General features: G+C 52.9%; 3 long non-coding RNA genes and 2 pseudogenes across 7 annotated transcripts; 2 read left to right on the top strand and 3 right to left on the bottom strand.

Moving 5' to 3' along the window:
* The first annotated feature begins 63,334 nt into the window (after positions 1 to 63,334).
* LOC309805608 lies at positions 63,335 to 126,615 on the top strand. 3 transcript variants are annotated; one of them, XR_014294271.1, is made up of 6 exons: positions 63,335 to 63,959; positions 65,106 to 65,202; positions 106,725 to 106,801; positions 107,338 to 107,455; positions 119,859 to 121,558; positions 125,724 to 126,615. It is a non-coding gene; the product is annotated as an uncharacterized lncRNA (long non-coding RNA). The 3 variants fall into 3 exon arrangements; XR_014294272.1 differs by having other exon boundaries at positions 107,213 to 107,455; XR_014294270.1 differs by lacking the exon at positions 65,106 to 65,202.
* Positions 97,471 to 104,570, bottom strand: LOC309805606 (putative ATP-dependent RNA helicase DDX28; annotated as a pseudogene). Its single transcript, XR_014296170.1, has 2 exons — positions 102,679 to 104,570; positions 97,471 to 98,447 (listed from the first exon to the last, which is right to left on the bottom strand). The product of XR_014296170.1 is annotated as a putative ATP-dependent RNA helicase DDX28 (transcript).
* LOC309805610 lies at positions 104,531 to 105,222 on the top strand. The gene is made up of 2 exons (XR_014294274.1): positions 104,531 to 104,588; positions 104,779 to 105,222. It is a non-coding gene; the product is annotated as an uncharacterized lncRNA (long non-coding RNA).
* LOC309805609 lies at positions 112,818 to 128,675 on the bottom strand. Its single transcript, XR_014294273.1, has 2 exons — positions 126,922 to 128,675; positions 112,818 to 116,520 (listed from the first exon to the last, which is right to left on the bottom strand). It is a non-coding gene; the product is annotated as an uncharacterized lncRNA (long non-coding RNA).
* Positions 128,676 to 130,207: 1,532 nt separating this feature from the next.
* On the bottom strand, positions 130,208 to 131,435 carry LOC309804389 (phosphoethanolamine/phosphocholine phosphatase-like; annotated as a pseudogene). The gene has a single exon. The product of its transcript is annotated as a phosphoethanolamine/phosphocholine phosphatase-like (transcript).
* Between the last annotated feature and the right edge of the window lie 10,224 nt (positions 131,436 to 141,659).

Here is a 141,659-nt window from a genome sequence, read left to right as displayed (position 1 = left end):
GACTTGGGCTAGGGCTGGGGCTGGGGCTGGGGCTAGGGCTGGGGCTAGGGTTAGGGCTAGGGCTGGGGCTAGGGCTGGGGCTGGGGCTGGGGCTAGAGCTGGGGCTGGGGCTGGGACTGGGGCTAGGGCTGGGGCTGGGGCTGGGGCTAGGGCTGGGGCTGGGGCTGGGGCTGGGGCTAGAGCTGGGGCTGGGACTGGGGCTAGGGCTGCGGCTGGGGCTGGGGCTGGGGCTAGGGCTGGGGCTGGGGCTGGGACTGGGGCTAGTGCTGGGACTGCGGCTGCGGCTAGGGCTAGAGCTAGGGCTGGGGCTTGGCCTCGGCCTGGGGCCGGGGCTAGGGATGGGGCTATGGCTGGGGCTAGGGCTGGGGCTGGGCCTGGGACTGGGGCTAGGGGTGGGGCTAGGGCTGGGGCTGGGGCTGGGGCTGGGGCTGGGGCTGGGGTTAGGGCTAGGGCTAGAGCTAGGGCCGGGGCTTGGCCTGGCCTGGGGCTAGGGATGGGGCCGGGGCTGGGGCTGGGGCTGGGGCTGGGACTGGGGCTAGGTCTGGGGCTGGGGCTGGGTCTGGGGCTAGTGCTGTGGCTGGGGCTGGGGCTGGGGCTGGGGCTGGGACTGGGGCTAGGGCTGGGGCTGGGGATAGGGCTGGGGCTGGGGCTAGTGCTGGGACTGCGGCTGCGGCTAGGGCTAGGGCTGGGGCTGGGGCTTGACCTCGGCCTGGGGCTGGGGCTAGGGATGGGGCTGTGGCTGGGGCTTGGACTGGGGCTAGGGCTAGGGCTGTGGCTAGGCCTGGGGCTGGGGCCGGGGTTAGGGCTGGGGTTGGGGCTGGGGCTGGGGCTGGGGCTGGGGCTAGGGCTGGGGCTGTGGCTAGGCCTGGGGCTGGGGCTAGGGCTAGTGCTGGGGTTGGGGCTGTGGCTGGGGCTGGGGCTAGGGCTGGGGCTAGGGTTAGGGCTAGGGTTAGGGCTAGGGCTGGGGCTAGGGTTGGGGCTAGGGCTGCGGCGGGGGCTGGGGCTGGGGCTAGGGCTGGGGCTGGGGCTGGGACTGGGGCTAGTGCTGGGACTGCGGCTGCGGCTAGGGCTAGAGCTAGGGCCGGGGCTTGGCCTCGGCCGGGGGCCGGGGCTAGGGATGGGGCTACGGCTGGGGCTAGGGCTGGGGCTGGGGCTGGGACTGGGGCTAGGGCTGGGGCTGGGGCTAGGTTTAGGGCTAGGCCCTTAGTTAGGAATAGGGTCAAGGCCTTACTTAAGGACAGTGTCAGGGCAAGGCCTAGGAGGAGCATAAAGGCCTCGATAGGATCAGCATCAGGGGCTGGGGCTGCGGCTGAGGCTGGACCTGGGGCCTTAGTTAGAAATAGTGTCAAGGCCTTAGTTACCACATTGTCAGGGGAAGGCCTAGGAGGATCGCAAGGGCCTCTATCGGATCAGCATAAGGGGCTAGGAATGGGGCTGGGGCGGGGGTTGGGGCTAGGGCTGGGACTGCAGCTGCGGCTAGGGCTAGGGCTGGGGCTGGGGCTTGGCCTCGGGCTAGGGCTGGGTTTGGGGCTAGTGCTGTTGCTGGGGCTGGGGCTGGGGCAGGGGCTGGGGCTGGGACTGCGGCTAGGGCTGGGTCTGGGGCTAGTGCTGTGGTTGGGGCTGGGGCTGGGGCTGTGCCTGGGGCTGGGACTGGGGCTAGGGCTAGGGCTGCGGCAAGGGCTGGGGCTGGGGCTAGTGCTGTGGCTGGCGCTGGGGCTGGGACTGGGACTGGGGCTAGGGCTAGGGCTGAGGCTAGGGCCGGGGCTGGGCCTAGTTCCGGGGCTTGGCCTCGGCCTGGGGCTGGGGCTAGGGATGGGGCTGCGGCTGGGGCTGGAACGGGGGCTAGGGCTAGGGCTGCGGCTAGGCCTGGGGCTAGGGCTAGGGCTGGGACTGCGGCTGCTGCTAGGGCTAGAGCTAGGGCTGGGGCTTGGCCTCGGCCTGGGGCTGGGGCTAGGGATGGGGCTGCGGCTGGGGCTAGGACTGGGGCTAGGGCTAGGGCTGGGGCTGTGGCTAGGCCTGGGGCTGGGGCTACGGCTAATGCTGGGGTTGGGGCTGGGGCTGGGGCTAGGGCTGGTGCTGGCGCTGGGGCTGGGGCTAGGGCTGGGGCTAGGGTTAGGGCTAGGGTTAGGGCTAGGGCTGGGGCTAGGGTTGGGGCTAGGGCTGCGGCTGGGGCTGGGGCTGGGGCTAGGGCTGGGGCTGGGGCTGGGACTGGGGCTAGTGCTGGGACTGCGGCTGCAGCTAGGGCTAGAGCTAGGGCTGGGGCTTGGCCTCGGCCTGGGGCCGGGGCTAGGGATGGGGCTAGGGCTGGGGCTAGGGCTGGGGCTGGGGCTGGGACTGGGGCTAGGGGTGGGGCTAGGGCTGGGGCTGGGGCTGGGGCTAGGGCTGGGGCTGGGGTTAGGGCTAGGGCTAGAGCTAGGGCCGGGGCTTGGCCTGGCCTGGGGCTAGGGATGGGGCCGGGGCTGGGGCTGGGGCTGGGGCTGGGACTGGGGCTAGGTCTGGGGCTGGGGCTGGGTCTGGGGCTAGTGCTGTGGCTGGGGCTGGGGCTGGGGCTAGGGCTGGGACTGGGGCTAGGGCTGGGGCTGGGGATAGGGCTGGGGCTGGGGCTAGTGCTGGGACTGCGGCTGCGGCTAGGGCTAGGGCTGGGGCTGGGGCTTGACCTCGGCCTGGGGCTGGGTCTAGGGATGGGGCTGTGGCTGGGGCTGGGACTGGGGCTAGGGCTAGGGCTGTGGCTAGGCCTGGGGCTGGGGCCGGGGTTAGGGCTGGGGTTGGGGCTGGGGCTGGGGCTGGGGCTGGGGCTAGGGCTGGGGCTGTGGCTAGGCCTGGGGCTGGGGCTAGGGCTAGTGCTGGGGTTGGGGCTGGGGCTGGGGCTGGGGCTGGGGCTAGGGCTGGGGCTAGGGTTAGGGCTAGGGTTAGGGCTAGGGCTGGGGCTAGGGTTGGGGCTAGGGCTGCGGCTGGGGCTGGGGCTGGGGCTAGGGCTGGGGCTGGGGCTGGGACTGGGGCTAGTGCTGGGACTGCGGCTGCGGCTAGGGCTAGAGCTAGGGCCGGGGCTTGGCCTCGGCCGGGGGCCGGGGCTAGGGATGGGGCTACGGCTGGGGCTAGGGCTGGGGCTGGGGCTGGGACTGGGGCTAGGGCTGGGGCTGGGGCTAGGTTTAGGGCTAGGCCCTTAGTTAGGAATAGGGTCAAGGCCTTACTTAAGGACAGTGTCAGGGCAAGGCCTAGGAGGAGCATAAAGGCCTCGATAGGATCAGCATCAGGGGCTGGGGCTGCGGCTGAGGCTGGACCTGGGGCCTTAGTTAGAAATAGTGTCAAGGCCTTAGTTACCACATTGTCAGGGGAAGGCCTAGGAGGATCGCAAGGGCCTCTATAGGATCAGCATAAGGGGCTAGGAATGGGGCTGGGGCGGGGGTTGGGGCTAGGGCTGGGACTGCAGCTGCGGCTAGGGCTAGGGCTGGGGCTGGGGCTTGGGCTCGGGCTGGGGCTGGGGCTTGGCCTCGGGCTAGGGCTGGGTCTGGGGCTAGTGCTGTTGCTGGGGCTGGGGCTGGGGCAGGGGCTGGGGCTGGGACTGCGGCTAGGGCTGGGTCTGGGGCTAGTGCTGTGGTTGGGGCTGGGGCTGGGGCTGTGCCTGGGGCTGGGACTGGGGCTAGGGCTAGGGCTGCGGCAAGGGCTGGGGCTGGGGCTAGTGCTGTGGCTGGCGCTGGGGCTGGGACTGGGACTGGGGCTAGGGCTAGGGCTAGGGCTGAGGCTAGGGCCGGGGCTGGGCCTAGTTCCGGGGCTTGGCCTCGGCCTGGGGCTGGGGCTAGGGATGGGGCTGCGGCTTGTGCTGGAACGGGGGCTAGGGCTAGGGCTGCGGCTAGGCCTGGGGCTAGGGCTAGGGCTGGGACTGCGGCTGCGGCTAGGGCTAGAGCTAGGGCTGGGGCTTGGCCTCGGCCTGGGGCTGGGGCTAGGGATGGGGCTGCGGCTGGGGCTAGGACTGGGGCTAGGGCTAGGGCTGCGGCTAGGCCTAGGGCTGGGGCTAGGGCTAGGGCTGAGACTGGGGCTGGGGCTGGGACTGGGGCTAGGACTGGGGCTGGGCCTGGGTCTGGGGCTAGTGCTGTGCCTGTGGCTGGGGCTGGGACTGGGGCTAGGTCTGGGGCTGGGGCTAGGGCTGGGGCTGGGGCCGGGGTTAGGGCTGGGGTTGGGGCTGGGGCTGGGGCTGGGGCTAGGGCTGGGGCTGTGGCTAGGCCTGGGGCTGGGGCTAGGGCTAGTGCTGGGGTTGGGGCTGGGGCTGGGGCTGGGGCTGGGGCTGGGGCTAGGGCTGGGGCTAGGGTTAGGGCTAGGGTTAGGGCTAGGGCTGGGGCTAGGGTTGGGGCTAGGGCTGCGGCTGGGGCTGGGGCTGGGGCTAGGGCTGGGGCTGGGGCTGGGACTGGGGCTAGTGCTGGGACTGCGGCTGCGGCTAGGGCTAGAGCTAGGGCCGGGGCTTGGCCTCGGCCGGGGGCCGGGGCTAGGGATGGGGCTACGGCTGGGGCTAGGGCTGGGGCTGGGGCTGGGACTGGGGCTAGGGCTGGGGCTGGGGCTAGGTTTAGGGCTAGGCCCTTAGTTAGGAATAGGGTCAAGGCCTTACTTAAGGACAGTGTCAGGGCAAGGCCTAGGAGGAGCATAAAGGCCTCGATAGGATCAGCATCAGGGGCTGGGGCTGCGGCTGAGGCTGGACCTGGGGCCTTAGTTAGAAATAGTGTCAAGGCCTTAGTTACCACATTGTCAGGGGAAGGCCTAGGAGGATCGCAAGGGCCTCTATCGGATCAGCATAAGGGGCTAGGAATGGGGCTGGGGCGGGGGTTGGGGCTAGGGCTGGGACTGCAGCTGCGGCTAGGGCTAGGGCTGGGGCTGGGGCTTGGGCTCGGGCTGGGGCTGGGGCTTGGCCTCGGGCTAGGGCTGGGTCTGGGGCTAGTGCTGTTGCTGGGGCTGGGGCTGGGGCAGGGGCTGGGGCTGGGACTGCGGCTAGGGCTGGGTCTGGGGCTAGTGCTGTGGTTGGGGCTGGGGCTGGGGCTGTGCCTGGGGCTGGGACTGGGGCTAGGGCTAGGGCTGCGGCAAGGGCTGGGGCTGGGGCTAGTGCTGTGGCTGGCGCTGGGGCTGGGACTGGGACTGGGGCTAGGGCTAGGGCTGAGGCTAGGGCCGGGGCTGGGCCTAGTTCCGGGGCTTGGCCTCGGCCTGGGGCTGGGGCTAGGGATGGGGCTGCGGCTTGTGCTGGAACGGGGGCTAGGGCTAGGGCTGCGGCTAGGCCTGGGGCTAGGGCTAGGGCTGGGACTGCGGCTGCGGCTAGGGCTAGAGCTAGGGCTGGGGCTTGGCCTCGGCCTGGGGCTGGGGCTAGGGATGGGGCTGCGGCTGGGGCTAGGACTGGGGCTAGGGCTAGGGCTGCGGCTAGGCCTAGGGCTGGGGCTAGGGCTAGGGCTGAGACTGGGGCTGGGGCTGGGACTGGGGCTAGGACTGGGGCTGGGCCTGGGTCTGGGGCTAGTGCTGTGCCTGTGGCTGGGGCTGGGACTGGGGCTAGGTCTGGGGCTGGGGCTAGGGCTGGGGCTGGGGCTGGGGCTGGGGCTAGTGCTGGGACCGCGGCTGCGGCTAGGGCTAGGGCTGGGGCTGGGGCTTGGCCTCGGCCTGGGGCTGGGGCTAGGGATGGGCTAGGGCTGGGGCTGGGGCTAGTGCTGGGACTGTGGCTGCGGCTAGGGCTAGGGCTGGGTATGGGGCTTGGCCTCGGCCTGGGGCTGGGGCTAGGGATGGGGCTGCGGCTGGGGCTGGGACTGGGGCTAGGGCTAGGGCTTTGGCTAGGCCTTGGGCTGGGGCTGGGGCTAGGGCTGGGACTGGGGCTGGGGCTGGGGCTGGGGCTGGGGCTAGGGCTGGGGCTGGGGCTGGGAATGGGGCTAGGGCTGGGGCTGGGGCTGGGGCTGGGGTTGGGGCTGGGGCTAGGGCTGGGGCTAGGGTTAGGGCTAGGGCTGGGGCTATGGTTGGGGCTAAGGCTAGGGCTTGGGCTGGGGCTGAAGCTAGGGCTGGGGCTGGGGCTGGGACTGGGGCTAGTGCTGGGACTGCGGCTGCGGCTAGGTCTAGAGCTAGGGCCGGGGCTTGGCCTCGGCCTGGGGCTAGGGATGGGTCCGGGGCTGGGGCTGGGGCTGGGGCTGGGACTGGGGCTAGGTCTGGGGCTGGGGCTAGGGCTGGGGCTGGGGCTAGGGATGGGGCTGGGGCTAGGGCTGGGACTGGGGCTAGGGCTAGGGCTGCGGCTAGGCCTGGGGCTGGGGCTAGGGCTAGTGCTGGGGTTGGGGCTGGGGCTGGGGCTGGGGCTGGGGCTGGATCTGGGGCTTGGCCTCGGCCTGGGGCTAGGGCTAGGGCTGGGGCTGGGGCTGGGGCAAGGGCTGGGGCTGGGGCTGGGGCTAGGGCTGGGGCTGGGGCTAGTGCTGTGGCTGTGGCTGGGGCTGGGGCTAGGGCTAGGGCTGAGGCTAGGGCTGGGGCTGGGGCCAGTGCTGGGACTGCAGCTGCGGCTAGGGGTAGGGCTGGGGCTAGGGCTTGGCCTTGGCCTGGGGCCGGGGCTAGGGATGGGGATGGGGCTGGGGCTGGGGCTGGGGCTAGTGCTGTGACTGGGGCTGGGACTGGGGCTAGGGCTAGGGCTGCGGCAAGGGCTGGGGCTGGGGCTTGGGATGGGGCTGCGGCTGGGGCTGGGACTGGGGCTAGGGCTAGGGCTGCGGCTAGGCCTGGGGCTGGGGCTAGGGCTAGTACTGGGGTTGGGGCTGGGGCTGGGGCTGGGGCTGGGGCTGGGGCTGGGACTGGGGCTAGGTCTGGGGCTGGGGCTAGTGCTGTTGCTGGGGCTGGGGCTGGGGCTGGGGCTGGGACTGCGGCTAGGGCTGGGTCTGGGGCTAGTGCTGTGGCTGGGGCTGGGGCTGGGACTGGGGCTGGGGCAGGGGCTGGGACTGGGGCTAGGGCTGGGGCTGGGGATAGGGCTGGGGCTGGGGCTAGTGCTGGGACTGCGGCTGCGGCTAGGGCTAGGGCTGGGGCTGGGGCTTGACCTCGGCCTGGGGCTGGGGCTAGGGATGGGGCTGTGGCTGGGGCTGGGACTGGGGCTAGGGCTAGGGCTGTGGCTAGGCCTGGGGCTGGGGCCGGGGTTAGGGCTGGGGCTGGGGTTGGGGCTGGGGCTGGGGCTGGGGCTGGGGCTGGGGCTAGGGCTAGGGCTGGGGCTGCGGCTAGGCCTGGGGCTGGGGCTAGGGCTAGTGCTGGTGTTGGGGCTGGGGCTGGGGCTGGGGCTGGGGCTGGGGCTAGGGCTGGGGCTAGGATTAGGGCTAGGGTTAGGGCTAGGGCTGGGGCTAGGGTTGGGGCTAGGGCTGCGGCTGGGGCCGGGGCTGGGGCTAGGGCTGGGGCTGGGGCTGGGACTGGGGCTAGTGCTGGGACTGCGGCTGCGGCTAGGGCTAGAGCTAGGGCCGGGGCTTGGCCTCGGCCGGGGGCCGGGGCTAGGGATGGGGCTACGGCTGGGGCTAGGGCTGGGGCTGGGGCTGGGACTGGGGCTAGGGCTGGGGCTGGGGCTAGGTTTAGGGCTAGGCCCTTAGTTAGGAATAGGGTCAAGGCCTTACTTAAGGACAGTGTCAGGGCAAGGCCTAGGAGGAACATAAAGGCCTCTATAGGATCAGCATCAGGGGCTGGGGCTGCGGCTGAGGCTGGACCTGGGGCCTTAGTTAGAAATAGTGTCAAGGCCTTAGTTACCACATTGTCAGGGGAAGGCCTAGGAGGATCGCAAGGGCCTCTATCGGATCAGCATAAGGGGCTAGGAATGGGGCTGGGGCGGGGGTTGGGGCTAGGGCTGGGACTGCAGCTGCGGTTAGGGCTAGGGCTGGGGCTGGGGCTTGGGCTCGGGCTGGGGCTGGGGCTTGGCCTCGGGCTAGGGCTGGGTCTGGGGCTAGTGCTGTTGCTGGGGCTGGGGCTGAGGCTGGGGCTGGGACTGCGGCTAGGGCTGGGTCTGGGGCTAGTGCTGTGGCTGTGGCTGGGGCTGGGGCTGTGCCTGGGGCTGGGACTGGGGCTAGGGCTAGGGCTGCGGCAAGGGCTGGGGCTGGGGCTAGTGCTGTGGCTGGCGCTGGGGCTGGGACTGGGACTGGGGCTAGGGCTAGGGCTGAGGCTAGGGCCGGGGCTGGGCCTAGTTCCGGGGCTTGGCCTCGGCCTGGGGCTGGGGCTAGGGATGGGGCTGCGGCTGGGGCTGGAACGGGGGCTAGGGCTAGGGCTGCGGCTAGGCCTGGGGCTGGGGCTAGGGCTAGGGCTGGGACTGCGGCTGCGGCTAGGGCTAGAGCTAGGGCTGGGGCTTGGCCTCGGCCTGGGGCTGGGGCTAGGGATGGGCTAGGGATGGGGCTGGGGCTAGTGCTGGGACTGTGGCTGCGGCTAGGGCTAGGGCTGGGTATGGGGCTTGGCCTCGGCCTGGGGCTGGGGCTAGGGATGGGGCTGCGGCTGGGGCTGGGACTGGGGCTAGGGCTAGGGCTTTGGCTAGGCCTTGGGCTGGGGCTGGGGCTAGGGCTGGGACTGGGGCTGGGACTGGGGCTGGGGCTGGGGCTGGGACTGGGGCTGGGGCTGGGACTGGGGCTAGGTCTAGGGATGGGGCTAAGGTTGGGGCTGGGGCTAGTGCTGTGGCTGGGGCTGGGGCTGGGACTGGGGCTGGGGCTAGTGCTGGGACTGTGGCTAGGGCTAGGGCTGGGGCTGGGGCTAGGGCTAGGGCTGGGGCTAGGGCTGGGGCTGGGACTGGGGCTGGGGCTGGGGCTGGGACTGGGGCTAGTGCTGGGACTGCGGCTGCGACTAGGGCTAGGGCTGGGTATGGGGCTTGGCCTCGGCCTGGGGCCGGGGCTAGGGATGGGGCTGCGGCTGGGGCTGGGACTGGGGCTAGGGCTAGGGCTTTGGCTAGGCCTTGGGCTGGGGCTGGGGCTAGGGTTGGGACTGGGGCTGGGGCTGGGACTGCGGCTGTGGCTAGGGCTGGGGCTGGGGCTGGGGCTGGGGCTAGTACTGGGTTTGGGGCTAGGGCTGGGGCTGGGGCTGGGGCTGGGGCTGGGACTGGGGCTAGGGCTGGGGCTGGGGCTGTGGCTGGGGCTCGGACTGGGGCTAGGGGTGGGGCTGGGGCTGGGGCTGGGGCTGGGGCTGGGGCTGGGGCTAGGGCTAGGGCTGGGGCTGGGGTTAGGGCTAGGGCTAGAGCTAGGGCCGGGGCTTGGCCTCGGCCTGGGGCTAGGGATGGGGCCGGGGCTGAGGCTGGGGCTGGGGCTGGGGCTGGGACTGGGGCTAGGTCTGGGGCTGGGGCTGGGTCTGGGGCTAGTGCTGTGGCTGGGGCTGGGGCTGGGGCTGGGGCTAGGGCTGGGACTGGGGCTAGGTCTGGGGCTGGGGCTAGGGCTGGGGCTGGGGCTTGGGATGGGGCTGCGGCTGGGGCTGGGACTGGGGCTAGGGCTAGGGCTGCGGCTAGGCCTGGGGCTGGGGCTAGGGCTAGTACTGGGGTTGGGGCTGGGGCTGGGGCTGGGGCTGGGGCTGGGGCTGGGGCTAGGTCTGGGGCTGGGGCTAGTGCTGTTGCTGGGGCTGGGGCTGGGGCTGGGGCTGGGACTGCGGCTAGGGCTGGGTCTGGGGCTAGTGCTGTGGCTGGGGCTGGGGCTGGGACTGGGGCTGGGGCAGGGGCTGGGACTGGGGCTAGGGCTGGGGCTGGGGATAGGGCTGGGGCTGGGGCTAGTGCTGGGACTGCGGCTGCGGCTAGGGCTAGGCCTGGGGCTGGGGCTTGACCTCGGCCTGGGGCTGGGGCTAGGGATGGGGCTGTGGCTGGGGCTGGGACTGGGGCTAGGGCTAGGGCTGTGGCTAGGCCTGGGGCTGGGGCCGGGGTTAGGGCTGGGGCTGGGGTTGGGGCTGGGGCTGGGGCTGGGGCTGGGGCTAGGGCTAGGGCTGGGGCTGCGGCTAGGCCTGGGGCTGGGGCTAGGGCTAGTGCTGGTGTTGGGGCTGGGGCTGGGGCTGGGGCTGGGGCTGGGGCTAGGGCTGGGGCTAGGATTAGGGCTAGGGTTAGGGCTAGGGCTGGGGCTAGGGTTGGGGCTAGGGCTGCGGCTGGGGCCGGGGCTGGGGCTAGGGCTGGGGCTGGGGCTGGGACTGGGGCTAGTGCTGGGACTGCGGCTGCGGCTAGGGCTAGAGCTGGGGCCGGGGCTTGGCCTCGGCCGGGGGCCGGGGCTAGGGATGGGGCTACGGCTGGGGCTAGGGCTGGGGCTGGGGCTGGGACTGGGGCTAGGGCTGGGGCTGGGGCTAGGTTTAGGGCTAGGCCCTTAGTTAGGAATAGGGTCAAGGCCTTACTTAAGGACAGTGTCAGGGCAAGGCCTAGGAGGAACATAAAGGCCTCTATAGGATCAGCATCAGGGGCTGGGGCTGCGGCTGAGGCTGGACCTGGGGCCTTAGTTAGAAATAGTGTCAAGGCCTTAGTTACCACATTGTCAGGGGAAGGCCTAGGAGGATCGCAAGGGCCTCTATCGGATCAGCATAAGGGGCTAGGAATGGGGCTGGGGCGGGGGTTGGGGCTAGGGCTGGGACTGCAGCTGCGGTTAGGGCTAGGGCTGGGGCTGGGGCTTGGGCTCGGGCTGGGGCTGGGGCTTGGCCTCGGGCTAGGGCTGGGTCTGGGGCTAGTGCTGTTGCTGGGGCTGGGGCTGGGGCTGGGGCTGGGACTGCGGCTAGGGCTGGGTCTGGGGCTAGTGCTGTGGCTGTGGCTGGGGCTGGGGCTGTGCCTGGGGCTGGGACTGGGGCTAGGGCTAGGGCTGCGGCAAGGGCTGGGGCTGGGGCTAGTGCTGTGGCTGGCGCTGGGGCTGGGACTGGGACTGGGGCTAGGGCTAGGGCTGAGGCTAGGGCCGGGGCTGGGCCTAGTTCCGGGGCTTGGCCTCGGCCTGGGGCTGGGGCTAGGGATGGGGCTGCGGCTGGGGCTGGAACGGGGGCTAGGGCTAGGGCTGCGGCTAGGCCTGGGGCTGGGGCTAGGGCTAGGGCTGGGACTGCGGCTGCGGCTAGGGCTAGAGCTAGGGCTGGGGCTTGGCCTCGGCCTGGGGCTGGGGCTAGGGATGGGCTAGGGATGGGGCTGGGGCTAGTGCTGGGACTGTGGCTGCGGCTAGGGCTAGGGCTGGGTATGGGGCTTGGCCTCGGCCTGGGGCTGGGGCTAGGGATGGGGCTGCGGCTGGGGCTGGGACTGGGGCTAGGGCTAGGGCTTTGGCTAGGCCTTGGGCTGGGGCTGGGGCTAGGGCTGGGACTGGGGCTGGGACTGGGGCTGGGGCTGGGGCTGGGACTGGGGCTGGGGCTGGGGCTGGGACTGGGGCTGGGGCTGGGGCTGGGGCTGGGGCTGGGGTTGGGGCTGGGGCTAGGGCTGGGGCTAGGGTTAGGGCTAGGGCTGGGGCTAGGGTTGGGGCTAAGGCTAGGGCTTGGGCTGTGGCTTGGCCTCGGCCTGGGGCCGGGGCTTGGCCTCGGCCTGGGGCTAGGGATGGGTCCGGGGCTGGGGCTGGGGCTGGGGCTGGGACTGGGGCTAGGTCTGGGGCTGGGGCTAGGGCTGGGGCTGGGGCTAGGGATGGGGCTGCGGCTGGGGCTGGGACTGGGGCTAGGGCTAGGGCTGCGGCTAGGCCTGGGGCTGGGGCCAGGGCTAGTGCTGGGGTTGGGGTTGGGGCTGGGGCTGGGGCTGGGGCTGGGGCTGGATCTGGGGCTTGGCCTCGGCCTGGGGCTATGGCTAGGGCTGGGGCTGGGCCTGGGGCTGGGGCTAGGGCTAGGGCTGAGGCTAGGGCTGGGGCTGGGGCCAGTGCTGGGACTGCAGCTGCGGCTAGGGGTAGGGCTGGGGCTAGAGCTTGGCCTTGGCCTGGGGCCGGGGCTAGGGATGGGGATGGGGCTGGGGCTGGGGCTAGTGCTGTGGCTGTGGCTGGGGCTGGGGCTGTGCCTGGGGCTGGGACTTGGGCTAGGGCTAGGGCTGCGGCAAGGGCTGGGGCTGGGGCTAGTGCTGTGGCTGGCGCTGGGGCTGGGGCTGGGACTGGGGCTAGGGTTAGGGCTGAGGCTAGGGCCGGGGCTGGGCCTAGTGCTGGGGCTTGGCCTCGGCCTGGGGCTGGGGCTAGGTATGGGGCTGCAGCTGGGGCTGGCACTGGGGCTAGGGCTAGGGCTGCGGCTAGGCCTGGGGCTGGGGCTAGGGCTAGTGCTGGGGTTGGGGCTGGGGCTGGGGCTGGGGCTAGGGTTGGGGCTGGGGTTAGGGCTGGGGCTGGGGCTAGGGCTGGGGCTAGGGCTGGGGCTGGGGCTAGGGCTGGGGCTGGGGCTGGGGCTGGGACTGGGGCTAGTGCTGGGACTGCGGCTGCGGCTAGGGCTTGAGCTAGGGCTGGGGCTTGGCCTCGGCCTGGGGCTGGGGCTAGGTCTGGGGCTGGGGCTGGGTCTGGGGCTAGGGCTGGGGCTGGGGCTAGGGATGGGGCTGCGGCTGGGGCTAGGACTGGGGCTAGGGCTAGGGCTGCAGCTAGGCCTGGGGCTGGGGCTAGGGCTAGGGCTGAGACTGGGGCTGGGGCTGGGACTGGGGCTAGGACTGGGGCTGGGCCTGGGTCTGGGGCTAGTGCTGTGGCTGTGGCTGGGGCTGGGACTGGGGCTAGGTCTGGGGCTGGGGCTAGGGCTGGGGCTGGGGCTGGGGCTGGGGCTAGTGCTGGGACCGCGGCTGCGGCTAGGGCTAGGGCTGGGGCTGGGGCTTGGCCTCGGCCTGGGGCCGGGGCTAGGGATGGGGCTGGGGCTGGGGCTGTGGCTGGGGCTGGGGCTTGGCCTCGGCCTGGGGCCGGGGCTAGGGATGGGGCTGGGGCTGGGGCTAGGGCTGGGGCTGGGGCTGGGCCTGGGGCTAGGGCTAGGGCTGGGTCTAGGGCTGGGGCTGGGGCTAGTGCTGAGACTGGGGCTGGGGTTGGGACTGGGGCTGGGGCTAGTGCTGGGACTGCGGCTAGGGCTAGGGCTGCGGCTAGGCCTGGGGCTGGGGCTAGGGCTAGGGCTGGGGCTAGGGCTGGGGCTGGGGCTGGGGCTGGGGCTGGGGCTGGGACTGGGGCTAGGTCTGGGGCTGGGGCTAGGGCTGGGGCTGGGGCTGGGACTGGGGCTAGGTCTGGGTCTGGGGCTAGGGCTGGGGCTGGGGCTAGGGATGGGGCTGCGGCTGGGGCTGGGACTGGGGCTAGGGCTAGGGCTGCGGCTAGGCCTGGGGCTGGGGCTAGGGCTAGTACTGGGGTTGGGGCTGGGGCTGGGGCTGGGGCTGGGACTGGGGCTAGGTCTGGGGCTGGGGCTAGTGCTGTTGCTGGGGCTGGGGCTGGGGCTGGGGCTGGGACTGCGGCTAGGGCTGGGTCTGGGGCTAGTGCTGTGGCTGGGGCTGGGGCTGGGACTGGGGCTGGGGCAGGGGCTGGGACTGGGGCTAGGGCTGGGGCTGGGGATAGGGCTGGGGCTGGGGCTAGTGCTGGGACTGCGGCTGCGGCTAGGGCTAGGCCTGGGGCTGGGGCTTGACCTCGGCCTGGGGCTGGGGCTAGGGATGGGGCTGTGGCTGGGGCTGGGACTGGGGCTAGGGCTAGGGCTGTGGCTAGGCCTGGGGCTGGGGCCGGGGTTAGGGCTGGGGCTGGGGTTGGGGCTGGGGCTGGGGCTGGGGCTGGGGCTGGGGCTAGGGCTAGGGCTGGGGCTGCGGCTAGGCCTGGGGCTGGGGCTAGGGCTAGTGCTGGTGTTGGGGCTGGGGCTGGGGCTGGGGCTGGGGCTGGGGCTGGGGCTAGGGCTGGGGCTGGGGCTGGGGCTGGGGCTGAAGCTAGGGCTGGGGCTGGGACTGGGGCTAGTGCTGGGACTGCGGCTGCGGCTAGGTCTAGAGCTAGGGCCGGGGCTTGGCCTCGGCCTGGGGCTAGGGATGGGTCCGGGGCTGGGGCTGGGACTGGGGCTAGGTCTGGGGCTGGGGCTAGGGCTGGGGCTGGGGCTAGGGATGGGGCTGCGGCTGGGGCTGGGACTGGGGCTAGGGCTAGGGCTGCGGCTAGGCCTGGGGCTGGGGCTAGGGCTAGTGCTGGGCTTGGGGCTGGGGCTGGGGCTGGGGCTGGGGCTGGATCTGGGGCTTGGCCTCGGCCTGGGGCTAGGGCTAGGGCTGGGGCTGGGGCAAGGGCTGGGGCTGGGGCTGGGGCTGGGGCTAGGGCTAGGGCTGAGGCTAGGGCTGGGGCTGGGGCCAGTGCTGGGACTGCAGCTGCGGCTAGGGGTAGGGCTGGGGCTAGGGCTTGGCCTTGGCCTGGGGCCGGGGCTAGGGATGGGGCTGGGGCTAGTGCTGTGGCTGTGGCTGGGGCTGGGGCTGTGCCTGGGGCTGGGACTTGGGCTAGGGCTAGGGCTGCGGCAAGGGCTGGGGCTGGGGCTAGTGCTGTGGCTGGCGCTGGGGCTGGGGCTGGGACTGGGGCTAGGGTTAGGGCTGAGGCTAGGGCCGGGGCTGGGCCTAGTGCTGGGGCTTGGCCTCGGCCTGGGGCTGGGGCTAGGGATGGGGCTGCGGCTGGGGCTGGGACTGGGGCTAGGGCTAGGGCTGCGGCTAGGTCTGGGGCTGGGGCTAGGGCTAGTGCTGGGGCTGGGGCTGGGGCTGGGGCTAGGGTTGGGGCTGGGGTTAGGGCTGGGGCTGGGGCTAGGGCTGGGGCTAGGGCTGGGGCTGGGGCTAGGGCTGGGGCTGGGGCTGGGGCTGGGACTGGGGCTAGTGCTGGGACCGCGGCTGCGGCTAGGGCTTGAGCTCGGGCTGGGGCTTGGCCTCGGCCTGGGGCTGTGGCTAGGGCTGGGGCTGGGGCTGGGGCTAGGGCTGAGGCTTGGCCTCGGCCTGGGGCCGGGGCTAGGGATGGGGCTAGGGCTGGGGCTGGGGCTAGTGCTGGGACTGCGGCTGCGGCTGGGGCTGGGGCTGGGACTGGGGCTAGGTCTGGGGCTGGGGCTGGGTCTGGGGCTAGGGATGGGGCTGGGGCTAGGGATGGGGCTGCGGCTGGGGCTGGGACTGGGGCTAGGTCTGGGGCTGGGGCTGGGTCTGGGGCTAGGGATGGGGCTGGGGCTAGGGATGGGGCTGCGGCTGGGGCTAGGACTGGGGCTAGGGCTAGGGCTGCGGCTAGGCCTGGGGCTGGGGCTAGGGCTAGGGCTGGGACTGGGGCTGGGGCTAGGGCTGCGGCTAGGCCTGGGGCTGGGGCTAGGGCTGGGGCTGGGGCTGGGGCTGGGGCTAGGGCTGGGGCTGGGGCTGGGGCTGGGGCTGGGACTGGGGCTAGGGCTAGGGCTAGGGCTGAGGCTAGGGCTGGGGCTGGGGCTGGGGCTGGGACTGAGGCTAGGTCTGGGGCTGGGCCTGGGGCTGGGACTGCGGGTGCGGCTAGGGCTAGGGCTGGGGCTGGGGCTTGGCCTCGGCCTGGGGCTGGGGCTAGTGCTGGGACTGCGGCTAGGGCTGGGGCTGCGGCTAGGCCTGGGGCTGGGGCTAGGGCTGGGGCTGGGGCTAGGGCTGGGGCTGGGGCTGGGGCTGGGGCTAGGGCTGGGGCTGGGGCTGGGACTGGGGCTGGGGCTAGTGCTGGGACTGCGGCTAGGGCTGGGGCTGCGGCTAGGCCTGGGGTTGGGGCTAGGGCTAGGGCTGGGGCTAGGGCTGGGGCTGGGACTGGGGCTAGGGTCGGGGCTTGGCCTCGGCCTGGGGCTGGGGCTAGGGATGGGGCTAGGGCTGGGGCTGGGGCTAGTGCTGGGACTGTGGCTGCGGCTAGGGCTGGGGGTGGGACTGGGGCTGGGGCTGAGGCTGGGACTGGGGCTAGGTCTGGGGCTGGGGCTGGGGCTGGGGCTGGGGCTGGGGCTAGGGATGGGGCTGCGGCTGGGGCTAGGATTGGGGCTAGGGCTAGGGCTGCGGCTAGGCCTGGGGCTGGGGCTAGGGCTAGGGCTGGGACTGGGGCTGGGGCTGGGACTGGGGCTAGGTCTGGGGCTGGGGCTGGGGCTGGGGCTAGTGCTGTGGCTGGAGCTGGGGCTGGGACTGGGGCTGGGACTGGGGCTAGGGCTGGGGCTGGGGCTAGGGCTGGGGCTGGGGCTAGGGCTGGGGCTGGGGCTGGGGCTGGGGCTAGTGCTGGGACTGCGGCTGTGGCTAGGGCTAGGGCTGGGGCTGGGGCTAGGGCTGGGGCTGGGGCTGGGGCTGGGACTCTGGCTAGGTCTGGAGCTAGTGCTGTGGCTGGGGCTGGGGCTGGGGCTAGGGCTGGCGCTGGGGCTGGGGCTGGGGCTAGGGCTAGGGATGGGACTGGGGCTTGGCCTCGGCCTGGGGCTGGGGCTAGGGATGGGGCCGGGGCTGGGGCTGGGGCTGGGGCTTGGCCTCGGCCTGGGGCTAGGGCTACTGCTGGGGCTGGGGCTGGTGCTAGGGCTGGGGCTAGGGCTGGGGCTGGGGCTAGGTCTAGGGATGGGGCTAAGGTTGGGGCTGGGGCTAGTGCTGTGGCTGGGGCTGGGGCTGGGACTGGGGCTGGGGCTAGTGCTGGGACTGTGGCTAGGGCTAGGGCTGCGGCTAGGCCTGGGGCTGGGGCTAGGGCTAGGGCTGGGGCTAGGGCTGGGGCTGGGACTGGGGCTGGGGCTGGGGCTGGGACTGGGGCTAGTGCTGGGACTGCGGCTGCGACTAGGGCTAGGGCTGGGTATGGGGCTTGGCCTCGGCCTGGGGCCGGGGCTAGGGATGGGGCTGCGGCTGGGGCTGGGACTGCGGCTAGGGCTAGGGCTTTGGCTAGGCCTTGGGCTGGGGCTGGGGCTAGGGTTGGGACTGGGGCTGGGGCTGGGACTGCGGCTGCGGCTAGGGCTGGGGCTGGGGCTGGGGCTGGGGCTAGTACTGGGTTTGGGGCTAGGGCTGGGGCTGGGGCTGGGACTGGGGCTAGGGCTGGGGCTGGGGCTGTGGCTGGGGCTCGGACTGGGGCTAGGGGTGGGGCTGGGGCTGGGGCTGGGGCTGGGGCTGGGGCTAGGGCTAGGGCTGGGGCTGGGGTTAGGGCTAGGGCTAGAGCTAGGGCCGGGGCTTGGCCTCGGCCTGGGGCTAGGGATGGGGCCGGGGCTGAGGCTGGGGCTGGGGCTGGGGCTGGGACTGGGGCTAGGTCTGGGGCTGGGGCTGGGGCTGGGGCTAGTGCTGTGGCTGGGGCTGGGGCTGGGGCTGGGGCTGGGGCTGGGACTGGGGCTAGGTCTGGGGCTGGGGCTAGGGCTGGGGCTGGGGCTTGGGATGGGGCTGCGGCTGGGGCTGGGACTGGGGCTAGGGCTAGGGCTGCGGCTAGGCCTGGGGCTGGGGCTAGGGCTAGTACTGGGGTTGGGGCTGGGGCTGGGGCTGGGGCTGGGGCTGGGGCTGGGACTGGGGCTAGGTCTGGGGCTGGGGCTAGTGCTGTTGCTGGGGCTGGGGCTGGGGCTGGGGCTGGGACTGCGGCTAGGGCTGGGTCTGGGGCTAGTGCTGTGGCTGGGGCTGGGGCTGGGACTGGGGCTGGGGCAGGGGCTGGGACTGGGGCTAGGGCTGGGGCTGGGGATAGGGCTGGGGCTGGGGCTAGTGCTGGGACTGCGGCTGCGGCTAGGGCTAGGGCTGGGGCTGGGGCTTGACCTCGGCCTGGGGCTGGGGCTAGGGATGGGGCTGTGGCTGGGGCTGGGACTGGGGCTAGGGCTAGGGCTGTGGCTAGGCCTGGGGCTGGGGCCGGGGTTAGGGCTGGGGCTGGGGTTGGGGCTGGGGCTGGGGCTGGGGCTGGGGCTGGGGCTAGGGCTAGGGCTGGGGCTGCGGCTAGGCCTGGGGCTGGGGCTAGGGCTAGTGCTGGTGTTGGGGCTGGGGCTGGGGCTGGGGCTGGGGCTGGGGCTAGGGCTGGGGCTAGGATTAGGGCTAGGGTTAGGGCTAGGGCTGGGGCTAGGGTTGGGGCTAGGGCTGCGGCTGGGGCCGGGGCTGGGGCTAGGGCTGGGGCTGGGGCTGGGACTGGGGCTAGTGCTGGGACTGCGGCTGCGGCTAGGGCTAGAGCTAGGGCCGGGGCTTGGCCTCGGCCGGGGGCCGGGGCTAGGGATGGGGCTACGGCTGGGGCTAGGGCTGGGGCTGGGGCTGGGACTGGGGCTAGGGCTGGGGCTGGGGCTAGGTTTAGGGCTAGGCCCTTAGTTAGGAATAGGGTCAAGGCCTTACTTAAGGACAGTGTCAGGGCAAGGCCTAGGAGGAACATAAAGGCCTCTATAGGATCAGCATCAGGGGCTGGGGCTGCGGCTGAGGCTGGACCTGGGGCCTTAGTTAGAAATAGTGTCAAGGCCTTAGTTACCACATTGTCAGGGGAAGGCCTAGGAGGATCGCAAGGGCCTCTATCGGATCAGCATAAGGGGCTAGGAATGGGGCTGGGGCGGGGGTTGGGGCTAGGGCTGGGACTGCAGCTGCGGTTAGGGCTAGGGCTGGGGCTGGGGCTTGGGCTCGGGCTGGGGCTGGGGCTTGGCCTCGGGCTAGGGCTGGGTCTGGGGCTAGTGCTGTTGCTGGGGCTGGGGCTGAGGCTGGGGCTGGGACTGCGGCTAGGGCTGGGTCTGGGGCTAGTGCTGTGGCTGTGGCTGGGGCTGGGGCTGTGCCTGGGGCTGGGACTGGGGCTAGGGCTAGGGCTGCGGCAAGGGCTGGGGCTGGGGCTAGTGCTGTGGCTGGCGCTGGGGCTGGGACTGGGACTGGGGCTAGGGCTAGGGCTGAGGCTAGGGCCGGGGCTGGGCCTAGTTCCGGGGCTTGGCCTCGGCCTGGGGCTGGGGCTAGGGATGGGGCTGCGGCTGGGGCTGGAACGGGGGCTAGGGCTAGGGCTGCGGCTAGGCCTGGGGCTGGGGCTAGGGCTAGGGCTGGGACTGCGGCTGCGGCTAGGGCTAGAGCTAGGGCTGGGGCTTGGCCTCGGCCTGGGGCTGGGGCTAGGGATGGGCTAGGGATGGGGCTGGGGCTAGTGCTGGGACTGTGGCTGCGGCTAGGGCTAGGGCTGGGTATGGGGCTTGGCCTCGGCCTGGGGCTGGGGCTAGGGATGGGGCTGCGGCTGGGGCTGGGACTGGGGCTAGGGCTAGGGCTTTGGCTAGGCCTTGGGCTGGGGCTGGGGCTAGGGCTGGGACTGGGGCTGGGACTGGGGCTGGGGCTGGGGCTGGGACTGGGGCTGGGGCTGGGACTGGGGCTAGGTCTAGGGATGGGGCTAAGGTTGGGGCTGGGGCTAGTGCTGTGGCTGGGGCTGGGGCTGGGACTGGGGCTGGGGCTAGTGCTGGGACTGTGGCTAGGGCTAGGGCTGGGGCTGGGGCTAGGGCTAGGGCTGGGGCTAGGGCTGGGGCTGGGACTGGGGCTGGGGCTGGGGCTGGGACTGGGGCTAGTGCTGGGACTGCGGCTGCGACTAGGGCTAGGGCTGGGTATGGGGCTTGGCCTCGGCCTGGGGCCGGGGCTAGGGATGGGGCTGCGGCTGGGGCTGGGACTGGGGCTAGGGCTAGGGCTTTGGCTAGGCCTTGGGCTGGGGCTGGGGCTAGGGTTGGGACTGGGGCTGGGGCTGGGACTGCGGCTGTGGCTAGGGCTGGGGCTGGGGCTGGGGCTGGGGCTAGTACTGGGTTTGGGGCTAGGGCTGGGGCTGGGGCTGGGGCTGGGGCTGGGACTGGGGCTAGGGCTGGGGCTGGGGCTGTGGCTGGGGCTCGGACTGGGGCTAGGGGTGGGGCTGGGGCTGGGGCTGGGGCTGGGGCTGGGGCTGGGGCTAGGGCTAGGGCTGGGGCTGGGGTTAGGGCTAGGGCTAGAGCTAGGGCCGGGGCTTGGCCTCGGCCTGGGGCTAGGGATGGGGCCGGGGCTGAGGCTGGGGCTGGGGCTGGGGCTGGGACTGGGGCTAGGTCTGGGGCTGGGGCTGGGTCTGGGGCTAGTGCTGTGGCTGGGGCTGGGGCTGGGGCTGGGGCTAGGGCTGGGACTGGGGCTAGGTCTGGGGCTGGGGCTAGGGCTGGGGCTGGGGCTTGGGATGGGGCTGCGGCTGGGGCTGGGACTGGGGCTAGGGCTAGGGCTGCGGCTAGGCCTGGGGCTGGGGCTAGGGCTAGTACTGGGGTTGGGGCTGGGGCTGGGGCTGGGGCTGGGGCTGGGGCTGGGGCTAGGTCTGGGGCTGGGGCTAGTGCTGTTGCTGGGGCTGGGGCTGGGGCTGGGGCTGGGACTGCGGCTAGGGCTGGGTCTGGGGCTAGTGCTGTGGCTGGGGCTGGGGCTGGGACTGGGGCTGGGGCAGGGGCTGGGACTGGGGCTAGGGCTGGGGCTGGGGATAGGGCTGGGGCTGGGGCTAGTGCTGGGACTGCGGCTGCGGCTAGGGCTAGGCCTGGGGCTGGGGCTTGACCTCGGCCTGGGGCTGGGGCTAGGGATGGGGCTGTGGCTGGGGCTGGGACTGGGGCTAGGGCTAGGGCTGTGGCTAGGCCTGGGGCTGGGGCCGGGGTTAGGGCTGGGGCTGGGGTTGGGGCTGGGGCTGGGGCTGGGGCTGGGGCTAGGGCTAGGGCTGGGGCTGCGGCTAGGCCTGGGGCTGGGGCTAGGGCTAGTGCTGGTGTTGGGGCTGGGGCTGGGGCTGGGGCTGGGGCTGGGGCTAGGGCTGGGGCTAGGATTAGGGCTAGGGTTAGGGCTAGGGCTGGGGCTAGGGTTGGGGCTAGGGCTGCGGCTGGGGCCGGGGCTGGGGCTAGGGCTGGGGCTGGGGCTGGGACTGGGGCTAGTGCTGGGACTGCGGCTGCGGCTAGGGCTAGAGCTGGGGCCGGGGCTTGGCCTCGGCCGGGGGCCGGGGCTAGGGATGGGGCTACGGCTGGGGCTAGGGCTGGGGCTGGGGCTGGGACTGGGGCTAGGGCTGGGGCTGGGGCTAGGTTTAGGGCTAGGCCCTTAGTTAGGAATAGGGTCAAGGCCTTACTTAAGGACAGTGTCAGGGCAAGGCCTAGGAGGAACATAAAGGCCTCTATAGGATCAGCATCAGGGGCTGGGGCTGCGGCTGAGGCTGGACCTGGGGCCTTAGTTAGAAATAGTGTCAAGGCCTTAGTTACCACATTGTCAGGGGAAGGCCTAGGAGGATCGCAAGGGCCTCTATCGGATCAGCATAAGGGGCTAGGAATGGGGCTGGGGCGGGGGTTGGGGCTAGGGCTGGGACTGCAGCTGCGGTTAGGGCTAGGGCTGGGGCTGGGGCTTGGGCTCGGGCTGGGGCTGGGGCTTGGCCTCGGGCTAGGGCTGGGTCTGGGGCTAGTGCTGTTGCTGGGGCTGGGGCTGGGGCTGGGGCTGGGACTGCGGCTAGGGCTGGGTCTGGGGCTAGTGCTGTGGCTGTGGCTGGGGCTGGGGCTGTGCCTGGGGCTGGGACTGGGGCTAGGGCTAGGGCTGCGGCAAGGGCTGGGGCTGGGGCTAGTGCTGTGGCTGGCGCTGGGGCTGGGACTGGGACTGGGGCTAGGGCTAGGGCTGAGGCTAGGGCCGGGGCTGGGCCTAGTTCCGGGGCTTGGCCTCGGCCTGGGGCTGGGGCTAGGGATGGGGCTGCGGCTGGGGCTGGAACGGGGGCTAGGGCTAGGGCTGCGGCTAGGCCTGGGGCTGGGGCTAGGGCTAGGGCTGGGACTGCGGCTGCGGCTAGGGCTAGAGCTAGGGCTGGGGCTTGGCCTCGGCCTGGGGCTGGGGCTAGGGATGGGCTAGGGATGGGGCTGGGGCTAGTGCTGGGACTGTGGCTGCGGCTAGGGCTAGGGCTGGGTATGGGGCTTGGCCTCGGCCTGGGGCTGGGGCTAGGGATGGGGCTGCGGCTGGGGCTGGGACTGGGGCTAGGGCTAGGGCTTTGGCTAGGCCTTGGGCTGGGGCTGGGGCTAGGGCTGGGACTGGGGCTGGGACTGGGGCTGGGGCTGGGGCTGGGACTGGGGCTGGGGCTGGGGCTGGGACTGGGGCTGGGGCTGGGGCTGGGGCTGGGGCTGGGGTTGGGGCTGGGGCTAGGGCTGGGGCTAGGGTTAGGGCTAGGGCTGGGGCTAGGGTTGGGGCTAAGGCTAGGGCTTGGGCTGTGGCTTGGCCTCGGCCTGGGGCCGGGGCTTGGCCTCGGCCTGGGGCTAGGGATGGGTCCGGGGCTGGGGCTGGGGCTGGGGCTGGGACTGGGGCTAGGTCTGGGGCTGGGGCTAGGGCTGGGGCTGGGGCTAGGGATGGGGCTGCGGCTGGGGCTGGGACTGGGGCTAGGGCTAGGGCTGCGGCTAGGCCTGGGGCTGGGGCCAGGGCTAGTGCTGGGGTTGGGGTTGGGGCTGGGGCTGGGGCTGGGGCTGGGGCTGGATCTGGGGCTTGGCCTCGGCCTGGGGCTATGGCTAGGGCTGGGGCTGGGCCTGGGGCTGGGGCTAGGGCTAGGGCTGAGGCTAGGGCTGGGGCTGGGGCCAGTGCTGGGACTGCAGCTGCGGCTAGGGGTAGGGCTGGGGCTAGAGCTTGGCCTTGGCCTGGGGCCGGGGCTAGGGATGGGGATGGGGCTGGGGCTGGGGCTAGTGCTGTGGCTGTGGCTGGGGCTGGGGCTGTGCCTGGGGCTGGGACTTGGGCTAGGGCTAGGGCTGCGGCAAGGGCTGGGGCTGGGGCTAGTGCTGTGGCTGGCGCTGGGGCTGGGGCTGGGACTGGGGCTAGGGTTAGGGCTGAGGCTAGGGCCGGGGCTGGGCCTAGTGCTGGGGCTTGGCCTCGGCCTGGGGCTGGGGCTAGGTATGGGGCTGCAGCTGGGGCTGGCACTGGGGCTAGGGCTAGGGCTGCGGCTAGGCCTGGGGCTGGGGCTAGGGCTAGTGCTGGGGTTGGGGCTGGGGCTGGGGCTGGGGCTAGGGTTGGGGCTGGGGTTAGGGCTGGGGCTGGGGCTAGGGCTGGGGCTAGGGCTGGGGCTGGGGCTAGGGCTGGGGCTGGGGCTGGGGCTGGGACTGGGGCTAGTGCTGGGACTGCGGCTGCGGCTAGGGCTTGAGCTAGGGCTGGGGCTTGGCCTCGGCCTGGGGCTGGGGCTAGGTCTGGGGCTGGGGCTGGGTCTGGGGCTAGGGCTGGGGCTGGGGCTAGGGATGGGGCTGCGGCTGGGGCTAGGACTGGGGCTAGGGCTAGGGCTGCAGCTAGGCCTGGGGCTGGGGCTAGGGCTAGGGCTGAGACTGGGGCTGGGGCTGGGACTGGGGCTAGGACTGGGGCTGGGCCTGGGTCTGGGGCTAGTGCTGTGGCTGTGGCTGGGGCTGGGACTGGGGCTAGGTCTGGGGCTGGGGCTAGGGCTGGGGCTGGGGCTGGGGCTGGGGCTAGTGCTGGGACCGCGGCTGCGGCTAGGGCTAGGGCTGGGGCTGGGGCTTGGCCTCGGCCTGGGGCCGGGGCTAGGGATGGGGCTGGGGCTGGGGCTGTGGCTGGGGCTGGGGCTTGGCCTCGGCCTGGGGCCGGGGCTAGGGATGGGGCTGGGGCTGGGGCTAGGGCTGGGGCTGGGGCTGGGCCTGGGGCTAGGGCTAGGGCTGGGTCTAGGGCTGGGGCTGGGGCTAGTGCTGAGGCTGGGGCTGGGGTTGGGACTGGGGCTGGGGCTAGTGCTGGGACTGCGGCTAGGGCTAGGGCTGCGGCTAGGCCTGGGGCTGGGGCTAGGGCTAGGGCTGGGGCTAGGGCTGGGGCTGGGGCTGGGGCTGGGGCTGGGGCTGGGACTGGGGCTAGGTCTGGGGCTGGGGCTAGGGCTGGGGCTGGGGCTGGGACTGGGGCTAGGTCTGGGTCTGGGGCTAGGGCTGGGGCTGGGGCTAGGGATGGGGCTGCGGCTGGGGCTGGGACTGGGGCTAGGGCTAGGGCTGCGGCTAGGCCTGGGGCTGGGGCTAGGGCTAGTACTGGGGTTGGGGCTGGGGCTGGGGCTGGGGCTGGGACTGGGGCTAGGTCTGGGGCTGGGGCTAGTGCTGTTGCTGGGGCTGGGGCTGGGGCTGGGGCTGGGACTGCGGCTAGGGCTGGGTCTGGGGCTAGTGCTGTGGCTGGGGCTGGGGCTGGGACTGGGGCTGGGGCAGGGGCTGGGACTGGGGCTAGGGCTGGGGCTGGGGATAGGGCTGGGGCTGGGGCTAGTGCTGGGACTGCGGCTGCGGCTAGGGCTAGGCCTGGGGCTGGGGCTTGACCTCGGCCTGGGGCTGGGGCTAGGGATGGGGCTGTGGCTGGGGCTGGGACTGGGGCTAGGGCTAGGGCTGTGGCTAGGCCTGGGGCTGGGGCCGGGGTTAGGGCTGGGGCTGGGGTTGGGGCTGGGGCTGGGGCTGGGGCTGGGGCTGGGGCTAGGGCTAGGGCTGGGGCTGCGGCTAGGCCTGGGGCTGGGGCTAGGGCTAGTGCTGGTGTTGGGGCTGGGGCTGGGGCTGGGGCTGGGGCTGGGGCTAGGGCTGGGGCTAGGATTAGGGCTAGGGTTAGGGCTAGGGCTGGGGCTAGGGTTGGGGCTAGGGCTGCGGCTGGGGCCGGGGCTGGGGCTAGGGCTGGGGCTGGGGCTGGGACTGGGGCTAGTGCTGGGACTGCGGCTGCGGCTAGGGCTAGAGCTAGGGCCGGGGCTTGGCCTTGGCCGGGGGCCGGGGCTAGGGATGGGGCTACGGCTGGGGCTAGGGCTGGGGCTGGGGCTGGGACTGGGGCTAGGGCTGGGGCTGGGGCTAGGTTTAGGGCTAGGCCCTTAGTTAGGATTAGGGTCAAGGCCTTACTTAAGGACAGTGTCAGGGCAAGGCCTAGGAGGAACATAAAGGCCTCTATAGGATCAGCATCAGGGGCTGGGGCTGCGGCTGAGGCTGGACCTGGGGCCTTAGTTAGAAATAGTGTCAAGGCCTTAGTTACCACATTGTCAGGGGAAGGCCTAGGAGGATCGCAAGGGCCTCTATCGGATCAGCATAAGGGGCTAGGAATGGGGCTGGGGCGGGGGTTGGGGCTAGGGCTGGGACTGCAGCTGCGGTTAGGGCTAGGGCTGGGGCTGGGGCTTGGGCTCGGGCTGGGGCTGGGGCTGGGGCTTGGCCTCGGGCTAGGGCTGGGTCTGGGGCTAGTGCTGTTGCTGGGGCTGGGGCTGGGGCTGGGGCTGGGACTGCGGCTAGGGCTGGGTCTGGGGCTAGTGCTGTGGCTGTGGCTGGGGCTGGGGCTGTGCCTGGGGCTGGGACTGGGGCTAGGGCTAGGGCTGCGGCAAGGGCTGGGGCTGGGGCTAGTGCTGTGGCTGGCGCTGGGGCTGGGACTGGGACTGGGGCTAGGGCTAGGGCTGAGGCTAGGGCCGGGGCTGGGCCTAGTTCCGGGGCTTGGCCTCGGCCTGGGGCTGGGGCTAGGGATGGGGCTGCGGCTGGGGCTGGAACGGGGGCTAGGGCTAGGGCTGCGGCTAGGCCTGGGGCTGGGGCTAGGGCTAGGGCTGGGACTGCGGCTGCGGCTAGGGCTAGAGCTAGGGCTGGGGCTTGGCCTCGGCCTGGGGCTGGGGCTAGGGATGGGCTAGGGATGGGGCTGGGGCTAGTGCTGGGACTGTGGCTGCGGCTAGGGCTAGGGCTGGGTATGGGGCTTGGCCTCGGCCTGGGGCTGGGGCTAGGGATGGGGCTGCGGCTGGGGCTGGGACTGGGGCTAGGGCTAGGGCTTTGGCTAGGCCTTGGGCTGGGGCTGGGGCTAGGGCTGGGACTGGGGCTGGGACTGGGGCTGGGGCTGGGGCTGGGACTGGGGCTGGGGCTGGGGCTGGGACTGGGGCTAGGTCTAGGGATGGGGCTAAGGTTGGGGCTGGGGCTAGTGCTGTGGCTGGGGCTGGGGCTGGGACTGGGGCTGGGGCTAGTGCTGGGACTGTGGCTAGGGCTAGGGCTGGGGCTGGGGCTAGGGCTAGGGCTGGGGCTAGGGCTGGGGCTGGGACTGGGGCTGGGGCTGGGGCTGGGACTGGGGCTAGTGCTGGGACTGCGGCTGCGACTAGGGCTAGGGCTGGGTATGGGGCTTGGCCTCGGCCTGGGGCCGGGGCTAGGGATGGGGCTGCGGCTGGGGCTGGGACTGGGGCTAGGGCTAGGGCTTTGGCTAGGCCTTGGGCTGGGGCTGGGGCTAGGGTTGGGACTGGGGCTGGGGCTGGGACTGCGGCTGTGGCTAGGGCTGGGGCTGGGGCTGGGGCTGGGGCTAGTACTGGGTTTGGGGCTAGGGCTGGGGCTGGGGCTGGGGCTGGGGCTGGGACTGGGGCTAGGGCTGGGGCTGGGGCTGTGGCTGGGGCTCGGACTGGGGCTAGGGGTGGGGCTGGGGCTGGGGCTGGGGCTGGGGCTGGGGCTGGGGCTAGGGCTAGGGCTGGGGCTGGGGTTAGGGCTAGGGCTAGAGCTAGGGCCGGGGCTTGGCCTCGGCCTGGGGCTAGGGATGGGGCCGGGGCTGAGGCTGGGGCTGGGGCTGGGGCTGGGACTGGGGCTAGGTCTGGGGCTGGGGCTGGGTCTGGGGCTAGTGCTGTGGCTGGGGCTGGGGCTGGGGCTGGGGCTGGGGCTGGGACTGGGGCTAGGTCTGGGGCTGGGGCTAGGGCTGGGGCTGGGGCTTGGGATGGGGCTGCGGCTGGGGCTGGGACTGGGGCTAGGGCTAGGGCTGCGGCTAGGCCTGGGGCTGGGGCTAGGGCTAGTACTGGGGTTGGGGCTGGGGCTGGGGCTGGGGCTGGGCCTGGGGCTGGGACTGGGGCTAGGTCTGGGGCTGGGGCTAGTGCTGTTGCTGGGGCTGGGGCTGGGGCTGGGGCTGGGACTGCGGCTAGGGCTGGGTCTGGGGCTAGTGCTGTGGCTGGGGCTGGGGCTGGGACTGGGGCTGGGGCAGGGGCTGGGACTGGGGCTAGGGCTGGGGCTGGGGATAGGGCTGGGGCTGGGGCTAGTGCTGGGACTGCGGCTGCGGCTAGGGCTAGGGCTGGGGCTGGGGCTTGACCTCGGCCTGGGGCTGGGGCTAGGGATGGGGCTGTGGCTGGGGCTGGGACTGGGGCTAGGGCTAGGGCTGTGGCTAGGCCTGGGGCTGGGGCCGGGGTTAGGGCTGGGGCTGGGGTTGGGGCTGGGGCTGGGGCTGGGGCTGGGGCTGGGGCTAGGGCTAGGGCTGGGGCTGCGGCTAGGCCTGGGGCTGGGGCTAGGGCTAGTGCTGGTGTTGGGGCTGGGGCTGGGGCTGGGGCTGGGGCTGGGGCTAGGGCTGGGGCTAGGATTAGGGCTAGGGTTAGGGCTAGGGCTGGGGCTAGGGTTGGGGCTAGGGCTGCGGCTGGGGCCGGGGCTGGGGCTAGGGCTGGGGCTGGGGCTGGGACTGGGGCTAGTGCTGGGACTGCGGCTGCGGCTAGGGCTAGAGCTAGGGCCGGGGCTTGGCCTCGGCCGGGGGCCGGGGCTAGGGATGGGGCTACGGCTGGGGCTGGGGCTGGGGCTGGGACTGGGGCTAGGGCTGGGGCTGGGGCTAGGTTTAGGGCTAGGCCCTTAGTTAGGAATAGGGTCAAGGCCTTACTTAAGGACAGTGTCAGGGCAAGGCCTAGGAGGAACATAAAGGCCTCTATAGGATCAGCATCAGGGGCTGGGGCTGCGGCTGAGGCTGGACCTGGGGCCTTAGTTAGAAATAGTGTCAAGGCCTTAGTTACCACATTGTCAGGGGAAGGCCTAGGAGGATCGCAAGGGCCTCTATCGGATCAGCATAAGGGGCTAGGAATGGGGCTGGGGCGGGGGTTGGGGCTAGGGCTGGGACTGCAGCTGCGGTTAGGGCTAGGGCTGGGGCTGGGGCTTGGGCTCGGGCTGGGGCTGGGGCTTGGCCTCGGGCTAGGGCTGGGTCTGGGGCTAGTGCTGTTGCTGGGGCTGGGGCTGGGGCTGGGACTGCGGCTAGGGCTGGGTCTGGGGCTAGTGCTGTGGCTGTGGCTGGGGCTGGGGCTGTGCCTGGGGCTGGGACTGGGGCTAGGGCTAGGGCTGCGGCAAGGGCTGGGGCTGGGGCTAGTGCTGTGGCTGGCGCTGGGGCTGGGACTGGGACTGGGGCTAGGGCTAGGGCTGAGGCTAGGGCCGGGGCTGGGCCTAGTTCCGGGGCTTGGCCTCGGCCTGGGGCTGGGGCTAGGGATGGGGCTGCGGCTGGGGCTGGAACGGGGGCTAGGGCTAGGGCTGCGGCTAGGCCTGGGGCTGGGGCTAGGGCTAGGGCTGGGACTGCGGCTGCGGCTAGGGCTAGAGCTAGGGCTGGGGCTTGGCCTCGGCCTGGGGCTGGGGCTAGGGATGGGCTAGGGATGGGGCTGGGGCTAGTGCTGGGACTGTGGCTGCGGCTAGGGCTAGGGCTGGGTATGGGGCTTGGCCTCGGCCTGGGGCTGGGGCTAGGGATGGGGCTGCGGCTGGGGCTGGGACTGGGGCTAGGGCTAGGGCTTTGGCTAGGCCTTGGGCTGGGGCTGGGGCTAGGGCTGGGACTGGGGCTGGGACTGGGGCTGGGGCTGGGGCTGGGACTGGGGCTGGGGCTGGGGCTGGGACTGGGGCTGGGGCTGGGGCTGGGGCTGGGGCTGGGGCTGGGGTTGGGGCTGGGGCTAGGGCTGGGGCTAGGGTTAGGGCTAGGGCTGGGGCTAGGGTTGGGGCTAAGGCTAGGGCTTGGGCTGTGGCTTGGCCTCGGCCTGGGGCCGGGGCTTGGCCTCGGCCTGGGGCTAGGGATGGGTCCGGGGCTGGGGCTGGGGCTGGGGCTGGGACTGGGGCTAGGTCTGGGGCTGGGGCTAGGGCTGGGGCTGGGGCTAGGGATGGGGCTGCGGCTGGGGCTGGGACTGGGGCTAGGGCTAGGGCTGCGGCTAGGCCTGGGGCTGGGGCCAGGGCTAGTGCTGGGGTTGGGGTTGGGGCTGGGGCTGGGGCTGGGGCTGGATCTGGGGCTTGGCCTCGGCCTGGGGCTATGGCTAGGGCTGGGGCTGGGCCTGGGGCTGGGGCTAGGGCTAGGGCTGAGGCTAGGGCTGGGGCTGGGGCCAGTGCTGGGACTGCAGCTGCGGCTAGGGGTAGGGCTGGGGCTAGAGCTTGGCCTTGGCCTGGGGCCGGGGCTAGGGATGGGGATGGGGCTGGGGCTGGGGCTAGTGCTGTGGCTGTGGCTGGGGCTGGGGCTGTGCCTGGGGCTGGGACTTGGGCTAGGGCTAGGGCTGCGGCAAGGGCTGGGGCTGGGGCTAGTGCTGTGGCTGGCGCTGGGGCTGGGGCTGGGACTGGGGCTAGGGTTAGGGCTGAGGCTAGGGCCGGGGCTGGGCCTAGTGCTGGGGCTTGGCCTCGGCCTGGGGCTGGGGCTAGGTATGGGGCTGCGGCTGGGGCTGGGACTGGGGCTAGGGCTAGGGCTGCGGCTAGGCCTGGGGCTGGGGCTAGGGCTAGTGCTGGGGTTGGGGCTGGGGCTGGGGCTGGGGCTAGGGTTGGGGCTGGGGTTAGGGCTGGGGCTGGGGCTAGGGCTGGGGCTAGGGCTGGGACTGGGGCTAGTGCTGGGACTGCGGCTGCGGCTAGGGCTTGAGCTAGGGCTGGGGCTTGGCCTCGGCCTGGGGCTGGGGCTAGGTCTGGGGCTGGGGCTGGGTCTGGGGCTAGGGCTGGGGCTGGGGCTAGGGATGGGGCTGCGGCTGGGGCTAGGACTGGGGCTAGGGCTAGGGCTGCAGCTAGGCCTGGGGCTGGGGCTAGGGCTAGGGCTGAGACTGGGGCTGGGGCTGGGACTGGGGCTAGGACTGGGGCTGGGCCTGGGTCTGGGGCTAGTGCTGTGGCTGTGGCTGGGGCTGGGACTGGGGCTAGGTCTGGGGCTGGGGCTAGGGCTGGGGCTGGGGCTGGGGCTGGGGCTAGTGCTGGGACCGCGGCTGCGGCTAGGGCTAGGGCTGGGGCTGGGGCTTGGCCTCGGCCTGGGGCCGGGGCTAGGGATGGGGCTGGGGCTGGGGCTGTGGCTGGGGCTGGGGCTTGGCCTCGGCCTGGGGCCGGGGCTAGGGATGGGGCTGGGGCTGGGGCTGGGGCTGGGGCTGGGCCTGGGGCTAGGGCTAGGGCTGGGTCTAGGGCTGGGGCTGGGGCTAGTGCTGAGGCTGGGGCTGGGGTTGGGACTGGGGCTGGGGCTAGTGCTGGGACTGCGGCTAGGGCTAGGGCTGCGGCTAGGCCTGGGGCTGGGGCTAGGGCTAGGGCTGGGGCTAGGGCTGGGGCTGGGGCTGGGGCTGGGGCTGGGGCTGGGACTGGGGCTAGGTCTGGGGCTGGGGCTAGGGCTGGGGCTGGGGCTGGGACTGGGGCTAGGTCTGGGTCTGGGGCTAGGGCTGGGGCTGGGGCTAGGGATGGGGCTGCGGCTGGGGCTGGGACTGGGGCTAGGGCTAGGGCTTCGGCTAGGCCTGGGGCTGGGGCTAGGGCTAGGGCTGGGGTTGGGGCTAGGGCTGGGGCTGGGGCTGGGGCTGGGGCTGGGGCTGGGGCTAGGGTTAGGGCTAGGGCTGGGGCTAGGGTTGGGGCTCGGGCTGGGGCTGGGGCTGGGGCTGGGGCTGGGACTGGGGCTAGTGCTGGGACTGCGGTTGCGGCTAGGGCTAGAGCTAGGGCTGGGGCTTGGCCTCGGCCTGGGGCCGGGGCTAGGGATGGGCTAGGGATGGGGCTGGGGCTAGTGCTGGGACTGTGGCTGCGACTAGGGCTAGGGCTGGGTATGGGGCTTGGCCTCGGCCTGGGGCAGGGGCTAGGGATGGGGCTGCGGCTGGGGCTGGGACTGGGGCTAGGGCTAGGGCTTTGGCTAGGCCTTGGGCTGGGGCTGGGGCTAGGGTTGGGACTGGGGCTGGGGCTGGGACTGCGGCTGCGGCTAGGGCTGGGGCTGGGGCTGGGGCTGGGGCTAGTGCTGGGTTTGGGGCTAGGGCTGGGGCTGGGGCTGGGGTTGGGACTGGGGCTAGGGCTGGGGCTGGGGCTGTGGCTGGGGCTGGGACTGGGGCTAGGGGTGGGGCTAGGGCTGGGGCTGGGGCTGGGGCTGGGGCTGGGGCTAGGGCTAGGGCTGGGGCTGGGGTTAGGGCTAGGGCTAGAGCTAGGGCCGGGGCTTGGCCTCGGCCTGGTGCTAGGGATGGGGCCGGGGCTGGGGCTGGGGCTGGGGCTGGGGCTGGGACTGGGGCTAGGTCTGGGGCTGGGGCTGGGTCTGGGGATAGTGCTGTGGCTGTGGCTGGGGCTGGGGCTGGGGCTGGGACTGGGGCTAGGTCTGGGGCTGGGGCTAGGGCTGGGGCTGGGGCTAGGGATGGGGCTGCGGCTGGGGCTGGGACTGGGGCTAGGGCTAGGGCTGCGGCTAGGCCTGTGGCTGGGGCTAGGGCTAGTGCTGGGGTTGGGGCTGGGGCTGGGGCTGGGGCTGGGGCTGGGGCTGGGGCTGGGACTGGGGCTAGGTCTGGGGCTGGGGCTAGTGCTGTTGCTGGGGCTGGGGCTGGGGCTGGGGCTGGGACTGCGGCTAGGGCTGGGTCTGGGGCTAGTGCTGTGGCTGTGGCTGGGGCTGGGGCTGGGACTGGGGCTGGGGCTGGGGCTGGGACTGCGGCTAGGTCTGGGGCTGGGGATAGGGCTGGGGCTGGGGCTAGTGCTGGGACTGCGGCTGCGGCTAGGGCTGGGGCTGGGGCTTGACCTCGGCCTGGGGCTGGGTCTAGGGATGGGGCTGTGGCTGGGGCTGGGACTGGGGCTAGGGCTAGGGCTGTGGCTAGGCCTGGGGCTGGGGCCGGGGTTAGGGCTGGGGTTGGGGCTGGGGCTGGGGCTGGGGCTGGGGCTGGGGCTGGGGCTAGGGCTGGGGCTGCGGCTAGGCCTGGGGCTGGGGCTAGGGCTAGTGCTGGGGCTGGGGCTGGGGCTGGGGCTGGGGCTGGGGCTGGGGCTAGGGCTGGGGCTAGGGTTAGGGCTAGGGCTGGGGCTAGGGTTGGGGCTAGGGCTGCGGCTGGGGCCGGGGCTGGGGCCAGGGCTGGGGCTGGGGCTGGGACTGGGGCTAGTGCTGGGACTGCAGCTGCGGCTAGGGCTAGAGCTAGGGCTGGGGCTTGGCCTCGGCCTGGGGCCGGGGCTAGGGATGGGGCTACGGCTGGGGCTGGGGCTGGGACTGGGGCTAGGGCTGGGGCTGGGGCTAGGTTTAGGGCTAGGCCCTTAGTTAGGAATAGGGTCAAGGCCTTACTTAATGACAGTGTCAGGGCAAGGCCTAGGAGGAGCATAAAGGCCTCTATAGGATCAGCATCAGGGGCTGGGGCTGCGGCTGAGGCTGGACCTGGGGCCTTAAGTTAGAAATAGTGTCAAGGCCTTAGTTACCACATTGTCAGGGGAAGGCCTAGGAGGATCGCAAGGGCCTCTATCGGATCAGCATAAGGGGCTAGGAATGGGGCTGGGGCGGGGGTTGGGGCTAGGGCTGGGACTGCAGCTGCGGCTAGGGCTAGGGCTGGGGCTGGGGCTTGGGCTCGGGCTGGGGCTGGGGCTTGGCCTCGGGCTAGGGCTGGGTCTGGGGCTAGTGCTGTTGCTGGGGCTGGGGCTGGGGCTGGGGCTGGGACTGCGGCTAGGGCTGGGTCTGGGGCTAGTGCTGTGGCTGGGGCTGGGGCTGGGGCTGTGCCTGGGGCTGGGACTGGGGCTAGGGCTAGGGCTGCGGCAAGGGCTGGGGCTGGGGCTAGTGCTGTGGCTGGCGCTGGGGCTGGGACTGGGACTGGGGCTAGGGCTAGGGCTGAGGCTAGGGCCGGGGCTGGGCCTAGTTCCGGGGCTTGGCCTCGGCCTGGGGCTGGGGCTAGGGATGGGGCTGCGGCTGGGGCTGGAACGGGGGCTAGGGCTAGGGCTGCGGCTAGGCCTGGGGCTGGGGCTAGGGCTAGGGCTGGGACTGCGGCTGCGGCTAGGGCTAGAGCTAGGGCTGGGGCTTGGCCTCGGCCTGGGGCTGGGGCTAGGGATGGGCTAGGGATGGGGCTGGGGCTAGTGCTGGGACTGTGGCTGTGGCTAGGGCTAGGGCTGGGTATGGGGCTTGGCCTCGGCCTGGGGCTGGGGCTAGGGATGGGGCTGCGGCTGGGGCTGGGACTGGGGCTAGGGCTAGGGCTTTGGCTAGGCCTTGGGCTGGGGCTGGGGCTAGGGCTGGGACTGGGGCTGGGGCTGGGGCTGGGGCTGGGGCTAGGGCTGGGGCTGGGGCTGGGACTGGGGCTAGGGCTGGGGCTGGGGCTGGGGCTGGGGTTGGGGCTGGGGCTAGGGCTGGGGCTAGGGTTAGGGCTAGGGCTGGGGCTAGGGTTGGGGCTAGGGCTGGGGCTAGGGTTGGGGCTAGGGCTAGGGCTTGGGCTGGGGCTGGGGCTAGGGCTGGGGCTGGGGCTGGGACTGGGGCTAGTGCTGGGACTGCGGCTGCGGCTAGGTCTAGAGCTAGGGCCGGGGCTTGGCCTCGGCCTGGGGCTAGGGATGGGTCCGGGGCTGGGGCTGGGGCTGGGGCTGGGACTGGGGCTAGGTCTGGGGCTGGGGCTAGGGCTGGGGCTGGGGCTAGGGATGGGGCTGCGGCTGGGGCTGGGACTGGGGCTAGGGCTAGGGCTGCGGCTAGGCCTGGGGCTGGGGCTAGGGCTAGTGCTGGGGTTGGGGCTGGGGCTGGGGCTGGGGCTGGATCTGGGGCTTGGCCTCGGCCTGGGGCTAGGGCTAGGGCTGGGGCTGGGGCTGGGGCAAGGGCTGGGGCTGGGGCTGGGGCTAGGGCTGGGTCTGGGGCTAGTGCTGTGGCTGTGGCTGGGGCTGGGGCTAGGGCTAGGGCTGAGCCTAGGGCTGGGGCTGGGGCCAGTGCTGGGACTGCAGCTGCGGCTAGGGGTAGGGCTGGGGCTAGGGCTTGGCCTTGGCCTGGGGCCGGGGCTAGGGATGGGGATGGGGCTGGGGCTGGGGCTGGGGCTAGTGCTGTGGCTGTGGCTGGGGCTGGGGCTGTGCCTGGGGCTGGGACTTGGGCTAGGGCTAGGGCTGCGGCAAGGGCTGGGGCTGGGGCTAGTGCTGTGGCTGGCGCTGGGGCTGGGGCTGGGACTGGGGCTAGGGCTAGGGCTGAGGCTAGGGCCGGGGCTGGGCCTAGTGCTGGGGCTTGGCCTCGGCCTGGGGCTGGGGCTAGGGATGGGGCTGCGGCTGGGGCTGGGACTGGGGCTAGGGCTAGGGCTGTGGCTAGGCCTGGGGCTGGGGCTGGGGCTGGGGCTGGGGCTAGGGCTGGGGCTGGGGTTAGGGCTGGGGCTGGGGCTAGGGCTGGGGCTAGGGCTGGGGCTGGGGCTGGGGCTGGGGCTGGGACTGGGGCTAGTGCTGTGGCTGTGGCTGGGGCTGGGGCTGGGACTGGGGCTGGGGCTGGGGCTGGGACTGCGGCTAGGTCTGGGGCTGGGGATAGGGCTGGGGCTGGGGCTAGTGCTGGGACTGCGGCTGCGGCTAGGGCTGGGGCTGGGGCTTGACCTCGGCCTGGGGCTGGGTCTAGGGATGGGGCTGTGGCTGGGGCTGGGACTGGGGCTAGGGCTAGGGCTGTGGCTAGGCCTGGGGCTGGGGCCGGGGTTAGGGCTGGGGTTGGGGCTGGGGCTGGGGCTGGGGCTGGGGCTGGGGCTGGGGCTAGGGCTGGGGCTGCGGCTAGGCCTGGGGCTGGGGCTAGGGCTAGTGCTGGGGCTGGGGCTGGGGCTGGGGCTGGGGCTGGGGCTGGGGCTAGGGCTGGGGCTAGGGTTAGGGCTAGGGCTGGGGCTAGGGTTGGGGCTAGGGCTGCGGCTGGGGCCGGGGCTGGGGCCAGGGCTGGGGCTGGGGCTGGGACTGGGGCTAGTGCTGGGACTGCAGCTGCGGCTAGGGCTAGAGCTAGGGCTGGGGCTTGGCCTCGGCCTGGGGCCGGGGCTAGGGATGGGGCTACGGCTGGGGCTGGGGCTGGGACTGGGGCTAGGGCTGGGGCTGGGGCTAGGTTTAGGGCTAGGCCCTTAGTTAGGAATAGGGTCAAGGCCTTACTTAATGACAGTGTCAGGGCAAGGCCTAGGAGGAGCATAAAGGCCTCTATAGGATCAGCATCAGGGGCTGGGGCTGCGGCTGAGGCTGGACCTGGGGCCTTAAGTTAGAAATAGTGTCAAGGCCTTAGTTACCACATTGTCAGGGGAAGGCCTAGGAGGATCGCAAGGGCCTCTATCGGATCAGCATAAGGGGCTAGGAATGGGGCTGGGGCGGGGGTTGGGGCTAGGGCTGGGACTGCAGCTGCGGCTAGGGCTAGGGCTGGGGCTGGGGCTTGGGCTCGGGCTGGGGCTGGGGCTTGGCCTCGGGCTAGGGCTGGGTCTGGGGCTAGTGCTGTTGCTGGGGCTGGGGCTGGGGCTGGGGCTGGGACTGCGGCTAGGGCTGGGTCTGGGGCTAGTGCTGTGGCTGGGGCTGGGGCTGGGGCTGTGCCTGGGGCTGGGACTGGGGCTAGGGCTAGGGCTGCGGCAAGGGCTGGGGCTGGGGCTAGTGCTGTGGCTGGCGCTGGGGCTGGGACTGGGACTGGGGCTAGGGCTAGGGCTGAGGCTAGGGCCGGGGCTGGGCCTAGTTCCGGGGCTTGGCCTCGGCCTGGGGCTGGGGCTAGGGATGGGGCTGCGGCTGGGGCTGGAACGGGGGCTAGGGCTAGGGCTGCGGCTAGGCCTGGGGCTGGGGCTAGGGCTAGGGCTGGGACTGCGGCTGCGGCTAGGGCTAGAGCTAGGGCTGGGGCTTGGCCTCGGCCTGGGGCTGGGGCTAGGGATGGGCTAGGGATGGGGCTGGGGCTAGTGCTGGGACTGTGGCTGTGGCTAGGGCTAGGGCTGGGTATGGGGCTTGGCCTCGGCCTGGGGCTGGGGCTAGGGATGGGGCTGCGGCTGGGGCTGGGACTGGGGCTAGGGCTAGGGCTTTGGCTAGGCCTTGGGCTGGGGCTGGGGCTAGGGCTGGGACTGGGGCTGGGGCTGGGGCTGGGGCTGGGGCTAGGGCTGGGGCTGGGGCTGGGACTGGGGCTAGGGCTGGGGCTGGGGCTGGGGCTGGGGTTGGGGCTGGGGCTAGGGCTGGGGCTAGGGTTAGGGCTAGGGCTGGGGCTAGGGTTGGGGCTAGGGCTGGGGCTAGGGTTGGGGCTAGGGCTAGGGCTTGGGCTGGGGCTGGGGCTAGGGCTGGGGCTGGGGCTGGGACTGGGGCTAGTGCTGGGACTGCGGCTGCGGCTAGGTCTAGAGCTAGGGCCGGGGCTTGGCCTCGGCCTGGGGCTAGGGATGGGTCCGGGGCTGGGGCTGGGGCTGGGGCTGGGACTGGGGCTAGGTCTGGGGCTGGGGCTAGGGCTGGGGCTGGGGCTAGGGATGGGGCTGCGGCTGGGGCTGGGACTGGGGCTAGGGCTAGGGCTGCGGCTAGGCCTGGGGCTGGGGCTAGGGCTAGTGCTGGGGTTGGGGCTGGGGCTGGGGCTGGGGCTGGATCTGGGGCTTGGCCTCGGCCTGGGGCTAGGGCTAGGGCTGGGGCTGGGGCTGGGGCAAGGGCTGGGGCTGGGGCTGGGGCTAGGGCTGGGTCTGGGGCTAGTGCTGTGGCTGTGGCTGGGGCTGGGGCTAGGGCTAGGGCTGAGCCTAGGGCTGGGGCTGGGGCCAGTGCTGGGACTGCAGCTGCGGCTAGGGGTAGGGCTGGGGCTAGGGCTTGGCCTTGGCCTGGGGCCGGGGCTAGGGATGGGGATGGGGCTGGGGATGGGGCTGGGGCTGGGGCTGGGGCTAGTGCTGTGGCTGTGGCTGGGGCTGGGGCTGTGCCTGGGGCTGGGACTTGGGCTAGGGCTAGGGCTGCGGCAAGGGCTGGGGCTGGGGCTAGTGCTGTGGCTGGCGCTGGGGCTGGGGCTGGGACTGGGGCTAGGGCTAGGGCTGAGGCTAGGGCCGGGGCTGGGCCTAGTGCTGGGGCTTGGCCTCGGCCTGGGGCTGGGGCTAGGGATGGGGCTGCGGCTGGGGCTGGGACTGGGGCTAGGGCTAGGGCTGTGGCTAGGCCTGGGGCTGGGGCTGGGGCTGGGGCTGGGGCTAGGGCTGGGGCTGGGGTTAGGGCTGGGGCTGGGGCTAGGGCTGGGGCTAGGGCTGGGGCTGGGGCTGGGGCTGGGGCTGGGACTGGGGCTAGTGCTGGGACTGCGGCTGCGGCTAGGGCTAGAGCTAGGGCTGGGGCTTGGCCTCGGCCTGGGGCCGGGGCTAGTGCTGGGACTGCGGCTGCGGCTAGGGCTAGGGCTGGGTATGGGGCTTGGCCTCGGCCTGGGGCCGGGGCTGGGGATGGGGCTGCGGCTGGGGCTGCGACTGGGGCTAGGGCTAGGGCTTTGGCTAGGCCTTGGGCTGGGGCTAGGGCTAGGGCTGGGGCTGGGGCTGGGGCTGGGGCTGGGGCTAGGGCTAGGGCTGCGGCTAGGGCTGGGGCAGGCGCTGGGGCTAGCTTTAGGGCTAGGGCCTTAGTTAGGAATAGGGTCAAGGCCTTACTTAAGGACTGTGTCAGGGCAAGGCCTAGGAGGAGCATAAAGGCCTCTATAGGATCAGCATCAGAGGCTGGGGCTGCGGCTGGGGCTGGACCTGGGGCCTTAGTTAGAAATAGTGTCAAGGCCTTAGTTACCACATTGTCAGGGGAAGGCCTAGGAGGATCATAAGGGCCTCTATAGGATCAGCATCAGGGGCTGGGGCTGGGGCTAGGGCTGGGGTTGGGGCTAGGGCTGGAGCTGGGGCTAGGGGTCGGGCTAGGGCTGGGGCCTTAGTTAGTGTCACTGTCAGGGCCTTAGTTAGGTTTAGCATCAGGGCTTTCGTTAGGTATAATGACAGGGCCTGAGTTAGTAGTAGTGTCAAGGCCTGAGTTAAGGACAGTGTCAGGGCAAGGCCTAGGAGGAGCATAAGGGCCTCTGTAGGATCAGCATCAGGGGATGGGGTTCGGCCTGGGGCTGGGGCTAGGACTGGGACTGGGGCTGGGGCTGGGGCTGGGGCTGGGGCTTGGGCTGGGTCTGCGGCTAGGTCTAGGACTATGCCCTTAGTTAGGAATTGTGTGAAGGTCTTAGTTAGGGTCACAGTCAGGGCCTTACTTAGGGTTAGCGTCAGAGCCTACGTTAGGTATAATGTCAGGGCATGAGTTAGAAGTAGTGTCAGGGCCTTAGTGAGGGACAGTATCGGGGCCTTGGTTAGGACGAGCGTCAGAGCTTTTTTTATGTATAATGGCAGGGCCAGAGTTAGGAGGACATCCAGTCCCTTAGACAGGGACACTGTCAGGGCCTTACTTAGGGACAGTATCACAGCCTGAGTTATTAGTAGTGTCAAGGCCTGAGTTAAGGACAGTGTCAGGGTAAGGCCTAGGAGGAGCATAAGGGCCTCTGTAGGATCAGGATCAGGGGCTGGCGCTGGGGCTGGGGCCTTAGTGAGAAATAGCGTCAAGTCCTTAGTTAAGGACATTGTCAGGGCAAGGCCTAGGAGCTTCATAACGGCCTCTGTAGGATAAGCATCTGGGGCTGGAGCTGGTTCTGGGGCTGGGACTCGGGCTAGGCCTGGGGCTGTAGCTGGGAAATTCAGTCATGGTTCCAGAAAAAGAAAACTGGATCAGGATGGAAAAAGACATTTTCATACCGTTCGGACAGTAGGTGAAGGTTGAAGTGGGGCTGAGTATTAAATTATAATGTGGACATCAGGATTTCTTCATTTAGGGGTTATGTGCTGGTGCCTTGGGCAAAACACACTGAGCATTTTGTGTCAAGTGGCAAATGTGAGTACTTTTTGCCATTATTGCAACTTTTCTGTACATTTTAAATTACTGGAAAGTAAATTACTTTTCTAGACAACCATGTCAGTATCATGCCAGAAAATCAGAGAAGACAGACATCAAATTTTTCTTATAGAGGCCAAGACTTACCCAGACCACGTTCAACCAAAGTTGTGATACTTATTTCCCTTGTAGGAGTCCGCACGGTATTAAGAGGCACCGTGGGAAGAGTGTATTGGTAGCTACCATGTCGTGGGTCCTGTGGATCACCTGGGGGGCAGTAGAAACGGTGAGATTTTAGTCTTGCAATTGTTCACATTACTTCAAAAAATATGTTAAAAAGTAAATTCAGTAAAGTTGCAAAATATGCACTCAATATACACAAATCAGTTTCGTTTCTATACACTAATAATGAACCACCAGCAAGAAACATTAAGAAAACAATCCCATTTACAATTCCATCCAAAAGAACGAACTATTTAGCAATAAATTTAACCAAGGACACGAAAGACCTATACTCAGAAAACTATAAAGCACTCGTAAAGAAACTGAAGACACAATAGAAAACAATATTCCATGCTCATGCGTCAGAAAAATTACTATTATTAAAATGTTTGGGAGAGGGGGAAGATGGCGGAAGAGTACGACACGCAGATCACCTTCCTCTCCACAGATACATCCGAAATACAGCTACACGGGGAACCACCCCTACAGAACACCTACTGAACGCTGGCCGAAGACCTCAGACCTCCCAAAAGGCAAGAAACTCCCCACGGGGCTTCCCTGGTGGCGCAGTGGTTCAGAGTCCGCCTGCCGATGCAGGGGACACGGGTTCGTGCCCCGGGCCGGGAAGATCCCACATGCCGCGGAGCGGCTAGGCCCGTGAGCCATGGCCGCTGAGCCTACGCGTCCGGAGCCTGTGCTCCGCAACGGGAGAGGCCACAACAGTGAGAGGCCCGTGTACCGAAAAAAAAAAAAAAAAAAAGAAAAGAAACTCCCCACGTACCTGGGTAGGGCAAAAGAAAACAGAATAAACAGAGACAAAAGGATAGGGCCGGGACCTGCACCAGTGGGAGGGAGCCGTGAAGGAGAAACGGTTTCCACACACTAGGAGCCCCTTCGCGGGCGGAGACTGCGGGTGGCGGAGGGGGAAAGCTTCGGAGCCGCGGAGGAGACCGCAGCCACAGGGGTACGGAGGGCAAAGCAGAGAGATTCCCGCACAGAGGACCGGTGCCGACCGCCACTCACCAGCCCGAGAGGCTTGTCTCCTCACCGACCGGGGCGGGCGGGGCTGGGAGCTGAGGCTCGGGCTTCAGTCAGAGCGCGCTGGCGGCGTGAACACAGCCTGAAGGGGGTTAGTGCGCCACGGCTGGCCGGGAGGGAGTCCGGGGAACAGTCTGGAGCTGCCGAAGAGGCAAGAGACTTTTCCTTCCCTCTTTGTTTCCTGGTGCGTGAGGAGAGGGGATTCAGAGCGCCGCTGAAAGGAGGAGCTCCAGAGACGGGCGCGAGGCGCGCCTGAAAGCGCGGACCCCAGAGACGGGCGTGGGACGCTGGGGCTGCTGCCGCCGCCACCAAGAAGCCCGTGTGCGAGCGCAGGTGACTCTCCACACCTCCCCTCCCGGGAGCCTGTGCTGCCCGCCACCGCCACGGTCCCGGGCTCCACAGACAACATCCCCGGGAGAACGCACGGGCGCGCCTCGTGCTGACGCAACGTCACGCCGGCCTCCGCCGACGCACGCTCGCCCCGCCTCCGTGCCCCTCCCTCCCCCGCGGCCTGAAGGAGCCAGAGCGCCCGAATCAGCGGCTCCTTTAACCCCGTCCTGTCTGAGCGAAGAACAGACGTCCTCCGGCGACCTACACGCAGAGGCGGGGCCGAATCCAAAGCTGAGCCCCGGGAGCTGTGCGAACACAGAAGACAAAGGGGAATCTCTCCCAGCAGCCTCAGAAGCAGCGGATTAAAGCTCCGCAATCAACTTGATGTACCCTGCGTCTGTGGAATACCTGAAGAGACAACGAATCATCCCAAATTGAGGAGGTGGACTTTGAGAGCAAGATTTATGTTTTTTTTTCCCCTTTCCCTCTTTTTGTGAGTGTGTACGTGTATGCTTCTGTGTGAGATTTTGTCTGTATACCTTTGCTTTCACCATTTGTCCTAGGGTTCTATCCGCCCGTTTTTTGGGGGTTTTGTTTTTCTTACTTAAAAATTTTTTTCTTAATAACTCTTTATTTTAATAACTTTATTTTATTTGACCTTACTTTATTTTCTTTTATCCTCTTTCTTTCTTTCTACTTTTTCTCCCTTTTATTCTGAGCCGTGTGGATGAAAGGCTCTTGGTGCTGCAGCCAGGAGTCAGTGCTGTGCCTCTGAGGTGGGAGAGCCAACTTCAAGACACTGGTCCAAAAGAGACCTCCGAGCTCCACGTAATATCAAACGGCGAAAATCTCCCAGAGATCTCCATCTCAACACCAACAACCCAGCTTATCTCAATGACCAGCAAGCTACAGTGCTGGACTCCCTATGCCAAACAACTAGCAAGATAGGAACACAACCCCACCCATTAGCAGAGAGGCTGCCTAAAATCATAATAAGTCCACAGACACCCCCAAAACACACCACCAGACGTGGACCTGCCCACCAGAAAGACAAGATCCAGCCTCATCCACCAGAACACAGGCACCCTCCACCAGGAAGCCTACACAACCCACTGAACCAACTTTAGCCACTGGGGACAGACACCAAAAACGACGGGAACTATGAACCTGCAGCCTGCAAAAAGGAGACCCCCAAACACAGTAAGAGAAGCAAAATGAGAAGACAGAAAAACACACAGCAGATGAAGGAGCAAGATGAAAACCCACCAGACCTAACAAATGAAGAGGAAATAGGCAGTCTCCCTGAAAAAGAATTCAGAATAATGATAGTAAAGATGATCCAAAGTCTTGGAAATAGAATAGAGAAAATGCAAGAAACATTTAACAAGGACCTAGAAGAACTAAAGATGAAACAAGCAACGATGAACAACACAATAAATGAAATTAAAAATACTCTAGAAGGGATCAATAGCAGAATAACTGAGGCAGAAGAACGGATAAGTGACCTGGAAGATAAAATAGTGGAAATAACTACTGCAGAGCAGAATAGAGAAAAAAGAATGAAAAGAACTAAGGACAGTCTCAGAGACCTCTGGGACAACATTAAATGCACCAACATTCGAATTATAGGGGTTCCAGAAGAAGAAGAGAAAAAGAAAGGGACTGAGAAAATATTTGAAGAGATTATAGTTGAAAACTTCCCTAATATGGGAAAGGAAATAGTTAATCCAAGTCCAGGAAGCACAGAGAGTACCATACAGGATAAATCCAAGGAGAAACATGCCAAGACACATATTAATCAAACTGTCAAAAATTAAATGCAAAGAAAACATATTAAAAGCAGCAAGGGAAAAACAACACATAACACACAAGGGAATCCCCATAAGGTTAACAGCTGATCTTTCAGCAGAAACTCTGCAAGCCAGAAGGGACTGGCAGGACATATTTAAAGTGATGAAGGAGAACAACCTACAGCCAAGATTACTCTACCCAGCAAGGATCTCATTCAGATTGGATGGAGAAATTAAAACCTTCACAGACAAGCAAAAGCTGAGAGAGTTCAGCACCACCAAACCAGCTTTACAACAAATGCTAAAGGATCTTCTCTAGGCAAGAAACACAAGAGAAGGAAAAGACCTATAATAACAGACCCACGCACATATGGTCACCTTATCTTTGATAAAGTGGCAGGAATGTACAGTGGAGAAAGGACAGCCTCTTCAATAAGTGGTGCTGGGAAAACTGGACAGGTACGTGTAAAATTAGGAGATTAGATCACTCCCTAACACCATACACAAAAATAAGCTCAAAATGGACTAAAGACCTAAAGGTAAGGCCAGAAACTATCAAACTCTTAGGGGAAAAACATAGGCAGAACACTCTATGACATAAATCACATCAAGATCCTTTCTGACCCACCGCCTAGAGAAATGGAAATAAAAACAAAAACAAACAAATGGGACCTAATGAAACTTCAAAGCTTTTGCACAGCAAAGGAAACCATAAACAAGATGAAAAGACAACCCTTAGAATGGGAGAAAATATTTGCAAATGAAGCAACTGACAATGGATTAATCTCCAAAATTTACAAGCAGCTGATGCAGCTCAATAACAAAAAAACAAACAACCCAATCCAAAAATGGGCAGAAGACCTAAATAGACATTTCTCCAAAGAAGATATACAGACTGCCAACAAACACACGAAAGAATGCTCAACATCATTAATCATTAGAGAAATGCAAATCAAAACTAGAATGAGATATCACCTCATACCAGTCAGAATGGCCATCATCAAAAAATCTAGAAACAATAAATGTTGGAGAGGATGTGGAGAAAAATGAACACTCTTGCACTGCTGGTGGGAATGTGAATTGGCACAGCCACTATGGCGAACAGTATGGAGGTTCCTTAAAAAACTACAAATAGAACTACCATATGACCCAGCAATCCAACTACTGGGCATATACCCTGAGAAAACCATAATTCAAAAAGAGTCATGTACCAAAATGTTCACTGCAGCTCTATTTACAATAGCCCGGAGATGGAATCAACCTAAGTGTCCATCATCAGATGAATGGATAAAGAAGATGGGGCTCATATATACAATGGAATATTACTCAGCCACAAAAAGAAACGAAATTGAGCTATTTGTAATGAGGTGGATGGAGCTAGAGTCTGTCATACAGAGTGAAGTCAGTCAGAAAGAGAAAGACAAATACCGCATGCTGACACATATATATGGAATTTAAGGAAAAAAATGTCATGAAGAACCTAGGGTTAAGACAGGAATAAAGACACAGACCTACTAGATAATGGACTTGAGGATATGGGGAGGAGGAAGGGTAAGCTGTGACAAAGTGAGAGAGTGGCTTGGACACATATACACTACCAAACGTAAAATAGATAGCTAGTGGGAAGCAGCCGCATAGCACAGGGAGATCAGCTTGGTGCTTTGTGACCACCTAGACGGGTGGGATAGGGAGGGTGGGAGGGAGGGAGACGCAAGAGGGAAGAGATATGGGAACATATGTATATGTTTTACCGATTCACTGTGTTATAAAGCAGAAACTAACACACCATTGTAAAGCAATTATACTCCAATAAAGTTGTAAAAAAATGTTTATTCTACCTAAAGCCATCAACAACCAGTGCCTGGAAAACTAGACAACGGACTCCAAAGAATGACAGTGGTCACCATCTACATTGCATATAAAGCTAACTAAAAGCACACAGTATTCCACATTAAACTCTTTCTCTCCTGAGTCCCCTGAAGATGCACCCCACCCAGCCAGCAGTCAGTTGCACAGGAAGATTCTCCACACTTGCTCATTTTTTCCTCTTGCGGAGTCTCCTCACCAGTGGCTCCTGAGAAAACCCAGCTCCTGTCAGTGTGGACAATGCCTCATGGTCCAGAAACCTAAGCCCTGACAGGAGACAAAGCTCCCGTCTGCTTGTCACGGAGCAAAGTCTGTGGGCAGGGTGCACCTGTGCCCCCAGGGTCAGACAGGTTGGTTTGGCGCCCCCTGTGGGACGTGAGAAAAGTGCCAGGAGTGCCGCACTCACAAACCCAGAGGCCTCATCCGGAAGGTAGTTCTGCTGTATATACTAAGTTTGGAAATCCAAACTGAAATGGAGCCAAGTGTCTCACTGTATCTTCTCTAAAATTGGTTAAGGAGCAATTAATTACAAACCATATGTAATGAAATGAATGTAGACACAAACTTTACAACTTAAACCAAAATTCACTCAAAATTGCCCATAGACAAATTTAAATTACCGAACTATAAAAATCCTAGACAAAAAAAGATAACCTACATGACTCTGGGTCTGGTGACCTTATTCAGAAAACAGGAAGACAAACCACAAACTGCAAGAAACTATTTCCAAAACACGTATCTGTTAAAGGATTTGTACTCAAATTATGCCAACAGCGCCATTAAAATTTAGTAAAGATTGAAACACACACCTAGCCCAGGAAGATAAACAGGCAGTAAATAAGCATACAAGAATATACTCAAGATGCTGGTGGAATGCATGTACAACCAACTTTGGAAGACAGTTTGGCAGTTTTTTCCAAATCTAAAAAGTCTCACCTTAGGATCCAAGAAGTGTACCTCTTGTATTTAGACAACTGCTTTAAAAAACTGTGTTCAAACCAAAACTAGCATCAAGTAATGCACAGCAGCTCTATTCATAATCGCTAAAAACTTAAGATATAGGATGTCCTTCTGTAGATGAATTCATAAGCAAATTAGGGCACATACATGTCAAGGGGAGCAGAATACACCACCCCAAAGTATGCCCATTTGACAAAAGGATTATTTTGGACTGGTTAATTTAAGAAACAGCAGACCCAGGAGAATCTTTCAAAACCAAGTAGATGGCTTCCCTGGTGGCACAGTGGTTGAGAGTCTGCCTGCTGATGCAGGGGACACGGGTTCGTGCCCTAGTGTGGGAAGATCCCACATGCCGCGGAGTGGTTGGGCCCATGAGCCATGGCCGCTGAGCCTGCACATCTGGAGCCTGTGCTCCGCAACGGGAGAGGCCACAACAGTGAGAGGCCCCCGTACTGCAAAAAAATAAATAAAGTAGAAAATGCTCTTTTAGGAGGTAAATTTCCATTTATTAAAGATATCTCCATTTGTAAGGGTATGTCCCTCTTTGGACCAGGAATTGAAAGATGACTAAATATCAAGAAAAGTTTGTTGGGACTTCCCTGCTGGTCCAGGGGTTAAGACTCCACACTCCCAATGCAGGGGACCAGGGTTCAATCCCTGGTCAGGGAACTAGATCCCACATGCTGCAATTAAGGGCCTGCATGCCGCCACTAAAGATTACACAGGCTGCAACTAAGACCCAGTGCAGCCAAATAAATAAATGTTTAAAAAAAAAAAAAAAGCTTGTCAATGAAATAGGCCTGGATGTAAATCTGTGTAACAACCATACCCTTGTTTACTGGGCTTTGACTAATAACATCCCTTAAATGGCTTCCTCCATTCCCTAACATCTTTCTTTTGTTCTCAGCAGAAGATAGCATTTAAGGTAATGGCTTGGGCCATTTCAGGGAGTGACTCAGTTTTCCTGGGTATCTTTCAAGTATACAGGAGGTACGCATGGTATATATTAAACTTCTGATTGTTTTCTCCAGTTCGTCTCTTTTTCATTACAAGGGAGATCTCAATAAAGAACATAGAAGTGTAGAGGGAAAATTATTTTTCCTCTCCTATACATGCAGTGCAATAGTATTCAGAGATATAAAGGAATGGATCATCAACCCATGCAAATATATATAGATAGATATAGATGCAACTAACACGTACATTGCTAAGTGAAAGAATCCAGTCTGAAGTGCTACAAACTGTATGACCTCATTTATATGACATTCTAGAAAAGGTAAAACTGACACTGGTAAACAGTTTAAGGAATATGTGGTAGAAATAGTCCATATGATACTTTAGTGGTGAATACCTGTCACTATGCATTTGTCTACACCCACAGATTTTTACAACACAACAATTAATTTACAATCTATTCAAACTTAGCTACTTAGGATATGGGAGTGTCAAAGCCTGGAATACAGAATGTAACAAAGAATCTAACTGTTTCAGTATGGAAAAACTCACTGTTGGTAGTGGGACAAATGGGCTGACCTAAGTTAACTTTGGAAATGTACAGAATCTGTAGGCCAAAGACAAAATGTGCCATACATACACAGTGGACTCTAAGTTCTTTCCCATGCGGGGTAGTAGCTAACAGTACTGAAACTACTATATCAGTAATCGAATGGAACAAGCACTGAATTTAATAAATGACAAATGGTGAAAGCCAGGTTTCTTACCACTGGAGTGGGATGTTACAGTCAAACAAAGGGAAAAGGTTACGATATCCATGTCATAACAGATCCGGTTGGAGACATCGGTATAAACTATCTTTAGCCTACACATAGTTCCACATGGATATCTTTATAATTATGTGTATATGCATAGGCTGGGATACATGCATGTATTTCTATGTACTGTCAGCTGAGCATATTTAGCTCCCACATGTAAGTTTTTAATACCATTCTCTAATAAAAGGAACAAGGGCTCTTTGAAGAAAGGGCTGATGCTAGGACTGAGACAGTAAATATATGAAGCAGCGTAATCTTAAAATAGCAGAAAGTAAAGAAGTACCCAAAGTTTTAAAAACCCACAAAAGAAAAATTATGTAAAATGAAAACAGGAGCAAATGGAAAAAGCTCTCAACAGCCAAAGCAAGAATGAACTAAGCAGTCTAATAATGTAGTGCTGGATTATAAACAAAAGTTTACAGTAATCATTCACGTGTCCAAACTGGTAAAAATAAATTACATAGTTTTCGATGAATGGTGTTAAATAGAAATCTCCTATGCACAAAGCTTCTAAACAATTCATATAGACACTCAGCTGTAACCCCTCTCTCCTCAAGTGTGGCTTCTGCATTATGACTTCCTCCTAAATAAGACACACAGGATGGACATGGGAAAAAAATTAACCTGTGGGAAAACTTGACAAACACTACATCAGCTAGGTGACCAAAGTTAAGAATATAAGTGAGAAGTTTCCTTAAGAGCCTGTCCTCTTGATATATAATGAAGAGGAAGCACTTCACCTCTGTGATCTGCTTTTACAAAGCCAACTCTAACCACGACAAAAACACCAAGCAAATCCCAGTGCCCGGCAATCTATAAAATACCTGACCAGTCCTCCTCCACACTGTCAAGGTCATGGAAACAAGGAGAGTCTGAGCAACTGTCAAAGCCCAGAAGAGACTAAACAGACATGATGACCCCATGTCCTTTGAGACCCTGGAACAAGGAAAGGTATAACAAAGGGAACGTGAATAGGGACTTCAGTTAATAGTAAAATATCAGTATTCATTATTTGTCATGATTCTGTAGAAAATTAGACAGGAAAAAGTAAACGTCAAATAAGAGAAACCTACTGTAACAAACTGGAAACCTAGAGGAAAAGGGGAATTTCTTTGTAAAAACACATTACCAAAATGGTCCCTAAATTAAGGAAAACACAAAAAGGCCAATTAATCACTGAGGAACCTCTTCCTCTACTGGTTATCCTATCACTCTTCCAGGGTTTCTCTCTCCTGGGACAGGGAAGGAGCAGGGACAGAGATGTCTGGCAGCTCCCCTAGTATATGACCCCACCCAGTGTCTTCACCTCCTCCAGCCACGCCTACCCAGTGAGGACACCTGAGGAAGGATCAGGGATTATTGACTCAGATTTATCAACCAGGACTTTTTCTTTTCCCAGCGACTGGACACACTTACGGAAGTAAAATAAATTAGTATTTATTGTAAGGGTAGAAATACATTAATACTTGCAAGTGACAAGTTGAAGAATGGGTTTGGACCTGGCAGGTCCAGCGGCTCACACTGTCTCAGTGTGATCTTGCTTCTCTCCAAACCTTTGTCCCGCTCAGTGTCTTTGGGGGACCCCATTCACAGGCACAGGCTCTCTCACTGCCCTTGGGCCAACAACAGTTCTAGGCTGACAACCACTCACCATCCATTTTCCGAGAAAGAGTTTCTCCTTTTCTTGGATTCCAAAAAGTCATGGGTTTAAATGCCTTTGATCTGGCTTGGGTTGCATTCTCATCCTTGACCCAACACCAGAAGATGGAAAATGGGACTGGCTAGATGTGGGTTGTAAACCCTTCTTCGAGCTGGGTGGAACATGGGGTCATCCTTCTGCAACTGTTTGGACTGGAAGCAGGTGAGATGTAACTCCCAAAGGAAAACTGAGGCACTTGGGCCTGAGAACAGATGTTCACTGGGAGAAAGCAACAGATTCTAAGTCAATGACAGCTCACTGCACAGCACAGAATCTGACACAAAAGGAAGAAAGGGGTTCACTTAGGGTCAGGGGCTGCAGCTATGTATCCAGTGCTCTTACTGTCCCTCCCAAGACTGCAAGAAGTTCTTTCACTTGCTGAAAAGTCAGGATCATTGGTGGTGGTAAACTCAAGTCTCTTTCCTTGGGCATCAGGTCCTCACATCTCAGAGGCTGGCCCAGAACAGCCCATGTGCCCTCAGAAGACCCACAGACCTCATTCCTGCCCCTGAGATGTGGGATCCCGTGAGTTATGCCATCTCCTTGGCCATATTAACTACCCATCCCTGAAAAACAATACTGCTCCTTTTCCAGTTTCTTCTCTCTCCTTTTCTAAGGGAAGAAACCAAATGCTAGGGTGGTAAGGAAACTCTTGTGCAATGAAGTAACGGGAGGCTCAAGAATTATTCCATGCCATGGAACCCATAATTGGCAGGCTTCCAGAGGCCACATGGATGCATATGGCTCTCCAAGACAATGGCAGTGTCAGTGTAAACCTCCCACTGGGCGGTCCAGGTGCTTCCATATCTTTGATTCTTAATGAATATGCATGTCAAAAGTTTCTAACGACTGAAAGGACAAAGGATTGCAGGGCCATGGTCTACTGTATGGGTGTTGTGTCAGGGACACACTCCAATGTTTAGAGGATTATTACTTCTCTTGGCAGCCTATGAGGCTGTGAGCGGGAGGCCTTTTTCTCAGCCACATGCATGTTAGTAGTTGAAACTTCTCAAAGGAATGTCTACACTGCCCAGGTAGCTCTTGAATTGCCCAGCATCATGGTCAGCTCCGTAACTGTACATGAGGGCCTGACAATGCCCAGGCTGGACTGAGCTAGAGGACCACAGATGCCTGCCTGCATAGTCAGAGGTCAAAGGCTGTCCTGCCTGAGACTTGATCATCTATTCATGCCCACTCAGATGGAACAAAGGAGGCCTCCAGGGCCAGGAGGGCCCCACCAGCCCTTAAGAAGGTGGCATCTGGGGGCTGGCAGGTCACTGCACCCAGTCCTGTATAAATCCACACGTGTCCGCTGAGTGCTCTCCTGTCTTGGCTGTGCTGGAACCTGGGGCTGCCCAGGCAGAGTAGGGCCAGCATCACCCTTCCCAGGTAGGAGGGCAGAAGGAAACCATGCATGACTTCTGACACCCTCCCCAATCCTTGACAGAGGTTGAGTTGGATAAGAAACAGTCCGAGACAAGAACAGACATTTCATTCTTCTCTCAGAGCCCAGGACTGGGGAAAGGGATGCCAGAAAACCAGTTATTGACCTCAGCTCCCTGACTCCTGTTTGACCCTGGGCAAGTCCTATCCATTCTGGAGGCTTCAGAGAGAAAGAGAGGGGAGGGCAATGAGGGCCAATTGTGCTTAAACCTAACTCTAACCTTTACCCTAAGAACCCTAACCTCTAACCGTAACCCCCTAACAACCCTAGCCCCAGACCCCTAGACCCTTGCCCCGACCCCTAAACTCTAACCCCCGACCCTTTAGCCACAGCCCTCTACCAGGATGCTCCAACAATGACCCCTAACCCTAAACTGTGACCCCTGAACCCTCACACTGACTCAAACCTAGGCCTAAAGCCTGGCCTAGTGGGTACCGAGGGATGACTGTATGAACTCTCAAATAAACCAAGGAATTAAATCTTCCTGACCATGAATTTAGCAATGGTTTCTTAGATTTGACAGTAAAGCATAAGAAATGAAAGAAAAAAATAGATAAATTGGATTTCCTCAAAATTACAAACCTTTGTGCATCAAAAGAGGCTATCCAGAAAGGAAGAAGACAGCCCACAGAATGGAAGACAATATTGGCACATTCTATATCTGATAAGACTCTTTACCTAGAATATACCCAGGACTTTTCCAACTCATCAACAAAAACACAACAACATTTTTGAAACAGACAAATGGCTGCATGGACTGCTCTCAAGGCAAGACATACAAATGGTCAACAAGGACATGGAAAGATGTCAAACGTCAGTTGTCATGATGAAAATGCAAATGAAAGCCACAGTGTGATGCCCCTTCACACACACTAGAACAAAAATAAACTTTAAAATCAATTTTAAAATATATAAATAAAAATAACAAATGGCAGCAATGCAGAGAAATTGGAACCCTTAAAAGTTACTTGTGGAGATGCACAATGGTGCAGTCTATGCGTACAAACCTTTACCATTTACTTAAAAATATAAAATATAACTACCATGTGGTTCAACAACTCCACTCCTAGATATATACCAAAAAAATGGAAAACAGGCATTCAAACAAAAACTTGTACACCAATTATTCATAGCAGCACTGTTCACAATAGCCCAGGGTAGAAAAGATTTAAATGTCCATCAGCAGGTAAACGGATAAGCAAAATAAGGTAGATTCATAAGCTACATTATTCTGTCATATAAAGGAATAAAGTAAAATTATACAGCCGCTGTGGAAAACTGTATGGTGGCTCCTAAAAAACATGGATGTGATCCCTTGATTCCACTCCAGGGTGTACACCCAGAATATTAGAAAGCAAGGGCTGGAACAGACATTTGTACCCCATATTCATAGCAACGTTATTCACAATATCCAAAAGGTGGAAGCAACACAACACATCCTTCAACAGATGAATGGATAAGTACAGTGTAGTATATACACAATGGAATATGATTCAACCTTTAAAACTAAGGTAATTCTCACACATGCTACAATGTGGATGAACCTTGAAGTCATTATGCTAAGTGAAACCAGCCAGACACAAAAAGGACAAATGTTCTATGATTCCACTAGTATGAGGTATCCAGATAAGTCAAACTCAAAGACAAAGTAGAATAAGGTTGCCAGGGGTTGAGATGAGTTCGTGTTTAATGGTTACGGTTTCACATGGGGAAAATAAAGCTCTTGAGATGGATGGTGAGGATATTTTTACAACAATGTGAATGTAATTAATGCCACAGAACTGTGTACTTACAAATGGTTTAAATGGGGCTTTCCCCATGGCACAGTGGTTAAGAATCTGCCTGCCAATGCAGGGGACACGAGTTCAAGCACTGGTCCTGGAAGATCCCACATGCTGCAGAGCAACTAAGCCCGTGAGCCACAGCTACTGAGCCCTCGTGCCACAACTACTGAAACCTGTGCGCCTAGAGCCCGTGCTCCGTAACAAGAGAAGCCACCGCAATGAGAAGCCTGCACACAGCAACGAAGAGTAGTCCCGCTCGCCGCAACTAGAGAAAGCCTGCGTGCAGCAACAAAGACCCAACACAGCCAAAAAATAGAAAATAAAATAAAATAATTGTTAAAAAGTTTTTAAAGAATGATTTAAATGGTAAACGTTATGTGTTTTTAATCACAATGGAAAAAATGAATGAAATAATGATCAATGTTACAATGTGGATAAACACTGAAAACATCCTAAGTGAAAGAAGCCATACAGAAAAACCACCCAGATCATGCTCATCTTGTACACTTTAAACCCAGCAAGGTTTGTTAAGTGAGGAAAAGCCCCAGTGATGGTTCCAAGGAAACAAAACTGGATTCGAATAGAAAAATACATTTCCACAAAGCTGGGGCAGCTGGTGAAAGTTGAAGCAGGTCTGTAGATAGGATTATAATGTGGAAACCATAATTATTCCTCATTTGGGGGTTATGTGCTCGTTCCCTGGGAGAGTGGCCCTCCTACTCTCACAGGGTAAAACAAACTGGAGTATTTTGTGAATGTGGAAAACTTTATACTGCTATTTAAAGTTTTTTATACACTTGAAATTTACTAGAAAATAAAGTACTTATCAAAACAGCCATGTCATACCATGCCAGAAATACAGACAGAGCTATAGGGACTTGCCTGGGGGCGCGGTGGTTAAGAATCCAACTGCCAATGCAGAGGACATGGGTTCGAGCCCTGGTCCAGAAAGATAACACATGCTGCGGAGCAACTAAGCCCGTGCACCACAACTACTGAGCCTGTGCTCTAGAGCCCGTGAGCCACAACTACTGAAGCCCGAAGCCTAGAGCCCATGCTCTGCAAGAAGAGAAGCCACTGAAATGAGAAGCCCATGCACTTCACCGAAGAGTAGCCCCAACTTGCTGCAACTACAGAAAGCCCACGTGCAATAACAAAGACCCAACACAGGCCAAAAAACTTAATTAATTAAAAACAATAGAGCTCCAGAGCATACAGCACCTCCACTCCCGGGTGTACATCTCGGGAGAACCATAAATCCACAGGACACAGGCACTTCAACTGTTAGTGCAGCCCTTCTGCAGGAGCCTCGACTTAGAAACAATATAAATGTCCTTGGAAGGAAAAAATGGATAAAGAAGATATGGTACTTATGTACAATGGAATAGTACTCAGCTATGAAATCAATGAAATAAGGCCAGTTGCAGCAACTCAGGTGGACTTAGATACAATCATTCTAAGTGACAAAAGTCAGGCACAAAAAGACACTTAGCATAAGATATCACTTATAGGTGGAATCTAAAAATGGCTACACATGAACTAAATTACAAGAGAGTCACACATTTAGAAAACAAACTTAAGGCTGCTAAAGGGGAAAGGTGGGGTGGGGTGAGGCATAAACCAGAGGGTTGAAATGAGCACAGATAGGGTTCCAAAGACCAAATAGGTAATTGACAAGACCTACTCTATAGCTCAAAAACTAGACTGGGCACACTCTAGTCACCATAAAAGAATATATACGACTGGTAAGAATCTGAAAAAGAATTTATGGATGTCTCTCTGTAAGTGAATCAAGTGGATGTGCAGCAGCATTGAAAATCAGCTATACCCCATTATAAAAATAAATTACAAAAAAAAAAAAACCAAGGAGAAACTGTTACAAAATTCGTTCAGGGGCTGTGATGAAACCTGCATTGACCCCATCTAGATCTACAGTGAAACAGGACAAGAGCAGAGGGCTCCATCTCTGTCTTTACGTTTACAGTCTAATGCGAGCTCAAGTCATTTTACCTCTGTTCATACACTGCTGATTATTTTCAACAAATCACAAAGATATCGGTGTTTTATATTTCCTATTTGGTGCTTGAGCTGGAGTAGCAGGCAGCGCCTTGAGGATATTAATCCTGGCTGAGCTATGCTAACCTGGAGCGCTACTTGGAGATGCCCAAATCTTTAACGTAGTCGTAACAGTCCCTGCACTTGTAATAATTCTCTTTGTAGTTGTACCCATTACACTGCAGGGTTCAGAAACTGACTTGGGCCACTAATAACTGGGACACCTGAGGTAGCATTTCCCCAAATAAATCATGTAAACTTTTGACTACTTCCCCCATCATTCTTACTCCTACTCATATTACCAATACTAGAAGCTGGTTCAGGTAAAAGTGGAACTGTATATTCAGCTCTAGCCTGCAATCTGGCCCATGCAGGAGCCTCTGTCGACCTAACCATTTCCTCCTTACCTTTAGCAGGTGTCTCTTCAATTCTTCGTGCTATTTCTTGTATTACTATAGTCTTTAATCCAAAACCAGCAGTCAAATCCCAATACCAAACACCATTATTTGTTTAGTCTTCCCTAACTATAGCCATATTACTATAATTACCACTCTCAGTCCAAGCAGCCAGAATTGCCAGACTGTTAAGAGATAGAAATCTCAACACTACATTCTTTGACCCTGCAGGAGGAAACCGAATCCTATAGCAACACCTAGTTTGATTCTTTGGTCACCCTGAAGTGTGTGTATTCATGGCCTACCAGGGTTTGTTATAATTTCACATATCATTACATACGATTTAGGACAAAAACTGTCTTTCAGCTATTTGGGAATATTATGAGTCATGTCCACTGGCCTTTTAGGATTTCTCTTGTGGGCCCATCTTATATTTACCATAAGGATAGCTGTCGACTCAGTAGCATACTTTGCATCAGCTACCATAATTACTTCTATCCCTACAGGAGTAAAAGTATCTAGCCGATTAGAAACTCTTTATTTAATTTTTTTATTTTTTTATTTTTGGCTGCGTTGGGTCTTCGTTGCTGCGCACCGGCTTTCTCTCGTTGCGGTGAGCGGGAGCTACTCTTCGTCGCCATGCGCAGGCTTCTCATGGCGGTGGCTTCTCTTGTTGCAGAGCACAGGCTCTAGGCATGTGGCCTTCAGTAGTTGTGGCTCACGGGCTCTAGAGGGCAGGCTCAGTAGTTGTGGTGCACGGGCTTTTTGCTCCGCGGCATGTGGAATCTTCCTGGACCGGGGATCAAACCCGTTTCACCTATATTGGCAGGCCAATTCTTTACCACTGCATCACCAGGGAAGTCCCTGATTAGCAACTCTTCACGGAGGTAATATTATATGAGATCCCACTCTATTATGAGTTTTAGGCTTTATTTTCCTTTTTTACAGTAGGTGGTTTGACAGGAATCATCTTAGCCAACTCATCCCCAGACATTGTCCTCCAGGATACATACTATGTAGTAGCACACTTCCATGACGTAGTGTCCATGGGAGCAGTCTTCACTATTATAGGAGACTTCCTACACTGATTCCCACTATTCTCAGGTTACACAGTTAACTCAGCAGTAGCAAAACTCACTTCACAGGTATATTTGTAGTAGTAAATATGACTTCCTGCAGCACTTTCTTGGCCTCTCAGGGAGGTTACTACATTCCTCTGAGGCACACACAACATGAAATATTTTGCCTTTAGGCTCATTCGTCTCAGTAGCAGCAGTAATGCTAATAATCTTCATACTGTGAAAACCATTTGTGTCCAAATGAGAAGTCTCAGCAGTGGAAACTGCTGCTCCTAACCTAGAATGGTTGCACGGATGCCCTCCACCATATCCTATATTTGAAGTCCTACCTATGTAAATGTAAAATAAGGTAGGACTCAAGTCCTTTTCAAGCAGTTTGAAGCCAACAGCATAACAATTATGTCTTTCTCAATAAATGAGATAAAAGTAAAAAGTGATGTAAAATTTTCAAAGTGAAATCATAGGCTAAAATAGTGTATATCACGAAGGCATATCAATTTCATCTAAGCTCTCAAGATACAACATCACTGATTATGGAAGAACTTTTACATTTTCATCACACACATTAATAGTGATTTTTAAAAGAAGTTCTCTAGTCTTCTATATTATTTCACTAATATTGACAATTAAACTAACTCATATATGGACAATACATGCACAGGTAGAGAAAATTTGAACATTTTACCAGCCATTATTGTAATCTTAGCTGCTCTATCATCATTGTGAATCCTTTACATGATACATGAAATCAATAACTCTTCCCAAAGCATAAAAACTATGGGTCAGTAATGATATTGATGCTACAAATACACAGATTAAGAAGATTTAAATGTTGACTGCTCTGTAATCCCCACATCAGAGCTAAAACCAGGAGAATAGTGATTAATAGAAGTCAACAACCTAGCACTATAGAGATAGTCATTGAATATTAGTTTCATCTGAAATTGTTGTACACTCCTGAGCTGTTCCTTCTCAGGCCTAAAAAGAGCTGCTATCCCAGGACGCCTAAATTAAAGAATCCTAATACAGACAGGACCAGGCCTATGTTGTGGACAAGAGAGCTCGTTTTCCTGAGGTCAAAGACAGGACAGAGGGATATGGCTGAGATATGGGGTGAATCTGGAGCCCATGGGGATGCACCCTCCAAGCTCCAGGATAGGAATGGGGCCTCTGGGGTCCCAGGCCACCCACCACGCCCTCCCGAGCAGCATCTTGGCAACATTCCCTGTCAGTGATGAGGCAGCCCTAGCACTTGTCACGTCCCAATGCTGTGTCCTATGTGGGTCCCATGCTGTTGGGACCACACCCACACTCTGCAGGTCCACGCTGCAGGGTCCTTCCTGCCTCAGGAGTAAAGACCCCACAGCAAGCAGTTTCCTCCCCAACCAGCAGGAGGAGGGGAGGAGAGCAGGGGCACCAGGGGAATCTCACTCAGACAGCACCCCAGGGGTGCCAGCGGGAACAGTGATGATGCAGATGAGGCACAGACCAAGAGATGGATCCAGAGGACCCAAAAGGCAGCTGGTCAGGTCCCGGCTCATCTGCACCCCAGACACCTTTGTCCCTCATACAGCCCCTTCCTCATACACCCTCTCCTTAAATGCAGATTCTTCAGATGCAAACAGGCAGAGCTTCAGGCTGAAAGTCAGCTCTTCCAAAGTGACCCCTCAGCAAACACGGCAGGATTCCACTCCAGTGGGTGCCCTGGAGTCCACAACTCAGGGACTGAAGTGGATATTGGTGCCAGGGGTAGTGGGAGAGAATGGGGAGTGAGACGTTCGTGGTTGTGGAACTTTGGTTTTGCAAGATGAAAAGTCCTAGGAATGGTGGTGATGGCTCCACGAGAAAGTGAATAGATCTGATGCCTCAGAAACGTGCACTTAAAATGGTGAAGATGGTAAAGGGTATGTGGCGTGTGTTTTATTTCACTTAAAATAAATTCTTAAAATAATGTCTTGTTCACTGTGATTCCATTTCGACTCCCCTTCATCACAGATGTCGGAGGCCCAGACACAGTCCACTACCTTAGGGGCCATCACGGTACCCTCACATGGCACATGGGAGACCATTCTTGGGGGGGCTAGTCTGTGCTCACCTGACCTCTGTCCAGGGGGACCCAGGCAGTGGTGACCCCCATAGATTAGACATATGATATGAGATGTTATTAATACGATACCACCAAGCATTGTCACTCACCAGAACACAGAGCAGCAACCCACTCAAACATGCCTGACCTCACATGAATGTGAGAAGACTAAGAGAAGAAAAAGTACCACAGGTTAATCAGGTCAACACCCTTAATGCAGAGGTTGGAAATCTCAAAGGGGAAAAGACACACTGCAGGCAAAGAGCACATATGGGCTCTCCCCGTACATGTGATCCTGACCCATGCAGATGTGGTGAGAGCCACACAGTCCCCACACCCTTTACCTGGGGTCGCACGTCCACACTCACCACGGTGACCCCACCTCCCTAGACCCTGCACCTAAAGTCACACGTTCTCTCTCAACAGGTGACCCCTCCTACCCAGACCTCTCCACCTGAGTCCCATGTCCACAGTCCCAGGGTGAACCGCCCTCCCCAGACTCCCCCAACTGGGGCCACACATGCACAGTCTCCAGGGTGACCTCACCTCCCCAGACCCTGCACCTGGGGTGACATGTCCCCTTGGTCAGGACACCATGGCTCTGCTGGTGGATCCCCTCATGTGGAAACAAGCTGTGTTCCTGGGGCCTCCTGGGATGGGAGAATGTGGCAGGTGGGTCTCCTCTCCCCACACTTGTCCCAGAGAAGTCCTCCTCTTTTCAGTTTGATTCTGTTGATTTTACCTGTTTTTAAAGCTTTCATGCTAAAGTTGAACACACTACTTGGTTCTGGCAGGCTCAGTCCTTTCTTGTCTCACATGCTTGTTGAGATAACTCACAGGACAGCAGGGCTGAAAGCAGAGGGGCAGCTCTGGACACTTCTGAGTAGGGACGGTAGAATGGAAGGAGAGCTCAGCAGCAGCCTCAGCTGTTACCCATCGGGCTTTTGCCCGATCTGCGTGCCCTGCAATCAGTTCACAGCTAAACCTGCCTCCCTACGCACCATGCACGTGCTGGTGAATTGGAATTATTGCCAGGTAGCCCTCCTGTGGATTCTCCACGAGCCCCAGGGAAGGTGAACCTTACAGGGATTAAGACTAAGGCCCCGACCACAGCACTGACTCTTGGGAGGACCAAGTAACCACACTCAGAAGAGAGGCTGTTACTTAGAGAAGCCCACCTCAGTTCCAGACCCCAGACATTTAAGCACTCACCTTCAGATGCAGGCATGGAGCTTCCCAGTCCTGAGGCCAGGCCGGGTTTCTACCCAGGTTCCCATAGTCCTAGCGTACACAGAACATGGTCAGGCCTAATCTTCTTCTTATAGACAACACATGGTCAGCTCTGAACATAATCAGTAGAAAGGACATGCAGAGGTCTAAATCTACCGTGTAGACAGAACTTGACCATGTTTAAACTAGCTTAGGGCTGATCTCATAGGAGGTACAGATCACACACATGGGTCTCTCATCTTTGGACACCCACATCAGGAAACTGAACAAAATCTTTGTCATTAAACATTTCAACAGGCAAAACCAAAATGTTACCAATATCTCTGGCCACCTGATGGTCAGGATCCATGAGTGAGCCACGAACTTCTGAGAGTGCAGCCCCGTCTGTTGCCAGGACAGACAAGAAGTGGCCTGATTCCAGCCTCCCAGGCCTCCAGAAGGAGGCGGCCGCACTGGAACCCAGGCAGGACAGTCCTGCATGGTCCGGGCCGGGAGATCCGGTCTGTCCATTCCACTGGCCGATTCCGGGCAGGGCGCTCAGGGCCGCTGAGAGCCCTGCACTCAGGTCCTGCTTCCCTGCAGCGTGTGCATGTGCATGTGCGTGTGCGTGTGTGTGTGCGTGTACGTGTGGGTGTGTGTAGAGGGGGCGGTGGCTGACGGCTCCCATGGCTCCCGTCCCGGGCACCGCGCTGTCTTCGAGGGGAGTCACGGGGAGAGGTAGGGGCACAGAAGCTGTTGGAGAGGAGAACCCACCGCGGAGCTCCTTGCACACTGGCTCGCCCCACCTGGTGACCCGCCTGCCCATCGTGGGCCGCATGTCACCCCCCAGCCCCCACCCCCGAGGGCAGGGCGCCTGCTCTTTCAAAAGGACAAGGTCTCACATGAAGGAGACCCAGTGGGGACTGTCACACCCCCACTCCTGATGCTGACTTTGGGAGAATGAACCCCCTTGACTGGGTGATGGGACACTGTGAGGAAAGAGGTGGCGGCCCCATCCAAGTCGGGGCCTGGCTGAGAGATGGGAACACAGGAGCCAAGTGCAGGGCCTGGAGGCCAGGCCAACAGGAGGGGCATCCCCAGCCTTGGCCGGCCTCTCCAACTGTGACATTGTAGCTTTAGGGGACCTGGGGCAGGTGACTGAATGTAATGGGTGTCTAAACTGGACCCTGAATGGGGCTTAAGGAAGGTGTGAAGGATGTTACTGAGACCGTGACAGTCATTGGAAGACAGACTCTGTGTCAGGACATCCTGCTCCATCCATTTAAATCCTTGAGATCTGTGACCTTTACGTGGCTACGCAGGATTGTTAGAGCAGCTGCGTGTGGATATATCTGCAAGTGGTTCCAGCAAACACACAGTTGTGCACACAGGCGGGCACAGCACACACACAAACATATGTAGGTGCACAGCACAAATATATTCACACACTAGCATATGAACACACATGCACGCATATGCCCATGCACACACTAACGTGAGCAAGTGCACACTAACGAACGTGTGCAAGTGCACATACCTATGCACATGCACAGCATAGGTATGCAAACAGGCACATGCACACGCATGTACATAGCACACACACAGGGAATAAAGTGAATCCATAAAGTGAGTCCGTAAAGCATTAAGTCCTGAACACAAGTGAAGCTGACATGTATTTTTCCCTTTTCTTAGCTTTGATGTTTTTCACAATAAAAAGTTTAAGAAAAAAGTTAATGGCAAATGACTTTTGATTCATAGGACTTTCTGACGTTATTCCACAAATATTAAGACAGGAGAAATGAATGTAGATAGTACATGTGTCCACTAATGGATGAATGGAGAAGAAAAACATGGTCCATCAATACAAGGGAATGTTATTCAGCCTAAAAGGGAAGGCAATTCTGACACAGGCTGCAGCAGGGATGAACCTTGAGGGCATTAATGCTCAGTGATGTAAGCTAGACACAAACAAACAAACAGTGCTTGATCCATTCATACAAGGCCCCAAGAGCAGTCGGAAACATAGAGACAGAAAGTAGGATGGTGAGTGCCAGGGGCTGAGGGAGGGACAATGGTGACTGAGTGTTTAATGGGGACTGTTTCAATTTTGCAGGATGAAAAAATTCTGGAGGGCAATGGCGGTCAAGTTTGCACAACAGTGCGAATTACTTCTGGACCCTGAAATGTGCACTTAAAAATGGTTAAGATAGTAAAGTTTATGTTTTGTGTATTGGACCACAATTTTTAAAACTTAAAAAAAAACAAAAACAGGAAGTAGTCCGTGAATAACACAAGATGCACAACTTCACTAACAACCGAGGGATTAAAACCGTAAGAAAACTACTGTGCACACACCTACCAGAATGGCAGACGTGAAGACACAGTATCAAATATCAGCAGGATGTGGAGCAATGGAAAGCCTGGTGCGCAGCGGGGGGTGCAACCACTTCTGAAACAATCGGGCCTCAGAGAGCGAAGTCCGTGCACACAGACCCACAGTGTTCCTCCCAGCTGAACACAACCCCCCCAGCCCTGCACCAGGACACACAGACATGGACTCTGCAGCCACAGGAGCCAAACCTGAAAGAACCTGAAGACCATCACAAGCAGATGCAGAAATGAACCATGCACGCTCCTATGAAGGAATATTCCACAGCAATGGAGTACATTTTGTTTAAAGGCAGTAAAACTATAAAAAATTATTTTTAAAAAAAAACTATATTCACAAGATGAAAGAATCTATAATTCTGGCACCTAAGGATTGTCGAATGCTCCTAAAAATAGATTGTTGTGGAAACGTTTATTATAAGGAAATTAACATATTCTCTAGGAAGGACGGGGTGAATGGGCCTGCTACATTTTCTACATTGAAGACATATACAGGTTTTGATTCTACTTCTGTTAAATCAAGTGGGGCTTCATTGGATTTCTGCTACCGCGGAGATCATCAAATTCTGGGTAGGGGTCAGGAGAAAACTAGTCATAGGCGTTCTCGTGTAATAATTACTGTTGAAAGTGTAAATGATCCATTTATCAGTACGACTGAGAATAGAATAACTGCTGCATTACTTCATATGGGATTGTGTGTGCTACTGTCCCTAGGGCTCCAGTGAGTGAGTATTTTGAATGTGAAGCTCATCCAGATCTGAGAATGGAATAAATGGCTAGGTGTGATATGGCTAATATAAATAATATGCCAACATTTATATTAATTAGTGGGTAAGATATGGGAAGAGGAATTCATGTTTTGAGAGCCAGGGTTAAGGTTAGCATTGGGGCAATAATATATAAATTGATGATGTTGATGGACATAGTGGTTCTTTAATAAGTAATTTGTATGCCTCAGCAATGGTTTCTAATCATCCATGGGGGCTGAGGATTGTTGGCCCTTTCTGGATTTTTATATAGCCTAGGATTTTCCATTTAATTAATATGAGGAATGCTATGGTGAATTAAATTGGGTCATTTGTGAAAGAATGTTGATTATAAACATATCCTTAGGAAGAGGACTTGAACCAGTGCAGATCAAGGTTTCAGTTTTACATAATTACCGGGCTCTGCCACCTTAACAAACATGGCTCTACAGTAGGGTATGTATAAATTAATTGAATGTAGAGTATATCATCATTTAGTTTCCAGACATTTTGTAAAGTAAGCCGTAATGCTCTTGTCCTTTCCTACTGGCAGAAATCTGCAATAGACAGAAAGCAACCAGGATGACTCCAGTCTGAACTCAGATCACGTGAGACTTTAATCGTTGAACAATTAAAAGCAGTTATACCATTGAAATGTCGTGATCCAGCATCAAGGTCATAAGCCATATTGCCGCTATGAACTCCAGAATACAATTACACTGTTATCCCTAGTAAAACTTGTTCTGTTGATCAGTGTTTTAGAACAGGTGATAAAGCATTTTGACTAGTTGGTCTAAATTTTGATCACTCAGAGGTGGTTGCTTCTCCAAAAAATAAATGACACACGGGCCCAAGGCGCACCAGCTTCAGTAGTTGTGGCACACAGGCTCAGTAGTTGTAGCCCACTGGCTTAGTTGCTCTGTGGCAACTGGGATCTTCCCAGACCAGGGATCGAACCCGTGTCCCCTGCATTGGCAGGCAAATTCTTAACCACTTCATCACCAGGGAAGTCCCAGAATCGCAGTCTCCCTTTTAGTATACCTTAAGCCCAAAGAATCCATGGAGAATTGTTACAGAAAATAAGACAATAAAATATTGTAAGGACTGTGACAGAAGCATATAGTACACAGTTCATATAGACACAGTCCAAGCAGTTACAAAGTATATTAAAAGGGAGGCTGCAATTTTATTTTATTATTTTTATTATTTTTTAACATCTTTATTGGAGTATAATTCCTTTACAATGATGTGTTATTTTCTGCTTTATAACAAAGTGAGTCAGTTATACATAAGCATATTTTCCCATATTTCTTCCCTCTTGCATCTCCCTCCCTCCCACCCTCCCTATCCCACCCCTCTAGGTGGTCACAAAGCACCGAGCTGGTCTCCCTGTGCTATGCGGCTGAGGGAGGCTGTAATGTTAAAAGAATAAGATAAATTATACCCACAAACTCCCAATCTTTCCTGAAACGTTGCAATCTGGAACCCTATTGTAGGAAGCAGAAGATTCCAGGAGACATTCTACAAATGAAGGACTCTAAACCCTGTGGTTGGATAAGGAATTCTGGAAGGAAGGTATCCATCCTCACCCGAGGAGAGCAGGTTCCTATACTTGTCTAACATCACATACCTGGACAGTTCCCACTGATCTTGGTCCAGGCATTGCCTGTCCTCTTGAGAGAAAACTATGGCCATATCCTGGAATGTCAGCAGTCTCTGAAATTAAAAGTACACATACCGTGTGGCCACGGGAAGAGTTCATAATGTGACCCAAGAAGAAAAGAGCAAGTTAAGAGAACTGGTTTTAATTTAGAAGAGTGTCTTCAATTACCCACTAATGTATATATATATATATATATATATATATATATATATATATATATATATATTTTACAAAGTAAGTTTCTCTATCTTATTTCTAACTACAAGAAAAGAGTGTGGCATGTGATCCACAAAACCAGTATAGAGACTATACTTATCTGGAAAATAAATGATAAAATGTTGGTTTCAACACAGGCATATGCATTTTTGAGTGTTTTATTTATATCAAATTGGATAAAATGTGTGTATTTCTCAGACAGAAAAGACGTGTCGAGGTAGAAATGTACCTTTCAACTATTCATGGGTACACAAGTACACTGGGGAGATTGTAAAAGTTCAGATTGTGATTCAGTAGGTCCGGTGGGCCTGAGTTCTATTTTTTTAACAAGCTCACTTTTAACTAGTGATGCCACAGTCTCTGATTCATTAACGACAATTGTGAATAGCAGAGACATAATTAGAAAGGTAAAAATTCATATTTAATTTTGAACTTAAAGTGTTTTATGGATTTTACACCTTTAATAGGATAGTAAGCACAGCAGCAACAATCATTTGTGAATATTTACTATAGACCGTGTATCTTTCTAACTTTGTAGTGTAGGACTCCAGGAAAAATGCCTGGGCTGCGGTCACAGTGGGCGGGGCCCTCAGGCCGGGCCGCCCCTCCAGGACCCCCGACGGGGCCCTGCGCTCCTGGCGGCTCCCTCCCCCGGCGCCTCCGTCCCTCCCAGAAGGCCTCGGGGCAGAGCGGTCCCACCCACTGCGCCCAGAACGGAGCCCGCGTTTCCGCAGAGCTGGAGCTCCCGGCTCGGGGTCTCTTCCCTCCGCCTTCACGGAACTGCCCCGGAGCCCGCGGCGAGGGCGGCCTCACTGACGCTGCCGGCTCTGGAGGGGCCCCGGAGGCCGAAGCCGCGACAGTCATGCGGACGGCGGGCCGGGTAAGCGGGCGCCGACCCTCCGCCTGGTACGGTGCCCTGGCGGCAGGGCAAGACCAGCTTCTGAGGGGCAGGGGTTCGCTGCCACCCGCCGCTGCTGTGCAGAAAGGGCGGCCCCCAGCGTCTGGTCCCGGGAACTTCGGTCCCTCCTCTCGCCCCTGCCCTCGGCCTGGCTCGCGGGGCCTGGGGGGCGTGGGGAGGGGGTCGGCCTGAGTGTCCTGAGGGGAAACGGGGCAAGGGAGGCGCAGGGGCCGGCGGCAGCGTCAGCGCGCCTCCCCCCGACTGCGGGGAAGGCGGCTAAAAACTCCTCCCGAGGCTCGCAGGCCCCTTATTCAGCGGAGTCCCTCTGCCCTCCTTCCTCCCTGAGCTAAAGGACCGGGGGGAGGGGACAGGGCAGGGCACTGGCGCAGGTAATGGGGACCATCAGCAGGTGATTGTTAACTAAGGAAAACCGGCTCTCCCAACGTGAGGAATGCAGCGCTTTTCTTTGTTTGCGGAGATGCCAGAGGCTGGGCTCCCTGAATTCCTTCCTTTCATATGCACCTCAGCGCTCTGGGGCCTGCATTCTGTATTTGCATATCCTGAGATCCTCAGGGCTCGCGGCTCACACTGGAGGGCTGCAAGGGCTGATGACTGTGACATCCTTTGTTTACTGAGATGGCAAGAAATATTCCATTTCTCACAGGCTTGAGGGGCACAGAGTGAAAAGGGTAGGAGAATCTCACTCGGCATGTACTTCGGTTTACACGTAGATAATATGTACACTTAACTGTGTTACTAGAGGTTCTCAAGTGTGATCAATTGTACCACTGCCCTCTATGGATTAACTTCATGAATATCATAAGATACATGCCTATAGAATTGACTTAATCCATTTAAATAGGATAATGGTTTTTAAAGGAAACAATAGAAATATAACAACAAATCCCTTACCACTAAAGGCTGGGTCTGGAACAACCTAAATAAATGTTCCATTGTTAAAATATTGAAAGATGTCTTCAATAGAAATATCAACAAAAATGACAAATGATGAGGGCAGCAGAATGTTGAAATGTTCTATCTTTATCATTAAAGTGGCAGAACATCATGTATTAGTAGGCGCTGGGGGCAGAAGATGCCTGATTTTATACCTTTGTCATATTTGTACAGTTGTTTCAACAAGTAACTTAAAGACCAAATGGAAAAAAAGGAGGTTTGTGCCTGAGATCATGTTGATGTGAAACCAGGGATGGCCACCTTGTCCCAGGTGAGTTAAGTTTACCTGGCAGGTAGACCACAGAGCTCCTGAGAAGCAAGGGTTGGAATTTTTCTGCTGGGTGCCCCTTAGGTTCTGTGACTTGACTGATTGTGAGTCATGTTTCGGGAAAGACCTGATCACAGGAAAAGGGTGGGGAAGAGTGATTTGGGGAGCAGCTAACAACATGCATCACGGCTCATGGCTTGAATGAATTTTAAAGAAACAGGAAAACAAATGCTTCTTATGGAATCAGAGAATGTCCAGCCGGACAATCCCAGAAAATGAGGAACACCCATCCCATTTTCCAGATGAGAAAACAGAGGCCCAGCAAGGTGAAATCCCTCACCCAAGTTGCACCCGTCTCTCCTCCCCACTACATGGTTCATGAAAGCACGACTTTTCCTGTCGTGATCACTGCTGAACCCCAAAAAGGACCAGGCATCTAGCCGCTGCTCCAAAAATTTTGGTTGACTGTAGGAACAATGCTATTTCTTTCTTTCTCACTCTTATTCAGGATTGTGCCAAGAACTCCCCAGGCTGCAATGTAATTCGATAAATGTAAATATTAATTGAGTTTTGTTGTGATGAGGACTTAGGCTTTGGAGGCAACAGACTTGGTTCAGATCTTGGTTCTGCCACTCAATAGCTGTTTGGCTTTGGGAAAATTACTAAACCTCTCTGAGCTTATTTCCTCCTTTGTAAAGTGGGGATAAATGTATCTGAGCCAGCAGAGCACCTGCATGAGAGATGTGCACTAAATATTGGTCTTTCTCACTCTCCCACGCCATCTCTGTGCTTCCCAGAGAAGTTGTACAGAAGGATATAGTACTTTTTAAAATTAATTAATTAATTAATTGATTTTTGGCTGTGTTGGGTCTTCGTTGCTGTGCGCGGGCTTTCTCCAGTTGCGGCGAGCGGGGGCTACTCTTTGTTGTGGTGCGCGGGCTTCTCATTGCAGTGGCTTCTCTTGCTGCGCTGGTTGTGGAACACCAGCTCTAGGCACACGGGCTTCAGTAGTTGTGGCCTGCAGGTTCACTAGGTGCGGCGCATGGGCATAGCTGCTCCGCAGCATGTGAGATCTTCCCTGACCAGGGCTCGAACCCATGTCCCCTGCGTTGGCAGGCATATTCTTAACCACTGCGCCACCGGGGAAGTCCAATATAGTACTTTATAAAGAGGGGTTTTAATTGATTTCAGATAGTGTACATGTTTCTTGTAGAAACGATTTTTCCACTATAGAAACATTAACATGCAATACCACTACAAATGCGGTATTCTATGGGTTAGATATTATCAGTAAATTTTATAAGTAATTGGGCAAAGGCCAAAGCACTAGGTACTGGGGAGTAAGAAGTCTCAAGTCTGGGGTGCCCCCCACCCCAATTTCAAGAGCAGGGTGTGTTTTTCAAATCCATATTTCATCTGGTCTTTGTTTCTCATCCATCCTCTGTGTCTGCCTTTCACAAAAGGCTCAGATCCTCCACTTTCACACCCTCCCGGCTGGCTGTGCCCCAGCTCCCGTCCTGGAACCTCTGCACGCATGGGTGTGCCTGCTCTCCCTGGGCCTCGCCAGCTTTGCCAGGGAGCTGCTGTACCGTGCACTGGTAGCTGTACCCCAGGGTGCCTGCACCCTTCTGGTACGTGAAGTGCACCCTCATCACCATGAGTGCACGCCCATCCCCTTACCTTATATCCTGCCTCTAAGCCAGGCTTGGGGGTGACTAGTGTGCCTTCAGCTATGTGAGGTGCTGGGATCAAAGTGAAGTTCCCAACTTCTTAAGTTGCAGGCTTGAGGGGCACACAGTGATGTAAAGTCGGGTCACCTGACTTAAAGGGGGGGCTGGTTGCTTTAAAGCCAGGGCAGCTGGCTTAAACCCTGCGTCCCTCCGCTGCAGGACGAGACCAACTTTGGCGCTGCTCGGGTTCGCTCCAAGCCACCACTGCTGTGCAGGAAGAGCTTCCAGGAGTGCCTTAGTGCGGCGGGACTTGGTCCGTTGTCTTGCCGCTGCCCTCAGAGCGGGACCACCTGCTCTTCTGGAGGAGAATCAGGGAGGGGGAAGTGCAGAGTCCCGGCTGGAGTTGCGGCACCCCTTGTCTGATGGCAGGGAAGGGGGGACGGGGCTGTGTGGTGTCCTGGGGCTGGACTCACCAGGTCGACTCAGCCTCTCAGCCTCCTAACCTCACCCCACACACCCCACAAGAGTCTCCAATAATATGTAATTGTGCCTTAGGTTCTCGGTCTTCAAACTCATACCCAGGCTCCCAGGTCCCTTGATTTAGCCAATTCCTCTGTGTTCTTTCTTCTATTAGATACAGTCCCAGAGGGAGGGGCTGGGGGATGGGACTGGAGGGACCCCGGCAGCACTGGCCTAGGCTGACTAAAGAGATCCAGGGCCTGCGCTATCACACATGTGCGAGGACCCTTAAGGCGCAATCGAGGGGGCCAGTTAGAGGCAGTCCTTGTTGCCTCAAGTGAGTATGGATCACCGTCGGGTGGGGAGCATGCTGACCCCTGAGAAGTACTGTTAGAAGGATGTGTTCCTCCCTCGGCTTCAAGGACGTGGGTGGGCTTCAGGGCTCCATTTCCCCTCCAGACCTCCAGGGCTGACTGCACCCCAGCGGCCTTGCAGACCTGGCTTCCTGTCCCAGAACTTGCCAGGCTCCAGGAAGAATCCAGACTGCAGAGATGGTGCTTGAGCGCTCCAGCTTAAGAAGTGCTGTCCCTGGGGACCCAACAGTGGAGGGAGGAAGGGTGAAGGGAGTAGGGGGGTGGGGTTGGGAGGGGTGGCTGCCCTGGGAGATGTTGAGAGAGAAGTATCGCCCCCCACACCCCCTGCCCCCTGCAACTGACTGACCCACTGATGCCATAGGATCTCAGGCCCTTTTAGTCAGAGATGCCTCGGTTTCTTTACTCCTGCGTTCAAAACTATGCAAAACCAAGTCTTCATCCTCTTGCTGCCTGGCCAGGACTTGTAAAGCACTGTTCTTTTGGAGCACTCGTTCCCTAAACTGCAGTTTGGAGCTGTCCCAGCTATTTAAAGGTGTTCTCCTTAAACTGAGACTAAATCCTACTCTTTTGGAAAAACGCCCTGCACTTCCGAGGAGATCATGTTTTCTGCCCATTCCTTCCTTCTACTTCCCTCTTAAGAAGCCCTGTGCTCAAAGGGCTTGGTGACTTATTTTTTGCTTGATGTCAAAAAGAAACCTTCCCCATGCACCGCAAAAATCTTTCCTGGAGCATAGGTGTTTCAAAACCATGACCGTGTTTTGCAGTCAGTATACACTGGGTAGACTGCCTAGCAGTCCCTGGAAGAGCCAGAGGTGAGCGTAATCAACTTATCTGATTGGATGCCCTTCAAGTTTAGGAAGGTCCCATTCTTATGCCCCAGCAGATAAGACAGGGCCCTGGATGGCTGTGGCTGTGATTAGATAACTTCTGATGATTTTATTTCCCTTACTGAGCTGCTGCTTCTAGGTTAAATTCATTTTATTACCTGTCCCTTTTTTTTTTTTTTTTGCGGTACACGGGCCGCTCACTGTTGTGGTTTCTCCCGTCGTGGAGCACAGGCTCCGGACGCACAGGCTCAGCGGCCATGGCTCATAGGCCTAGCCGCTCCGCGGCACGTGGGATCCTCCCATACTGGGGCATGAACCTGTGTCCCCCGCATTGCGGGCCGACTCTCAACCACTGCGCCACCAGAGAAGCCCTACCTGTACATTTTTAAAGAAAGACTGAAAAAGTCACTGTAATAGGTCAGGAGTCTGAGCTCAGGGTTAGTCAAAGGTACTCACAAGGAGGAAGGTGGATAAACATAGGTGCGTAAAATAGGAGGGTTGGCAAGTACAGCCAGGACAACCGGGTTCACCGTGCGCACTAATAAAGGCCAGAATCTCCTCATTTATCTCTGGTGGGAAGTTCTGATGGTTTCTCAGGATCAAACTCAAATCATATTCAAACTAGGGGGCTTCCCAGAAGGCGCTGAAGCACCGGCAGAGCCCACCTGCGCTCCCACCTTGGCACTCCAGGATCAGAGTTGGGTTTGGAGATGGGGTTGCTGTAACCCCAAGGAGGTGAGCAGAGAGGAGGAGTTGATTACCGGTCTCCTCTGACTCTCTGGCCCAAATTGCCTGGCTTCACGAGGGGGCAGAGTTTTGCTTTGAGCAACTTATGGGGCACTTCCAGACTGGTGGGGTTGCCCAGTGGCCCGACAGTCTGACAGGCTGGCTGCGGTGTGACTGCCCTTTGTTTCTTCAGAATCTGTTCATCAGGAGGTGCATGGTTGCGGAAGCCCATTCACCGCCCCCCCCCGAGGGTGATGGCACCTTCCCTGGCTGTACCCTATGATCACCAGGTACTTGAAATGAATGCAAGGTTTTTGACTTCAAGGAAGAGCTCACATAACCCCTTCTGCCTCATAATGTGTGGGATTTACTATAATGGAAGGACATTATAAAGAACAGGTAGAAAACTCACCTGTTGGTCTCCATGTAGGAGTTTACTTTGCATGAATCTCTCCTACATGAGTAGATAGCAGAGGTTTATTTTTGTTCCCGTGTGTGTAGTTGTGGCAGAGGACGTAGGTATGGTGATTTGAAGCCCTCAAAGAAATAGTCTCAGAATTCTCAAGACTTCTCTTGATTGGAACCGAAAGAGACCTGGAAAAGGAGGAAAAGCAAAGGAGGAGGGAGAACGAATGACTGTTTCTCAGTAAATTCACCTTCCTGGTTGATTGTTCTGTCTTCTCATTTCTTTTAGCTTCTATGTATGTCTAATGGGATGATGTAGAAAGGCTGATTTTTATGCTTTAAAAGATTTTACATCACAAAGAAACTAGAAGTGGCTAACAGAACTTGTTCACATCAATGTTACATAGAGACTTTGATATTAAATTTGTATACTAAAGTGGGTTAATCCAAATTTTCTCTTTTTGAGTGAACATTTGTAACATATTTTTGTAGATAATAATTTATCCTAGATATACAAAATTGTGAGAATGGGTACCATTTTTCACCACTTAAATGATTTCTTTTAAATGAATAGATCGTACACTTTAAAGGCCAATGTTGTCTTACATGTTGTTTTTTAATTCCTTGATTTCCAAAACTTGTGTTTATTTAATTGATTTCTATCTAATAATCTGTCTCCCCTTTATTGTTTCTTACTTTATATTTTATTGATCTATAGTTAATTTGCATTATTATATTAGTTTCAGAGGTACAACATAGTGACTCATAAATGTTTAGGTTCTTCTCCATTTATACTTATTATAAAAGAGTGGCTCTATTCCCCAGGCTATACAGAACGTCACTGTAGGTTATTGATTTTATACAGAGTGGATTCTTCCTCAGAACCTCCTACCACTATTTTGCTGCTCCGCCCTGTCTCTCGCTGCTGGTAACCACTAGTCTGTTCTTTAATCTGTGAGTCTGTTTCATTGTCGTTGTTGTATTCAGTGTTTTAGATGCACGTGTAAGTGATAACCTACCAGGCTTGTTTTCTCTGCGGCTTATTTTACTAAGCATAATACCCTCCAAGTCCATCCATGTTATTGCAAATAGCAACATTTCCTTTTTTGCTGAAGTCATCATAAATATCATTTTTTATCCCCTAACCTACTGATGAACACTTAGTTTGACTCTATATCTTGGCTATGGCAAATAACACTGTTATGAACATTGATGTGCAGTTATTTTTTTTTTAAATAGTGTTTTTGTTTTCTTCTGATATACCCAAGAGGGAAATTGCTGGATATTATGGTAGTTCTATTTTTAGTTTTATGTGGAACCTCCATTCTTCTTTCCACAGTAGCTGCACTACTTCACATTCACATCAAGAGTTTACAAGAGTTTCCCTTTCTCCACATCCTCACTAACCTTTGTTATTTGTGACCTTGTTGATGACAGCCATTCTGACAAGACTGAGGTGATATATCTCATAGTTTTGATTTGCATTTTATTGCCGATTAGCTATGTTTAGCATCTTTGTGCATTCTGGCTGTCTATCTGTATTTTTTCCTTGGAAAAATGTCTATTTAAGTCTTCTCATTTTTTAAAAAAATATTTTGGGTGCAGTTCTGATATTGAGTTGTATGTGCTGTTTCTGTAGTTTAGATATGAACCCTTGCTTGGTCATCTTTTTGGTGTTAACCTCTTAGCATGTGCAAATATTGTCTCTCCTTCAGCAGGTTGTCTTTTCATTTTGTCTTTGGTTTCCTTTGCTGTGCAAAATCTTTTAAGTTTAGTGAAGTCCCATTTGTTTATTTTTGCTTTTGTTTCATTTGCCTTAGTAGACTGAACGCAAAACTGTTGCTATCATTTATGTTGAAGAATGTTCTGTATTTTCCTCTCGGGGTTTTATGGTCCTACATTTAGGTCTTTATTCAGTTTTGCGTTAATTTTATATACGGTGTGCTAAAATACTCTAATTTTGTTCTTTTCCATGTAGCTGACCAGTTTTCCTAGTACCACTTATTGAAGAGACAGTTCTTTCTCCATATTGCCTGCTTTGTTATAAATCAATTAAATATACGTGTGTGGGCTTATTTCTGGGATCTCTATTCTATTCCAGTGATCTTTGTGTCTGTTTTTGCTCCGGTCCGATGCTCTTTGATTACTGTCGCTTTGCAGTATAATCTGAAGTAAAGGTGCCTGATGCCTCCAGCTCTGTTCTTTCTCAAGATTGTTTGGCTATTTGGGGTCTTTGTGTTTCTATACAAATTTTAAAATTACTTTTTCAAGTTCTATGAAAATGCTTTGGTATTCTGATAGGGATTGCATTAAATCTGTAGATTGTCTTTGGCAGTATGGTTATTTTAACAGTATTAATTCTTCCAGTCCATGCACCTGCTATATTTTCTCATCTTTTTCTGTTGCCTTCAACTTCTTTCACCAATGGCTGATACATTTCTGAGTACATGTCTTTTACCTGCTTAGGTGTGTTTGTTCTTAGGTATCTTATTATTTTTAGTGTGATTGCATATGGTATTGTTTTCTTAATTTTTTTCTTTCTGACAGCTTTGAGTTTTGTTTTTTTCTTCTTTTTCTAATTCCTTCAGGTGTAATGTTAGGTTGTTTATTTGATATTTTTCTTGTTTCCTAAGAATAAGCTTGTATCACTATAACTTCCCCCTGTGAACTGCGTTGGCTGTGTCCCATAGATTTTGGATCACTGTGTGTTCATTTTCATTTCTCTTGGGTATTTTTAGAATCCCTCTTTAATTTCTTCACTGTTCCTTTCTTCCCCTTTTATTCATCTGTGATGTGAGGACTATCTTTAATATGATGTTTGGATTTCTTTCAGGTGTGTGTGTGTGTGTGTGTGTGTGTGTGTGTGTGTGTGATTATTTCAGTTGCTGAGCTCTTAGTTTCACGTGGACACTAACAACCCTGCATTGTTACTCTGCTCCCCCACAGTTACTGAATTTGACCTTATATTTTACATCTACTTGTTTTGTGTGTCCCTTAACTTCTTATTGTGAATAAAGATGATTTTATTACTGTTTTCTTTCATCCTTCCTATTAGCTGTGTACGTGGTTGATTTACTGCCTTTGTTGAATATTTGCCTTATCCAATGAGGTTTTTCCGTTAGTAAGTTTCCTTTCCTAATTTTTATGTTTCAGTCATGGCCTTTTCTTTTTCACTGAGAAAAGCCCCTTTAAGATTTCTCATAAAGCTGTTTTGGCGATGCTGTGCTCTTTTAGTTTTGCTTCTCTGTAAAACTTTAGATCTCACCATCAAATCTGAAGGAGAGCCTTGCTGGGTAGAGTATTTTTGGTTATAGGCTTTTCCCTTTCATGACTTTAAATATACCATGCCACTCCCTTCTGGCATGCAGAGGTTATCCTGAAAAGTCAGCTGAGAACTTAATGCAAGTTCCATGTTTGTAACTTGTTGCTTTTCCTTTGCTCCTTTTAATAGTGTCTTTTTATCTTTATTTTTTTGCCATTTTAATTACAATGAGTCTTGGTGTGGTCCTCTTTGGGTTGATCCTGTTTTGGCCTTACTGTGTTTACTGGACTTGGATGTCTGTTTTCTTTCCCAGGTTACGGAAGTTTTCAGCTCTTATGTCTTCAGGTATGCTCTACACTGCTTTCTCTTTCCTTTTTGCTTCTGGGACCAGTATAATGCAAATATTAGTACACTTGATGTTTCACATGTCTGTTCAACTTTCTTCATTTCATTTTAATCTATTGTTTTACAGTTCATCTTCAGTGATTGCCAGTACTCTGTCCTTCAGTTTTCTGATTCATTCCTCTGTATCATTTAGTCTACAGTAGTTTCCTTTTAGTGTACTTTTCATTTCAGTTATTGTATTCCTCATCTCTGTTTTGTTGTTCTTTAATGCTCTAACTCTTTTTTAAAAAATTCTACCTTCTTGCTCTGGTCGTCCATTCTTCTCCTGAGTTCTTTGATCATCTTTATAGTCATTACCTTGAACTATTTTTTGAGGAGATTGGTTACCTCCACTTCACTTAGATCTTCTTCTGAGTTCTTATCTTGTTCCTTCATTTGGATCGTGTTTCAGTGTCACCTCATTTTTCTTAACTTGCTGTTTTTATTGCTATGTATGTAGTATGTTCGTTACATTTCCTGACCTTCTAGAAGTGGCCTTTTGTAGGAGAGGTCCTATGTGTCCCAGAAGCCCACTGTCCCCTGGTCACTAGAACTATATGTTCTAGGTGTACCCCCTATGTTGGCTACTTGGGCTCTTCTATTGTGGTGGGCTGACTACTGTGGGTGGTCTGGTAGGCTTGGCTGCCCCCAGACTACTTGTTTGACAGACTCTGCCTTGTATGGAGGCTGTCTGTGCTGCTTGGTGAGGCTAAATCATAAGGCAGTTGCCTGCACGACTCTGTGGGACACCAAATCTAGTGCTGGTTCACTTATGGGTAGAATTGCAGTCCAGGTGATATCAGGGCTAGTGCCCAGTCACTGCAGTGATGCTGGCTACTGGGAGGAAGACACAGGTCCTGAGTTCTGGCTGCAGGGCCCAGGAGTCTCAGAGTTGGTGTTGGATCACTGTTCCTGACACAGCTATCTGCAGGGTCTGGGGTATCCCTAATCTTGTGCTCTCATTCTGATGGGCAGGGTCAAGACCCAAGTGAGTCCATGGCTGCTTCTGGCCTGCAAGTGAGTGTTCTGGTCACACAGGCTGCTGGGCTGTGGTATTCCTGGAGCTGGTGTGTGCCTGTTGGTGTATGAGGCTGATCCCACTGCTAGAGCAGATTTGCTGTTGGGTAGGTCCAAGCTCCATCCAGTCCCTGTGCAGTAATCACCTGCCGACGGTGAGACTGATTCCAAGGCCAGAGCAGGCTCACTTGTCAGAGGGGCCAAGGTCTCTGGGGCTGGTGCCTCTCCACTTAGGTGTGGAGGCTGGTCCTGGGGCTTTTGGTTGCTGGGCCCATGTCCAGCGGCAGCTGTGCATTGAGAGGGTCTGAAAGCAGCATGTTTGCTGGTGGATGGGGCTATGCCCCTGCTCAGTTAGTTGCTTGGCCTTCAGCATCCTAGTACTTGTGTCTATAGTCTGGTGGAAATGGGTAGGGCTAGACCCTGAGGCTAAAAAGAAAGAGGGAGGACTCTGAAATTATGCTTGCTGGTACCAGTGGCCACGAGGTAGAAGGAGCTCCCCCAAGTGGCTGCTGCCAGTGTCTATGTCCCTGAGGCTGTGCTGTAGTTGCCTCTGGACTCTCTGGGAGACTCTCCAAGATCAGGAGGTAGGTGTGACCCAGGATCCGTTCAAATGAGTCATACCTGAGGTTTCTAAGGAGTTATATACACAGTTGCTATTTCGATTGCTTGTTGATGAAGATCAGTGGAAAAACTAGAGTCGTTTCCAAGTGTAGGTAAGATATAATGAGAGGATGGAGGTGGGAAGTAGGGAGGCCCAGAGAAAAGTGGGAAGGTCATACTGGGCCAAGATGGTGGTAATGTCCAGCAGAATGGATGGTAGGGCAGACTGTGGTTTCATCTTTTTTATTTCGGCTCCCCACCTCATCCTTAATAATTCTTTGGGAATATTTCATTGCTCTGTGATGCAGGTACAGAATTCGAGTGAGGAGACTACACCCTCAGCGTCCAGCTGTCTGAGTCCTCAGTGTGCTTCAAATGATGGAGAACTATTGCTTCTTTATGAGAAGAGTTAGTGCCTCGTAGCTAAGCTTTAGCTGGAGCTTATGCAGGATTGATTCCAATTTATATATACTGTTGGCATGGAGGTTCCTCCTCCTCTTTTCTTGACCATTATGAAATGAATCTATACTTCTCAATATTTGTGTATATCAGATAAATACATTAAGTAAAGGAATCTTATATATTGCTCCCTGCATAGTTTGCTCTTTCTTGTTTCTCTTTTACCTTTACTAAATTAGCACAGTGAGAGACCGTGCAATGTTCTAATCAGGAGAGATTAGAACATCATATTTCTAGAGAGGTTGGTTGGACAGAGCAGGGGTCCCAGTGAGAATCAAAGCTTCTGTTTCTACTTGGAAGTGTACCTGTATAGAGTAGAGGGCTCCAGGAAATATCCTAGAATATTGCAATGTCCCTGCGGGAGATCATTAAGAGAGGCAGGATCTGGTCCCAGATCACTGTACTATGACATGTTTGTCAGTCATCTGGTGTGAGATTCTCAGAGCCAATCCCATATGGTAAGGCTGAGTGCAGAGTATGAAGCACCTGTGAAAGCCTTTGATTGAATGTTAAAGATGAAGCTCTGATTTTGGGGAGAATTTTCTTACCTGACTGAATGTCACCCTTCTGTGGGGATGAGATTCTGTGCTTTTCTTCTCTTGATGACCACTGACTGAAAGTCATTAGAGGATCATGTCTAGACAGCATTCTTTATTTAATTTCTTAAAGAAGAAAACATAGAAAACATTTTTATCCACTTTCAAATTGAGGATCAAGGGGAATGACATCAGTGAAAATGTCAGAGTAGGGAGCTCTAGCTTGTGTCCATCACCAGAAACACTGACATACGTGGTAAAACCTGTCAGAATGATCTTATCAACACATGTAAGTTTTCTTTTCTTTTCACCCTGTAGATTCATCTTTCACTGAAACTTAACTTACTACAAGATGTGGAGAATAAACAGGGAAGTAGAAACTGCATTTCCTGATGAGAGAATCACTAAGTCACATTAGTTGTTCTGAGCTATGTCTTACTCACCGTGACTGTAATTAAAACAAACAAACAAACAAAACACTTTTTTTTTGGTAAGTCAGTTCTGACATTTCCTCGTTAAAGACAAGGTAACAGATACAGATTTAGATCTACCAGAATTGAGCAAAATGTTGATTGTACCTGTGCTGCATATATGAGCATGACCTGCTACAAATCTTCATTATACTTATTGCCACAACTGACAAATTCACTTTGGCCACTCCTGATATGTTGCATGTAAGGAATGCATAGGACACTAACCCCAGCTGGTCACAGGTAAACTCTGCCACGTGGATTACTGCATGTTTTCCTGCTGGAAGACCACACATTCTCGAGTATCATGACTGCAGAGTATGTGGGCTCTTCTTTTTTCTGGATAAAGGTTAGATAATCACCTAATTTTATGAGAAATATATAAATTGTATTTGCATATTCTTCAGGTTTTTATTTATCCATTCTCTTTCAAGTCCTAAGTGCAAATATTAAAGTGATTTCCAAGAGGGTGGTAAATAAGACAGCTACGTTTATGCTCCAAAATTAGCAATAAAGCATAATACAATTGTAAATGCATTAATGTGTGATTAATATGTAGATACTATGTAAATGCAATTTTAGTAATGCTTTGTGGAGAGCTTCAGAATCTAGGTATTTAAAAAAAAAAGAAGAAGGAGTTTTTGAAACTCTCAGGGAATTATATAGAAGTTTTTGTGTCTATAATTATCAATCCGGAATAATGCATTTTCTCAGAAAAAAACTAGGCATAAAATTGTAGGAAAAAACTTCATGAAATGAAAGAGCATGTGAGATGGGCATACAAGAAAAAGAATATTCTCAGAGAATAATGAACAGTGTGAAGTTCAGCAGAAGTGTAATACAGATTCAAAGAGTAAAACTTTGGAGAGCCTACTTATGAGTTCCTCATATTGCATCTTTGGAGAGACGGTAGTCATTTGAAATATGATGTTATAAGATGACGTTAACATACTTAAATACTTTCGTTTAGAAATGACCACTTAGAACCAGAATAAATGAAAGAGAGCACAAAATTATGTTTTTGTTGATTTTTGAAGATCTCAGGTGAGTGCTGATAATTTAAATATATATGATATCAGGCTTCCCTGGTGGTGCAGTGGTTGAGAGTCCGCCTGCCGATGCAGGGGACACGGGTTCGTGCCCCGGTCCGGGAAGATCCCACATGCCACGAAGCGGCTAGGCCCGTGAGCCATGGCCGCTGAGCCTGCACGTCCGGAGCCTATGTCCCATAATGGGAGAGCCCACAACACTGATAGGCCCGCGTACTGCAAAAAAAAACAAAAAAAACAAAAAAAAACATGGTGTCTTTCACTGCAAAATAAAGGAGTTTTGGAGGATTCCTGGAATGAATGTCAATATTATGACAATAGTATGAGTGTGTTTCGTGTTTGGGAATTACAATCATTGTTGCTTTTGCTGTGGTCATCCATTTACAATGCTTGGTGTCAGTTGATTTTTGTCTTGTAAAAATAAAATGCAGTCTGTGTGTGTGGAAAAAAAACATACGTGATGTCGTGATAAAGTTGTATGTAATTTGAGATCTGGCAAAAAGCATTTCTTTTCTGTAATGCTAGGATGCTAATTGGACATTTTTGCAAGAAAGAGATTTCAGGATGCAAATCTCGTGTCTCTAAGGTAGGAAGCCAGTTCATGGTGGAACATTCTATTAAACTTGTGTGAGTGCAGAAATATTTCTTTGGAAGAAAGAGGTCATGAATCCCTTTTTAACAGTTAGTGGTTTATAGTATACCGAATGAGCAAAATGGGTATTTCTGAACTTTAGAAAAAAATAATATAGTTTTTCTGCATTTATATTATGCAGCTGATGTAGAATATCAAAAATTCTTTATTTTGAAAAACAATGTAATCAATTTGACATAATTCATATATATTGAACCTGTGGTACACACACACAATAAAACATACATTCAAAAAATCTTTTTCACTTAAGAAATATTTTCTAGTGTAGTTGATTTACAACGTTGTGGTATTTTAAAATACATGTTTATTAGAGTATAATTGCTTTATAACACTGTATTAGTTTCTGCTTTACAACAAAGTGAATCACCTGTATGTATACATATATCCCCATATCCCCCCGTCTTGAGGCTCCCTCCCAGACTCCCTATCCCACCCCTGTGGGGGACATAAAGCACCGAGCTGATCTCCCTGTGCTATGCGGCAGCTTACCACTCGCTCTTTTACATTTGGTCGTGTATATATGTCAGTGCTACTCTCTCACTACGTCCCTGTGTCCCCTTCAGCCCTGTGTCCTGAAGTCCGTTCTCTACATCTGTATCTTTATTCCTGCCCTGTCACTAGGTTCGTCAGTACCATTTTTCTGAATTCCATATATATGTGTTCACATACAGTATTTGTTTTTCTCTTTCTGACGTACTTCACTCTGTATGACAGACTCTAGGTCCAACCACCTCACTACAAATAACTCAATTTTATTCCTTTTTATGGCTGAGTAATACTCCATTATATATATAGGCCATATCTTCTTTCTGTATTCATCTGTCGATGGACATTTAGTTTGGTTCTATGTCCTGGCTCTTGTAAGTAGTGCTACAGTGAATATTGTGATACATGTATCTTTTTGAATTATGGTTTTCTCCGGGTATATGCTCAGTAGTGGGATTGCTGGGTCATATGGTAGTTCTATTTTTAGCTTTTAAGGAACCTCCATATTGTTCTCCATAGTGGCTGTATCAGTTTACATTCCCACCAACAGTGCAGGAGGGTTCCCTTTTCTCCACACCCTCTGCAGCCTTTATACATTATTGTATTAATTTCTGCTGTGCAGCAAAGTGATTCAGTCATATATATATATATATATATATATATATATATATATATATTCTTTTCCATTATGATTTATCACAGGATACTGAATATAGTTTCTCCTGCTGTACAGGAGGTCTTTGTGGCTTGTCCATCCTATGTAGAATAGTTTGCTTCTGCTATTCCAAAACTCCCAATCTTTCCATCACTCTCTCCTTGGCAACCACAACTCTGTTTTCTATATCTGTGTGTTTGTTTCTGTTTTGCTGACATGTTCATTTGTGTCCTGTTTTCGATTCCACATGTAAGTGATATTATATGGTATTTGTCTTTCCCTTTATGACTTGCCTCAGTTAGTATCATTATCTCTATGTCCATCCATGTTGCTGCAAATGGCATTATTTCATTCTTTTTTATGTCTGAGTAATATCTATTGTATACGTATACCACACTTTCTTTATACATTCATTTTTTAATGAACATTTAGGTTGTTTCCATGTCTTGGCTATTATAAATAGTGCGTCTATGAACATAGGGTTTTATATATTTTTTTGAATTATAATTTTGTGTAGATATATGTCCAGAAGTGGGATTGCTAGATCATATGGCAACTCTCTTTATAGTTTTTTTGCGGAACCTCCATACTGTTTTCCATAGTGGCTGCACCAACTTACATGGCCACCAACAGTGATGAAGGGTTCCCTTTTCTCCATACCCCATCCAGCATTTGTTAATTGTAGATTTTTTTTAATGATGGCCATTCTGATCTGTGTGAAGTGATACCTCATTGTAATTTGGATTTGCATTTCTCTAATAATTAGTGATGATGAGCATCTTTTCATGTGCCTGTTGGCTATCTGTATGTCTTCTTTAGAGAAATGTTTATTTAGGTCTTCTACCCATTTTTCCATTGAGTTATTTGTTCTATTGTTATTGAGTTGTAGGAGCTGTTTGTATAGTTTGTAAATTAAGCCGTTGTCAGTCTCATCATTTGCTAATATTTTCTCCCAGCCCATAGGTTGTATTTTCATTTTGATTATGGTTTCCTTTGCTGTGCAAAAGCTTATAAGTTTGATTAGTCCCTGTTTCTTTTTTGCTTTTACTGTAAGTCCGCTACGTATGAACAAGTTCTGTTCCAAGAGTGCGTTTGTAAGTCCAATTTGTTTGTAAGTCCAACAAAGTTAGCCGAGGTACCCAGGTTACACAGTCGGCTATACGGTATTGTACCGTAATAGGTTTATAATACTTTTCACAGAAACAATACATAAGAAGCAAACACAAAAACAAAGAAGACATTTTTAGTCTTACAGTACAGTAACTTGAAAAGTACAGTAATACAGTACAACAGCTGGGATACTGGGGCTGGCATCGAGGGAACAGGCGAGAAGAGTTACTGATCGGAGGAGGGAGAGGAGGTGGGAGATGGTAGAGGTGAAGGATTATCAGCAGTGGGAGACAGGGGGCAAGCTCCAATTTCACTCATACCTGACATTGATGACACAGGTTCTGGTTCCTTGCTGGATTTAATTCTATCTACCCTCTTGAAAAAATGATCCATTGATGTCTGGGTCGTAGCTCGTTTCTTCTCATCATAGATGATGACATGGTAGCACTGGTTTGCGTTCTGAATGGCTGCTGCCACCTTTGGATACCATTGTAGGTTCGAGCCTTGTGCCTCAAAAACTAACAGTGCCTCCTCCAATTTAGAAGATTCCCTTGGCATTTTCTGTGTCATGAATCTCTTCAGTTCTTCAGTTACTTCTTCTTCCTCCTGTCCCTCTTCATCCTTTCTCTGCGCCTCCAAGTCCATCAGTAAGCTCCTCATGTTGCACAGCAAGGAGTTCAGTGAAATCGTCCTCTTTCAGATCTAGCTCCAGCTTCTCGCTGAGGGTCACTACGTTGCTGAAGACCTCTTCAGACTTCTGATCTGCCTTCTCAAGTCCACAAACATCATGAACAAACTGTGGGCAAAGGTTCTTCCAAACCCCATTCATGGTGACCAACATACACTCACACCATGCAAAGTCAATGTTTTTTATGGCCTTGTAGATGTTATAGTCCTTCCAAAATTGTCCCTAGGTTCTTCCTGATTTCTCACTTACCTTTACTGCCTGACAAAAAGTGTGACATAAATAATATTTCTTGAAAGTCGCTATAACTTCCTGGTCCATAGGATGGATGAGCAATGCAGTATTCGGTGACAGATGCACTACTTTGACGTTGGGAAAAGTCATCCATGAAAGGGGCGTGGCCCAGAGCATTGTCAAGCAGCAAAAGAATGTTTTTCTGGGACGTCCTTCTCCGAGCAATATTTCTCTACATCTGGGATAAAGTGTTGGCAAAACCAGTCCTGGAATGTGGCCTGTGTAATCCAGGATTTGGGGTTACACTTCCACACAATAGGAAGAGAGTCATTGGCTATGTTTTTAAGGGTTCTTGGGTTCTCTGAATGATAAACTAAGAGAGGCTTCAGCTTCATATCACTGGAAGAATTGCCACCAAACAACAGTTAGCCTATCTGTTGCTGCTTTACAGCCCGGCATCAACTTTTCCTTCTTACTGATGTAACTTCGGTCTGGCATCCTCTTCCAGTACAGTTGTGTCTCATCCACATTAAACACCTGGTTGGGTAAATGCACACCATTATCAATAATTTCTCAAAGTGTTTCAGGAAGTTCCTGGACAGCTACCCTATCTGCACCTGCTGCCTCTCCACTTACTTTTACCTTGTTGAGGTTGGCTCTACTCTTGAACCGATGAAAACAGCCATGGCTGGCATTAAAAAATATGCCCTCTGATTCTTTCCCGTGTTTCTTCTTCAAGTCTTCTTAAAGGCTTTTAGCTTTCTCTTGAATCACCATAAGCTGAGCAGGATTTACCGCTGATGTTGATCCTGCACCTGCACACTGAGAAGTTTCTCCATCTCCTCCATCACTTTTCCGTGCTTCTTTGATATTTTGTCATGAGCATTGAATATTATATTGGCTGTGGGTTTGTCATAAATAGCTTTTATTATGTTGAGATATGTTTCCTTTATACCCATTTTGGTAAGCGTTTTTATCATGAATGTATGTTGAAGTTTCTCAAATGCTTTTTCGGCATCTATTGAGATGATCATTTTTTTGTGTTTTTCCTTTGTTGATGGAGTGTATCATGTTGATTGATTGGCATATGTTGAAACAACTTTGTGACACAGGGGTGAATCAAATACGATCATGGTGTATGATCCTCTTATGTGCTGTCAGATTCGGTTTTCTAATATTCAGTTGAGAATTTTTGCATCCATATTTATCAGAGATATTGGCCTGCAATTTTCTTTTTTGCTAGTGTCTTTCTCTGTGTTGTTTTTTTTTAAGTCTTTATTGAATTTGTTACAGTATTGCTTCTGTTTTATGTTTTGGTTTCTTATTTGTGAGGCATGTGGGATCTTAGCTCCACCACTAGGCATTGAACCCACACCCCCTGCACTGGAAGGCAAAATCTTAACTGCAGGACCACCAGAAAAGTCCCCATCTGTGTTTTTTTATTTTTCAGTAAATTTCTTTATTTATTTTTGGATGCATTGGGTGTTTGTTGTTGTGAACGGGCTCTCTCTAGTTGTGGCAAGTATGGGTTACTCTTCGTTGTGGTGTGCGGGCTATTCACTGCACTGGCTTCTTTTTTGCAGAGCATGGGCTCTAGGTGCGTGGGCTTCAGTAGTTGTGGCTATCAGGCTCAGTAGTTATGGCTCGTGGGCTGTAGATCACAGGCTCAGTAGTTGTGGCACACAGGCTTAGTTGCTCCACGGCATGTGAGATCTTCCCGGACCAGGGCTTGAAACTATGTCCCCTGCATTGGCAGATGGATTCTTAACCACTGTGCCAGCAGGGAAGTCCCCCCCCCCCATCTGGTTTTGATATCAGGGTGATGGTGGCTTCATAGAATGTCATTGGATGTATTCCTTAATCTTCAATCTTTTCGAAGAGCTTGAGAAGAATCTGTAAGTTTTGCTTTGTATATTTGGTAGAATTTGCCTGTGAAACCATCTGATCCTGGATTTTTGTTGGTAGGGAGTTTTTGTAAATTACAGTTTCTATTTTGCTTGTAGTGATCAGTCTGTTCAAGTTATCTATTTCTTCTTGATTCCGTTTTGTTTGGCTGTAAAAAACAACATATATTTTTAAGTTATGTTAGCAGCTAAATACTTACCATGTATTAGACCACAAAAGAGCAAAGAAAAAAATATTAAAGTATTTTTTCAAATAGAAAAAGTATTGAAATATTTTTAAGAAATTGGGATAATAGTACTAGTTACAATAATGACAAATTGTTCTGAAATTAAACACTACTTTATCTAAGATGCATATTATATGCTTATCGTTTTACTGTTTTTAAATACATGGAATGTTTTCACCTTTCTAAAGTAATTATTTTATTTTACCTGTATATTGGGAAAAAATTTTAGTTGCACATAATATAAAAAATTACAGTTTAATAGGAGACATTAATCCATTTACCTTTGCTGTAGTATTGAAAATACTTAGGTTTAGAGTTACCATGTTATTGAGTACCCTTATTTATTTATTTATTTATTTATTTATTTATTTATTTATTTATTTATTGCGGTACGCGGGCTTCTCACTGTTGTGGCCTCTCCCGTTGCGGAGCACAGGCTCCAGACCGGGGCACGAACCCGCGTCCCCTGCATCAGCAGGCGGACTCTCAACCACTGCGCCACCAGGGAAGCCCTATTTATTTATTTTTAAAAAGACTTAATTTGGGGGAGGTACAAATTATTTATTTATTTATTTATTTTTAGCATCTTTATTGGACTATAATTGCTTTACAATGGTGTGTTAGTTTCTGCTGTATAACAAAGTGAATCAGCTATACATATAAATATATCCCGATTTCTCCTCCCTCTTGCATCTCCCTCCCACCCTCCGTTTCCCACCCCTCTAAGTGGTCACAAAGCACTGAGCTGATCTCCCCATGCTATGCAGCTGTTTCCTACTAGCTATCTATTTTACATTTGGTAGTATATATAAGTTAATGCCACTCTCTCACTTCGTCCCGGCTTACCCTTCCCCCTCCCCATGTCCTCAAGTCCATTCTCTACGTCTGCGTCTGTATTCCTGTCCTGCCCGTAGTTTCTTCCCAACCATTTTTTTCTTTTTTTAGATTCCATATATATGTGTTAGCATACAGTATTTGTTTTTGTCTTTCTGACTTACTTCACTCTGTATGACAGACTCTAGGTCCATCCGCCTCACTATAAATAACTCAATTTCATTTATTTTTATGGCTGATAATATTCCATTTTATATTGAAGATGTGCAAAATCTTTTTTATCCATTCATCAGTTGATGGACACTTAGGTTGCTTCCATGTCCTGGCTATTGCAAATAGAGTTGCAATGAACATTGCGGAACATGATTCTTTTTGAATTATGGTTTTCTCCAGGTATATGCCCAGTAGTGGGATTGCTGTGTCATATGGTAGCTCTATTTTTAGTTTTTTAAGGAACTTCCATACTGTTCTCCATAGTGTCTGTGTATCAATTTACATTCCCACCAACGGTGCAAGAGGGTTCCCTTTTCTCCACACCTCTGCAGCATTTATTGTTTGTAGATTTTTTTTTTTTTTTTTTTTTTTTGCGGTATGTGGGCCTCTCACTGTTGTGGCCTCTCCCGTTGCGGAGCACAGGCTCCAGATGCGCAGGCTCAGCGGCCATGGCTCACGGGCCCAGCCGCTCCGCGGCATATGGGATCCTCCCGGACCGGGGCACGAACCCGTATCCCCTGCATCGGCAGGCGGACTCTCAACCACTGCGCCACCAGGGAGGCCCTGTTTGTAGATTTTTTGATTGATGGCCATTCTTACCTGTGTGGGATGATACCTCATTGTAATTTTGATTTGCAATTCTCTAATGATCAGTGATGTTGAGCATTCTTTCATGTGTTTCCTGGCAATCTGTATATCTTCTTTGGAGAAATGTCTAATAGGTCTTCTGCCCTTTATGGACTGGCTTGTTTGTTTCTTTGATATTGAGCTGCAGGGGGTGCTTGTAAAGTTTGGAGATTAATCCTTTGTCAGTTGCTTCATTGGCAAAGATTTTCTCCCATTTTGGAGATTGTCTTTTCATCTTGTTTACGTTTTCCTTTGCTGTGCAAAAGCTTTTAAGTCTCATTAGGTCCCATGTTTTTATTTTTATTTTTATTTCCATTTCTCTAGGAGGTGGGTCAAAAAGGATCTTGCTGTGATTGATGTCATAGAGTGTTCTGCCTATGTTTTCCTTAAGAATTTTATAGTGTCTGGCTTTACATTAAGTCTTTTATCTATTTTGAGTTTATTTTTGTGTATGGTGTTAGGGAGTCTTTTAATTTAATTCTTTTACCTGTAGCTGTCCAGTTTTCCCAGCACCACTTATTGAAGAGGCCGTGATTTCTCCATTCTATATTCTTGCCTCCTTTATCAAAAATAAGGTGACCATATGTGTCTGGGTTTATCTCTGGGCTTTCTCTCCTGTTCCATTGATATATATTTCTGTCTTTGTGCCAGTACCATACTGTGTTGATTACTTTGTAGTATAGTCTGAAGTCAGGGATTCTGATTACTCCAGCTCTGTTTTTCTTCTCAAGATTGCTTTGTCTGTTCGGGGTCTTTTGTGTTTCCATACAAATTGGGAAATATTTTGTTGTAGTTTTCTGAAAAATGCCATTGGTATTTTGATAGGGATTGCATTGAATCTGTAGATTGCTTTGTGTAGTATAGTCATTTCACAGTGTTGATTCTTCCAATCCAAGAACATGGTATATCTCTCCACCTGTTTGTGTCATCTTTGATTTATTTCATCAGTGTCTTATAGTTTTCTGAGTAAAAGTCTTTTGTCTCCTTAGGTAGGTTTATTCCTAGGTATTTTATTCCTTTTGTTGCATGGGTAAATGGGAGTGTTTCCTTAATTTCTCTTTCAGACTTTTCATCTTTAGTGTATGGGAATGAAAGGGATATCTGTACATTAATTTTGTATCCTGCAGCCTTACAAACTTCATTGATTAACTCTAGTAGGTTTCTGGTAGCACCTTTAGGATTCTCTATATATAGTATCATGTCATCTAGTGGCAAACAGTGACAGCTTAACTTCTTCTTTTCCGAGTTGGATTCCTTTTATTTCTTTTTCTTATCTGATTGTTGTAGGTAAAAATTCCAAAAGTGTGTTGAATAATAGTGGTGAGAGTGGGCAACGTTGTCTTGTTCCTGATCTTAGTGGAAATGGTTTCACTTTTTCACCATTGAGAACAATGATGACTGTGGGTTTGTCATATATGGCCTTTACTATGTTGAGGAAAGTTCCCTCTATGCCTAGTTTCTAGAGGTTTATCATAAATGGCTGTTTAATATTGTCGAAAGCATTTTCTGCATGTATTGAGATAATCATATGGTTTTTATCCTTCAGGTTTTTTAATATGGTGTATCACATTGATTTGCATGTATTGAAGAATCCTTGCATCACTGGGATAAACCCAGCTTGATTATGGTGTATGATCCTTTTAATGTGCTGTTGGATGCTTTTTGCTAGTATTTTGCTGAGAATTTTTGCATGTATGTTCATCAGTAATATTGGCCTGTAGTTTTCATTCTTTGTGACATCTTTGTCTGGTTTTGGTATCAGGGAGATGGTGGTCTCATAGAATAAGTTTGGGAGTGTTCCTCCCTCTGCTATATTTTGGAAGAGTTTGAGAAGGCTAGGTGTTAACTCTTCTCTAACTATTTGATAGAATTTGCCTTTGAAGCCATCTGGTCCTGGGCTTTTGTTTGTTGGAAGATTTTAATGACAGTCTCAATTTCAGTGCTTCGGATTGGTTTGTTTATAGTTTCTATTTCTTCCTGGTTCAGTCTTGGAAGTTTGTGCTTTTCTAAGAATTTGTCCATTTCTTCCAGGTTGTCCGTTTTACTGGCATATAGTTGCTTGCAGTAACCTCTCATAATCCTTTGTATTTCTGCAGTGTCAGTTGTTACTTCTCCTTTTTCATTTGTAATTTTATTGATTTGAGTCTTCTCCCTTTTTTTCTTGATGACTCTGGCTAATGGTTTTATCACTTTTGTTTATCTTCTCAAAGAATCAGCTTTTAGTTTTTTTTATATTTGCTATTGTTTCCTTCATTTCTTTTTCATTTATTTCTGATCTGACCGTTATGATTTCTTTCCTCTGCTGACTTTGGGTTTTTTTTTTTCTTTCTTTCTCTAATTGCTTTAGGTGTAAGTTTAGCTTGTTTATTTGAGATGTTTCTTGTTTCTTGAGGCAGGATTGTATTGCTATTACCTTCCCTCTTAGAACTGCTTTTGCTGCATCCCATAGGTTTGGGGTCATCATGTTTTCATTGCCATTTGTTTCTAGGTATTTTTTAATTTCCTCTTTGATTTCTTCAGTGATCTCTTGGTTATAAAGTAGTGTATTGTTTACCGTCCATGTGGTTGTATTCTTTTACAGATTTTTTCCTGTAATTGATATCTATTCTGATAGCGTTGTTGGAAAAGATACATGATACAATTTCAATTTTCTTAAATTTACCAATGCTTGATTTGTGACCCAAGATATGATCTATCCTGAAGAATGTTCCTCAAACACTTGAGAAAGAGTGTATTCTGTTGTGTTTGGATGGAATGTCCTATAAATATCAATTAAGTCCATCTTGTTTAATGTATCATTTAAAGCTTGTGTTTCCTTATTTATTTTCATTTTGGATGATCTGTTCATTGGTGAAAGAGGGGTGTTAAAGTCCCCTACTACGATTGTGTTACCTTCGATTTCCCCTTTTATGGCTGTTAGCCTTTTCCTTATGTATGGAGGTGCTCCTATATTGGGTGCATAAATATGTACAATTGTTATGTCTTCGTCTTAGGTTGATCCCTTGATGATTATGTAGTGTCCTTCTTTGTCTCCTGTAATAGTCTTTATTTTAAAGTCTCTTTTTTCTGATATGAAAATTGCTACTCTAGCTTTCTTCTGATTTCCATTTGCATGGAATATTTTATTCCATCCCCTCACTTTCAGTCTGTATGTGTTCCTAGGTCTGAAGTGGGTCTCTTGTAGACCGCATATATACCGGTCGTGTTTTCAGATCCATTCAGCCAGTCTATGTCTTTTGGTTGGAGCATTTAATCCATTTACATTTAAGGTAATTATTGATATGTATGTTCTTATTACCATTTTCTTAATTGTTTTGGGTTTGTTATTGTACGTCTTTTTCTTCTCTTGTGTTTCCTGCCTAGAGAAGTTCCTTTAGCATTTGTTGTAAAGCTGGTTTGGTGGTGCTGCATTCTCTTAGATTTTGCTTGTCTGTAAAGGTTTTAATTTCTCTGTCGAATCTGAATGAGATCCTTGCTGGGTAGAGTAATCTTGGTTGTAGCTTCTCCCCTTTCTTCACTTTAAATATGTACTGCCTGTCCCTTCTGGCTTGCAGAGTTTCTGCTGAAAGATCAGCTGTTAACCTTATGGGGATTCCCTTGTATGTTTTTTGTTGTTTTTCCCTTGCTGCTTTTAATATTATTTCTTTGCATTTAATTTTCGATAGTTTGATTAATATATGTTTTGGCATGTTTCTCCTTGGGTGTATCTTGTATGGGACTCTCTGCACTTCCTGGACTTGATTAACGATTTCCTTTCACATATCAGGGAAGTTTTCAACTATAATCTCTTCAAATATTTTCTCTGTCTCTTTCTTTTTCTCTTCTACTTCTGTGACCCCTATATTCGAATGTTGGTGTGTTTAACATTGTCCCAGAGGTGTCTCAGATTGTCCTCAATTCTTTTCATTCTTTTTTCTTTATTCTGCTCTGTGGTAGTTATTTCCACTATTTTATCTTCCAGGTCATTTATCCATTCTTCTGCCTCAGTTATTCTGCTATTGTTTCCTTCTAGAAAATTTTTAATTCCATTTACTGTGTTGTTCATCATTGTCTGTTTGCTCTTTAGTTCTTCTAGGTCCTTGTTAAACATGTCTTGTATATTCTCCATTCCAGTTCCAAGATTTGGGATCATATTTAGTATCATTACTCTGAATTCTCTTTCAGGTAGACTGCCTATTTCCTCTACATTTGTTTGGTCTGGTGGGTTTTTACCTTGTTCCTTCATCTGCTCTGTGTTTCTCTGTCTTCTCATTTGGCTTTGTGGACGGTGTTTGGGGTCTCCTTTACGCAGGCTGAAGATTCGTAGTTCCTGTTGTTTTTGGTGTCTGCCCCCAGTGGCTAAGGTTGGTTCAGTGGGTTGTGTATGCTTTCTGGTGGAGAGGACTGGTGCCTGTGTTCTGGTGGGTTTGTCTGGATCTTGTCTTTCTGTTGGGCAGGTCCGCATCCGGTGTTGTGTTTTGGGGTGTCTGTGACCTATTATGATTTTAGGCAGCCTCTCTGATAATTGGTGGGCCTGCATTCCTGTCTTGCTAGTTGTTTGGCATTGGATGTCCAGCACGGGATCTTACTGGTCTTTGAGTGGAGCTGGGTCTTAGCATTGAGACGGATATCTCTGGGAGGCTTTTGCCGTTTTGATATTACAAGGTGCCCAAGGTCTCTGGTAGACCAATATTCTGAACTCTGCTCTCCCAACTCAGAGGCACAGGCGTGACACCCGGCTGGAGCACCAAGACCCTCTCAGCCACACAGCTGGGGGTGAGAGCAAGAGCTAGCTTTGGTACATCTCAAAGAACACCAATGAGATTCACTCACCATTTTCTCTCCATCAGTGAAGAAAACAAAATTCAGTGTTCGGTGAGTCAGCCACCTTGGTAGCCAGCCTCCAAGAAGGCCCTAATCATACCCTAATTATCTCCCAGTCATCATGCACCTGTGTGCCTCCTCACAGTTGTAAAGGGCTGATGTTTTAACTAATAAGACATTGCAGAAATGACAAAGTGCAGCTTCCAAAGGTATAAAAGATATTGGAGCTTCTGCTTTGGTTTCTGCTAGATCACTCTTCCTGTGGTAAGCCAGCTGCCATGTCATGAGGACACTCAAGCAGCCCTAAGGAGAGATTCATGTGGCAAGGAGCTGAGGCCTCTTACTTACAGCCACATGAGTGAGTCATCTCACAAGTCACAATACTTAATTTTATTTATTTATGGTTGTGTTGGGTCTTCGATGCTGCACAGGGTTTCTCTAGTTGTGTCGAGCAGGGGCTACTCATCATTGTGGTGCATGGGTTTCTCCTTGCTGTGGTTTCTCTTCTTGTGGAGTATGGGCTCTAGGTGCATGGACTTCAGTAGTTGTGTCACGCAGGCTCAGTAGTTGTTGCTTGCAGGTTCTAGAACGCAGGCCAAGTAGTCATGGCACACGGGCTTAGTTGCTCTACAGCCTGTGGGATCTTCCCAGACCAGGGATTGAACCCCTGTCCCCTGCATTGGCAGGCAAATTCTTACCCACTGAGCTACCAGGGAAGTCCAGTGTGCTCTTTTTTAAACCTAGTCTGTTTTCATTATTTTCTATCTTAACTGTTCTATATTAAATAAAAAATAATAATACTCCTTTCTACCCCTCCTCTTTGAGGATGATATATGAAGAAGTATGTCTTATTTATTAATCTGAAATTTTCACCTTACTTTTAAGAAGTAATCACAGTGTCAAGTATTTAATACCTTTCACTTCCACCTTGAAAAGCATGGATATTAAAGTGCTAATATAATTACCTTCCCTAGTCTATCATTTTTACTTTTTGTTATGTATAAAAAACAACTAAAAATATGCATGGTTTGTAAGGAAATGACAAATTTCAGAAAATTCAGAATCTGCATACACTCTATACATAGCTTCTAGATACAGACACAGAAAATTGCCAGATACTCAGAGCTCCCCTTGTCCAATTCTAGTGACTCCCCTTAAGGTTTAATATTGTTCTGGTATCTAACAAAAAGATCACTTTACCTGTATTTTGTATTTTATATAAATGTAATGGCACAGTAAAATCACTTTTGGATTGGGCTTTTTTATTTTATGTTGTTTATGAATATGCCTATATGGTTGCCTGTTGTTGTTGTCATGCACTGACACTGTTGCATAGGATTCCATAGTGTAAATATTTAACTATTAATTAATTTTTTCCCAAATGTATTACAATATGAGTGATTTTCAGTTTGGGTCTATTGAGAATTGCACTGGTATATACATACTAGAACTTGAGCTTTGGTGGTATGTGTATAAATTATTGTTCAATATACATGTAGTAGTAAAATTTTTGACTCATAGCTTTCATCTGTTTATCTTTTTAGATATTTCTAAATATTTTCAAAACATTTGTATGATTTTTCATCCTCAGCAGCAGTGAATGAGATTCAAGGATTACACACATTCTTGTCAAACTTGATAATACCTGTCATTTTCATTTGAACTTTCTGGTTGGTGAGTGATAATTCCAGGTATGACTTTTTTTGCATTTAATTGACTACTAAGAAGCCAAGCATCTTTTGATATGTTTACTTAACGTTCTGTACTCTCTTTCTTGAAATATCTTTTGGTATATTTTTCCCATCTTTGCTATTACATTATCTTCTTATTGAAGACTTTTTTTTTTTTAACATCTGAAGACTTCTTATTTAGGAGTTTTAAATATATACTTGATATAAGTTCTTCTCTCTTTCTGTCTCTCCTCTTTCTTTAGATGAGTGTCAGTTTTTAATGTTAATAACATCTAATTTGTTATTTTCCTCTATTTAGTCTTATTTCTATTTATTTATGTAATCTTCTTATCTGTTGCAGAACACATTATATATTCTAAACCACAAATATGTTTTCGTTTCTTCAATAAATCTAATTGTTAAGCTTTAAATTTAAGTTAACTTTCTGAATTAAATATGTTGTATCATAGTGAGCATTAATTTGTCTATGACAGCTGCAAGGTTACATTTATTCAGAAAATGTTGTATTCAGCTCTCTTTTCATTTGCTCCTACTTCTTATTGATTCACAGAGGTAAACATCACTTCATCCATAGATCTGACTTTTCTTGATTTCTCATGGTCATTCTCATTAATTCTTCTTGCCTCATCAAATCTTTAGGCATTGCATTATTCCACAAAAACAAAAAGCTTCCTTGGGCCTTTTTCCTCAGAAGATTGATTATTCCCACATTTTAAATGGGAGATTGCAATAAGTTAGGAGAAAATGCCACAGGGGTCTCTCTCTCTCTTTTTTTTTTCTTTCACATCTTGTATCAGCCTCTGCTTGCAATCTGTGTTCAAAGATTTTTGTACAACACATTGATAGAAGTGCCAGGTGTTTCTCCCCTTGGGGCAAAAGACAGATTAATTACCTGACAAATAAAATAAAAACAGTGTCTTTCTCTGTTCAAATGTTGGAAAGGATTGCTTGCATCCTAATTTAAAAGTTTCAGGTGAGTGAAGCTTAAGATTCCAAAGCTTTAATCCATATTTGCACCATGCACAGCATCCAACAGGACTGCTTTACATAACCCCATGAGACTTTTGTGTGCAAGTGAAATAGATAAAAATATAAAACTATTGCTGTCTTTTTGGGTCATAAAAAAGATTTTTTGTCTCATTTAAAATATTTTTTTTTTCTAAAATCCAAAAACGTGTCAGGCTAAAATATTGGAATTTCAAACATGGTAAAACCCCTTTTGAACGATGCGAAGTGAGACTTCTTTGTAGTGCTGATTTGCATTGCCCACTTGCTTGGTTGGCCAAAAAGGGCCTACGCGTTTTTTCCTGAATATATTCAGGAAAAAAAAACGTACACTCTTTTTGGCCAACTGCATCATTGTCGAAGTTCTGCCGCTTTTCATGTGCTTTAAAGGCGACTCCAATCTACCTCTTGAAAACGGTTTCCTGCAATTCTGCCTTGTTTTCAAATCCTCTTTGTTGCCTTACCTCAATAAGGTACGAAAGTTATCATTTATTATCCTGCAGGTTTGTGAATTTTAGTGCCTCTGAGATCCATTTTTCAACTCGCCTTTTTAGGAGGTGGCCTCCAAACCGCAGGACTGCTTCAGGCCCTATTCTGGTTCCGGGGGGCAGGCAGATCCTTTGGTTAATTCTTCTTCCTGATTGGAAATTAGAGTGACATGTGTCTGTCCAAACACCTAGAGCTGATCTCTCATTGGTTCCCCCTCTACCCATTCAACCTCTGGACAAATTGCAAACTGTACGAAACAGGAGGTTAAAGGTGCTGATTCTCCAAGTGGGGAGCTTGTTGGTAAAGCAGCTGGAATGGCGAACCCGAGCACCACGAGATGAAAAATGAGGTGCGTTTTAGAAACGTTTCCCGATCATATGGTGTACCATCCTCTGGGTTTCCCATGCATGTTTTAGCTGTAGGAAGATTCCCTTGAACCTGGAGATTTCTGACCCATGGAATGGGTAGCACGCAGTATTACTTTAAAGGGTCTGCATTTGCTCACACAACCTCACCAATCCGGTTGCCCCCAAGAGTGTCGAGCCTTATGTCTCTTCCAGCTGTGGGTCTAGATGTGGTCAATCCAGGTTGCATCACAGCCACTGAATGAATTTTGTAAGAATTTCTCTCTCTTTCACTATCTTTGCTTTTTTTTGTAATTTGTATTTATAATGGGATTTAGCTGATTTTCAGTGCTGTGTTTGTGCCCCTTTACACCCACTATATTCACTTACTGAGAAATATCAATAAATACTTTTTAAGATTCTTACTACGTGGATATATTCTTCTGTGGTGAATAAGGTGTGTTGAGTCCAGTTCACTGAGCAATGAGTAGGTCTTTTCTATTACATATTTGGTTGATGGAACGGTATCTGTGCTAATTTCAAACTATTGTTTTATGCATCACCCTACCTCACCTTTCCCCTTAAGCAGCCATAAGTGTGTTTTCTAAATGTGTGACTCTGTTCTGTTTTGTAATTTAGTTCATGTAGCGATTTTTACATTCCGTCTATAACTGATATCTTATGATGTTTCTTTATCTGTGTGACGTATTTCTCTTAGAATCATCGTACCTAAACCCACTCATTATGCTGCTACTAGCCTTAGGACATTGATTTCATGGCTGAGTGATATTCCATTGTACATAAGTACTACAACTTGTTTATCCATTTTTCTCTTTCATGAGATACTTAAGGTGTACCCGAGTCGAGGATTTTGTGAACACAGCAGCCCTAAAATTTGGGGTGCCTGTGTCCTGTCGATTTTTGGTTTTCTCAAGATATAAGCCCATGAGTGGAAGTGCCCTGTGCTCTGTAGCTCTGTTTTTTAGATGTTTTAGGAAATACCATACAATTTTCGAGAGTGGCCGTTGGCAATTTATATCACGCCCATCAGCGTAAAAAAGCTCCCTTTTCTCCTTGACTTGCCCTGCATTTCTGGTTTTTACACCTTTTCAGCATGGCCCTTTTGACCAATGCCTAGTGAGACTTCTTTGCAGTGTTGATTTGCATTGCCCGCTTGTTTGGTTGGCCAAAAAGGGCGAATGCGTTTTTTCCTGAATATATTCAGGTGCTCACCAGGGCATGTAGCAGGTGTGGGTGAGTGTCACGTAGCGCACACCCAGCGCATAGAAGGTACGCAGGATGGAGAGGCTACTGTCCAGTGAGTGGCCGCCCTCCACACCAGTGAGGCAAGCCAACTTCCGGGTATTGTTGAGAGCTGGGGGCACGTAGGTCAGATGATCATTTTCAGAGGCAGGGGTAGCTTACTGAAGTCCCTAACACCCACTACCACCAGTCTGTTTACCTTTTTTTTTGGCCGTGCCATGCAGCATGAGGGCTCTTAGTTCCCCCACCGGGAATCAAACCCGACCCCCCTGCAGTGGAAGCGTGGAGTCTTAACCTCTAGACTACCAGGGAAGTCCCCCGTCTACCTTTAACTGAGGTCACAAGCTCCAGCTCAGAATAGGAGGCACACATGAGGCGGATGAGGTCAATTTGTTCCAGGGTGAGGCGCACAGCATCCCGTTCGTGGGTCTGGCATGGGACGTAGGCTGACCAGAACTGAGGGAAGGCCAGGGCTTAGTTTGGGCTTTGGAACTCCTTGGGCTTCTCATAGCCTCCTCAGCTGGCACAGCACTTACTGTGCCCAGAAGTCACATGTAATGCGTTGCTTTTTCTGTGGTACTTGGAAGCCCGTCAGGTGGGCTCACTGTGACCCCTGTAGCCCCCAGCATCCATGGCATGGCACTTTCTAGGTCACTATGGTAACTTCGTTCCAATGTGACTAACCTGTGGTCTCTGTGGCCCCCAAACTGCCCCACATTCCCCAGCAGCCATGGTGGCACCTTGTGTGTCCCTTTGGTACCTGGCCACCCACGAGACCGTCTTTCAGCCTGTCCAAGCTGGTCTAGCCATGGCTGAAATTGCGCAGATTACCATGCTATAGCCCATTGTGGTAAAACTGCCTCAGGACCAGGGGCATGTTGTTGTGGCCGGAGGGAGGTCAAGGCAAATGAGTGGGCTCCTTAGGTCTTGGGATCGGGCAGGACACATTGCCTGACCTGGGCCAGCCTGGGGGTCCCCCACCTCACACTGTCACACAGACTATACTAGGAGCAGCTGAGGCCTGGGCTGAGGGTTTCCCACCAGGGAGGGGATGACAGAGAAGGGGAAGGGCATCCATAGATGATGGAGAGGACATCCAGGGGTGGTGTGAGGGAGCCTCCCCACTAGCGCTACATGCTCCGGACCTCCTCCCCTGCCCAGGGCCAGGCTAGGCCCCCACCGGCCCCCAGCAGCCCGCACACACTGCAGCCACCCTTCCACAAGCGGGAAGTCCCGCATCAGGGCCCGCGTGCGCTCCCGCGGACTTGGGGTGCTGGAGGTGCCCAGCGTGGTCTGCACGAGGGTTACCGGTCACAGCAACAGACCCAGCAGGAGCAGCAGGCACAGCAGAGGCCGCTGGCTGCGTGCACGGGGACATTCGAGGCCCCCGGGCCGCAAGCTGCGCAGGGCAGGGCAGGCGGGCAGAGGCGGGTCTGAGAGGGGCGGGCGATGGGGTTCTGCCCGTCGACACAGGCCACCCAGCGGCGCGGCCTCGCGAGGGGGGCGGGGTGAGGGAGGGGATACAGAGTCACAGGACCCTGCGACCCGTGTGCGGAGAGCCGCGATCCGGGAAGCCCGGCAGCCACAGGGCGGCACTGCCCTCCCGCCCCCTGCTCAGAGGCAGCTCCCGCGGGCTAAGCTGGCCTCTGCTGAGAGCCCACTCGCCTCCCATCGCGGGTTCCCTCCGCCCCCGCCCCTCTTCCCACACCCACTGCTCCGAGGGGGCGCCCTAGGGTGCTCTCCCCCGCCTCTAACCTTCCTGTCCAAGCTGGGGTGCTTCTCTCAGAGGGCCACCTGCAGCCCGTGGCCTCCCGGGAGCACACCTCGTCCCCATCTGCCCGCAGCCGGCCCCGCCCACCCCGAGGGCTGCCTGTGAGGGTCTCTGTGGCCACAAGTGCTCTGGGCTCCCGGTTTCCCGGTACTAGGCCATGGGGGCTGGTGTGGGGGAAGAGATAGTTTCTGGAAATGGGGGTGGGTAACCATGTGAGCTCTGGATTCAGGAAGGGGCCCTCTGCCCCCAACCTTCTCTCTCCTCCTACTTGACTCCCCAACCTGCATGACCATTCTCTGGGGACTTGAACCAGCACCTGGGAACTATCAGGAACCTCCCCCACTTCTGTCAGCCAGCCTCAGGAGAGCGCCCTCAGGAGCTGCTACACCTCCCCAGGGCCTGAATAGAGGGACTTTTGGGATGTGAACTGAACAACCTTCTGGGGAGAGTCAACGACCCTTTTACTCAACAGAGCAGGAACTCAGTCAGTAGGCTATTTGTGTGGAAGGAAATGAAGTCGCTTCCATGGCAGAAGAGCCCTGCCGCAGCAACCTTCGTCCCAGAGCTGCTGGCTGACCTTCTGGCCAGGATCCCTCCTACCTCAGCGTGGAAGGCCCGGCCTCGTGGAGAAGTGTAGGTTCTGAAGAAAGACCTGGCACCTGGGTTCTGCTGCTACACTTGCCTTATCTCGTGGCCCTTGTGGCTCTAGCTTTCCCAGAAACCTCAAGGGCTAAGTGCCTGTGCTTGCTCAGAGGCCGCACGCCATTCCCCATTTCCAGCCTCAGGCCCTCCCGCTAGCTGCCTCCTCTAGGGACCCCCTCCCCTCAACACGCACACTGGGGATGTGCCTTCTCACAGCAGCTCAACCACTGAGATGATTTAGGGACTGTACCCAAACTCCTGCATCCCCAGCCTCTCAAGTTTTTGCTCTGATCCCTGGCACCCCCTGGAGCTGTTCCACCTTTGGAACCTTTCCCAGGTGGCAGGAGTGCCTAGCACAGGGGTAGTGACCTAAGTCTGAGCACTGGCGACCCTAGAAATCTGTTACAGAAAAGCATTTTATTGAGCAGTAAGGGACGCCACTGGGGACGGAAAGGCCTGGCAATAAAGGAGCATGTGAACCTCGGGACAGGGTGCGTGCTGCTTGACTCTCCATCCTGTTCTTGCTTCAGGGAGCAGGGCTTCCTGGGCCTCTCTATCCTGCCTCCTGAGACCCCAGGCAGGAGGCTCTTTGGGAAGCCACAGATAGATTGCTGCTTTCAGTTTCAAAAAGCCCAGCTCCCCACTGGTTTGTGGTGGTGGCCGCTGACAATGGCTCAGGGCAGGAGCCCATGTGGTAGACTGCTAAGGCTTCTCTGCACCCTGTCTCTGCTCCTGCATCCTCCTCGGCTCGCAGAGTGCAGACTTCACTTTGTTCAGCTCACAAAGGGGCCCGTGAGGATTGAGCAGAGGAATGCCAGGTTTTCTTCCAGGCCAGCTTCCGCCCTGGGATGTTCAGGGCAGGCTCTCATTTCAAACCTCACTTTCTGAGGCTCCTGGCTTATGGCCATTTAGTGTGCAGGGAGGCTCCTGGCTGAGGAAGGCTCAGACAGAACGACGCAGGTTCTAATCTGTGGTAGTGGGCAGTGGGGGGGGGGGGCGGGAGGGGTCACTGCAGGAAGAGGCATTCGCTGTCTTAGGCAGTTAAACCATTTCCCTGTCTTCAGAATGGTTCAGCCAGCAAGATTCTGTGGAGTCCGCCTCCTGGCACCATGCTACAATCGCCGGATTTTGGGTCTGGAGCAACCGAGATCTTCGTCCGACTCTTCTGGAGCTTGCTTTCTCTCGGGAGCACATCTGGGGACTGGCTTCTCAGCTTCCGCCTTTGCTGGCATGGCCAAAGGAGCATCCCCGTAGGCCCGGTAGCCACCAACCAGGCAGTATGTCTTCCGATGCCGGCCCAACTGCGTTTCTCCACACCCTCGGTTGAGGACATGGTAGTGACCAGATTTAGGAGGAGAAATGGGAGCCACAGCTGCTGCAAAGAAAATCAGAACTGATCAGTCACTTCTGCTGTACACAGTCTCCTGCCAGAATTTCCCTCTCTCATGTCTCTCCCAGTTTCTGGCTGAAGACCTTTAATCTACTTGACATCCAAAACACAGACTTGGCCCATCACCTCTATGAGTCCCTAGAGAAGGGACACTGGCTGCAAAAGCAATTCCTAGAGCCTACGGCTGCATCAGGTGAGGTAGTCTCTTCACCGTTGCCAGGGAAAACAGTAGAACCCGAAAGAAATTGCAATCATGATCCTCTCCATCTCTCCCTTCCACAACAGAGAAAACATTTCTTGCAGTGTGTCACTTCTGAGGCTTTAATGGAAACGTCTTTCAAGTTTTGGAAAAAGATAATCTAATATAAATTGGTTAAGGACCCCTCCCACTTTGGCAACCCCTCTTGGGCCCCATTTATAATGCCTGTTACAACCACACTGAACTCTAGCCCTCTGATACTTTTATCTAGATTAGATCAAGGCCAAATACTGAGGCAGAGTGATCAGGAGACTCAGAACCGGGTTCTGGGTACCAAGTGTAGGCTCACATCCACCCAGCCTGCTGGGACACCATCTGCTCAGCCCTCCAGTCTCACTAGCACTTCATCACCCACCTTGGTTCTTCCGGTCTTCCCATGAATATGGCACCACCCTCTCCCCTAGTACTCAGCAGCTCAGTATGGGACGTGTCTGAGGGGACCGATATAGATGTGTACATGACAGCACAGAGGTGCCTGGGTTTGAAGGTGCGGTTCAAGAGTGGCCCTCTTCCTCAAACTGCTCCGTTTACCATCTGCCAACAAAAATGCACTTGCCTTTTGCTAAGAGGCCAACCAGGAAAGGGTCTGAATGGAAGCATCCTGTAGCCCAAAGCGGAAGGCAACATTTATAAAGATCAGAAGCTTCCTGCACACTAGTTCAGGGATGACCTTTCACTTGTCCTCAGCAGTGAGCACTGTGGGACCCTGAAGGTGTCCCAGGTCACTGGTATTACTTACAGCTGGGAAAGTGCTGAGGTTTACGTAGTGGGCAAGCCCCACAGGAACATGTGGCAGCCAGGTGAGGTTGTGTGTACACCATGCCTCTTCTACAGATGCCCGGTCTCGGTGTACCTGCTGCACTGCCCAGCCAGGGAACAGCACAGGTTTGAGTAAATATAGACGATCCGGTCAGACATTCTCTGTCAGACAACCAAAGAGATTGGTATCTGGTGGAGAACTGGTAGGGAAGTTTCTCTGAGGGCAGCACATTTCCATAGTTATGCTGCCATGGAAACTGTGAGAAGGCCTGTGAGGTCATCACTACCCAGTGAGGTCATAATAAGGAACCTGTGACTTGCGGGTCAGGCTTCAGGAAGAGGGGCAGTTTTGTGGAGGAGAGCAGGGTGGAGGCAGAGGTACTCTGCCTGGGAACAGCACAGGTTTGAGTAAATATAGACGATCCGGTCAGACATTCTCTGTCAGACAACCAAAGAGATTGGTATCTGGTGGAGAACTGGTAGGGAAGTTTCTCTGAGGGCAGCACATTTCCATAGTTATGCTGCCATGGAAACTGTGAGAAGGCCTGTGAGGTCATCACTACCCAGTGAGGTCATAATAAGGAACCTGTGACTTGCGGGTCAGGCTTCAGGAAGAGGGGCAGTTTTGTGGAGGAGAGCAGGGTGGAGGCAGAGGTACTCTGCCTGGCCCCTCACACCTGGGCTTCCCCACCCATGCCCTAGTCTAGTAGACACCCCACGTGGGGCGTGCAGGTGGGCTGGTACAGCCCCAGGGGCCCCAGGAGGGCAAGAGAGACCCACATTCTGAAATTGGCTTGAGAGGCAAGATTAACGTTAAGAGACAGCTAGGTTGTATGGCACTGACCCTAAGAGGCAGAGAATTGTGTGGACTGGGGAATCAGGGAAGGCTCCTTGGCAGTGGGCCTGAAGGACAAGTGAGATCTGGACCCATGGGGAGGAGAGGGAAGACATTCCAGTTTGGAAGAATACAAGCAAAGACACACTCTTCTCGACCTTGTCCTGCCCCAAATATAAATTCATAGAACCCTCACATTTTTACACCTGAGGGCTTAGAAAAACCAAGATGTTAAGGAGCCTACCCAGTGTTACACAGAGAGGGGTTCTGCTCAATGGTTAGTTCATGTCGGGGCTCCGGATTTACAGCTGATAGGAATGTGAGGACAAGCTCGTGCCGTTTCAAACATTTCCAAGTGATACTGAGAGAGATGTTAAAGGTGCAAAATGAGGGTGCTGAATGACCTCACAAAGTGGGAATGGTGGGCCCATTTTAATATGAAATTCAAAACAAATTCATGACAAAAGGACATAATACAAAATGACAACATAATCATTACAGTCCCCTCTCCCCTAGAAGTAAAAATCATTATAATCCTCTCTCTCTCCACCATGAAAGGATGAGATAAAGGCTCAGCAGCAGCCCCCGTGAAAATCATGGTCAACACTGTGAAGAGGGGTTAGTAAGACAACTTGGTCCGACTCAGAGAAGGAAAGAGACAACTCTGCCCTTAGCCTGATCAGGCCCACAGGAAGGAACCACATTTGGGGCAGCTTTTGATAGTGTGGCAATGAGAGAGAACTTTCTTTAGGAGGGGACTCCCTGTTGCCGACCTTGAGAAAGCAAAGATGGGACCTTCGTTTACTGGGGCTGTTGCAGAGGGGATGTGCCCAGGAGGTAGAGACTGCTTGGACTACCCTTTTAGAGGTTGGGCCACCCTGGTTGAGAACCACAGCACCTTCTATCCCTAAACTGCTTGAATCAGTGGGTGCCCGTTAGGACAGACGAAGTCAGGCCTCATTGGAGCAGACTGCCTTTTGGAGTGGTAGAAGGTAAATGTGAAGGGGAATGCTCTGGCGGAGGTTTGTCACGGCAGGTGGGCCAGCATGAGACCATTCAGACTATCCAAGGCTCCAGAGATTACTTGGCTGGGAGCATCCCTCTGATGTGGTTTGGGGACTCCTACCTTAACAGGACCTGGCTGGGCATCTGGGGGAGGCAGAATAAACGGTTTATTAACTTAAGAGAGCGAGAGAATCACCTGGGGGGTTCCACCAAACCACTTAAAAAGTCTTGTACCTGGATTCTTGAGCCAACCCTCAGAAAACTTATCTAGATCTGGAGTAGGGCTCAGGAAGCTGCACTTTTAATAAGCTTCCTGGGCAGTCCCACCACAGTGGTCCATGGATAGAGAGACCAAATTATTGTGTATTCTCGGTTGCTTTTGGGAGTCAAAGTGGGCAATATTAAAAACTGCAGCAGGCATATGTATAAACAGGGAATATTCAAGGCAAGCAGAGGTGTATAGTTATTCTATGCATGAATCAGATTTGAGAAAAGCTAGCCTGGTGGTTAAAGAACACAACCCTGAGGACAGACAAACCAGATTCTTTCCTACTGACTTGTGTGATTTTGACCAAGTTCTTTTATCCTTCTGACTGTTTCTTCAAATGGAAAAGAGTTATGACTGTACATTTAGCACAATATTCTCTTTCGGCAAAGGTTGCTCTGGGTCCATCTGTGTTCTCTGCAACTTAACCCTTTCCAGTGCGCAAGCATTTTTAAGTTGTTTGGTGAAGTATTACATTTGACTTTCAACAGTTCATTACTTTGGGCAAAGCTTATATAATGCTGCAGAGACTAGAACCTATGCAGAGATAGTGAGAGGATGTTATAAGCTTATTCTGCTGGTTTATAAAAAAGTTTAACCTTTTCTTCTCTTCCTCCACCTGCCACCAAGAGATGAGAAAGAAGGCAGAGCCTGGAAATGCACACCAAGCAATATTTCTGTGTCAGTTTGCCTTTTATTCCTCTGCCAGTACTTCCCAGAGAGATTTCACCAAAAGTGCCTAAGCTTGCCATGGCCATTGTTGTGAAGAAAATTTCTCTTTATTGCTAGTCACATCCCCTTTTCCTTCTCCTGGAGGCTTAATGGATGTTTGGGGGCAGGAAACAAAATTTAAACTAAAACATCCATTGAAAGAGCCTTCGTCCTAAGTGTGGTAGTTTGGAGTGTGAATCTTCTCAGGGTCTACTGAATTCTGCCCCAGTGGAAACTGTTATTAAGGGGCACCCATAGAAACATCGCTTATTGTTAGAAACCATGACATAATACAGAGCCAAGATCGACATTATTCTTCACGTGAAAGACTACAGAGAGCCGAGCTCAGTAGTTCACCCTCCAGTGTTGGCCAGCAACTTACCTTTTGAAGCCAGACAGCAGCCCGGGTCTTCAGAAGGTGACTAGGCAGTCCAGAGCACCCTACTGACAAGTGTGCTCACCCGTCCAGCACAGAGGGAAAGGTCCCTGTTACGGCATCATATATAAGCCTGCTGCAATAAGGTTTGCTGGTGCAAAGGCTCTCTCACTGAGGACCCCAGTCCTGGAAGGCTTCTCCTCTGGCGAGCTGCGAGTTCAATCTTCCGAGCCAGGCTCACGTCCCAGGGATGGGTCACAAAGCTGATGACGGTGACTGGCACCTCGCTCCCCACCCGGCCCACCCTCCCTGCTCTGTGGATGTAGTCTTGCTGGGTAGGAGGGAAATCATAATTGATGACTAGCTCCACCTGGGTGCTGTCCAGGCCCCGAGAGGCGATGTCTGTGCAGAGAAGAATGTCTCGGGAGCCCTTCTGGAAGGACTGGAAGATGCCTGCTCTCATTGAGGCTGGCATTTGTCCCTGCAGTCTTAAGTGTTGGATTTTGTGGTCATCCAGAATATATACCCCAGCCAGTTCACAGTGCTGGAGCAATTACAGAACACCAGAACAGTTCCTGCGGCGCCAGTCCTAGATGCTCTGTCATGCTGCCTAAGGATCTGTACCAACCCAGTCACCTTCTCTGTTCCCTTCGGCCTCATGAATGTCTGTCTGACATGAGGCATGATGCAGTGGAGCTTGTCACTGGTAACGGGGGTTAGAGAGTCTAAGCTGGCAACTTTACTCAGCAGCTGGCCTCCACCTTCGGGAAAAGTGGCCCCCACCAGCACTAACTGAGCTTTGGGATCGAAGGGGTCTTTTAAGTCAGCTGGGCCTTCTGCTATATGGCTCCCCTCCAAGATGTAATCCACCAGTTCCAGGAAGATTTCATCCAACAGCGTGTCTGCATCATCCAACACCAAGAAGGAGAGCTGCTCCAGGCTGATCAGTTGAGTTTTCAGGGCCTTCCACAGAGCCCCCGGAGTGGCCACCAGAATATCTGCTGGAGGTTGTTTGGACAGTTGCAGCCTGATCCTCCTCATGCCATGGCCTCCCCCTAACTCCTGCACCTGGAGGTCCAAGGAGCTGCCCAAGGCCTGGGCCGCGGCACGCACCAGTTCGGCTAATTCTCGAGAAGGCACAAGAAACCAGGCCTCGAGGAGCAGGGATACGACAGGGGTTCAGGCTTGGCTGTCCCAACAGCCGTTGAAGGAGAGGTAGCATGTAGCTGAGAGTTTTGCCACTGCCGGTTTCTGCGGCGCAGAGAATGTGGCGGCCGCGAAGAAGTGGGGGAATGGTACTTGACTGCACGGTTGTGGGCCGAACAACTTCGGGAGCAGCCTCCTGTAGCGCGCTCAGAACGGGGAGCTCCAGACACACTTCACTGCAGCTGCCCTTGGGCGAAAGGTTCCGCAGCGCTGGAGCCTCATGTTGCGCGCACTCGATGGAGAAATGGTCCGCGTGGGTGCACCGATTCCTCCAGCCGCGCGAAGAGAGTGGCGCGGGTTCCAAGAGCCCAGCGTGAGGTGAGCCGGCTGGTTCAAGTCGGGTCGCCGCACTGACATCAGCGTCAGCCCAGGACGCGCCAGCATCGGCCGCGGGGGGGCTACGCTGGCCGCTATGCCGCTCTTCCTGCTGCCGCTGTAGAGCCCGCAGGATGCGCACCACGGGCAGCGGCTCGTTGGGACCGCGGACCGTCAGGTCCCGGCAAAGCGCCAGAAGCAACCGAGCCGCGAGCGACAACAGCCGCAGCCGCCGTGCGAGAGCCATACACCCCTCGTTGCGGGAGAGGCGCACGACAGTGACGTCACGGGCGCGCCAAGGCCTCGCGGACGGTGGCCGGCGCGGCTCAGTAAGGCCCGCGGACTCGGCGAACTGTGTGGAAGGAGCGGGATGTGTAGAGCTCAGCAGCGGCGAGGTGTGTAGGTCCGAACACGGGGATGGTGACTCCAGACCCCCGCCAACCTTGGGGAAGGGTGCGCGGCGGAGGCAGGACCGGGGTCCGGCGATACGCGGCGATGAGGCCCTGGCATTACGAACCAGGAGGGCGGAGGGTTTCTGGCGATCCGATGTCCGATCCCTGCCGTGCTCTTTTGTCGCCCTCACAGCTCCTATCATGGCTTGGCCAGTTCGGGTCTCCCCCTGTGACTTATGATGAGGGTGCGGCGATGTTTTCCCAGGTGTGGTCCCCGTGTAAGGTCTTTGAATACAAGTATTTATTGAGAGTCTGAGTGAATGGTCAGGCCTGGGGGCCGAGACCAGGAGTCCGGAGTCGTAGGTCCAGGCTCACCCTTCCCTTAGAGCTCCCCAGAGAGCTGAGGGCCCCGAGGGCAAGCTGATGGCTTTCAGCGTATCTTCTCTTCAGTCAAGAGAACTCATCTCTTGGTACTTTTCCCCTTTCTTTTCAGCTGAGGTTCATTCTCCCCTCCCTTGTCACCCTTTACATCTTCTAATCCTGAACCCACTGCTTTCTTGGGTAGTTCACCTCCACCGGCTTTCCAGTCAGATACCTCAATTCCGTAAATAGCAGCGAGGAGGGTCCTGCTACAGGTGTGTGGCCTGTCCCACAAAGCCACGGTCAGGCAGAATAGTTTACTTGAATTCAGTGTTCAGGTTGCCAGAAAGCCTTACGCTACTGGTACTTATTGAACGGAACCCGAAAATGGGTGTCCGATCATTTCTGTAATTTCCAGGGCCTGGGGTAGGAGATAAGGTAAACGTGGATTAACCACCTGGGAGGTTCTTAACATCTGGCGAAAGGGTTTTACTTTCATCAGATACCGTTATAGAGATAAGTACTATTAAATTTCAAATAGCATTTTGATACGCGATAGACGTTCTGGAGAGTTGAATGCTAAGCCAGCAGAGGAGAGGGTTTTGAGTCCTCATGGGTGAACAGAGTCATTGGATAGAGCAGTGGCTCCTGAGTGAGGGTGAGTCCTCATGGGTGAACAGAGTCATTGGATAGAGCAGTGGCTCCTGAGTGAGGGTGATTTTGCCATCACCCGTCCTCCAGGACGTTTTTTTTTTTTTTTTTTTTTTTTTTTTTTTTAGCTAATTGGGCCTCTCACTGTTGTGGCCTCTCCCGTTGCGGAGCACAGGCTCCGGACGCGCAGGCCCAGCGGCCATGGCTCACGGGCCCAGCCGCTCCGCGGCACGTGGGATCCTCCCGGACCGGGGCACGAACCCGTGTCCCCTGCATCGGCAGGCAGACTCCCAACCACTGCGCCACCAGGGAAGCCCCTCCAGGACGTTTGACAATGGCTGGAGACAGTTTTCATTGTCACATCCGGGGTGTGGGGTTGGTGGTGCTGCAGGCATCTAGTGGGTAGAGGTCAGGATGCTACTACATATCGTACAAGGCATAGGACAGCCCTCCCCACCCCCCAAAAGAATTATCTGCTCCAAAATGTCAATAGTGTGCTATGGAGAAACCTTGGATAGAGGCTGAGGACTGAAGAGAGGCTGAGGGTCTCACATGTACTCTCCCTTCAGGTTGTCAGTCACATTTGCCAGACCCTTGTGTGGCCCTGCCCCTTTCCTAGAATCTGTAGCAGGCACACTGATGCCATTGCTTGTCATGGCCTTGGGATGAGAAAACCTTGGGGGCTCCTCAAAGTCATAAACACAGGAAGGAAGGAGTGATTTAGGAGGGTGACGTAGGAGAAGAGAGCTTTAGGAAGAACAAAATTGTCCTCATGTGTTTGGGAAATGTGCCAGATGGAAAAGAGATGAGGTGTGCCATGGGGTGTACCATTGCAGAAGGCAGACTGGGACTGATGCGTGACAGGGAGTCCGATTCTGAATTTGATATAGACTGCTGTAGCAACTAGAAATGCCTAGATCTGTCTAGAGAGTGCTGGGTTTTCTGTCACTGCAAAGTTCATGTATAGGCTGTATAGTTCATATAAAGGATGCTCTAAGATATTGTGATTCTACACTACTTTCACGATTCTTTCCCAGAACTCGGAGCTCCTCGTTCGTTACCTGAAGTGCTCATTGGATGTCTGCTCTGACATGTTTCATCCATTTACATGTGCCACTCAATTTTCAGGTACAAAACAAAGAATCGCTTTGCACAAAGCCAGAAGGGATACACTGAAAGAATGATCAGAAAAGAATAATACATAGGTATGTATTTGCATTGACTTTCTCCACATATTTGAGATAGGGTAGCTGGTTAGTGGCTGCTTTCTCGTGCTCGAGCCCTTACAACATGATCTCCTCAGAATGTCATAGGGATAGGATCCTGTCTGAGCCTGTCTGTCTCTGCCCGTGGCCCCTAGTTTCTTCGTCATTACTTTAGGTACTGTGTAAGGCCCTTCTGTTTTCCTGTCAGTCACAGCAGACACTGAGTAACCTCTAGTTGTGACTGAGATGCATATTTCACAGTATAGTACTTTAGAAATGAGAAAGGTTTACTTATTGTGGAAACAAATGTAGGCTCCTGGGAGTGTTAGTGTCACTTGGTAATGTTTTTCCCAGGGCTGCCATGGTAACTGACCTTGCCTGGTTACTCCCTACGTTTTCCATTCGACGCAGCAGGCCCACCGGTAGGCCTCTCACCTGAGAAGTCCAGAATCGGGAACACACAGGCTGTATCAGTTGCACTGCGGCCTTATTCACAATAGCCAAGATGGTGAAGCAACCAAAATGTCCATCAACAGGTGAATGGATAAAGAAGAAGAGGTCCATGTACACAGTGGAATATTCACCATGGAGAACAATGAAACACTGCTCTTTGAGGCACCACAGATGAGCATAGAGATAATCATGGAACATGAGGTAAGTTGGAAATCAAAAGACCTATATCCTATGATATTACTTATAGGCGTTATCTAATAACTGACACACAGGAAAATATTTCCACAGAGAAAGACACTCACAGATGTAGGAAAAAACTATACTTATCTAAAAGGAAAGGTGGGTGGAATGGATAAATGAAGATCAGTGTTACATATACCAATACATATTATATACATGTGTCACAAAGACCGACCATATAGCAAGGGAGGTCTACGGAACACTGTGTAATATTTTGCATGGGAAGAGGATCTGTATATGAATAGATATATATAATGTAGAAATGAGCCAGATTGTGTACAGCTAGGGCAAACAATATTCTAATAATTACCCCTATTACAAAAATTAAGACAACCAACAAGAAGTAATGAGACATAAACGTATGGGGGTTTCTCCTGGCACATTCCATTCTAATTTACAACCTAGGAACACGACTTCCAGAAAGGCTCTGCTGCCCTACTACCCGGATTGGGGAATGGAGAAATGCTGCCTCCTAGTGGCCGTTTCACACAACAGCTTTAAACCCACTGCTAATGGTCACTAACTATTCACCAATCTTGCAGTTCTGTAATGACACCTGTCCACCAAAATAATCCTGGGGTCGAAAATTGAATAAGAAATTGAAAAGAGGGCAACCTTCCAAGAGGACAATTTGAAAAGGTTTATTGTATGCATACTTTTTTCTCCTTTTTTTAAAAACACAAACAAAAAAAGCTTGGAAAAATGATGAGTTTTAGGAATTTTATAAAGACATGGAAACCCAAATTACAAAAACCTATCAGCTCACAGCAGTTAGAATGGCCATTAACAAAATGCTGCAAGCAATAAATGCTGAAGCGATTGTGGAGAAGTGCGTACCCTCCGTTCTAAGGGGGACGTGGTAAGAGCCACTAATGAAAACACAATGGAGGTGCTTTGAAAAGGGAAACATTGCGCTACCAGGCAATCAATCATACCCACTGCTGGACCTGTCACCTGAGAAAATGAGAATCAAAACCTCACAGACTGGCAATTCTGCACTCCAGCAATACTTACCATAGCCAACACTTGGAAGCAACGAAAATGTCCATCAACAGAGGAGTGCACCAAGAAGCAGTGGTCCATGTACACAATGGAATATTACTCCAATAAAAAGTATAATTTAAATTTAAAAACAAACATAAGTAAGGAGACGTAAGCATTTGGGGGTTTACCCGGGCACATTCCTCTCTAATTTATAATCGAGGAACACCACTGGCAGGAAGGTCTGTTTCCCTAGTACCAGCGTGGGGAACATAGAAAGGCTGCCACCCTCTGGCCGTTACCTGCAAAAGCAGCTTAAAACCTGTGCTAATGGTCACTTCATGTGAACAAGTACTGCATGCCTGTAAATGAAACCTGCCCTCAAAATGTCTTGAGGGAGGTAATGGCCAAAAAATTTCAAAATGTGACTCATACTTTAAGAAAACACTTTGAAGAGCTAAGCTGTAATCACAGTGTGAAAAATAAGGACATGCCTTAAAGCTTAATGTCAAGGGATTATGAGACACATGGAAATTCAACCACAAAGAGGTATCAGTTCACACCCCTCAGAATAATCTTCAGCACGAAACCCATAATCAATAAATGCTGGGGCTTCCCTGGTGGCGCAGTGGTTGAGAGTCCACCTGCGATGCAGGGGACGCGGGTTCATACTCCGTTTTGGGAAGATCCCACATGCCGTGGGTGCCTGTGCTCCGCAATGGGAGAGGCCACAACAGTGAGAGGCCCGCGTACCGCAAAACAAACAAAAATAAATAAATAAATAAATAAATGCTGAAGGTGTTGTGGAGAAATGCATACCCTCAACTTTCAGTGGGATGTACCCTGGAAAGAGCCACTAATGAGAACAGAATGGAGATGATGCCTTTAAAAGGTAAACACTGAGCTACAATATAAACCAGCAGGCCCATTCCTGGACCTATAACCAAAGAAGACAGAATTGGAAAGGCACAGGAAGGCAAATGTGCACTGCACATATTACAATAGCCAAGATATGGAAGTAACCAAAAAGTCCGGCAACAGATGGGTGGACAAAGAAGAACTTCTACACGTAGAGATGGAATATTAGCTGGGGAAAAAATGAAACAATGCCATTTGCAGCACCATCGATGAGTCTAGAAGTAATCACCCGAGTTGTTGTAAGTGAGAAAGTGAAAGACACATATCCTATCATATCACTTATAGGTGTGAGCTAAAAGTTGATACCAATGAAGATATTTCCACAGAGAAAGGCAATTACAGATTCATTAAACCAACGTAGGGTCCACCATAAGGAAAGGTGTGAGGATTGGATACATTACATTATTGGGGTTTACAGAGATATACAAACGCATGTGACATATATAATCACCAAAGACCTACGGCATACCAAGAGAAGACTACTCAACATTGTGTCATAACCTACATGGGAAAAGGATCTGAAGAACACTAGATATATGTATATGTGTAAAACATCCCCATCTTGCACACCTAGAACAAAGAAAACATTGTAATCAAATTGGCTGTCATCAAAAATAGTAATTAAATTAAAAAACGAACAGGACAGAATGAGACATAATCTTAAGGGGATTTTCCTGGCACTTTCCGTTCCAATTTACAATCTACAGCACAACTTCCATTTTGGCTGTCTTGCCCTAGTAACCAGGTTTGGTAAGGAGAAATGCTTCTGTCTTCTGGCCGTTTCACACAACAGCAGCTTTGAACCCAGCGCTAGTGGTCATTTAATATTCAAAATAATTGCAGGCCTGTAATAGACACCTACCATCAAAGAAAAAAATCCTGGGGTCGTAAATCAATCAGAAAATTCAAAAGACGTCAACGTTTCAAAAACACAGTCAAGAGGTATATTTTACGCACATTTTGTCTTTTCTTGCTTTTTTTTTCTTTAAGAAAAAGGGAATGGGAATGCTCAACGTCAGCAATTAATAAAGATTGCAAATCCAATCTACAGAAACCTTTACCACACAGCCATCAGAATGATCACCAGGAGAATAGTGTACAAAGGTTTAAATGCTGAAAAGGTTTTAGAGAACTATGTACCCTCTAGCCGCTGCGGGTAGATAAACTGGTAAGAGACAGTAGGGAGAAGAGAGTGGCGGTGCATTTAAAGGTAAAAATTGAGCTGCCTTGTGATCTGGTAGGTCCTTTCATGCGCCTATCACCTGAGCAGACCAGAATGAAAATGATACCGGCTGGCAATCCTGCACTGCAGGAATGTTTACCATCGCCAAGACTTGGAAGAACCCAAAAGGTCCATCAACAGAAAAATGTACATGGAAGAAGTGGCCCATGTACACAATGGAATATTAGCCATGGAATAGAATAAAAGTGTGCCGTTTGCACCACCATAGAAGGACCTAAAGATCATCACCCAACTTGAAGTATGAAAAAAATTGAAAGACAGACATCCTATGACATCACTTATAGGTGTTAGCTAAAAATTGATACCCACAAACTTATTTCCAAGAGAAGGAAAAGCATGGATTAAGAAAATAAAAGTACATTTAACCTGATGGAAAGTTGTAAGGAATGGATGAATTAGGATATGGGGGTTAAGAGACATGTACTAATACATATGAAATATTTAATCACAAAATACCTATGGAATACCAAGAAAGGTCTACTCGACACTCTGTAATAACCTACACGGGAAGGGCTCCAAAGATGAGTAGACAGATACATTGATATAATGAAACAGATTCTGTAAACCTAGGAGAAACAAAATATTTTTTTTTATCGAATTTGCTCTGATAATTAATAAAAACTAAATTTAAAAACAATCAAGAAGAAAGGAGATATAAGCTCTTGGGGGTTTTCCCTGGCACATTCTACTCTAATTTGCAGCCTACTAACACGATTTCCTGGAAGGCTGTACTGCCCAAAAATGGAGTGGGAAATGTACAAATGCTGCTGGCTTGTGGACGTTTCCCACAAGTGAAGCTTTAAGCCCACAGCTAATGGTCACTTAACATTCACAAGGACTCAGCGCTGTAAAGGACACCTGCCCTAAAAAAATTGTGCTGCGGAAGGGAATGGACAAAAAATTTCAGAACAGGCAAATGTTTCAAGAAGAGAGTATGAAGAGGTACGTTTGACTCACTCTCTTTAAAAAAATGGAAAATGAATAAAAACTTAACCGTAGGAATTATTAGATTCATGCAACTCTAATTTACAGAAAGTTTACAACTCACACCTGTCCACTGACGATCAGCAAAAAGTCTACACACAGTAAACACTGAAGGAGTTTTAGAGAACTGTGTACCCTCTAGCTGCTGGTGAGATGTAAAGTGGTAAGAGTGAATCATGAGAACAGAAAGGAGCTGCGTTAGCAAAGTAAAAATTGAACTACCATTCGACGCAGCAGGCCCACCGCTAGGCCTCTCACCTGAGAAGTGCCGAATCGGGAAGACAGAGGCTGTATCAGTTGCACTGCGGCCTTATTCACAATAGCCAAGATGGTGAAGCAACCAAAATGTCCATCAACAGGTGAATGGATAATGAAGTAGTGGTCCATGTACACAGTGGAACGTTCCCCATTTAAAACAATGAAACGCTGCTCTTTGAGGCACCACAAATGAGCTTAGAGATAATCATGGAACATGAGGTAATTTGCAAAGCAAAAGACCTGTATCCTATGATATTACTTATAGGCGTTATCTAATAGCTGACCCAAATTTACATACTTCCACAGAGAAAGACAATAACAAATGTAGGGAAAAAATATACTTATCTAAAAGGAAAGGTGGGTGGAATGGATAAATGAAGATCAGTGTGATGTATACCAATACATATTATATACATGTGTCAAAAAGACCGACCATATAGCAAGGGAGGTCTACGGAACACTGTGTAATATTTTGCATGGGAAGAGGATCTGTATATGAATAGACATATAAAATGTACAAATGAACCAGATTGTGTACAGCTAGGGCAAACAATATTCTAATAATTACCCCTATTACAAAAATTAAGACAACCAACAAGAAGTAATGAGACATAAACGTATGGGGGTTTCTCCTGGCACATTCCATTCTAATTTACAACTTAGGAACACGACTTCCAGAAAGGCTCTGCTGCCCTACTACCCAGATTGGGGAATGGAGAAATGCTGCCTCCTAGTGGCCGTTTCACACAACAGCTTTAAACCCACTGCTAATGGTCACTAACTATTCACCAATCTTGCAGTTCTGTAATGACACCTGTCCACCAAAATAATCCTGGGGTCGAAAATTGAATAAGAAATTGAAAAGAGGGCAACCTTCCAAGAGGACAATTTGAAAAGGTTTATTGTATGCATACTTTTTTCTCCTTTTTTTAAAAACACAAACAAAAAAAGCTTGGAAAAATGATGAGTTTTAGGAATTTATAAAGACATGCAAACCCAAATTACAAAAACCTATCAGCTCACAGCAGTTAGAATGGCCATTAACAAAATGCTGCAAGCAATAAATGCTGAAGCGATTGTGGAGAAGTGCGTACCCTCCGTTCTAAGGGGGACGTGGTAAGAGCCACTAATGAAAACACAATGGAGGTGCTTTGAAAAGGGAAACATTGCGCTACCAGGCAATCAATCATACCCACTGCTGGACCTGTCACCTGAGAAAATGAGAATCAAAACCTCACAGACTGGCAATTCTGCACTCCAGCAATACTTACCATAGCCAACACTTGGAAGCAACGAAAATGTCCATCAACAGAGGAGTGCACCAAGAAGCAGTGGTCCATGTACACAATGGAATATTACTCCAATAAAAAGTATAATTTAAATTTAAAATGAAATATAAGTAAGGAGACAGAAGCAATTGGGGGTTTATCCGGGCACATTTCTCTCTAATTTATAACTGAGGAACACCACTGGCAGGAAGGTCTGTTTCCCTAGTACCAGCATGGGGAACGTAGAAAGGCTGCCACACTCTGGCCGTTACCTGCAAAAGCAGCTTAAAACCTGTGCTAATGGTCACTTCATGTGAACAAGTACTGCATGGCTGTAAATGAGACCTGCCCACAAAATGCCTTGAGGGAGGTAATGGCCAAAAAATTTCAAAATGTGACTCATACTTTAAGAAAACACTTTGAAGAGCTAAGCTGTAATCACAGTTTGAAAAATAAAATGGACATGCCTTAAAGCTTAATTTCAACGGATTATGAGACACACGCAAATTCAGCTACAAAGAGGTTTCAGCTGGTACACCTCAGAATAACCATCAGCAAGAAACCTATAAACAATAAATGCTGAAGTGTTTGTGGAGAAATGCATAACCTCAACTTTCAGTTGGACGTACCCTTGAAAGATCCACTAATGAGAACAGAATGGAGATGCCTTTAAAAGGTACACATTGAGCTACAATATCATTCAGCAGGCCCATTCCTGGACCTATAACCAAAGAAGACAGAATTGGAAAGGCACAGGAAGGCAAATGTGCACTGCACAGTATTACAATAGCCAAGATATGGAAGTAACCAAAAAGTCCAGCAACAGATGAGTGGACAAAGAAGAACTGGTACAAGTACAGACAAAATATTAGCCAAGGAACAAAAAAGGACACATTGCCCTGTGCAGCACCGTAGATAATTCTAGATGTAATCACACAACCTGGAGTAAGTCAGAAAGAGAAAGACACATATCCTATGATACCACTTATAGGTGTTACCTAAAAATTGATACCAGTGAAGATATTCCCACAGAGAAGGGCTATCAGAGATTCATTAAACAAATTTATGGTTCACCAATGGAAAGGTGTGAGGATTGGATACATTACGATATTGGGGTTAACAGACGTATACAAACACAGGTGACATATATAATCACCAAAGACCTACGGAATACCAAGAGAAGACTACTCAACATTCTGTCATAACGTACATGGGAAAAGGATCCCAGAAAGAACAGACATGTATATGTGTAAAAGAAACACATCTTGCATATCTACAACAAGCCAAACGTTGTAATCAAACTTGCTGTAATAAAAAATAAAAAATTAAATTAAAAACACGAACAAGAAGTAGTGAGACAAACTTGAGGGGCTTTCTCCTGGCACATTCCATTCTAAATTCCAATCTAGAACACGACTTCCATTGAGGCTCTGTTGCCCTAGTAACCAGATTTGGTAAGCGAGAACTGCCACCTTGTGGCCGTTTCACACAACAGCAGCTTTAATCCCAGCGCTAATGGTCAGTGGATATTCAAAATCATTACAGGCCTGTAAATGACACCTGCCCTGAAAACAAATCCTGGGGTCATATATCGACCAAAAAATTCAAAAGACGTCCATACTTCAAACCGACAGTTTCAAGAGGCATAATTTATGCACATTTGGCTTCTGTTTCTTTTCCTGTCTTTTTTTGTTAAAAAAATGGGAACGGAAAAAGGCTGAACATCAGGAATTAATAAAGCCATGCAAGTCCAGTGTACGAAAACGTTCACCTCACAGCCGTCAGAATGATTATCAGCAAAAAAAGTCTAAAAGAATAAATGCTGAAGGGGTTTTAGAGAACTGTGTACCCTTTAGCTGCTGGTGGGATGAAACCTGGTAACAGCCAGTAGTGAGAACAGATTGGAGGTGCGTTTAGGGGTAAAAATGGAGCTACCATGTGATCCTGTAGGCCCACTCATGGGGTTATCACCTGATTAGACCAGAATCAAAAAGACACAGGCTGGCAATCCTGCACTGCAGCAACATGTACCATCCCAAGACCTGGAAGAAACCAAAATGTCCATCAACAGAAAAATGCACCAAGAAGAAGTCGTCCATGTACACGATGGAATATTAGCCATGAAAAAGCATGGAACAGTGCCGTTGGCACCACCATAGAAGGATCTACAGATAATCACCCAACTCGAAGTAAGAAAGAAACCGAAAGACAGACATCCTATGACATCACTTATAGGTGTTACCTAAAAATTGATACCCATGAAATAATTTCCAAGAGAAGGACACACATAGATTCAGAAAACCAAATTATGTTTAACCAAATGGAAAGGTGTAAGGAATGTATGAATTAGGATATGGGGGTTAACAGACATGTACTAATACATATGAAATATATAATCACACAATACCTATGGAATACGAAGAGAGGTCTACTCAACAGTCTTATAATAACATACAGGGGAAAGGATCCAAAGAGGAATAGACGGATACATTGATAGGATGAACCGGAGACTGTACACCTAGGAGAATCTACATTTTTATCAAATTTGCTCCGATAATTAATAAAAATTAAATTTAAAAAACAATAATTTAGGAGATATAAACTCTTGGGGCTTTTCGCTGGCACATTCCACTCTAATTTGCAGCTTACTAACATGATTTCCAGGAAAGCTCTGTTGCCCAAAAACCCAGAGTTGGAAATGTAGAAATGCTGCTGCCTTGTGGCTGTTTCCCACAAGAGCAACTTTAAACCCACAGCTAATGGTCACTTAACATTCACAAGGACTCAGGGCTGTAAAGGACACCTGCCCTAAACAATTGTGCGGAGGTAGGGAGTGGCCAAAAAAATTCAAAACTGGCATATTTTCAAGGAGATAGTATGGAGGGGTAAGTTTTACTCATTTTCAAAAAAGAGGAAAATGAATAAAAGCTCAACATCAGGAATTATTAGACTCATGCAAGTCTAACCTCCAAAAATTTTCAACTCACACATGTCAACTACCATCAGCAAAAAGTCTACAAGCAATAAATGCTGAAGGGGTTTTAGAGAACTCTGTACCCTCTAGCTTCTGGTGAGATGTAAAGTGGTAACAGCAAATAATGAGAACAGAAAGGAGCTGCGTTTAAACGTAAAAATTGAGCCACCATTCCATTCAGCAGGCCCACTGCTGAGCCTCTCACCTGAGAAGTCCAGAGTCGAGAAGGCACAGGCTTCAACAGCTGCACTACAGGAATTTTCACAATAACCAAGACATGGAGGTAACCAAAATGTCCGTCACCAGATGAGTGGAAAAAGAAGGAGTGGTCCATGTACAAAATGGAATATTCGCCATGGAAAACAATGAAACACTGCTCTTTGAGGCACCATAGTTGATCCTGTAGATAATCACAGAACATGAGGTAAGTCGGAAAGCAAAAGACATATCCTATGATATCACTTATAGGCGTTATCTAACAACTGACACAAATGAACATATTTCCACAGAGAAAGACACTCACAGACTTAGAAAATAAACTATGCTTATCTAAAAGGAATGGTGGGGTGAATGGAAAAATTAAGATTAGGGTTACCATATGTGTACAAATACCTATTAAATACATATATTAAAAAGACCGACCATATAGCAAGGGAGGTCTATGGAACACTCTGCAATAATTTACATGGGAATTGGCTCTGTACAGGAATATATATATATATATATAATGCACAAATGAACCAGATTGTGTACACCTAGGACAAACAATATTCTAATCATTACCCTGATTAAAAAACTAAAACAACGAACAAGAATTAATGTAAGATAAACTTATGGGGGTTTCTCCTGGCACATTCCATTTTAATTTACAACCTAGGCACAGGACTTCCAGAAAGGCTCTGCTGCCCTAGTAACCAGATTTGGGAATGGAAAAATGCTGCCGCCTTGTGGCCGTTTCCCACAATAGCAGCTTTAAACCCAGTGCTAATGGTCACTAAATATTCACACTCATTACAGGCCTGTGAATGACACCGCCCTAAAAAACAATCCTGGGGTCGAAAATAGACCAAAAAATTCAATTTTGACGGCAACCTTACAAGAAGACAATTTCAGGTGGTTAATTGTACTCTCCGTTTTTTTTTTCCACTTTTTAACAGAAATTTTAAAAGGTGTGGACATATGGTAGTATATATAAGTCCATGCCACTCTCTCACTTTGTCCCAGCTTACCCTTCCCCCTACCCGTGTCCTTAACCATATGTAAAACAGATAGCTAGTGGGAAGCATCCACGTAGCACAGGGAGATCAGCTCGGTGCTTTGTGACCACCTAGAGTGTTGGGATAGGGAGGGTGGGAGGGAGGGAGATGCAAGAGGGAGGAGATATGGGGATATATGTATATGTACAGCTGATTCACTTTGTTATAAAGCAGAAACTAACACACCATTGTAAAGCAATTATACTGCAATAAAGATGTTAAAAAAAAGGTGTGGACAAATGCTGAACATTAGGAATAATTAAAGACATGTAAATCCAAATTACAAAAATCCTATCAGCTCACACCAGTCAGAATGGCCATCAGCAAAAATTCTGCAAACAATAAATGCTGAAGGGGTTGTCGAGAAATGCCTACCCTTGGTTCAACGTGGGACATGGTAAGAGCCAGTAAGGAAAACACAAAGGAGGTGCCTTGAAAAGGTAAATACTGAGCTACTATTCAATCAAGCAAACCCACTGCTGGGCCTATCACCTGAGAGGATGAGAATCAAAAAGACACAGGCTGGGCTTCACTGGAGGCACAGTGGTTGACAGTCCACCGGCGATGCAGGGGACACGGGTTCATGCCCCATTTCAGGAAAATCCCACATGCCGCGGAGTGGCTGGTCCTGTGAGCTATGGCTGCTGGGCTTGTGTGTCCGGAGCCTGTGCTCTGCAATGGGAGGGGCCACGGCAGAGAGATGCCCACGTACCGCAAAAAAAAAAAAAAAAAAAAAAAAGACACAGGCTGGCAATCTTGCACTCCAACAATATTTACCATAGCCAACACTTGCAAGCTACGAAAATGTCCATCAACAGAGGAATGCAGAAAGAAGAAGTGGTCCATGTACACAATGGAATATGACTCCAATAAAAAAAATATAAATTCAATTTAGAAAACAAACATAGGTAAGGAGACATCAGCTTTTGGGGGTTTATCCGGGCACATTCCACTCTAATTTATAACCGAGGAACACCACTGCCAGGAAGATCTTTTTCCCTAGTTACCAGATTGGCAAAAGCAGAAATGCTGCTGCCCTCTGGCCTTGACCTGCAACAGCATCTTTAAAACCTGTGCTAAGGGTCACTTCATATGCACCGGTACTGGAGGGCTGTAAATGAAACCTGCCCTCAAAATGTCTTGAGGGAGGTAATGGCCAAAATATTTCTAAATATCACACATACTTCACGAAAACAATTTGAAGAGGTAAGCTGTACTCACAGTTTGAAGAATAAAAGGACATGCCAGAAAGCTCAATTTCAAGGGATTATGAGACACATGCAAATCCAACCACAAACAGGTATCAGAACACACTAGTCAGAATAAACATCAGCAAAAATCTACAAACAATAAATGCTGAAGGTGTTGTGGAGAAGTGCATACCCTCAACTTTAAGTGGGACGTAACCTGGTGAGAGCCACTAATGAGAACAGAATGGAGGTGCCTTTACAAGGTAAACATTTTGCTACCATATGATTCAGCAGGCCCACCCCTGGGCCTATAACCTAAGAAGACATAATTGGAAAGACACAGGCAGGCATATGTGCATTGCCGCAGCATTACAATAGCCAAGGCATGGAAGCAACCAAAAAGTCCATCAACAGATGAGTGGAAAAAGACTAACTGGTACATGTACAGACGGAATATTAGCCAAGGAAAAAAAGGACACAATGCCATTTGCAGCACCGTAGATGAGTCTAGAGGTAATCACACAACATGTAGTAAATCAGAAAGGGAAATACACATATCGTATGATATCACTTATAGGTGTTACCTATAAATTGATACCAGTGAAGATATCTCCACAGAGAAGGGCAATCACAGATTCATTAAACAAACTTACGTTTCACCAATGGAAATTTGTGTGGATTGGATACGTTAGGATATTGGGGTTAACAGACGTATACAAACACAGGTGAAATATATAATCACCAAAGACCTACAGAATTCCAAGAGAAGACTATTCAACATTCTGTCATAACGTACATGGGCAACGATCCCAGGAAGAATACACACATGTTTATGTGTACAAGAATGACATCTTGCACACCTAGAACAAGCTAAATATTGAAATCAAACTTGCTGTGATAAAAAATAAAAATTATATTAAAAAACGAACAAGGAAGTAGTGAGACAAACTTGAGGGGCTTTCTCCTGGCACATTCCATTCTAAATTACAATCTAGAACACGACTTCCATTGAGGCTCTGCTGCCCTAGTAACCAGATTTGGTAAGGGAGAACTGCTGCCCCCTTGTGGCCGTTTCACACAACAGCAGCTTTAATCCCAGCGCTAATGGTCAGTTGATATTCAAAATCATTGCAGGCCTGTAAATGACACCTGCCCTGAAAACAAATCCTGGGGTCGTATATAGACCAAAAATTCAAAAGACGTCCATATTTCAAACCGACAGTTTCAAGAGGCATATTTTACGCACATTTGTGTTCTGTTTCTTTTTCTTTCTTTCTTTGTTAAAAAAACAGGAATGGAAAAAGGCTGAACATCAGGAATTAATAAAGCCATGCAAATCCAGTGTACAAAGACTTTCACCTCACAGCCTTCAGGATGATCATCAGCAAAAAAAAAAAGTCTACAAAGAATAAATGCTGAAGGGGTTTTAGAGAACTCTGTACCCTTTAGCTGCTGGTGGGATGTAACCTGGTAACAGCCAGTAGTGAGAACAGAATGGAGGTGCGTTTAAGGGTAAAAATGGAGCTACCATGTGATCCTGTAGGCCCACTAATGGGCCTATCACATGAGTAGACCAGAATCAAAAAGACACAGGCTGGCAATCCTGCACTGCAGCAACATGTACCATCCCAAGACCTGGAAGAAACCAAAATGTCTATCAACAGAAAAATGCACCAAGAAGAAGTCGTCCATGTACACAATGGAATATTAGCCATGAAAAAGCATGGAACAGTGCCGTTGGCACCACCATAGAAGGATCTACAGATAATCACCCAACTCGAAGTAAGAAAGAAACCGAAAGACAGACATCCTATGACATCACTTATAGGTGTTACCTAAAAATTGATACCCATGAAATAATTTCCAAGAGAACACACATAGATTCAGAAAACCAAATTATGTTTAACCAAATGGAAAGGTGTAAGGAATGTATGAATTAGGATATGGGGGTTAACAGACATGTACTAATACACATGAAATATATAATCACACAATACCTATGGAATACGAAGAGAGGTCTACTCAACACTCTATAATAACATACACGGGAAAGGATCCAAAGAGGAATAGACGGATACATTGATAGGATGAACCAGAGACTGTACACCTAGGAGAATCTACATTTTTATCAAATTTGCTCTGATAATTAATAAAAATTAAATTTAAAAAACAAACAATAATTTAGGAGATATAAACTCTTGGGGCTTTTCGCTGGCACATTCCACTCTAATTTGCAGCTTACTAACACGATTTCCAGGAAAGCTCTGTTGCCCAAAAACCCAGAGTTGGAAATGTAGAAATGCTGCCGCCTTGTGGCCGTTTCCCACAAGAGCGGCTTTAAACCCACCGCTAATGGTCACTTAACATTCAGAAGGACTCAGGGCTGTAAAGGACACCTGCCCTAAACAACTGTGCGGAGGTAGGGAATGGCCAAAGAAATTCAAAACTGCAAATTTTTCAAGAAAATAATATGAAGAGGTTAATTTGGCTCACTCTCTTTTAAAAAAAGGAAAATGGATAAAAGCCCAACCTCAGTAATTATTAGACTCGTGCAAATCTAATCTACAAAAAGGTTTCAACTCACACCAGTCAACTGGCCATCAGCAAAAATACTACAAACAATAAATATTGAAGGGGTTTTAGAGAAGACTGTACCCTCTAGCTTCTGGTGAGATGTAAAGTGGTAACAGCCAATAATGAGAACAGAAGGGAGCTGCAATTAAAATAAAAATTGAGGTACCATTCAATCCAGCAGTCACACCACTGGGCCTCTCACCTGAGACCTGAATCGAGAAGACCCGGGCTGCAAAATCTGCACTGCAGCCTTATTCACAATAGCCAAGACAGTGAAGCAACCAAAATGTCCATCAACAGATGAACAGATAAAGAAGAAGTGGTCTATTTATACAACAGAATATTAGCCATGGAAAACAATGAAACACTGCTATTTGAAGCACCATAGATGAGCTTGGAGATAATCACAGAACATGAGGTAAGTCAGAAAGCAAAAACCTATATCCTATGATATCACTTACAGGTGTTAACTAATAACTAACACAAATGAACATATTTCCACAGAGAAAGACACTCACAGACTTAGAAGTATGCTTATCTAAAAGGATAGGTGGGGTGAATGGAAAAATTAAGATTAGGGTTACCATACGTGTACAAATACCTATTAAATACATATATCAAAAGACCGACCATATAGCAAGTGAGGTCTATGGAACTGTGGAGACGTCCCAATCACCTGACTGCTCTCCGACCTGCCGTGAATTGGAGACTGAGACCAGGCACGCCTCTCTCCTCCTCCATTCACTCAGGGACAGACTGGGGGTCATGGGAACCTCAGAATCGAAACCAGATTCTAAGACACCCCTGGGGTGTCTCCTAGCCAATTTTACAGCCCTCGGTTTCTCCCAAGTTCTCCATTGCCGACGGCTTATTTTCTATTCCACTGTGGCCAGGCCACAATATTCTCTAGACAGTCAATCCAAATGGCCTCCTGAAGGGACTTTCAATTTTAACATCCTCCGTGATCTAGATAATTACTGCCGCAGGATGGGCAAATGATCCGAGGTCCCCTATGTTCAGGCCTTCTGGTATTTATGCTCCCGCCCCTCCCTCTACGTCAATTGTTCCACTTCCCAGATCTTTCCTGCCAAACAGACATCTCCTACATCCAAGCCCCTAATTTCCTTTGACGATGACTCCTCTCCACTAGGCGACCCACCCGAATCTCTCGCCTCTCCCCTCTCCAGAGCTCCTCTCCAGCCTCCACCCAACCCTGAAGCGGTCCCTCCTCATCCCGCAGCCGCTCCGGCCCATCCAACCGCTCCCCCGCCTCCCTCAACGGTTTCTCCTCCCTCACCCCTTGCTTCGCCAATTAGTGCACATACACGCTCTCCCGACTCCCAAGATCCAAATCTCCTCTGCCCTCTGAGGGAGGTAGAAGGAGCGGAAGGATTAGTTACAGTTCATGTTCCCTTTTCCCTCCAAGTTCTCTCTCAAATAGAAACGCGATTAGGCTCCTTTTCGGCGGACTCTTCCCGCTACATCAAATAATTTTGCTACCTCTCTCAAGCTTACGATCTAACCTGGTATGATATCTCTGTGATCCTATCTTCTACTCTGACCCCTGATGAGAGGGAAAGAGAATTCAAACTGCTGCCCGAAACCATGCAGATCAGGTTCACCTTACCGACAACTCCATGCCTGTCGGAGTGACTGCTGTACCTGGTACCAATCCAGGCTGGACTTATCAGGAAGGCCAAGATGGCCATCATAAACACGACCTCATGATCCAGTGCCTCCTGGCTGGCATGCAGGCTGCTGCTCATAAGGTAGTCAATTTTGAAAAACTAAAGAGATAATCCAAGAACCTAACGAAAATCCAGCTATCTTTCTCTATCGCCTTACAGCGGCCTTAACTTTCTACACCCAGCTGGATCCCGACACCCCGGCAGGGGCAGCGGTCCTAGCCACCCATTTTATCACCCAATCAGCCCCAGACATCCGAAAGAAATTAAAACGGGCAGAAGATGGCCCTCAAACCCCTATTCGAGATCTGGTAAAGATGGCCTTTAAAGTCTACACTGGCCGTGAGGATTTGGCAGGATCCAGCTGACAGGCTCAGATGCACCAGAAGGTGGCCCTCCAAACCCAACCTCTTGTAGTCGCCCTAAGGCCGGCCATCTCCCATGTATCACAGCATCCATGGGGTCTGCAAAAGGCAACCCCGCTGGGGGCCTGCTTCAAATGCGGAAAAGGCCACTGGGCTCGCCAATGTCCCCATCCCCGACCTCCTTCTAAGCCCTGTCCCAGCTGCGGGTTAACGGGCCACTGGAAGGAAGAGTGACTGCCTTACGACTGGCCCTCCCTCAGCGTCTCCACGTGGGGGGCAGGCCGACCCAATGGCATTACCACTCGAACTGCTGGGATTGACTGACGACTGACAGCACCCGGACTCGAAGACCCCCATCACCCTCACCGAGCCCAGGGTAACGCTACAGGTAGCGGGTAAGCCCATCTCATTTCTGGGGGACACAGGGGCTACCTATTCGGTCCTGCCTACTTATTCCGGGCCAGTTTCTCCTTCCCAGATCTCGATCATGGGTACTGATGGCAAACCATCCTTCCCACTCCAGACCGGTCCACTCCCATGTCATATCGAAGGACTCCCTTTTACTCATTCCTTCTTAGTCATACCATCCTGCCCAGTTCCCTTGCTAGGCCGAGATGTCCTTTTCCACTTAGGGGCCTCCCTCCAGCTGGATAGACTTGACCCTAAGGTCCCCTCCTCCCAACTCCTGCTTCCTCTTCTCGGCCTGTCTCTAGAACCCTCCCCCTCCTATCCCCCTCTTCCAATCACACGGAACCCAATCAATCCCCATGTCTAGGATGCTTCTAAGCCCATAATAGCAACACACCATTCCCCCGTCCTCATCCGCCTAAAGGACCTCTCCAAATTTCCATCAAGGCCCCAATTTCCCATCTCTGAGACTCACCTTAGGGGCCTACAACCTGTTATCACCAGACTCCTAAGCCAGGGACTCCTTATCCCCACTGACTCCCTGAAACACCCCCATCCTGCCTGTCCGCAAGGCCTCTGGGGATTATCGCCTAGTCCAGGACCTCCTCCTAATCAATGAAGCCATAATCCCTCTCCACCCAGTAGTACCAAACCCATACACCTTGCTCTCCCATATCCCCCCATCCACAACCCACTTTACGGTTCTGGATCTCAAAGATGCCTTTTTCACTATCCCCCTACATCCTGACTCGTATTTTCTCTTCACCTTTACCTGGACGGATCCGGATACTCATACTTCCAGTCAGCTCACCTGGACAGTTCTTCCCCAGGGCTTCCACGAGAGTCCTCACCTCTTCGGTCAGGCGCTGGCACAGGACCTCACTTCCTGCTCCCTTACCCCCAGCACACTCCTTCAATATGTACATGACCTCCTCCTTTGCAGCCCATCTCTCAGCCTCTCAAGACAACATACTGCACATCTCCTCAATTACCTTGGCTCTCGCGGTTATCGGGTCTCCCCAGCCAAGGCTCAGTTATCTGTATCTTCTGTAACCTACCTGGGGCTCCACCTTACTGCCACCACAAAAGGTCTAACAGCCGATCGCACCCGGATTATCCGTGAACTCCAGCCTCCGGAAACAGCGGAACAAATTCTCTCCTTTTTGGGCCTTATAGGATTTTTCCGACACTGGATCCCTAACTTTGCTCTCCTCGCTAAACCCTTATATCTAGCCACTAAAGAAACCCCTCAAGGACCCCTCACCTCTCCTTCCGCTGTAAGACAGGCCTTTCTCACCCTCCGTAACGCTCTTCTTCTCCTCCCCTTTCTCTGCCCAACCCAAACCGACCTTTTCACCTTTTTGTGGATGAACGGGCCTCAATAGCCACTGGACTCCTTGCCCAGCCTGTAGGGCCTTCCTACCGCCCCGTGGCTTACCTACCCAAACAGCTAGACCCAACCATTCGGGAATGGCAACCATGCCTTCGGGCCCTAGCAGCAGCAGCCGAACTGACCAAACACTACAGATACTCAACCACACAGGAATAGGTAACATCTCTGACTGCTTTCTATGTGCCTCGCTTGGCCGTCCACCCTTGGCTGCTGTCCCACTCGACCAGCCCTTCAATTCTACTTCCTACACATCCCAAAACCCACCTTTTTCCCCGTTAAAAGTCCCCATATTCCTTGATTCAAAAAAATCTCACCATCTGTTACGGCAGCCGCCCAAATCTAGCTGATACTGGGTTTATTTGCAACCCATCCCTCACGGTAAACACGTCAATTGAAGCACCACCAGGTATGTTTTTGTGGTGCAATGGTTCCCTCACAAAAGAGATCAATTCTTCCTCCCCCTTCCCATGTATCCCCGTTACTCTCGTCCCACAACTCACACTGTATAGCCAAGACGAATTTTCCACGCTAATCACGCCGCCCTTTACCCGATGGAAAAGAGCTTTCTTTCTTCCTCTGGTCGCAGGCATCTCTCTCGCCTCCTCCCTGGTCGCTGCAGGCCTCGGGGGGCGGGGGGGAGCTCTAACACATAGTGTTTCAACATCCCGCGACTTAGAACATAAACTCCAGCTAGCCATTGAAGGCTCCGCCGCCTCCATCTCCTCTCTCCAGTGCCAAATCACCTCCATAGCCCGAGTCGCTCTCCAGAATCGATGAGCCCTGGATCTCCTGACGGCCGACAAAGGAGGTACCTGCCTCTTCCTACAGGAGGAATGCTGCTGTAAACGCCCTCCATCGCTTAAGAGAAGAACTCCAACGCAACCACCAACAGTCCGCCTCCCCAACTCCCGATTGGGGGCGATCCACCCTCTATACCTGGCTAACACCAATCTGAGGCCCCTTAATTCTCATCTGTATCTTGCTCATGTTTGCCCCGTTTTCTTAGGTTCCTTCGCCGGCGCAGGGAGGAAGTCTCTCGGGTGGCCACAAACCAAATGTTCCTCGGTCCTTACACCTTGCTTCCTACAGAAACCCCCACTGCTCTCCCCTAAGCCTCGGACCTCTGGTCGCCCGACTCCCCTTTCGACGCCCCCATTCAGCATGAAGTAGCCAGAGATCGGAACGCCGCCCCATTACACCAAAGATGTCGGGATGTAAGGCCAACTGGCCCGAGGCAGGGGAACGTAATCAGATTCACAGGTTGCATCAGACCGAAACTCTCCGGACCACCCAGTTCCAGAAACTGACCTGGAGACATTCCGGACCACCCAGTTCCAGGAACTGACCTGGGGGCTTTCCACCCGGCCCAGCCTTCCCGCCTTTCGAGGGACGGGACTAGCGGTCCCAAGACTGATGGAACCGGCACCAGATAGTGCCACGACACCCGAAGAGACCACCAGATAAGGAATTCCCTGCGCCCTCCAAGGTTCACCACACCCCTTTCCCTTCTTCCCCTATAAAATCTTGCCCAGCCCTCGCCCGGGGGCGACTTCTCTGGCCCCTTTCTCTCGGACCAGTGAACCTCGCCCGGGAGCGCCCCCTAATAAAGCTCACTTGAAGCTTTCCTGTTTCGCGATGCCGTTTGTTAAGATCCGACCTTACACTTACACATCAAGGATGGCTCTGAGCTGAATTTCTGCAAAACAAGACTATCCCGTGCAAAGAACAACCCAGTAGAGCTTTGTATCCCATCAGCTACAGGAAGAGAATGGCTGCAGGCTACTGAAAGCCAGCAGCATTTACAACTTAACTCCCATGGCCTCTGCAGTGGTACGTCTGAGTTTTCTGTTTCTGCCCCTGTACCAAACAGCTCTGGTGTAATTTCGTCGTTCCTTCCTCCACCCACCCCCACCAACCCCTGTCCCCTGACCTGCGGTCCGCAGCCCTCCGCTCCGCGCTCGGATGCCGCTGGGGTGCCAGGGACCCACGGGACGGGTCGTTCCCAGCCGCCGGGCGCTGGCTCCCTAGACTCCCTCCGCTCCGCGCTCGGATGCCGCTGGGGTGCCTGGGACCCACGGGACGGGTCATTCCCAGCCGCCAGGCGCTGGCTCTCTAGACCCCCGCCGGCTCGCGTGGCGCCGAAGGCGAGGAGCCCCAAGGACGCCCTGCGCCAGGTGCGCTCTGGCCGGGACGCCCACTTCCGGGACACTCTCTTCCGGGAGAGGCGCGCAGACCGCCGCCGCGCTCAGGTGAGCCGCAGCCAATGCCGAGCAAGACCCGCCCCGGCGGCGCCGCGTCCGCGCGGCGCATCATGATCTAGGCGCTCCAGGCACGGGCGCCGGAACGCCCACTTCCGGGACACGCTCCTCCGGGAGAGGCGCACAGACCGCCGCCGCGCTCAGGTGACCCGCAGCCAATGCCGAGCAACACCCGCCCCGGCGGCGCCGCGTCCGCGCGGCGCAGCACGATCTCGGCGCTCCAGGCACGGGCGCCGGAACGCCCACTTCCGGGACACTCTCCTCCGGGAAAAGCGCGCAGAAAGCCGCCGCGCTCAGGTGACCCGCAGCCAATGCCGAGCAACACCCGCCCCGTTAGGCGCAGCACGATCTCGGCGCTCCAGGCACGGGCGCCGGGGGGCGGGCATCTCCTCTCCTGAGAGGCAGCTAGCGATGCCCCGGGGCGTGGGCCCCTGCGGCGCGGAGACCGCTCCAGGCTGGACTCACCGACACCAAAGCCGCCAGGAGGAGCGCTTGGCGGGACTCGGCAAACAACCCAATGTTTTAAATGGAAAAGGGGCTTCAAAAGACCCTTCTCCAGATAAGACATACAAATGGTCAGCAAGCACATGAAGAGATGTTAATCGTCATTAGTCGTAATGAAATGCAAGTTAACACCACAACGCCGACCCCTCCACACACTAGAACGCCTACAATCAAGAAACCTAAAAATAACAAATGTTGGCCAAATTTAGAGAAACTGATACACAATTTTCCATAGGGAAAATGAATAAGTTCCGGAGGTGGATGCTGAGGCTATTTGTACAACAACGTGAATGTAGTTAATGCCATAGAACTGTATGCTCAAAATGATTTAAATGGTAAATGTTATGTGGGGGTGGGAGGTTAACATAATTTAGCCCCTGCTTTATACCAGACCCCAGAGTCAAAGCTTCTCATCCATTTTCTCACTTTTACTTAACCTCCTACGATCTTCACACTCCCATTTAACAGACGAAGCTGAGCCTGAGAGGTTAAACTAAGTGACTTGCCCAAGGCTCACTCGGCCAAGTCTACACTGTTCAATGTTGCTGTATTTACTGAGCACCTACCAGAGCACCTACTGAGCAATACCTCCAGCACCTGCCAGAGACATTGTGGGAAGACCAGGATGAACGGGGGCTGAAAGCAGATTACAAAACATGGGTAGATCCTGGGGCCCTGCTCTCAAACACTGAAGTATCTTGGAGTGGAGGGGATGGCCTTTGTCACCCTTGTGGAGCCTTTTATTCCACCCCACCGCACCCCCACAGAGGAGGGAAGCAGCTGGCCTGATACTGAATATTAGCTCAGCTGGGGAGGAGTCCTGGGGCTTTGAAGAAGGCATCTCCTGCCCCACTCCCCACATTGCCCCCTAGAGTCCAGTATGTGGGCACAAGCATCCCTATGGCGGGGCAGGAGGCACATCTCATGGCAACCCTCTCCTTCCGCCCTGCAGTAATGACACTGTACCCATACACCCACCAGAAGGACAATGAACTTTCTTTCTCCGAGGGAACGATTATCTGCATCACCCGCCACTACTACAATGGCTGGTGTGAGGGCATCGGCTCAGAGGGGTCTGGATTCTTCCCCAGGAACTATACGCAGCCCAGCTGCTGACAGCCTGGGATCTCTGGGATGCTGACCCAAGCACCGCCTTGAGTGAGCCTCTTGAGTCCCACACCAAAGCCTGGTCAAGACTGGACCAGACCAGCACGCCTCCTGGGCTGTGAGCTGTGTCTGTTCCTTCCCCCCATTTCAGTGGGAAGGCGTCCTGGTAAAGACAGAGGAGGCACCCAGAGGCCTGCTGGAGACAGGAAAGAACTGGAAGCCAAGGAGTTTGGTGACCTTACCCACAGGGGACCCTTACGCCATGCAAGACAGGGTCTCCAGCTGCAAGTGCCAACTTTGAATAAAATTCTGATGACCTCCTGATGATTGCCCTGCAGGGCTAGCGGGCCGAGGGACTGAAAGGCAACCCACTTGTAAGGCTCCCACTAGTTAAGCCTCCTCTGCCTGCCCTAAGCAGCAGTATCTCCCGTCTCCTCGGTGCTCACTGAGCCCTCCACACTAGACCCCTGTGCCCCTCTGCGAAGGTGGGCCGCACCCTGCTCTTTTGCCTGTTGCCTGCTTTGTTATGTATTCAGTCTTGGTTCCCCAGGCTGGGCACTCCTCCAAGAGTGGGGACCAGCTCCCTCACTTAGGTGGGGCTCTCTGAGAGCAGAGCTCACCTCGCCCTCATCCCCCAGACGGCAGCGTGAGACACCTCGCTCACCTCCGCCCCTTCATCTCCTTCACAGCTCTGAAACTCCAGAAGAGGGAGGTGGGCCTTGGGTTTCCACTGGCTCTGCTTTACAGCATCATGGCTTTCTGTTCCATATGGGAGAAGGGGGACTCTAAAGGCCCAGTCAGTGGGGCGACTTTGGTTAAGTCCCTGCTTTCTTGCTGCATAGACGAGGCTGTGGTGCAAGGAGACATCTTCGGGCTCTGTGAGGTCCCTGGCTGGCCAGACCCGAGCCCCGGAACAGTGTGCTACCTCTTTCCACCAACAGGTGGTGACTGTTCCCTCTAGCTTTTTATCCTGTGGGGATGCTAACAGGGTGGCGGGGCGGGGGGCAAGGAGTGTAGTGTAGAGTCACAGTACGTAAACCAAGATCTAGGCCTGGGACCGTCGGCAGGGAGCACCTCTCTCTGTGGGGAGTCCGGTGCGGGGGAGGTCAGGGGGGTACATTTCGGGGCCTAGGTCCTCTGGACAGAAGACTGGAGGAGGGAGGCCACGCAGCCCAAGGCAACAGTTAACCACAACGTGGCGGGACATGTTCTTTCTCTACCCTGACAGGGAACTTCGTCCTCCCAACTAAGAGGACAAGGTTTGTGGAAACACTGCTGCCTGCTCAGATATGCGTGCCACGCTGCTGCGCCAGACTCCAGACTTCGCTTGCAGTGGAACTGGGGGAGGCAGCTAAGCTCGGTTAACTGCACAGATGGGGACAGCTCCCAACTCCCTCCTCCAGTCCCCAAATGGACCAACCTGGGATTCCGGGAAATCCTGGAGGAATATACCAAAACGAAAGGGAAAGGGAGTAATAAAACTAGCTTTCTCTTTCCCGACCCCCACCGCCCCAGCCCCTCCCCGCCCGGGTGGCCCCTGCAGGCCACGTCCTCAGCACCTGATGCAGGTGTAGGCGCACTTCGGTGGAGGTTTCCCAGGGCACCACCCTGGCGCAGAAGGACCTGGGCTCAGCCTTCTGCGCCTCCTGCATAAGGCGGTGCATGGGGTAGTGGCGGCGCGGGAAGGCCACGTCGCCGCCTGCCAGCAGCCCCATGGGGCAGAAGTCGTTGGCGCTGTCGCTCACGTAGAAAAGGTGCTCGAAGGCCACGCCGTCGTCGGCCTGCTCGCGCAGATAGTCGCTGAGCACCTTGTGCTGGCACATATTGGTGGGGCAGCGAGCGCATCTGTGCGCGTGGAAGGGCCGCAGCGCCAGCAGCCCCCAAGGGTCGGGCCCCGACGGGTTGCTGAAGATGTGGCAGAACAGGCCGTGGTGGCCGGCGGCGCGCAGCGCACTCTCCACGCCAAAGGTGTTGGCGTCTGAGATGAGAATAACCTCAAAGCAGGCTCCCTGCTTGGCCACAAACTGCAACAGCTCGCCCGTACTGGGCGACAGGGGGATGGCCTCGTAGATGGCGCGCAAGTCCCGCGGCCGCACGCCCTGCTCGCCCAGGTACTGGAAGACGTGCTGCATGTACTCGTTGTAGAAGCCCTCGCGCTAGGTGGCACGCAGGCTCTCAGGCAGCCACTGGCCCGCCGCGGCACGCACACGACGGAGTCGTCACTGTTTTCTTCCACGATAGTCTCGTCCAAGTCGAAGGTCAGGAGGAAGCGTGGCGCGCCGGGCGCACCCATCCCGCTGTCCTCTACCAGATTTGTCCTGAGCGACCAAATCCTTTTGTGGTCACCAAAAAGAGTCCCTCAGAGGAAAGGGGGACAGGACCTCTGAGCTTCTCCTGCAGGGTGGGGAGCGGCGGCAGCGGAGGTCTGTCCCGGCTGAGTCTGGAGTGTCAAGAGTGGGGAGAGGGCCTAGCTGAGGTATTTGGGCGCAGGATGGAGCAAGGGGCGCTCACGGGAATTGGAGGGGACGCTGCGTCTTATCCATACCTGGATTTCTGGGCTCCAGCTCTCACGAGTCCTTCCAGTCCAGAGGGTCTGTGAATGGTGTGCATCTGGGCCATTCCCTCCACTTGCCCCCCATCCCCATGTTATGTATTTTTAACCACAATAAAAAAAATGAATGAAACACTAATACATGTTACAACATGGATAAACACTGAAAACATTCTAAGTCAAAGAAGTCATACTGAAAAGGCCACTCATATCACAACCATCTTATGTGCTTTAAATCCATAGCAGTTTTGAAAATGAGGGGATAGGACTTCCCTGGTGGTCCAGTGGTTAAGACTCTGAGCTCCCAATGTAAGGGGCACAGGTTTGATCCATGGTCAGGGAACTAAAATCCCGCGTGCACGGTAAGGACAAAAAATAAAATAAAATAAACGTCATTGGCCTGGTTTGGATCATAGCATCATCCTTGAACCCATCAGAGCACCCATAGGATGGAACATGGGATTGGCTAAATGTGGATCATATGCCCATCTTCAAGGTGGGTGGAACGTAGCATCAGCCCTCTGGAACTGTTTGGACTGGAAACAGGTAAGAAGTTCCCAAAGGAAAGCTGAGGTTCTGGACTTTGGCATGAGAACGGATGCTGGATTGGGGAAAGCGGCAGATTCCACACCACTGGCGGCCCACTGCACAGCTGTGGGATCTGAAGGCCAAGGAAGGAAGGGGCTGATTTAGGGTCAGGGGCTGCAGCCACCCATCCAGTGCTCTTGCTGTCCGTCCACAACAGCAAGAACCTCTTCCTCTTGCAAAAGGCACAGCCCTCCTTGATGTCTCTGGTGGCAGGAGCCCAGGAGTCACACCTGCCCCATGGCCACGTGACTCACCCATCCCCCAAGAACAATACTGCTCATTTATCCAGTCTCCTCCCTCCTTTACAAAGAGCAGAGACTAAATGCTATGGTGGTTAGGAAATTCTTGCTCAATGAAGCAGTGGGAGGCTCAAGGATTATGCCGTATCATGGAATCCATCATTGGCAGCTTTCAGAGACCACATGGGTGCACGTGGCTCTCCAAGACCATGCAGCCTCAGTGTGAAACTGTCCATTGGGTGGCCCAGTTGCTCCCGTATCTTTTGACTCTTAATGAGTATGAATATCAAAAGTTTGTTACAGCTGGAAGCCCAAAGGATTGCAAGGCCATGGTCTGCCGTATGGTTGTTGTGTCAGGGACACACTCAAATGTTTAGACGGTTATCACCTCGCTTGGCAGGCTATGAGCCTGTGAGGGGGAGGCCCTTTTCTCAACCACATGCATGTTAGTAACTGAAACATCCCAAAGGGCTGTCTGTGCTACCCAGGTAGCTGTTCAATTGCCCAGCAACAAGGTCAGCTCAGTAATTGGCCACAGGGGCTTGACAGGGACCGGACTAGCCTGAGCTGGAGGACCACAGATGACTGCCTGGATGGTCAGAGGTCAAGGGCTGTCCTGAGACTTGATGTCTATTGATGCCCTCTCAGATGGGACAAAGGATGCCTGCAGTCCCAGGAGGGCCCCACCAGCCCTCAGGAGGCAGCACCTGGGGGCTGGTAGGTCGCTGCACCAAGTTCTGTATAAATTCATAACATGACCATGGAGTGAACTCAGTCAGGCCTCTGCTGGACCCGGGCTGCCCAGGCCAAGTGGGGCCAGCACTACTCTCTCCAGTTCAGATGGTAGGAGGAAGCCCTGTGGGCTTCTGAGGGCCTAACAGCCATTGACTGAGGTTGAGTTGGATTTGAAACAGTCAGTGACCCGAGCAGACGTTTCGTTCTTCTGCTCTCAGGTTCCAGGACGGGGGTAGATAACCAGCGGCCCAGGTGAACCCCCACTCGTGAGTGACCCCGGGCAAGTCCTGTCCATCTTACAGGACTCAGAGGTGTGGGGTTAGGGGGGCCGTGGGCCAGTTGTGCTTAACACTAACCCACTAACCCTAACGCCCAAATCTCTACTGTTCCCTCCCTTACCCTAACCTCCTCATCTCTAATCCTAAACCCTAAGGCTCCTAACCCCTAGCCCCTAGATACTCGACCTTGACCTGTAAACTCCTAACCCTTACCCTGAATATGACTCAGACCATCTAACCTGACCCTCTAACCCTGACCCTCTAGCCTGCATCCTTTAACTGTAATGCCTCAAAACCTGGGCTCAGCTGAGTGGCTCCATCCAGAGGTGAATCAGGACCTGTCTTTGGGCCCCCACTGCCTCTGCCCTCTCCTCCCCCCAGGAACCAGAAAGCCCTGGGTTGTTGGACTCTCCTGACCAGAGGGGCAGCTGCTCCTGGTCTACCTGCGCCCACACCCCCCTCCTCTGGGGCCCTTGGCCTCTGGACTGTCTGACCTTCAGTCCACCTTCAAGAGCCCGGAGACAAATCCAGGTGAGACGCCTGCTTCATTGGCACAGGTGGGACCTGGTCCCCATCCTCACAGCCCGGCCAGAAACCTTTGTGCACACTGTGTCATGAGGCTGCCTGTCCCCAGCCAGCTGGAGGGGTCGGGAGTCAGATGCGGAACCGGTGTCCTTGAGGTTGGAGTGCGGGCAGGAGACGGCAGGAGAGGTGAGAGGTGAGGTGTCATCATTCCCAAACCAGGCAGGGAGTGTGTGCTGTGTTTGCATTTCGGGCAGGGAAGAGTATGTCAGATGGAGGCTCTGCAGTAGCACACCTTGCAGGCCGACCTACCAGGGCAGTTCTTCCCTAAGCCAACGGATGGCGCAAGACAACGCAACAAACTGTGCATGTATCCTTATAATGAACCTGGCAACTGGAAAGGAAACGTCACAGGTCATGGCAACCGAGGCACGAGGAGCCCGTCCCACCCGCCCAGCCTTGCGCAGTCTGGAGGTGGAGCCGGGGTAGGCTGGACAGGCAGCTCCCGGCTAGGGACTGGGCCGGAGAGCCCCAGGAGGCATGGCAACCCGCAGACAATTTCCAGAGCCCACTGCAGCCGGGAGACGTTCCCTACAGAACAGCCTGGGGCCCTGTGTGTCCACCCTGCACACAGCACGACCCCGTCGACCCCTGGGCCTCATTCACGGCTGTCTGGCCACCCCTCCCCTCACTCCCTGAGCCCCCAGGGCCCCCTTGGCCGAGCCTTCTCTGCACACCTGGCTCTCCTGACTATCCCTGCCTCTCTGAGCACACCGTGTCCTTCCCTGGGGTCTGCGGGTCTGGCTAAGGGTTCCCCCTTGACCCCGGGTAGGCACCCCAGCCAACGCTGACACTTGCCTTTCCTGCAAGATGGCCCCCTCAGTCTCACCAACTCCAAACTGTGTTGCGTTTACTTCTGGGAAAGAGGGAATGAAGAGGAAGCCCCATTCCGGCCTCACACAAGGTGTGTGCTAACCTTGTGGACCCAAGGGACCACCACAAAGAGGCTGGAAGCCTGGCAGAGGCACAGCCCCTACCGTCACCCCTGTTCCTCGGCCCAGCTTCTCTCTTCTACCTACCATCAAACCCCTCAGCCGCCACCAGAGGAAAAATGTGGGCCTAATCCTGTCACTCTGGTTCCAAAACTGTTCTCTCTGTCTATAAAACAAAGTCAAAGCTAGTTGTCTGGCCACCCTTGCAGCCCCTCTGCGACGCGTCCTCCCTGCGAGCCAGGCACCCAGCCCCTTCCCCTGCCCCCTGCCCCCACCCTCCTCTAGAGCGAGCTCCGTCCATCCCGCTCCTTCAGTTCAGCTCAGCTGCCACCTCCGCTGACCCACCAGCCAGAGGTAACCTCTCCCTCTGCAGACACACCTGGCCTGCAGCTTCTCTGCCCCGTGCCCGGCTGGGCTGAGCACAGCTGAGAGCATGCGCCTGCTTCACTGTGGACCCCAGGCCCCAGCACATGGCACAGGCTCAGGGATGTTTACTGGACAGATGGATGACCATGAGGATGAGCAGGCAGATCACTGACGGTAGCGGGTAGTGGTCCTCCTTTTGAGTCTCTACACTTCACCACAAAGTGCTGAGGCAACAGCAAAAGGGAGGGTGGGGGAAGGCGACACCAGAAAGCAACAACTCCATGCCTTCCTCATCCCCCCACAGCACACATGTGTACACACACATGTGGACGTACATGCCCAAGCATACCGGCATTCACACACATGTACACACACACATGAAAAGACGGACAGCAGTCACACAGGCACACAATCACACGTGCTGCGCATGCAAAAACACGTGCATACACACATGTGCCTGCCTGCACATAAACACACTCACATGCACTCGGATGTACACAGACCTGTGCACAGACAGCACACACATGCACATGCTTGCGCACACTCACATAATACACACACATACACACAAAAGCTCAGGACATTTCATAAAGTTTGTTTTTCTTTCAGCCTCCCCAAGAATGAGGAGACACCAGATGGTCCCTGGGAACTAAAGATGGTCACGGCCCTGCATCTGTCACAGAGGCTCGTTGAAGGCTCAAGCACGCTCTGCCCTGCCCAGTCGTGGGGTACAGACCCAGCCTGCTCAGCTGCCTCAGCCGAGCCTTCCGCTGCCCCAGCCGCTCGTGGGAGAAGCAAGTCTCAGTGTCAGTTGCAGGTCATGTCTGTGCTACTTCCGGACAGGAGGTCTTGTGTTATCTTGCATGGTATCTTGCTCTGGGCTGAGGCTTACATTTTGCTATCTACTCTTCCATAAGCACTTCACCATATTCCTGAATGCCTATGCCCTCCAGAGGCCCCAGTTCTAGAACCCTGGAGTTGGGAAACAGTCAGCCGTCTCTGTGCACAATCACAAAGCTGCAATCTGACCCAAGTCCACTTCTTCTATGTCTTAATGCTGCTCCACCTGGGGCTGATTGCGGAGGTGCTGGGTCTACAGTCCATGAAGATCTGGGAGACATGATCCCCCTCTAGCAGGCCTGCACGGACTTGCCTTTGCCTGTTAGTCCAAGTCATGCTCTATACAACATCTCTGTTTTTCTCCTCTAGAAAAAAATATTCCCAGAAGCAGCAGCATCTCTTTAGACCACAGTCAGGATGACCCTCCTGAAATAAGCCTCAATCCTACCTCAACTGGACTCTCTCCTGCCCTCTGCCTGACAAGGACCAGGCCTTGGGTGTAGTCAGTCTCCCCTCCAGTCTGACTGGGCCTTCCTGACCAGAGAACCCAGGAATACCCCCTGAGCCTGTGGACTCAAGCACGTGCTGTGGGAAAATGTGCTGATGCATTAAAAAAATGATAGGACTCTCCAAGACCATGAAAAATCACACACAACACGAACCATAAATAACAGCCAGGCTTGTTCTACACTGTGTGAAAACTGTCAGTTTTTCACTACACTGGAACACACTCAGAGATGCTCTGGGCCTGGAAGAGCCCCAGGGCCCTGGTGCTGCCCAGACTGGAAAGGGCCTCACATAGCACCTTCTGGATCCTCACCGTGGTGGGATGGGGGATCCAGGGAGACTGCATAAGAAGTTGGTACGGGAGCCCAGCCAAGCTCCCAGGCTTTTGGGGCCTGGAGGGTCAGAAAGTTCCAGAGTATCCCCCTTGCTGAACTTGGATTCAGAGTCCCAGATGCTCTGTGGGCAGCAGGATCCTCCCATGAGGACACTGACCATCTCCTCCAGGCCTCTGCCACACAAAGGGTGACCAAACACAGAGCTGTGCCACAGGGACGCAGGCAGGCCAGGGAGCCTGAGGGAGAGGAGGCGGGAAGCAGCAGCAACCCAGTTGCATGGTCCTCTCGTCCCCCTGGAGACCCTGCTCTGGTGCAAAGTTCACTCCCGGGCTCACCGTGAGTGACGCGCTGAGCAGGCCTTAGTCTTACCGATGGCCAGATCTCTCGGGCACTCTGCGTCCTGTGTTTTGCTGCAGACAGAACACCCTTAGTAACTGCTCAAGTCACGGATCGAGAGGGTCAATGAACGAATGAGCAAGGGAATGAGTGAGCGAAGAAGGAACAGAAAAATGGGCAGATGGTGGATCTGCGCTGCTGTGGTGACCCCGAGAATGAAATGTCACAGGTGTGCAAGACTCTCCCACGAAACACAGTCTCCACCGCCTCCTGACCCCAAGCCACTCCCTTCAGGACACCCTTGCTCCACACCCTAAACTGTACCCTAACCCTAGCCCGTACCCTAACCCTAACCTGTACCCTAACCCATACCCTAAACCTAATCCATAGCCGTACCCTAACCCATACCCGAATCCTGAAACTAAGGCATACCATACCCTAACCCATACCCTAACAGTAACCCGTACGCTAACACTAAACCATAACCTGACCCATACCCTAACCCATACCCTAACCTAACCCTGAAATGGACCCTGACCCTAACCCCTAAACCTAAACATAACCCTAAGCCAACACTAACACTAACCCTAAACCTAACCTTAACACTAACCCGTAACCCTAACCCTAAACCTTACCCTAACCCTAAACCTAACCTTAACACTACCCTAACACTCACCTTTACCATAAACCTTACCCGTTCGCTAACGCTAACCCTAAACCCTAAACCCTAACCCTAACCCGACCCTGACCCTGACCCTAACCCATACCCCAACCATAACCCGTGCCCTAACCTTAAACTGTACCCTAACACATACCCTAAGCCTGAGCCGTAGCCATACCCTAACCTGTATCGTAACCAATATGCTAACCCTAAACCCTAACCCCAAAACCCTAGTCTTGACCGTGACCCTGAACCTAACCCTAAACCCTAACACTGAGAACCTAAAACCCTAAAACCCTAAACCTTAATCCCTAACCCTAAACCTAACCCTACCCCAACCCTAACCCTAACTAACCCTACCCATAACACTAACGCTAACCCTAACCCTAACACCTAAGCCTAACCCTAAACCTCTAACCCAAAACCTCTATCCATAACCCTAACCCTAACCCTAACTCTAACCTAACAAAAGCACCGATGCTACTCCTATCTCAGGCCCTGACACTGTCCCTATATAAAGACTTGCTGCTGTCAATATCTATATCCTGACACAATCCTAAGCTTATATCCTGACCCATCTCTTACTGAAGTCCTGAAACTCTCCCTAAGTGAACCTTGACGCTGTCCCTAAGTGAGGCCCCGAGGCTGTCCTTACCAGACACCCCGACAACATCTTTAACCAACACCCTGATGCTGATCCCACAGAGGCACTTGTGGTGTGACTAAGCCTTTCCCGGACACTGTCCCTAGATAAGGCCCTGACGCTGCTTCTAAATAAAGCCCTGATGCTCTGAGTAACTAAAGCCCTCAAACTATCCCTTGCTCATTTACTGACATTATCCCTAGCCCTTAACCTGACTCGATCCATAGCTAATGTCCTGCCTCTGATCCTACCTGAAGCCCTAATGCTGTCCCTAACTAAGGCCCTGACTAGTCCTAACTCAGGCCCTGACACGATACCTAACAAAGGCTCTGATGCTACGCCTAACTAAGGCCCTGACACTCTCCGTAACTAAGGCCCTGAACCTACTCCTAACTCAGGACCTGAACATGTCTTTAACTAAGACCCTAATACTGATCCTACAAAGGCCCTGATGCTGCTCTGAAGTCATGACCTGACAGTGTCCCCAGCTAAGGGCCTGATGCTAGGCCTCACTCAGGCCTTGTCACTCTCCCTAAGTCAGGCTCTCACGCTGTCCCTACCTGAAGCCCTGACACTGGTTCTAAAAATGGCCCTGGTACTCTCAGTAACTAACGTCGTGACACAATCCCTAGATGTTAACCTGACCCTGTCACTAGCTAATGTCCTCCCTCTGATGATAACTAAAGCCCTGATGCTGCACCTAACTCAGGCCCTGAATTTAGTCCCAAGTCCATGACACTGTCCTTAATTAAGGCCTAGGTGCTTCTCCTAGGTCAGGGCTTGATACTGTTCCTAACTAAGGCCCTAACACTATTCCTAACTCAGGTTCTAACACTGTACGTAACAGAAGGCCCTGACGCTAGTCCTAAGGCCCTGACACTACTCCTAACTCAGGCTCTGACACTAGTCCTAACTAAGGCCCTGACACTGGCCCTAACTAAGGCCCTGACACTACACCTAACTCAGGCCCTGACACTGGCCCTAAATAAAGCACTGACACTATTCGTAACTCAGGCCCTAACACTATCCCTAACTAGAGCCATGACACTACTCCTAACATAGGCCCTCACACGATTCCTTTGAAGGCTCTGATGCTAGTCCTAAGGCCCTGACACTGACCCTAACTAAGGCCCTGCTGCCGTCAATATCTAAAGTCCTGACACTATCCTGAGAATATATTCTAACAAATGTCTTAATAACGTCCTAGAACTCTCCTGATGCAAGCCTTGACGCTGTCCCTGAGTGAGGCCCTGAGGCTGTCCCTAACACAGGCCCTGAGAATGTCTTTAACAAAGACCCTGATGCTCATCCTACAGAGGCAATTGTGCTGCTCCTAAGCCTGGCCTGACACTTTCTCTAGATAAGGCCCTGACGCTGGTCCTAAATAAGGCCCTGATGCTCTGAATAACTAAGGCCTTCAAACTATCCCTCGCTCATTTCCTAACATTTTCCGTAGCCCATAACCTGACTCGATCTGTAGATAATGTCCTGCTTCTTATCCTACCTGAAGCCCTAATGCTGTCCCTAACTAACTCACTGACTACTCCTAACTCAGGCCCTGACACTGGCCCTAACTAAAGCCTTCAAACTACTCCTAACTCAGGTCAGACACTGTCCCTAACAAAGACCCTGACACTACACATAACACAGGCCCTGACGTGACGCCTAACAAAGGCTCTCATGCTAGTCTTAACTAAGGCCCTGACACTCTCCCTACCTAAGGCCCTGAACCTACTACTAACTCAGGCCCTGATCATGTCTTTAACAAAGACCCTAATGCTCATCCTACAAAGGCCCTAATGCTGCTCCTCAGTCATGCCCTGAGAATGTCCCTAGCTAAGGGCCTGATGCTAGGCTTCACTCAGGCCGTCGCTCTCCTTACATCAGGCTCTGACGCTGTCCCTACCTGAAGCCCTGACACTGGTTCTAAACAAGGCCCCTGGTACTCTCAGTAACTATGGTATTGACACTATCTCCAGGTCATTTCCTGACACTATACCTAGATATTAACCTATCTTTAGCTAAAGTCGAGCCTCTTATGCCGACTAAAGCCCTGATGCTGTGCCTAAATCAGGCCGTGAATTTAGCCCCAAGGCCATGACACTGTCCCTAACTAAGGCCTAGAAGCTGGTCCAACGTCAGGGCCTCATACTGTCCCTAACAAAGGCCCTAACACTATTCCTAACTCAGGCCCTGACACTGTACCTAACAGAAGGCTCTGATGCTACTCCTAACCAAGGCCCTGACACTGTCCCAAACTAAGGCCTAGATGCTGGTCCAAAGTCAGGACCTGATACTGTCCCTATCTAAGGACCTAGCACTATGGCTAACTCAGTCCCTGACAGTACCTAACAGAAGGCCCTGACCCCAGTCCTAATTAAGACCCTGACACTGTCCCTAACAAAGGCTCTGATGCTAGTCCTAACCAAGGCAATGACACTGTCCCTAAGTAAGGCCTGAGATTACTAATAACTCAGGCCATGACACGATACCTAAAAAAGGCTCTGATGATGTTCCTAAATAAGGCACTGACACTGTCCCTAACTAAGGCCCTGACACTACTCCTAACTCAGGCCCTCAAACGATTCCTAAAAAAGGCTCTGATGCTAGTCCTAACTAAGGCCCTGACACTGTTCCTAACAAAGGCACTGATGCCACTCCTAACTCAGGCCCTAACACTGTCCCCAATGAAGGGCCTTGTGCGACTCCTAATTCAGGCCCTAACACGATACCTAACAAAGGCTCTGATGCTAATCGTACCTAAGGCTCTGACACTGTCCTTAACTAAGGCCTGGACACTACCACTAACTCAGGCCCTGATACTGTCTCTACCTAAGGCCCTGACACTACACCTACCTCAGGCCATGACAGTGTCCCTAACTAAGGCCCTGACACTACTCCTAACTCTGCCCTGACATTATAACTAACAAAGTCTCTGACGCTAGTTCTAACCAAGGCCCTGTCACTGTACGAAACAAAGGCGCTGACACGGTACCTAACGAAGGCTCTGATACTAATCCTAACTAAGGCCCTGACACTGACCCTAACCAAGCCCTTCACACTACTCCTAACTCAGGCCCTGATGCTACACCTAACTCAGGCCCTGACACTGTCCTTAATGAAGGCCTTGACACTACTAATGACTCAGGGCCTGACACTGTGCCTAACTGAGGCCCTGACACTACTACTAACTCAGGCCCTGACAC

This window comes from Mesoplodon mirus (genome assembly GCF_964341445.2).
Source record: "Mesoplodon mirus genome assembly, chromosome: 5".
NCBI classification, from domain to species: Eukaryota; Metazoa; Chordata; class Mammalia; order Artiodactyla; family Ziphiidae; genus Mesoplodon; species Mesoplodon mirus.
Note: the sequence above shows the minus strand (reverse complement) of the source record. Positions and strands in the feature narration are given on the sequence as shown.